Source organism: Diospyros lotus, chromosome 5 (genome assembly GCF_014633365.1).
Source record: "Diospyros lotus cultivar Yz01 chromosome 5, ASM1463336v1, whole genome shotgun sequence".
NCBI classification, from domain to species: domain Eukaryota; kingdom Viridiplantae; phylum Streptophyta; class Magnoliopsida; order Ericales; family Ebenaceae; genus Diospyros; species Diospyros lotus.
Window position 1 is genome coordinate 1,952,715 of NC_068342.1, and position 144,179 is coordinate 2,096,893.

Below are 144,179 nucleotides of genomic sequence, written 5' to 3' on the forward strand. Positions count from 1 at the left end.
TATTTTTGCAACTACAACATTATTAGCAAGTAGAATGGTTGCTAGACAATTAGAATTTGCATATTTTTCTCTCTTTCCCAACATATTACCATTTGATGCCATCACATTTTACTTCATCTCAAATTTTTAATTATAGTTAATTGACCCCAAAAGATTGGAGAACATTAGTTTGAGATAAAAACCCAAACCTACTATCAGTTTGAGATACAAACCGACGAGAATAATAAAAAGCAGGACGACTCAATTTTCTATCCTAAATATTTTAAACTTTAACAAGAATACAAACGATATTATCCCACGTCAATTGGATAGAGACCTCGCTATGTGAATTGGATTAATGATAGATGCACAAAAGAGGTTATCAAAGGAGGTCAAAAAGATCAAAATACCCTTATCCACTTTGTAAATTTATAAAATGTGTCACTGTCTGCAGCTCTTTCCCCTTCCTTCCCATGGCCATCGATGCAACCGTTGTCTTGCCGCTACCTTTGCCTCATCGTCGTTGCCTCACTGCCGTCGCTGCATCTTCCCGCTACTGAGAATGTAGCGACGGTCGACAAGGCAACGAGGCGAAGGTAGCAGCAAGGCCGCAATTACATTGACGACTATAGGAAGGGAGATGAAAGAGCAATAAGTAATGACACATTTTACAAATTTACAAAATAGACAAAAATATTTTGATATTTTTAACTCCCTTCAATAACTCCTTTCGTCAATCTCTTGGGAAAAAAAACACTACCCATGTGAATTTATACATGGAAGATTTGATTTGACGGTGTAAATTTTGTCGCCGGAATTCAAAATTCACCCGTACTTGAGCCCGTTCAACTTAAAATATTAAGTAACTTTTCATATATTCTTGGCCCAACAACAATTAGTCACTTTTCACTCTTATTAAAACAAAGACAAGCCCAACTCACTTTGAACCCAATTTAAACTCAATCCATTTTCCTTTAATAAATTTATTAGACCCAATGGACTATAAATGTAGCCCAGTTCCAATCTTAAAACACATTCAGGCGAAATATGCTCTCCTTGGATTCCTTAAGCCTAAATAAATGCCACTTACACAATCTAATGATATATATAAATGAAATCATAAACCCAGCTCTTGGATTCATTAATTAGAACAGCTACAATTAATTAATCACAAGAATTTTCATAGTATTTCCGATAATCCCAGCTCATATCCCTCATGAAAGGCTTCATAATCATCTAGGGGTTTTTATTTTCTAAACATAAAAGAAGAGTTAAAAATAAACACAAGAAAATTAATCAGAACTACTTTTCCATATACAAAATGCACAACAGTCAACAGCCCAGATCGAGCGTCGAGAAGACATTCCCCCAACCCAAAAATATAAGGCAAGAGGAAAAAATAATTTCTAGTTTATGTTTAATAGAATAATTACATCCGCAGCAACCAACCCCACCCCATAAGACTAGAAAAATACGGGACCCAGATAGAGAGAGAAAGAAGAAACAGAATGAATACAAAGTAGGTACACCTCAAAGTCCAGCAGCTGTGAACATGAGAGAAGATTTTTGAAAGGGAACTGCAATCTATGTACACAGGCGCATATTTCCAATTCCTCAAAACCTATTACTACACTATATAACACCAAATGAAATGATTTTACGCGGCCACCACGAGGAAACACTCGCCAACAATTGTATGAATTAAATTCTTCCTCCTCAAAACTCTTTACCTATCTAATACCTGTATGAAGAACCACCTGGCGGTGCTGGAGGCAACCGGTTAGGCGTGCGGCGGCCAGATCTCGAGCTTGAGCTTATGTCCCCATTTTGCGTGGTAGAGTCGTTGTAACGACGACTGTGACCATTGGATCCGTACGAGGAGTCAACAGGGCCATTGGCCGCCGCATCAAACGCTGATCTCCAATCATCACCTGGTCCACTGGTTCTTGGACTGCTTTCGGCTGAAATTGATGTATGATGTATCAAATGAGCAAAAATTAAGAGCACAAAACGTGGAATAAAGCAGGTTGCATTGAATGAACTAAATTCTCGAAACATAATAGAAATCGGTCCAATAATCTCATTGCTTAGCAGCATGGTGAGAAAACAAGTTCCCAATCTTGACAGCGAACTCTGTTTTAGACCTAAGCTAAGTCCAACTAGGAGTATTATTAGTCAAATTGATGAGTTACCACAGATCAAAATCAAAGAACTTGGCATGCTCTTGACTACAGCAGTTGATTGTGTTAATTCATGAATATGGGTCGGTCTTAAAGGATAACTCTGCCTCCTTCAATCAGAATAGGGACATCATCCAAATGCCATTGCGATTTACTTTTAACCTTGCTTCCTATAGGTAGCCATTTGAAGTAGCAAAATGGTCACCCCTACAGGGCCAGGCACAAGTACTAAATTTTTCACTCCGATCCACATACTTAGTTGCTTACTGATCAAACCTCTCCCAACCAAATGTTCTCTCAATTCTGTACATAAACGCATTGGGGCAGTAACAGGATGCAGGTTAACTTAATTTCCTAACAGACAGTAGAATTGAATGGCTCATCACATACAAGATCATGAACAAGAAGGAATCAATTAACATCTTCATATAGCAATAAAGATATGAGAATGCTATCTACAATTGTGACAATTAATGAAAAAGTAGTGACTTTTCTAGCTATTGTTACCTGATGCACCACCATCGAACACACCAGAGGCTGCAGCTGCCCGATTGTCATGAATACTAAGTTGTCTAGTGAGCTTTGAAAGAAGAGATGACTGTTTCTGATAACGCTCCCTCCTGTGCTTTACGTTTTGGTCCTCCTGGAGCAACTCTTCAATCTTTCCTGAACTTTGTGCACTACAAAATCAAGAGAAAAAAAGTCAAGTTGCAGCACATTGGAAGGTTTCTAATAGGAAGAGAGAAAGAGATGATATGAGAAATATAAATAAAACAAACACGTATAAGGCTTAAGTTTATTTTTTTGTCTGTACGGAAACATTCAGGAGCCATCGGACAAAGTTGCCATCATCTTGAATTTTTTGTGTTCAACTTTTGTTTTTATTTAAAAAAAAAAAGAAATTAACATGCTTTAACAACTTTATCTTGCTTTCAATTTTGTGTTTGACTTTTTTTTAATCTGTGTATTTTTTGATGCCACCCTCCGCTCCCATTAGAGTTTTTGACGATTGGCCACATTAGCAGTAGGGTTACTGGCAGTGAGGGGTGAGGGAGGGAGAAGGAAATGAAAACAAAATAAAAATTGTGAAAATAACTTTTTCTTATTTTCAATATTTTTGAGAATAGGAAGGAGCAACCGAACCTATATTCTGTGTCCATTGTCAATATAGTAAATAAGCACCTAGTTAGTACATGTCAAAATCAAGTAAAAAACATAGAATTACTTGATGTTTCTCAGAATTTATAACATGGTCTATTTTAAAAGATTTGTAGGACTGGTTATAATAACAAAAGAAATATAATCTGGAGAGCTATTTTATAAGATATGGAAAAAACGAAAAGCCAAGATGCCAAGTATCTAATTAGATTTTCCAAAAACCTCAGGGAGGCAAAAGCATACATTAAATAAAAATGCATAATGATCGAACATATTCCATAGACAAAGCCAAAAAATGATAAAATTATAAACAAATAAATAAATGAGCCTAACCTGACTGAACTATACAATTTATTGAGCATGTCTTCCTTGGCTTTCTCCACTTGGCAAAAAACCACTGCCTGCAAAAGTGTAGGAATAGGTAGTAATACATAATACAAAAGTTCACAAAGTGCAGGAATAAAGATAAGAAAATAAAACTAACCTTTGGAACATTAGCAGCAAGGCTGTTCAAAACAGCTTCAACATATCCACGAACTTCTTGGGCCATCCATCTAAGTTCTTCCTCTGGATCAGCAGGTCTTCTTGTCATCGTATCCTAGATTATGCAAGTTAAATAACAATTAAAAAAATACTAAACAGTAATAACACAAAAGAACATTGCATGGAACTGAGAACAGATTGAAAAAGAAGAAACTTGAAGTTTTAGCAACTTAATAGTACCAAAACCGAAGCACAAATGGAGAGAATGTCTAGAAAGGAAAGAAGATGAGAAAAAAACTCATTTCTTGCTTACAGAAAATTCACAGAATTTATTAAGAACATAAAGTAATTGGGAAGACAAATATAAAGCAACTTTTACAGAAACACTTGCAATCATCAAGCCCAATCAAACTAAGAAGAAATACAGGCAAAGAACAAACACAAAAAAGTAACTCACAAGTGAACCATCAGAAAGGCTTTGTCGCATTGGAAGACCAGATTCACTCTTCAGTTGACCTTTTGAGGAAGGGACAGCATTCCCTAACTTGTTTAACCACTCAACCTTATCTGCCATGCTCTCAGCCTTCAACAAAACAGCGCTATGAGCTGCAAAGCCATGAAAATTTTGGTGAACATTATTACATCAACACGCAAAAAATAAGGTAAGACCAAAAAAAAGAAAAAAGCCAAAGTGATGGTTGGCCAACATGATGGTAACTGGCCTACCTTTAACAACAGTTTTATATGGAACTTTGCTTGTAATCTTGAAAACAAGACTCGGCGGTTTTGCAGAATTGGGTCCATTCGCTTTTTTGTTTTTGTCTTTGGAACTTTTTGGAGGGGGTTCATCTTCATCGGAAACTTCTTCAATATTACATTCCTGAACAAGAATAGAAGATCAAATATAGATTAGTCTACTTGTTCAGTTTAAGTTGTGCACATGTCAACCTCTAATAATTTCCCAAGGACCCAACTTGGTTCCATATTGAATAACTGTCAAATTAAGACAACAATTTTTGACCCAGTAACACCAGTTCAACTACCAACTCAGCTGGTTAGTCGGGTAGATTGCTTGGTGGGTAAGGGGGAGAATAAACCAAGCAGCTTATCATTGCTGCACAATGTCTAAAACATGCAGATATTCCCTTGTCACATTTCCATGTGCTTAAATGTGAAAAGAAGTCGCATCTAGGTTGTCTCAAGAACTGGACTTGATAGTCTGGACAGGACTAGTAGAATAACTCCACTATTCTGAGTATTCTCATCCCATCTTTATACTTTTACCGTTTTTGAATTAAATACATAAAACATATCAGTTACGCAACTGTTCAACTAATGAACCAAACTCTTACTAGTTTTAAGTCTGGCTCTGAAAGCTAAACACAGTAAAAGCTCAATTAATTGGACTGCTGCATAACACATAACAGCAAGAGGAACATATAACTCGGAAATGATTAACTCATTTGATGCAACAGTTGTATTACTGGACACACAAACACAAAATTACAGCTTCTAATAAAATTTGAAATGGCCAACCAAAAAGTCAATTGGCTAAATTAAAACAAGAGAATTATCAAAGGAATAGTACATGACGCCAGAATTCGGGTCATTAAATATTTGACACCCAAGCAGTTTATAAAGTACAGGATAAATTTCAAAAATAGTACGTTTCAAAGATATTGGCCTTTACTAGCATTCCATCATTACCTAAAAATTCCCCTTCTCTTAATTTACAATGGTCGCTCTCAACAACCTCGTAACTCAAAGTCTCAAACCCCGAATCACAAATCCTATTTCGAGACCAGTTTTTCATACAATTCTATTTTGCTTTAGCGCCTGCTTTTTGTACAATTCTATTGATGAAAATACATAAAATTTGTTGGAACTTCGAAATTTTCTTTATATTTTTTTTTCTTCAGAGGCATATATTTTGGTAGTTTATGCTTCAGGTAAACTCTGCTTGGGGTTGAATAATCCCCTTAACACTTCAAGTGTTAAGGTATTATTTCTTATCACAGTCAGTCTCAAGCCCAGATGGAGGGGGGTCACATTAATTCTCGAGTATCCATTTGTCTTCATATTTTTTTTCTCAGTATATGTTTTGCAAACTGTTTATAATGTTTTGCATTGGTCAGAATTGAATTCTTCACGAAAAAAATGGAAGATAATGGCACGCTGAACCACACGTTCAATTCACATGTTTATTTCAAATGAAAGTTATCTGACAATTAGAAAAACAAAAACATATCAAATGTTCCACTTTTTGGGGGGAAATAAATTATATAGCATATACACCATATATATTATCAACAACATAACACACAATTCCAATATCATGATGACTAATCCCATTGATAAGAATTTTAGGCAAGTAAATATAGCAGTTGGTCTTAAGTCAATCATTACATAAAAGAGATGTCATTCTGGTAAGCGGCTGTCATTACTGATATTTGCTCAAATAAAGACAACTAGATAAAGATCTTGTAATGGGATGTCCAAATGTGATTGTTTTGTAGCTCATTAAAAGCCTGGGTGAGAAATATATGAACTTGAAAGAGAGAGTAGTAGCATGCTTGAATCTATTTCCCAGTAAGACACTTCACAACTAAAATGCCAGAAGCATAAAGGGGCGCACAATACCTCCAACGTGATAACACCATGGAAATGTCTTTCTTCCTGTTTTTTTAGGTATCCAAGCTGCAAGTTGATATCAAAACACTGTTCAGATGATAAATAATGTATGAAGCAGCTAAAATAATTAGTTTTTAAAATAACAACTATAAATTGATAAAATCAACTATAAATGATGAAATGAACATGACACTGCTGTCTAATCTCAAGTAAAGATAACCAAAAGAAGACATAATCTTCCTTCCTGTTTTTATATTGGCCATTAGCAATGTTCGAAAATGCGGCCTAAGCGGCCGCCTAGGCGTTAAGCGGCCGCCTAGGCGTTAAGCGCCACTGGCCGCCGCGATTAAAGGCTGCTCAGCACCCCTAGGCGTCGGGCCCAATTAATCGGGCCACGACAGTGCCTAGGCAGCCTAGTCGTGCGCATCTTGGGCCGACCTATTTCCCCTTTCCCTTTCTCTCTCTCTCGTCGCCATTGCTGATCTCGTCTCTTGGTCGTTCGTTGCCGCCGCCATCGATCTCGTCTCTTGGTCGTTCTCTCTCGTCGTTGCCAATCTCATCTCTTGGACGTTCTCTCTCGTCGCCGCCGATCTCATCTATTGGTCATTCTCTCTCGTCGCCGATCTCGTCTTCCTCCAATATGTATCCAACTTCCTCCGCCTCCGATAAAAAAGTAAAAAACTGTTAGCAAATGAGTTGATTTGTCCTGATATTATTTCCTTTTCTTGGTTGATTGATTGTAAATTGTAGATTAGAATCTTTTATTTTCTTCTATTTCTTGTAAGCAGCTTCCTAATTTGTTTCTTTCATTTTCTTCTATTCCTTGTAAGCAGCTTCCTAATTTGTTTAAGGAAGATTGCTAAGTTAGAGAGTTGCCTAACTCATTTAGGCTAACTTACGAAGGTATCCAACTTAGGAGATATCCTAAACTTGGCAACCTCTCTGTATATATGTTGTGTTCGGCTAAGTTGATAATAGATTGGAAGTTTTTCCTGGTTTTTTGATATGGTATCAGAGCCATAGGGTTTCGGTGATTGTTTGTAGCCGAGATACCTTGATCCATTTTTTCCTTCCAACCATAGTATGGGCGACGTTGGAGAATCGGAAGGTACGAACGAAGTCACAGCCACAGGTGCTGTTACGGGGGGTTCCAGCCATGGGATAAGTACTGGAGGAGAGCTTCCGATTATTCAAGCGGCTTATAGGTTGAGCGAAAAAAATTATCTCAAGTGGTCTCAATTAATCAAGACCTTCTTGAAAGGCAAGGGGAAATTGAGCCACTTGGAGGGAACCGGGCCTCAAAAGGAGGATCCCACGTACGCTGCATGGGATGAAGAAGACTCATTAGTCATGTCATGGCTTTGGAGCGCTATGAATCCAGAGATTAGCGATACGGCAATGTTTCTAACTACGGCTAAGGAGATATGGGATGCTATGAGGACTACCTACTCCAAAATCAATGATGCTGCACAGATTTATGAAATCAGAACAAAAGTGGCAGCAACAAAACAAGGCAATCGATCTGTTACTGAGTACTCTAATCTGTTGCAGATTTTGTGGCAAGAATTGGATCACTATAAGTGCATCCAAATGAAGTGCAGCGAGGATGCAGTCATTCAAAAGAGATTTGTGGAGAAAGAACGGATCTGTGACTTCTTAGCTGGGCTAAACTTGGAGTATGATGCTGTTAGGATCCAAATCCTAGGTTAAATCTGACCTACCTTCTTTAAATGAAGTTATTGCTATTATTCGAGGGGAAGAAGGTAGGAGAGGAGTGATGTTAGAGAATCATTAGTTAGAGGGATCAGCATTACTCACTATAAAGGGAGCTGGTCGTGGAAGGTGGATTAAAGAAGATAGAAGACAAGTGGATTCAAATGGAAGTACCATAGATAGAGATAATTTGTGGTGCACTTTTTGCAAAAAGCAGAGGCACATAGTTGATAAATGCTGGAAGCTCCATGGAAAACCAGTTAGAGGAGGACAACATCCACAATCTAAGCCTAATGGGCAGTCATATATGGCTAACAGTCAACTGGGATCGGGAGAGATCAATGGCCGACAACAAGTGGAAGGCAAAGGCATTGAACAAGCTGAGTTTATGGGGCTGAAACAAGAAGAAATTGAGAAGTTGAGGACCCTATTAGGCTCACTTGAGAAGGAACTAGGAGCAAGTTCTTCAAATCTTGCTCTCACAGGTATTACTCTCAATTCTTCCAGCTTAAAAGTTTCAGATTTAGGTTTTAAACCAGATTGGGTTCTTGACACTGGTGCCACCAACCATATGACCTATTCTTCCCAAAAACTCCTATCCTACAAGCCTTGTCCAAGAACCAAAAAGATTGCTCTGGCTGATGGATCCCTAACTACTGTTGCTGGAATAGGGGACATTAGTGTGAACAATCTTTTGATCCTAAGAGATGTTCTTCATGTTCCTAAACTTTACACCAACCTCATCTCTATTAAAAAACTGACTCAAGATGCTAATTGCCTTGCTATCTTCTCTCCAACCTCTTGTGAATTTCAGGAAAGGGACTCGAGGAAGATGATTGGGCATGCTAAGGTGAAAGAGGGGCTATACTATCTTAAAGAATTTAGTAAACTGAAATATGTTCCTCCTATGTCTTTTTTAGCTAAATCCAATAAGGATACCCTATGGCTTCATCATTTTCGCTTAGGGCATCCATCATTTGTGGTTCTTCAATCTATGTATCCCTCTTTGTTCAAGGGATTAGATAGTAGGGAATTTCAATGTGATATTTGTCAATTTGCTAAGCATAAAAGAGCTTCATTTCCTCTTAATAATACTCGAAGTGTTCTTCCTTTCAATTTAATTCATAGTGACATATGGGGTCCTTCTCCTATCCCTAACATTTCAGGTGCAAGGTGGTTTGTGTTATTTGTTGATGATTGTACCCGTGTAATGTGGTTATACCTTCTTAAAAACAAATCAAATGTTTGTTCCATTTTTCAAAATTTCTACACCATGATTAAAAACCAATTTGGTGTTGAAATTAAAAGAGTGAGAACCGACAATGCCAAGGATTTTTTCAATCAAACTCTCTCTCATTTCTTTCAAGAGAGAGGTGTGGTCCATGAATCATCATGTGTTTATACTCCCCAGCAAAATGGGCTAACTGAGAGGAAGAATGGTCACTTATTAACAGTTACAAGAGCATTGTTGTTTCATAATAATGTGCCTAAACACTATTGGGGAGAGGCTGTTCTAACTGCAGCTTATCTTATCAATAGGCTTCCTTCAAGAAACCTTGGTTTCAAAAGTCCAATTCAGCTTCTTACTCAAGGATTTCCAAACTTTGTTCCCACAGATTTGTGTCCTAAAGTGTTTGGCAGCTTAGTTTTTATTCATAACCATTCTCCTCATAGGGGAAAATTGGATCCTAGGGCCCTCAAATGTGTCTTTGTTGGCTATTCTCCTACTCAAAAGGGTTATAAATGTTTCCATCCTCCATCCAAAAAATTCTTCGTCTCAGCTGATGTTAAATTTGTGGAAGATCAGTCATATTTCCAGAATTTCTACACTCATGGGGAGACTAATTTCTTAGGTGGAAATGCAAAGGAGTTATATCTTCATACTCTTCCATGTTCCTCTTCAGCTTGTCCTAGATGTTCCTCCACTCTTTCAGCTTGTCCTAATCCTCAGGATTGTGCTAATACCGATGTAAGAGAAACTATTCAGTCACATTCTAAACCTCTGAAAGTGTATACAAGAAAGAGAGCCCCAGAACTTCCATCTAAGCATGCTGAATTATCTAACTTAAGTCCTGATCAGTGCAGTCCAGTATCTAACTCCCACCAGAATTCTATTCCATCTTCTCTTGAAGCTAAACCTACTTCACCAGCATCTCTTCCAATTGACCATCAGCCATCTACACTCAATTTAGATGATCTAGATGTCCCAATTGCCCTAAGGAAGGGAACCCGAGCCTGCACCCAGCATCCATTACACTTGTTTCTCAGTTATTCTAATCTGTCCCCAGCTTACAAGGCCTTCTTAACCAATGTCTCTTCCATACCAATTCCAAAAAACCTATCTGAAGCTTTAAGCAGTGAGAATTGGAAGGAAGCCATGAGAGTTGAGATGAATGCTCTTGAAAAGAACCATACTTGGAATTTGGTAGAACTTCCTAAAGGCAAGAAACCAGTGGGATGTAGATGGGTTTTCACTGTCAAATACAAATCAGATGGCTCTTTAGAAAGGTACAAAGCTAGGTTGGTGGGCAAAGGTTATACCCAAACATATGGTGTGGATTATCTTGAAACATTTGCTCCGATGGCCAAAATGAACACTGTTCGGATTCTATTATCATTGGCAGCCACTTTAAACTGGCCTTTGTATCAATATGATGTTAAAAAAGCGTTTTTACATGGTGACTTAGAGGAAGAGATTTATATGGAGATTCCTCCTGGATTTGGGTTTCCTAATCAAGGAAAAAACTTAGCATGCCGCTTGAACAAAGCTCTCTATGGACTGAAACAGTCACCAAGAGCTTGGTTTGGGAGATTTGGCAAAGTAATGTTTGGTTTGGGCTATAAGCAAAGTCAAGGGGATCACACATTGTTTATTCACCACTCTCCAACTGGTAAACTAACTGCTTTGCTAGTGTATGTGGATGATATAATTGTGACAGGTGATGATCAAGATGGAATTGTAGCATTGAAGGAGTGTTTGACTTAGGAATTTGAAATAAAGGAGCTTGGGAACCTAAAGTATTTTTTGGGCATTGAAGTGGCTAGGTCTAAGAAAGGTATTTTCATTTCTCAACATAAATATGTGTTAGATCTCTTGCAAGAAACCGGTATGCTAGGCTGCAAGGTTCTTGATACTCCAATTGAGCAAAATCATCGAATTGGTGAAGACATGGAGGGAGGTGCTGTTGATAAAGAGTCTTACCAACGGTTAGTAGGAAGGCTAATCTATCTCTTTCATACTCGGCCGGATATTGCATATGCTGTGGGAGTAGCAAGTCAATTTATGCATAGTCCAAAGGAGGGTCATCTTAAAGCTGTGCATCGTATTCTTCATTACCTTAAGAGTGCTCCTGGTAAAGGTATTTTATTTAAGACGGGTGGCCCTATGTCTTTGGAAGCCTACACGAATGCCGACTATGCTGGTTCCCTTGTTAATAGGCGGTCCACCTCCGGTTATTGCACATTTCTAGGTGGCAATCTTGTTACTTGGCGTAGTAAGAAACAAAATGTGGTGGCAAGGTCTAGTGCTGAAGCTGAGTTTCGATCTATGGCATTGGGAATTTGTGAGTTATTATGGCTCAAGATTATTTTAGATGACTTACGGATTCGATGGACAGCTCCTATGAGATTATATTGTGACAACAAATCAGCCATTAACATTGCTCACAACCCGGTTCAACATGATAGGACTAAACATGTTGAGGTGGATCGACACTTCATTAAAGAGAAGCTTGACAATGGCTTAATTTGTACTCCTTTCATTCCTACTGGTGGACAGCTTGCTGATGTCTTTACCAAAGGCTTATCGGGTGGTGTTTTTCACAAGATCCTCAGCAAGATGGGAATGTATGACATACACTCTCCATCTTGAGGGGGAGTGTTAGCAAATGAGTTGATTTGTCCTGATATTATTTCCTTTTCTTGGTTGATTGATTGTAAATTGTAGATTAGAATCTTTTATTTTCTTCTATTTCTTGTAAGCAGCTTCCTAATTTGTTTCTTTCATTTTCTTCTATTCCTTGTAAGCAGCTTCCTAATTTGTTTAAGGAAGATTGCTAAGTTAGAGAGTTGCCTAACTCATTTAGGCTAACTTACGAAGGTATCCAACTTAGGAGATATCCTAAACTTGGCAACCTCTCTGTATATATGTTGTGTTCGGCTAAGTTGATAATAGATTGGAAGTTTTTCCTAGTTTTTTGACAAAAACATTGCTCCTTGCTGCAGCATGCAGCAATGTTCCCTAGCGAGCAACAAGCAGCCTTTTTCCTAGGTGCTAGGCCCCAGTCTGGTGCCCGACTAGCGCCTAGCACGTTTTAGAACATTGGCCATTAGGATAAAAACATAGCAAGTGCAATATTGTTCGAAGTTGATACACTCTATGCAAGAGACAAGAACTATCACGAGTAGAAGAAGTATTTAAATAAAACGAGAATCTAGAAAAAACAATAGAGCAGAAAAACTGACACAGTATCCCATGTATCATCTCCAATCAACAAGAGTGCGTTCATTAAGTTCCATTTCATTCATCTCACATTTGAATCGTGGAAAGTGACATATTACCAAGTACTAACCTTTCCAGTTTTTTCATTTAAAACAAACCATCGTCTACTCCACCCATTCTTTTTTGCACTCTTCTTTAATAGGAAACCTGCAATTTCACAGTAACTTCATTTTAATTAGAATACAAGAAGGCTATGATATTTGCAAATTCATCAGCCCACCATAGTACTATATTCATTTAATATTTCTTTGAAACTCCATTAATTCAGATTTCTCATTCAAGATGACAGCTCACATTTGCCAAAACACGATTCACTCAAGTTGATCCACCAAATATGATGATTCATAGAGCAGTAGACTCTTTTCCATCTCTCAACTTGCCTATTGAGAAACAAGACCAACTATTGTTGACTCATCTTTACCAGCTCAACCACAAAAAGTGATAACCACACATGTTTGGATGCCTGTCAAAGCTTTGGGAATTCTGACTTCACATTGGGGATATAGTTATTGTGGTATTGCATTATATTTGTGTCCACAGAAAGATTTTACATCAATTTTCATTTGTCAAGAAAATGTTGAAGAGACAGTTCTATAAGGTCAAAACATTTAAATCAAGGACCCCAGAATTACTTTAACAACCTTAACTTCAAACAATGGTCTTTAAATGGGCTATAAATTGCAATATGGGCATTGACTTCACACATGTAAGAGAACAGAAAGCATATTGTGTGTGCAAATGAATAATATATACAATACAACAAAACAATCATAAAGCCTTTAATCCCACAATATGGGGCCGGCTATATGAATTCCAAACCTCCAATCATCTCTATCCATGTTCATATCTTTTGGAGGGCCATTATAAGATAACCTGTGCAATGTTAAAAAATCTAATACATTAGAAGAACTAAATTAGTCTCTTGTACTTAATATCATGTTTTAGAGATTACATTGACTCGAGCATGAAAATTTAAAAAGAAAAAATACAAATAGATGCACATCTTAAACCTACTAAAAGAATACATGCATTAGCTCCAACCCTTAGTTATAGAATCACATAAAGGCTCCTCTTGGTAGCATGATTTAGAACATTCTAAGATTGCCCCACAAAAAGTAAGGAAACTCGAAAGATCTAAGTAGAGACATGCAAATTATCAGAAGTGGCAAAAGGAACTTATTATAAATGAGATCAACAAAACCAATGAGTAAAATGTTAGCAAAACCTGCTGTGATCTCTCCATCAGCCCCTGCAGTCTTCAAGCCTGATGCCTCTTGTACATCCTTATCCTGACCAGATTTATCCTTCATTGATTTTAAGCTACCCCCAGTTTGCTGGCCTCCTGCTTGAGGACTAGTAGCCTAATTAGGACACAGAAAATAGTTAAATATATACACTTCCAGGGACATTGTAACAAAGTGAAGAAGTAAACAGGAAAGGGAATAATTATGAACAATCTACACCAAATAAGATAATAATGAGCATCAAACTATTTTGGCATTAAAAGGAAACACACAAACCCTATTTAATATGGACTGCTCCGCGTCAGGTCCCTTCTTAGATGAACGGTTTTTAAGCTCGTCATCTCGTCGCTGCCTATCCATCCTGGCAAGACTTAAACATCAATTGATAAAGAAGATAATCCAAGAAACCACAGAATTAAATAAAAATCAAAATTCCTCACCCCAGAATGATGTTTTTTCGGACAAAATGACTACCAAATAAGAAATCTTCCAATGTAATAATGCATGATACACAAAAGTAAACAACATAAATCTTCCAATTGGAGCACATTGAACATTCTATACTCCCGGCACCAAGCAGACTATATCAGATTAGGAATTTTAGGGTACCACAGCATCTAGTAATAACAATAACCTTTGAACAGGAGTTAAATTGAAAGAATTCAATGCAACATAGCTGAACTAAATGTAGTTATATCACCCAACGAAAATATTTAAATCAAACAATTGACCAGGAAAGATTTTACATATTTAAGATATTAAAAAAGCAATCCAACTATTGAACATACCGCCTCTGCACCAAACGGATGAAGTGTTGTGGGGGAACAAATGCACGCTCCATATCAACAAGTGCAACCACCATTTTCTTTGATTCACTCTTAAATCCTTCCAGTGCAGCAGTTGCAATTGCAACAACCTACTTGAATTACCAATTATTCATTATTACCAGGAAAAGTTATTACAGAACTTAAAAGAAATAAGCAATCCATTATCACCTCTCTCTTAAAAGGAGGATATCGTCCAAGACCACGTGTTCCATTTGCAGCTGCTGAAACTATGTCCACAAGTACACGGTGTACCTGATTTCAAAGTTACACAAAACCTTGCTTCAAATAAGGAAAAATACAGCATCCATATGTGCATTCACAAGAAATGTAGATGCAAAATGTGAAGAAAACAGTGGATCCATTATCACAATTAAATCAGTGTGACAGTGTGGATTCCAGGTGTAATCTCTTTATCAGATGGCATTGCATGTATTGGCAGGATACCTAAGAAATAAAACATCAATGGGATTTATCAGAGTAATTTGGCAAATGCTGAAACAAAGACCATAAAGCTTAGACAAAGAAAACTGTAGTGGCCCTACTAGTGAAGAACTTCATGATCAATTAATTCTGGTGAAAGTAATACCCCATATGGAAATTAAAGTAGCCAGATATAGGTCCACAGAATGATAGCCTGCTATGAGTTATCATGACAATTGCATAAAATTCTTAATACAGTCCTACATAAGTAAAAGATAGATAACCTCACAAATATCAAAAAATCAAGTTAATGGTATAGAAAAAGAAATGTTTATATAAGTTTATAAGTGCTGGCGTACAAAATAAATAGAGAATATTGTAAAGTTATGACTCAGTGACAGCTGCAACAATGCAATGGAAGAAATAGTCAAGAGAAACAATTGTGAGAGAGATTTTAAACAAGAAAACCACAGCCCATTAACAAGGGGGAATAAAAACTTCCGGCAAAAGAAATATAGGTTCACAGCTACACATATCAAATATATATATATAATATATGTTTATATAAACTCAGTTGAGCATTTATGAGTGGGGCATAGTATAGTAACACAGGAGTCAAAATTCATTGTTCTTGTCATCACAAGCCTTAATCTTTCCCAACCTTGTTTGTTACAAATTTCATCCATTCTATCCGTTGGCTTTTGCATGCACATCTATCACATCTCCCCCACCTTATCTTCAATAGGGGCCACTTCAACCTTATTATAAATCATCTTATTTTTAATTCAATCTTTTCATATATGACAAGTGCATCCACCGTAACATCCTCATATCAATTACACTCAAACTTTGCACGTGTTAGTTCTTACACAACATTCTGAGCATTACAACAAAGATGGTCTTTTAACTTTAAAAGGATATCAAGATAATCATAAAATGAAGTACGTATTTCTTCACTTTAAGTATTTATCCATCACACTTAATTTTATGAGCAGACAGCCTCAATAATCAGCCCACCCCCTCTTAAACAATTGAACTGACATTTCTAAACTGGTCTTTTACAGGAACAATTTGAAGTTCGAGTCACACCACAGCATCATCAACACTTCTATTTTTACTATATTTTCATTCACATATTCAGATTTCTGACCTATTCAATTTGAAACCATTGAATACAAAGGTATCCTCCATAATTCAAGTTTAGCATTCATACCCTTTTTTTTGCCTAAGCCACCAACACAATATGAGTTGTCAGTGCAAAACCAAAACTCTAATAATAATGCTCGAACATGATTGAAGACATTGGAACTCCACGAAATATTTCAAAGATAATAACCATCTTTTGTGCTCAATAAAAATATCTCAGAAGAACTGTTTCAAATTTACATTTTTTAATAAGATTCAAATTAAATCAATCATATCAATTGCAAGTATCTATGATACTAAATGCACAAAAGATTGAATTCAAAAAGATTAGCAAAATTAAAGGAGGAATTAAACAATTAACTTGGAAAAGGAACTCATAAAATTTTTTTTGAGCCTTGAACACAAAATCCATATAGAAAAAATGAACATCATTACATTTTTTACCTCATCAACACAAAGCCGTGCAGGTTCTTTTGCAAGCTCTAGAACACCTTTTATTAAAGACCGCAATCCTTTCTCTGGGGATATAAGATATGGTTGATAACCATCTGCTTCAAGCACAATCTGGGAGAAACTTAAAAGGTTAGTTATATAAGCATATAATAACATAAACACTTATTATCAAAGAAATGCTGAGAACACTCAAAATTATAACTAGAAAAGACAAGGACAGATACCCTTTTGACATTGTTTAGGTCAAAATGTCTGTCTAAAGGAAGCTGTTTAATCCTGTTAGGGAAGTTTCCCTCAAAACTAGCAACAACTTTCCAGCCACTACCCTGCAATAATTAAAACAACAGCTAAGAAAGGCAGCAAAAAGTTTTCTGATTTCTCTCTTGGAGAAAATAACATAGATGAACAAAAAAGGAGCAATACCAACATAAAACAAAAACTTTTATGGAAGAAAAAAAAAAAGTCCAAACTAAAATGATCAAAGGATTCGAAAATGTAGAAGTTCAATCAAATGGGAAACACCCCATTCAGATTGAAGCATATGGAACTGATAAGGATTTGGAAGGAATTTAGATTGCTTGGAAAATCTTATAATAAAATAAGTATGAAGAATGGAAAGTTTAGGCAGTGTGAGAGAGGTATTATTATTTTAAGCATTTATAAAAAAAAAACAATTGCCTATTCAACTTCAGGAAAATAAGGGGAAAGTGAATTATTTGGTATGTTCGAATGTCAAATACCCAACCTTGTAGAAGATAACTATAAAATGGTATTTAAATTACCTAATTAATCACTTTACTATCTCTTAACAATTTTTTTCCCAAACAAATATGAGGAAGGATATGTTTCATTTGCATACAAAACAATACTAAGTGTAAACATTTATCCTTCACAATTTCTACTTCCATTCATTTTCCTTCACTGAAGTCCTACCATGCAATTCTGGATCTTCTATGTGCTATTCTAACACACCATGAAAATATTTTTGCACACAAAAGGTGTATGCTTCAGTACTGTAACATTGGAAATTTTTTGAATGGGATATGGTATAACAAAACACTAGAAAAATGCTAATAAAAACTGGTAATTCTACGATCCTCTCCTGTCTCAAAAAACCATAATATATAAACAAATCCATGAATGTAGTATTTTTTATCTTAAATTCTCACCTCACCAGTTGTAATATGTTGGAGAAACTTATCCTCAAATTCCCGACAAAGCTCCAATGCTAAAGCTCGTGTACCTTCGGCACTATGAACCATTTGTTCACCAAGCCTTACTAATTCATCTTGCAGTATTTGAGACTTTCCTTGAAGCCTGCAATTGTCAAAAGAATTCAAAAATAATAATAGCAGGCGACCAAAGGAAAATAAAACTGAAGTATATCATGATGATGCAGGATAAAATTTTCAGACGCATTAAAATACTCATTAATTCATCTACAAACTCTATGCATAAATGAATCAGAAAGAAACTGAAAGTTTTCCTTCTTAGTTCATGGGAACATCCTTATTCACATTTTCTTTCAGGTCAGAAGGCAGTTCTTCTTTCTCTTCTAAATCCTTTTTTTAAGTTTTCAGATGATCACATGGTGCAACTAGCATATTTTGTATAGGGTTTGCCCCCTTAAGATACTGCTTTCATATAAATTATAGCCTTTGAAGAAAATGTTAAAGAAAACAAGAACAGATGTTCTTATAAAGTTACAGCCATATACAACAAAAAGCCATTTAGGCACAAGAACAAATAAGTACTTCTTCAAATGCCCTCTCATAAGAAGTTTTGGAGCATAATGTGGAACTGTAGCTTATGTTAAAATTATAACATCAAACCAGAATCGTCGAGTCCTAACTATACAGAGAAAATCCTTTCTTAAAGACCACAGGAAAATAGTAAGCCCCTTTGTCTGTGCGATCACCCTTTTATGGTCTATTCATTCAGCTGAATTGCAACCAAACATGGAAAAGATCTATATAAAGAGATTATAGGATCCAATTAAACAAGAAGTTTTCTGAATCTATTTTCTTTGATGATCAGCAGGTAAGGAGTAACCGACTATAAAAAAGGGAAGCACATAAACAGTACAAAATAGAAAGGCAATAGACCAGTTTAGCCTAGATTACATAAGATATAATTCACTTTTTTTTAAAAAAAAAACATCCTCTTGATCTTTTGCTTCTATTTGTCTGACAAGTTGAAGACTTATTAGATTAAAAAAAAAAAAACACAATGAAAGCAGGAGATCTGGAAAAATTCATGACCTGTTAGTTACTAAGTGTTTTTCTGGTCAACCAACTTTGCCTGTGAAGAATAACTAATTAACAAATAATAATGAAGCTCACAATTAAAATTGATCGAGAAAACTTTAGAATCAGCTTCAATCTTATTCATAAACCTACAGCAGCTATGCAACACCAAGCATATACAGCAAGGCAATACAAATCAAGTTGTACTGCTAGTTCCTGCAAATGTCTTTGATTAACAATTTGACCCTATTAACTGGAGAAGAATAGAGATAAAAAGGGGAAAAAATTATCATACAAATTAAGGCTATCCCCTCCATTTTGAATCCGTCTAGAATAAATTGATTTTATTTGGCATATCAAAGAATGAAGACTAAACCACACAAACAAAGATTGAATATGTAGAACACACAATAGTAGAAGTAATGATACTATTTAGATTAATGATAAAAGAAACGAACAATCAAGCAGTAGCTGGTAGTAGTACCCTGAAAGGAGATTTGGAAGCCTGACTTTCATACGGTTACGAATCTGGTGAACGAGGGTATCCACTAAAGCTAACCGACCAAGCTTACTTTGAGGGGCTCCAGTCAATATAGATTTTAGACTTTCACTCTCAGCTTTCCAAGCTGTTTCCAAAGAGTTTTCAGACCAAACATTTCCTGACTGGGCAGAAGATATTGAAACCGTTTGACCAATCAAAGCAACCCATGGAATATCAGATGTACTTCGTGGCCCCTGACCCAAAAGAAGAGCTTGAACAGCTGCAAGGGTTTTGGGCTCTGTAGCTGCTTGATCTATTTTACTAATAACACCAATAGTTCTGGTACCTACAATATGCAGGCAGATTTTATTCAATTTTTTTATTTTTTTCAGGGAAAAGGAGAAATAGACAATAGACAATAGACAATAACATCTTTAAAAAATTTGACCATAAAAAATTCCCAAGAAAAATTGGTAGTTGAAATTCATTTACAACTAGCCAACAGGCATAAGGTCAAAAGCAAACTCACTTTCTCCATCATATTCCTTTGCAATTCTGAGGCCTTTATATGAGGAAACTTCTGCTGCCTGGGAAGCAGGTATTACAACTAGCAATATTGCATCATTGTGCTCTACATACTCACTCTGTATGAAAGACGGGGAAATTGGATCAGCATCCACAGGAATGATGTCATTTTTTAATCAAACAACCCTTTGCAACTGCAGAAAATCTGAGAAGCAGTACTCACCAAAGAGTCATCAAAACTTCCTTTATCAACTCCAGGCAAATCAATCAACTTCAATGGAGGAGCTGCCAAAATAAATTAAAACAAAAACAATAGAAAAGTGTAAATTGGGAGTTGTCCTGCATTAAACAATAAATTCAATTCTTCAAACATGCTATCAGCAGCATCTTACCAAGCTGATTAGTAATTAAAGGCTCCTTGTAGTAATTTCTTCATCTTTGTGAACATGTTTCAAGCATCTATATTAAGGTTCCTTGTAGTCACATAAGGTTACTTGAACTTTTTTCAAAATTCACTTGTACTATATAAGCATTGATCTTTTGCTATTTCTTCCCTTTCTTCCTATTTTTACTGATCATTCAAGTTTCCTAAAGTGGGAGGAGCTTGTTTAGTTATGGAATCTATTTTTTTTTTTTTTTCCAGTTGTCACCTTTTTCAGGACTGAAAATTATGAAAACAGCTTTACTTTCATATAGTTTTCATTTTCGCATGACAACAATTTTTTGAACCAACAAAAATTTTAAATTTTGTTATGTCCTAAAACTAGGTGTTTTGAGATATATTTCCTTTAAACAATTTTTCCAAACATTTTTTCTTAAATTTATCTATTTTTGGGAGACCAAAAAAAATAGTTGCTGAAACAATAAATAAATGGCTAAATTTCACAGACCAGCAATGAGGTTTGCCTAAATTGCACCAACCACGTGTTTTTAAAATAGCACACAATTTTATAAACGTGGATCACTTACCCCCCTAAAGTTAACTGCCAGTTATTTTTTTCTAAATTCCCAAAATGCCCCTCTCCCACTGCTATTATAAAAAAATATAAAAACAAAAACAGGTGGCCAACAATGGCATCACCAGTGACCATCATGAGCGAATCTGGGTTTGTTTATCCTAGATTCATCTTCATCTGGATTCTGATTGGTACCCAGCCAGCAGCAGAGAAGGGAGAGATTGTGCTGACCAGCGGTGAAGGGAGAGATGGTGGTGGCCATCAATGAAGGGAGTATCCCTGAGAGGGAGAGGAGAAAGGGAAATAAGGGAGGAGAAAGAGAAAAGAGATGGCAAAGAGGAGAGAGATCAAGAGAGCAATGGTTTAAAGGGTAGGTTGGTTCAATATAGGTAAACCTCAGGGGTGGTCTGGAATTTAACCTAAATAAATAAGCCCTTTGCTCCACTTGTTAAGGGATCCTTGCAGCATGGGTGACAAGGCTTAGGCCTAAATGATCTAATGCTCTACCTGGGAAAATTGAATCACATTCCATCATTCCAATCCTCAAAATAGGAGAAATCTTGGTCAAACCAATAAATTCAAATCATAAAATGTGCGGACTTATGGAATGTGAGAGCAAAAAAATATATCATTATGGATAAGAACTTTAGTAATTAAGTAAGAAATATTAGTATTCTCATACCAACAATGTTCTTGTTTGTGTGTTTTTGTTTGTTTATTTCAAATGGTATATAAGCGCGGTTATTTTTACAGAAAGGTGAAGATTGAAGCAAAACAGATAACACAACAGCAGCATATGGGTATTTGAAGAAAAACAGATCTTTGTTTAAATAAAGATATACATTGTTATATGATGGCCTAACGATAATCTACATGTTTGTGTTCTCCAAAAATGTTACTAGCATTCCGGTCAGAACATATTTATATTACAAACACTCTCACTCCAGCTTGTCTTGCACTAATTGATTAGCCAAAATCTAGTTGACTGAAAACAAAACAAAAAACCCACTCCAGTCACATCTTGTGTATCATACATACATGATGCACAGATACATGATTCCGTGCACTAATATCATATTTTGTTGATTTTAAAATCATATAAATAAGAGAATGTAACAAAAGTTGAGTGCATAAGCAAACACGTGTGTTATCATTTTTCATTTGCAAAAGAATAGGACACTTCAATCAGTACTAACCCGTGCTTGTCCGGAGTTTCAAACATATCTCATCACGACTTTTCCCCGAACTTTTGCTTAGTCTATCCTGTAAGGAATGCCGAAGAGCGCCTGTTTTGGGCCAAAAAGAAAGGAACAACAATCAGATTCATTGCCAGACCACTCTACAATGTTCACTTCATAGAAATGCTTGGACACATCATCTATTGGTAACAAATAGATTACAGAGTGGAAAGAGGTCTCACTTGCAGAAACCTGCTGATTCTTACTATCAATCTGCAAAATAATTGATTTGCTACTTAAAGAACTATCCCTTGTTAAATCAATGCATATTGGAGCACGAGTAGCACCACCTTCACCAGTTGGCTGCCATAAAAGAACATGGCAAAAAAATGTACAAACAAAACATTATTACAAAATTATTTGCCACCAAAAAATTATACAAATTTACATTCTTACTAGAAAACATTACCTAATAAATATGACAATTTCAGGAAAAAATGCAAAGCATTACACTAAGTCAGAAAAAGAAATACCAGAAAGCAAATAACTTACGAGAGCAGGATGACCAATTAGACTGTTCAAAACAGCTGATTTTCCAGCACCCTGACCAATTTGTTCAGTTAGTAATACTTAATATGGGCAGTAAAATAACCATAAGTATTCAATAAAAATAAATAATTAAAAAATCATATCCATAAATCTGCTATTCCACTATTCTAGCTCCTAAAATTGTTGACCTGCATTGGTTAATGAATTATGATCAACATACCCAAGCTACATTAGATGTCAAAATTATTTCACTTATCTCATAATTCTCATTTTTCTATAATCTGAAAGTACTCCATACTTCCTATCAACTATCTCAAACATAATTCAGGAAGCCTTTATAAAATGACTAAAAATATAATTTTGGATTCATACCAAAGTTAAGGTAGACCTTTTAGATTAAACACAACATCTAAACAAGCTATTGGTTCTTTAGCGGTAACAACAGCAAGAAGTATTGTGATGGCCCCACTGCCAACAGTGGCAGTTTTAGCAACAAAAAAATGGTAGCATTAATGACAAAGGTGCTAAATCCAGTAATGGTACTACTGAAACTACCACTACCAGGAGTGGCCACAATGACAATGCACCACAACGTAGCATTCATGTATGGCAATAACAAAGAGTGCTGGCAGTGATGGTAAAGTATTCCAGCAGCTAATGGGCAAAGCCATGAACCTTTTCCAATGAAGCTATTGCTTATCATTTGGAATTTTAATTAGGAGGTATATTGAACAGAGTTGCAACATTGCATTCCACCAGAGTGACATCTCAATAGGCTACATCAATCGCCCATATTTCAATAATCATTGAACAGGTGGAATAGGAGATCATAAATGTATGTGTGATCAATAAAAAGAGACGTTATCGACAAACAACATCCTCCAGATAATTCATTGACAAATAAAGAACACTAACTATGGTCATAATGTCTATATCAAGCACGTGGAACTAATAAGCAGTAAAACAAGAGTTTGAACTAATAGAGCACATAAAAAATGCCTTCCGCAATCCTCGATGAACAAAAAATATTTGGGATAAACTGCATCGGCAGCAGAAGATTCTTACTTATGAAACCCAACTTAAATTATCTAATAACAAAGAACACGGGCAACATTAACTAATATCGTACCGATACATACGAAATACTACACAAATCAAACGAAGATGACTTGGGACACTACTGCCGATAATTGCCTCAAAAGCAACCGTAGATTCCAGAAAACCATGAAACTATTCTCAGCACTTATTTGCCAAAAATGCACACACATTTTTCACAACATCTAGCTCGCACACACCTACAGGAATCCAAATCAGGAGCCCGAAGCACCTAGATCGAGAGATCTAATCACCAAATCCGTAAACTAAACTAACTAATCACCGAATTCAATAGCCTCAGTTCGTGTAACGACAACTCACAGTGGTGCCGAGCGCAACAACGTTGAGGAAAGTGGGCTGCCGCCTCGACGATGACGATGGAGAGTTCTCGTCGATGTCTTCGTCGGCAAGCAGCGCCGCTGCCTGCCGCATCGAATCGGAAAGCTGCGCCAGTTCCGCGATCCCGTCCATCGATCCGCCAATCACCAAACCACGACGGTGTATATGTATCAAACTACGTAATTACAGAATTCAGATCGATAGAGCACAAGACACGGTAGAGATCAAGATTCAAGCCACGGAGAGAGACAAAACCCTAGGTTTTGAGAGAAATTGTGCATACGAGTAGCGGTGTATATGGAATTACGAATGTTCTTCTGTCTATATATGTATCAAGATTCCGGCGGAAGGCCGGAAATTCAACAGTTTAACTTTTTGAAAATTTAGAGAGAGAGAGAGAGAGAAAGGGAGGACCAAACAAAGACAAGAGGGAGAAATGAACTTTCTGAATCGCTTTCGCTGTGCCTAATAAAACGAGTAAAAGAGTTTTTGTTTGTATTTTTGTTTTTCTTTTAATTATTTAAACAGTGGGTGGCACGGCGCTGGAAGGATCACAAGGTTCGGAATGGACTTCTAGAATTTGAAATTCAAAATTTGTGAGCAGCTCCTCGGATTTTTATTTTTTTGAGTAATTGCGGTTAGCTACCCCTAACCGTCAACAACCAGTGATCATCATGCCTCAGACTCCACAAAATATCCGTTGTAAGTTGGGAAGCTTTCCACTCTAGCTTGGTGTTCGTGTGAAGTACTTCTTGTGCGGTGAATGTCTTCTTGTTGGCAGTGAGAGTGTTTAGTGTTTGAAACTTATGAGTCTTTATAATTTTGTAGTGTCTCGGTCATATAATTTGTAGATTTTTTATAAATTATTTTATTCAAAATGTGTGTGACAAATTATTATAAAAAATCTAATAATATTAGAAACAAACTCAAATAGACAATGAAATGCTTTGTGTCATTTAGCAACCCATTAGTGTCCAGTATTGATGCACAGAAACACTCAGTCAGTGTCGTTTCAACATTTTTTAAATGTTTCTTATTTTGAAATGTCAAAAAACACATTAAAAAATATTTTTAAGCAATTTTCATAGTTTTATAAAAGTTTTTGGACCATTTTACAACATTAAAAAAATTGAAAATATATTTTAAATCAAAAACGCATTTTTGTTCCACGACCACGTTAAAAATAAAAGTAATTTTATTTTTAAAAGTAATTTTATTTTTACTATTTCAATAACCACATTAGAGATTGAAGTAACTTTTGTTTATATTTGTTTGAATAGATGATAGAATTTATATTTATATTTGATTGAATAATTATTTTTATAATTTTTTATATTAAAATTTATATTTACAAATAGACTGTCATATTTTTTTTTCATTTACATTTTTCTGTTTCATACATTTTTGAAAAATTTATCATTTTTTCATTTTCATTTTATATCATATTGGTTTATTATTTTTGTTTTATATAAATTATGTGTCAAAAGTGTTTGGGATCAGCTCTTTTTTATTTAGACTAAAAAGAAATCAAGTAGTATTTGGTGTGAGTTCGAAAACAAGCATTTTTGTGTTTTTATTTATTCAAATCACTCAATTTATAGTTTATAATTTTATAGTGATTTTCATATGATTTTAAATAACGAACAAAACTTCCATGTTAAAAAATGAAATTTGAAAAAGAAAAAGATATATAATATGGCCACGCAAATATTTATAGATATTAACAGACTAATTATAAAAATTATCATTTTCATTTGAGAAAATACAATAAATATCATAAAAATTTAATATTGTGTTGTAATATCTCTTTATTGTTAATTGACTACGGTTAAATATTTATAAATAACTAAAATATCTTCATATTTAAAAATATTTATTTCTTTCTCTTTTATCTCTACTACTTATTTACTTACCGAATGGTTATTGTCATCACTATCACTGTGGATAAGTTGTTGTCTCTATTTTCTTTCAATATTATTTTTTCTCCTCGTTCATTTTTTGCCCATCAAATAATTATTGCCACCATTATTATCGAGAAATTACTATTATTTTTCTTTTTCTCATAATTCAACCTTATATGGGTACGAACTGATAAGTTCGTCTAAACTTTATCTATAAGTTTATCTAAACTTTGTTTAAACTCAAATAAGTAAGTTTTGATTTGATCAAACCTAGATAAACTTATAGATTCACAGTCAAACCTAAATGTAAAAGGGGTTCAAATTTAATGGTCACTGCTGGTTGTTTATTAGGGAGATTATATTGTTATTTTTAAAATAAGAGAGATACTTTTGCAATTACATTTAACTTCAGGGGTGATTATTGCAATTTACTCAATTTTCTTTTAATATTATTCAACAAACTATCCGTATCCTTTTATGCAATTTAAAAAATCAAAAGAAGGAGAAAATTGGGAGGAAGAAAAATGGAGAGATAATGAATTAATATTATTTTTAAGAACTAAAACCCTTCAAAATCCATTGAATTTTATTTTAAAAAGAAGCTCATTTAAACACCTTTAAATAACATATTATGTAGACAGAGGATGGTTACTACCTTGTCCTTGGTTTAAACTTTCTTTATATATATAACTAACTAATGATTCCTATCTATAACTTAAAACATATAAATTAGATTTAATTTTAATATTTGTGTTTTTTTAGTAAAACAGTGTGTACCATTATAGTTTAAATTATAATATCACATTATAATTAATTTCATGATGTCATCAGTTTTTCTTTTTTTCTTTTGTGAAAAAAGCATTCCACTCGGACTAGTAAATAACCATTTATTGGAGACATTCATTTGATAATTATTTCACTTAAGAACGACTAATAACAAACAAAAAATACTTATAACTCATTGAGCCAATTTTATATGGAAAATTTTGTCCATTTATAAAAATAAAAATAAAAAGTTGTAACTTCTCATTTACAATTATACACCTAACATAAATGGCGATGTTATTTGTACACTAATTTTTGAAACTCACAAAATTAAGTATTTATTTAAGGAATTATATTTTATCATAAATTATCAACTACTTTTTAAACACTATACACTTTAAAAATTAAAAATTAAAGAGTTTATAATTTTTAAAAAGTAATTGATAATTTATGAAGAGGTACTTATAATTATGAGGGCCAACAGTTAGTATACAAATAGTATTACCATAACTCAAGTAGGAGATGTAAGTGAATTGAATGCTAAATTTATGGTCATCATAAACACATTCCCAAATAAATACTAAATCTCAACTCATATGCAATATGTTGATAATCAGGCTTGTGTCATTCGATCACATTAAGGGCAAATATAAAGGGAGAGAATGACAGCTATCAGTATTTGTTTGTAAGTGAAGACAAAGCCACCTAAAGTACAGGAAATGGAAAACCTTCTCTATCAAAACAAATTTAGCGTCAAACCAATTTGACTACTACTTGGTCACTTTGCTTGGGCACTGCCATAGTTCATGCCCAGCTATTCTCACCATGTCATATGCTGTAGCCTCAATAACACATCCAAGGCAACGTTCTTCTCAAATAATACAGATTCTTTTAAGTTTTATAGGATATGCCTACGATAATTTGTATCAACGTTGAATTGACCAAACCAATTCAAAGCAAAGAAAGAGCAAGGATGCTCCAGGGTGATGGCTAATTGGAAGACACTCCAGCTCTAAATTGACTCAATTGTGTATAAAATGGCATTTTAACTGTAAACTAATATATAAAAGAGTGCAGTCACAACGGAATTTTTTTAAATGGAAGCAGACTTAAATATGCTTCCACCAACCTACCCTTCAGAGCATAAGTAATGAAAAATGTGGTCTTAATTGCACTGCACAAAATAATGCTTGGCAGATGATCAAGTACCTTCTAGAGACAGTCGAAACCAATGTGCACTTTGCTCGTTCAACCTACTTATGGGGGGTTAAGAATACGGGGATAAAGTCCCAAAATGTGATCTGCCATAAAGTCGTGCCTTGTCAGTATCCCTACAACTGGAGGTCTCTGCAAAACAGGAAAATCAGTTAATGAATTGCATGTGAAACTAGTGTGGTGTTAAAAGAAATTCTAAAAGAAACTGCCAACATGTTAAGCCAATGTCCAGAAACTACTACGATAATATCAACTTTCTATTCATCATAAAACTCATTGCAAATAAACAACAATGTTAACGCAGATATCAGGATTACAGATGAAAGAAGTGTATGTGATCAACAAGGCATTTACTCATCCATGATCCATAGTTATTTGTACGGCTCTTTGTCATGTCTTCAACAATTTATGATCGAGTTGTTTGAAAAAAAAATAGAGAACCAAAGAAGAAAGTAAATAGGATAGGGAGCAATAAAAAGTTACCCCGGATGTTTTTGGAACCACACACAAGTGTCTAAGACCAAGCTCGCGAAACAGAACTGCTGCCTTGGCCAGAGACATGGTCTCCACTACTGTATAAGGGGATGTATTAGTAATCGGATGTAGATCAACATACAACTCCATTTCTTCCTCCTTAATGTCTAGATCCTCTAGCTTGAGCCCCTTTCCTGAACCTGGCTTTGCAAAGTCAAATGCATGAAACCTCCTTAAAGTTTCTGATCCAGTCAAAACCCTATGCTTTGTAAAATTCTTTCCTCTAAGCAAAACAAGCAAGTGTGACCTCAAAACAAGTCCGCATAACTCTGGTGCAACTGTCAAAGGTGGCTCATCAATAACAGGGAAACCATTATGATTTGTTATCTTTAAAGCATGTAAAATATTGCCCACTTTCTCAACACCGGAGAAAGTTATCAAGGGACCAGAGACAACATCACCTGCAACCAACTGTCTCATGTACGGTTCAGCATGGGCTTCCATGAAAGGCAATCCCTTCATTTTTACTATTTGATCATACACTCCCTTGTTGAAACAATCAGCTACAGTTTTCGAAACGAGAAGAACTAGCATCACCAACGGGAGTATTAATAGATCATTTGTAAGTTCAAGAAGTATGACACAAATTGACACAGTCATTCTCATGGTTCCACCTAAAAAGGAAGCAGCCCCAAGAAGTGCAAAGAGACCAACATCAAGTTCGGAGATAGATCCTAGGGCAGTCCCAACCAGGCGCCCATAGGAGGCTCCAGCTAGTATGACAGGGATGAAGAGTCCAGATGGAATGGCAATGCCATAAGTGATAATGCCAAGGCAGTATGTCGCAAAAAAGGAAATAAAAAGGGTAGAGAGGTGAAACTCTTGTTCATTGTCAGAACTGAATAAATTACGGATCCAATCATCATTGGTGTTAAGAAAGAGGGAGGCGAGGTCATTGTAATGGCCTGGTGGGCACTGAAAGTTCATGTAGTTTCCTGAGCGACCAATAGTGGGGCATTCATCTTCCAGCCCAATGGGGCAGGGGGTACAACTTGCAAACCATGGGAGACCATAAGAACAGCAAGAGGTCAGCAAGGAGATGGTGACAACAAGCAGGATCTTAAACCCAGGACCTTTCCTGCAATTCATTTTCAACAATCAGCTAGAGCCATAGATAGCTTAAAAAAAAAATCATGTCCTGCTTCCAATTTGGTCCAAAATTTGAACAAAGCTAGGGAGCTAATCACCTAGCATTATCAGACAAATTAGAAATAAACCATGTAAAAATTTGATCAGAACCAAATAATTATTATTAATGAAAAGTAGCAGAATGAGCAATTCTCTGCTGGCTTTATTAAATAAGTTGATTGGGTGGTAAATTACTTTGTCATTCAGTGACACAAGTGTTGCAAACCTTTTGGGAACTATTCAGGAATCTAACTCCAACTGTCAAATTTGTGGCAGGTGATAACTCTTAAAAAATGTATTCCTATTATTACAAAGGGGATCACAAGGACATACTCATTGATGATGCTATAAGTGCGAAGAACCTTGTCAACAAGGTAGTTATAAAGGCTTCCTAAGATGCCTCCAACAGTTCCAAGTAATATAATTGCAAGAAGATCAGGCGTTCTGTAAGTTGGCACTGCTGAATTAACATCAAACATGATAAGACCTCCTTGCCCAAAAAGTCCACATTTACCACCCCTGACAAAATTCTATGAAAGATCTCAACACAACAGCTACTACAGCATTCGTGAAAAAAGTCCTCCAAAGAAGAGCACTCCGCCACCTAAACAACATTACAAAGGATGATGTCAGTGCCTATAGAAGAGTAAACTCCAAAGCTAGGTACAATCATAACTACAGAAGAAAGAAGAAAAATTGCACTTGTCAACGAAGTAACCTTCATTAGGATCAGGTTATCCCAATACTTATGCAGAAGTCTTGAATCATTTCAATTAGAGCTATTAATTAAATGATCAAATGACCCTTTTCATACTTCTTTTTCATCTTTTTCTTTGCCCTTGGCTTTTTGGCTTCATGCTTTTCTTGCTGTTTGTAAAAAAAAAAAAAAAAAAAATCATATAGATTTTGGACATCAGGCTAAAAGAAACCATTGACGAAGATAGATATCTATGGAGTAAAGATGTTTCCTAAACCCCTGTTACCTTCAATGATGTCATTTGCCACTGATTTGTGTAAACAATGGAAATATGAGCCATAAATTCCAGTTGCATGTGCATATGTGACCCCCCCCCCCCCAACCCACAAACACAGAGAGAGAGAGAGAGAGAGAGACCATGAAGCTGCTTCTTCAAGAGCAAATAGAACTCCACCAACTGGGGCACGGAAAGCAGCAGCTACGCCTGCAGCAGCTCCACAAGTGATCAGATCCCGTCTATCCCTATCATTTTTGAAATATCTGAGCCATTTCCAAGTCAAATGGTACTTGCGGGAACCTCCCTGACTAAGCAAACTGGCAATGCAAGAACCAGTGTGTACCATAGGCCCTTCCTTGCCCACAACAAATCCAGCAGCAACTCCAAATATGGAACCAAAAATCTGGAAGAAATAAACTCTTTCAACAACATACAAAATCCTTAAAGCTAAGATCCTGTAGCAGACAATTAATATTATAAGCCTCTAGAAAACAAAACTTCCTAGAAGTCAGCTTACCAAATAAGCACTTAGATTGAGAACAGTGGCTTGCTATGAAGTTCAAAATTACATATAGCCACAAAGAAAAAAAGTAGTAGATAAAGTTTACAATGACAAGAATTAGTGTCTCAATGATGAGTTGAATCGGTTTGAATGCCAAATATCCAGCAAAAAATAATAGTTGCAGAGATCGAAGTCAAGAATAGTTGAGAATAGGTTTACTGTAATGGTACTGAAGTGTCAGATCCGAGATCTGACAGAGAGTTCTCAACCAATTTGGAAGAGAATTTGGCGGGGAAGTGAGAAAGGGAGGGAAGAGAATATGAAAATTGAGGGAGGAAGGATTGAGAGAGAGAGAATTGGAGGCAGGAAATTAGATCACTTCAATGGTATTCAGGGAGTTGAAAAACAGGCTGGGTCAGATCTTATATACTGATCCACAACAAGGAATTGGCGCCACAACGGTTATCCAATCCCGAGTACAACTTCTAATGCATTCCCCAAGTACAACTCTCTTATAGCTATAACTACCCTCAATGTAGCAATCCACGGTCTAGGTACATGACATGAAGGTTCAGGTTCATACATTTTTACAAGAAGGTGAGAGATCAAAGTCAAGCCAGCTGAACATGCTTGCCTATATTTAAGTCCAATTTCATTGGATGCCCCAAAGGGACAACATGCTTGCCAATATTGGGAGAACTAGGGGCAATGGACAGGGGCCATGGTCTCCTTTGCATCCAAACTTCAGTTTTACCTATAAGATTTTGAGTATGTTTTAATAAAGCAACCCCCTTTCCCCTCAAAAGAATTTCTTGAAAAGTTTTGCTTTGCCCCTCTAGAATATAAGAGAAGTTTTTCTTAACGCTCCATACAAATCTGAAAAATGGAACTATCTCCCTCAGGATGGGGTAAGGTTATATGCATATCACCTTCCTAGATCACATAATGGCAAGAAACCCGTGGATTGGCACCAAATGTTGCTTAGTTGTTCATTTTCCGTTTGCAGGATATGTGACATTGAAATTTTAAACTCACAAGTCACAATATATTGTAGTTTTCTTTCCCTTGCCCAAAGAAAAGGAGTACGTTCTTCTGGGTAGATGTACCCATTGGGTCTGTTTGGGTAATAGCCCCGCCTTAAACCACGTCGATTGGTTCTTAATTTCTAGACCTCATACTGAATATACAAGATTAATCCAATCCCATTAGAGAAAATTCAGGGTGAACATGGTGGTATAATAAAAATATTATATGAACCTTGCTTTTACCAAAAAATTACAGAACATATTATGTAAATACAGAATTTTGCATTAGATAAACTATGTTCACTGTGTCCATGTAAGATATAGTTAATTAATAACATAAGATGTTAATTAACTTGTTTATTGCTACAGGGTTGTTTAGGGTCAATTTTTGAGTTGGTTTGTTTTGAACAAACACAATAACCAATTGTATTGTTTAGCTCTGATTTTCAACCTTTACATATACAAGGGTTTATCCATCAGGTTGGTTCTTGACCCTATAACCAATGTAATTATTTCGGTTCTGGGATTTCCAAACCATTTAATATAACCAAAACAACCAACCCAAGAAGGTAGGATGGGTTCAGTTCATCTGTTCAATTGTAGCCCAACTTCCTTCTTATGTACTGTTAAGTCATAAAAACCATCATAATTGTTTGCTAGCAAGAAATAAGAACTTTAGATTATGAAAATGGTTCAGGTGGTCTGGAGAAATATAAGATTCTAGACCCAAGTATTTGTTTTAATTTTTTAACTTCTTACTTTAAAGACAATAAATGCTTGAGAGACAGAAAGACAAACCTTTACAAAGAGGGTACTTGGAGCCAAAACAGAACAAGCATCCACACCATTAAGATATGCTTTCACCTCAGGTATACCAGAGCCTGCTGCTGCAGGAGCAACATATGCACAGAGAACAGCAGCAACAATCGCCAATATCATGTTACAGCCTGCATATACTGCAAATGCCAGATGGTACCTGCACAATTTAGAGTTGCCTAAAGTTGTCCAAAAGAAACAATTGCATGGGATATCACATTGCATATAATATTATGGACTGTTGAACTTGCATAAAGCTTTTAAATGATCTTTTGAATGCTCCACATGTGGACATCACTAAATCCATAAAAGAAAAAACAACATAGCCAAGAAAGTCATTTATATAATCTCCAAACATAACCAGGAAAAATCTAATAAATAAAAAATCTCTAAATTTAAAAGATCATTTATATAAAAATTTTATAATCTCTGAATTGTGGTGATGTCCAGTGTCCACGTGTGGAGCAATAAAGATCTTTTTCTCTTTGATGGATTTATTTGGTTGGTTATGAAAGCTTTTAAATTTTATACAAATGATCTTTTAAATGATCCTTTGAATTGTAAATCAATTGGTAGTGCTCGATTCAGCAAGAGTCTGCAGCCACAGGTAATTCTAGAGAAGTAACAATCTGATTTGGTCAAGAAGGAAGTGAGTACCAGCTGATCTTTTATTGGTGTGTTGTCCCATGGATTTGACACTGAGCCTTTCCTTTTGTTGGCAGCAGTTGGAAAGAAATGGAGTAAGTGCAATGGAAACACACCAACTAGATATCTCAATGTACCACAAGATTTTCTAGATTTCAAGTCCCCGATTGGACAAAGCAAACATGTCTTACCTAAGGAAGAATGAGAAACATAAGAAAAAGAATGTTGCAAATGTATTTTCCATAAACAATAATTAAAATAATGATCATGATCCATGATGACAATGGTGCAAATATGACATTGTCCAAAACTAATTGGCACCAAGAATAATTGCATTTTAAGGGCTTCTTTGACTTCATTTCGTTTTTAGTTTTTTGTTTTTGTTTTTAAAATTTTGTGAACAAAAAAAGAAAATTATGTTTATAAAATTTTGAAAACGAAAATAAAAAATTAAAAATGATTTTGCAGTCAAATGTGCCCTAACATAACCAAGCAAATAAATCATAGAAGAAAAAATAACAAAATACAGTCAGACATTTATAAATGGTGGGAGTTAGGCTTACTTTTCATGGAGCATGAGATTGCCAGTAAGGAGAAGCTTAAAACCCGCAATATTCTCGACAGCAAGGTTATTGAAGAATCCCACGAGTCCTGTAGTTAATCCTATAAGTAGTGCAAGAGTCCACTTGAGAACAACATACTGATAAATCCGAATCCTTTTCATAGATCTCCAGTCCTGCTTGAAAAGATCATTTTCTATAATCCTGAAAGATGCATATAATTGAATGATCACGAAATTGAATGATCACGAAATTACAGATGGAAAAGGTGCAAATTTGATTAGTACAACATGGATAGTGCCAAATAATCTAAAGGTAAAATCAGCAGGTTTTTTTAAAAGAAAGTCTAATTGTTATGGCCAAAACAAATAATATGTTTCATTTTTCACCCTATGTTTGAAGTCCACATGAGCAAACAACAAGAACACTTCCAAAGAACACAAATCTTTCACACTACGTTCAAATCCAGTACACATGTAATTTCAAATAAATCGACGTGTATTATGTGATGGATACAATTGGCGATTTCACAAACCAAAATCTCAAATCGACCTCCCTGTAATCACCGCAACAAAAGTAACATATCATGGGATGCTGATCCTGCATCAGATACCTGGTATCTATTCAGAACCAACACTATTCACAGCACCAAACAACCACAAGATTATCTTAAGAAAGCAATTCACAGAGCACATTTAAACCGCCAAATATTTAAATTTCATCGGCGCTGCGAAATAGAAACGCAGTGATAGCGGGAAATGCAAAGGGAAAAAAGAAAAAAGAAAACATTCGAAGAATCAAAAGAAAACATAAAAAGCGTACTCGTAGTCGAGGCTTTCAATGGGGCAGAGATTGACGCCAACAATGGCAAGCTGAGAGGAGACGTTGATCCGACTGTTCCTGGCCGGAAGAAGAGGTTCTCTGATCGACATTCTCGACGCCTCCTTGTCCTCGTCATCCACGACCACCGCCATTGCTTCGCGTTCTAGGTCATTCCGATCCATCTCTCTCCGTCACAATTCCCTCTCTCTCTCTCTCTACATATACCTGTATGTACACGTATATACCTTCGCCATTGTCTCTTTCTCTAAATCATCATGGAGAAGTAAAGAAGGCGTACGACGATCATCAATTCGAGCAAAGGTTTGTTGCTCCTCCAAGCTCTCTACATCGTCTCTTTTACAAATCAACCATCATGCCAGCTTGGAGCTGGAAGCTGGCTTAGAGACCAGCCAGTGGTGGGAGAAAATATCGACTACTCAGCGGAATAATGATATCGTCATATTACGGCTGTATCTTAGATATGTATAAAGATTTTGAATATATATATATATATGTTAATAAATTTTTAAATTTATCAAAAATGATCTCGAATCATAATAAAATATTTTATATCACGATATAATATTACAATTATATTAATTTTTTTTATAAAAATGTGGTCTTTAGTTTTTTATTTACTTGATCATTAATAATTTTATATATATTTTATAATATTTTTATACGCATATATCATCTATTTAGATTAATCACATAATTTATATAAAGACACGGTGATATTATTTTTTTTATGATATTTTATTTATTAATCTTATATTTTGTTAAATAGCAATGAGATTTTTCTTTTGGATTTACTAAAATATATATTTTTTATTTTTTATTTAATCATATGTCATAACATAGATCTCTCAAATTCTTATTCAAATTATAACTCCTAATAGTTAAGAATTAATTGAACAATCGAAATTAAATATTAAATGAAGAGAGATATGATATATAAGTACCAAACAGGAATTTTAGGAAACAAATATTTTAGATCTCTTTCCCTTTTAATTTCTTTTACAATTCTGTAATCTTCTATATCCTATATAAGGTATTTATATATTTATATTTTCTAAATACATACATTATCTTAAACTACGCATCTATTACACTATGCTAGGTTTGAAAAATAACTATTTCAAAAACTAGTAAACTATGCCCCCAATTATCGAATTATTTTATGAAAATTCTATTTGCAGCGTGTGAAATTGTTCTTCACAGCCTATATCATGCAAAATTTTTTATTAATTTTAAAATTCTCAATTTAGACCCATATCCCACCATCTCCTCCAACCTTTCTCGATTGCCGCTTCATCTCTCTCTTTCTCTCCCACACCATATACACACATACATATATATACATACATACGAGTGGCAGTCATGGCTGACGATCCACCGCCATTAGCCCCCATCCCCCACACACTCTCGCTCTCTCTCTCTGTACAATGGCCGCAAGCCATACAGAGAGAAGAGAAAGATAAGACAACGGTCCACACATATATACACACACATATATATATACACACACACAGAGTATGGTCACGCCCATCGGAAACCTCCACCCCGACCCCTTCCTACCCCAGCGACAATGGCAATATCGCTGCCTTCGTCAGCTGCGATGGTGGAGGCCATGATGCTGCCATCATCGCCCTGAGTCGGGGAATGCTAGGTTCCCCAATTGCTGCCATAGCTAGGTTCCATGGCCACGGCCGCAGCCATGCGTATGTATGTGTGTATATATATATGTGGGGGGGGGAGGAGGTTGGCGTTGACCCACTCTCTCTTTCTCTTTCTTTCTCTCTCTGCGACAGCCGCCAAGTGGGTCAACTTCCATGGCCGCAGCAATGGAATCGTGTGTGTTTGTCTAGGCCGGACCTTCCATGAGGCCCATGAGGCAGCTGCCTCAGGGACCCATGGAAATTCAACAATTTATGGGCCCATAAATTGAAAATGGCCCATGTAAATTTCACAACTAGGGGCCCATGAAAATTTCACAACTCAAGGCCCTATGCATTTTTCCGCCCGCCCACCCCCTTCTCACGACCCTTTTCCCTCTTTCTCTTTCGCTTGCTGCCCTAACCCTACCTCTTTAGATCTGTCACGCCTCGTCATTGCCCCCCTTCTCGCGACCCTTATCCTTCTTTCTCTTTCACTCGCTACCTTAGCCCTACCTCTTTGGCTCCATCGCGCCTCGCCTTCGCCCTTACTCTCGCCTCTCGCTGCTGCTCCATTGCCGGTAGCTCGCTGCCTCTCTCTTTTCTTGCTGCTCCTCACCCTTGTTTTCTCGCCTCTCGCTACTCGATCGACGATGGCTCGTCCTCAACGACTTGCCTCGCCCTCATGGGCGGTGGCTTGCTGCTTGGGCGCTCGCCTAGCAAACATCGCCTCTCGCTGCTCTGCTCGGTCGCTGGCTCACCATTGCCCTCCGTCGCTGGCCCTTGTGGGTTGTGGCCGATGGCTCGCTACCTTTTGATTGCCGATTGGGTCATCAGATTAGATCTGCTTCTCAGATGCTCTAACTCCAGATCTGCTTCAACTTTCAGCGGTTAGGTTGCTTCTTCATTTCATTTCGTTTATAGTAGTATCCTTCGTTTTGTTTCGTTTATGATAATTTTTAATTAGAAATTTAAAAAAAAATTAATTTTATTCTTATGGTATAAATATTTATTTATTTTTTATATTTTATTATACAATTCGGGGCCCATTTTCACGTCTCGCCTCAGGGCGCCCAAAAACTCAAGTCTGGCACTGGTGTTTGTGGGGGTCAGCCATGGTAGCCGACCCATACACTCTCTCTCTCTCTCTTCTCTATACTACAGCTATGGGGCTAAAATGTAAATTTTAAAATTAGTGAAGCATTGTGCAGGACAACTTCACTGGTTGTGGATAGAATTTCTCCTATTTTATATGAGTCATGACAAAAGTTGTAAAAATAAAAGTTTAAGTATTACTTATAAATCATGATCGATTTAAGAATATTTTTGACCATAGGTGATAGTTACTTTGGTGGCACTTTGATATTAAAAATTATTTAATTTTTATTTTTCATACTTTTGAGATATAAAATCACTAATTAAATTTTTATATTCAAGTTCAAAAAATAAATATTTTTCAATTAATAATATATACAAGAGGAAAAGATTTGAAAATGTAAGTGTTGAATAAGCAAAAAATATGAAGAGTTCACGGTCAAATCTTGTAAAATTAAAAAATTATCGATTTACTTTTTATTTATTTTCTTTAATACCCAGATCAATGTAGATTCCTCAAACAAAATTTTTATCATTCAAATAATAATTTTATCAAATTAATCTCTTAAAATAACGTCACTTATTGCTTTTTTTCCTATTATATTATTAATTTATATCTCACTATTCATTACCTAATATTACAAAATGATAAGTGAACTTTGGGAGTTAGGGGCTTCATTGTCTATATAACATCTATCTTACTATTAACTGTTTAATATTAAAAAATGATTCATAAATTTAAGGAGTGGACTCCTCGTCCAAGTAGAATAACAAAATAAATAGGACATGTATTCAAATAAAAATTAACATAAAATAAAATTAATAGTTTTACATTTCAAAAAATAAAAAAATTATATTTTAATTAATAAATAATTTTGGGAGCCCTACGCATTGGCCTATGCCTTAACCGAGGCTATTGTAAATATTTCAAGGAATATAACGGGAATAAGAACCATCGTAAATATTTCAAGGAATATAACGGGAATAAGAACCATCAAAAGTAGTAAAGAAATAACAAAAATCACTAATTTTTTGGTTAATGTATTCTCAAAAAAGTAAAAACTAATTGATAGAGATTTTGTCATCTTTTAATATGTTAAATTTAGGGGCTTTTTTTTTTTATCAAATATAGTCATTTTTTTTTTCATATTAGAGACCAAATAGTAATTTTTTTTTAAAAAAAAATATCATACTCATGTATTAAATCTAATTTAATGTGTATTTTTTATATGATTTTTTTTATGTAACATAGTATAAATAATGACTCCATTTATTTTAAGTCACAATAAAGAATTAAATAATATTTTTTAATAATTAAAATATTAAATTTTAATATTTTATATCTTAAAAATTAAACACAACAATTTTTAATTGGCGAGAGAACTCATATATTAAGCTTAAATTTAAAGGGGACGTGTGTCTTGCAGTTCAAAACGAAATTTAAATCAGCAGCCAAACCGACATGCTCTTCGTCATTCCCGGTTCTGGTTTTTCACCAAATCACATTTTCAAAATTCTCTCTCTCTTTCTCTCTCCGCGTTTACATTCATGTATCTACGCATGAATCTCAATCTAAATTTATCGTGGTTGTTCCTTGTTTTCAAGATTCATCTGAAAATCCGCTTGTTCTGATTGTCGTTATCGGTACATCCCTGCTATCGATCCAATTTCTCTGCCTCTCCGAGGAGCAAAACCCTATTTTTGCGGCTGGATTGTTCCGGTGACTGCAGTTGGATTGCAGTTTCATTTCAACAGCTGGGAGCAGTGAAATCCGAATCGGTTTCAGATTCCAAGACGAGTTGTTGGATAGGAGAACTTTATTGTTGCTCACTAACGCCGAGCTCGCATGTTTTGCAGTTTAGTCTTCTTTGTGCCCATGTCGGCTGTTTTATTGCATCTATTTGGTGCACCTTATTGAATTTAATCGGTTGAGGCCAAAGTTCGATTTTGAATTTGGACAGGTTTGTGCAGCGAGCTCTTCGCGACGTCAAAGATCGTTTTTTAGGATCGCACTGACACCGTAGGATTCTTGAGAGAACCGAGAAGAGTTTGGAAGTTGATTAAATTTTAAGTTAAAGAGTGGCGGCAATTGTATTAACTTATTCTTTTACTGCAAATCAATAAAGGCGATGACAAACGCTAGGGGAGAGATAAATAATCTATCAGAGAAGTTATCGGGTTACGTATTAAAGGATTCCTCGGTTGGACTTGTGAGACTGATCTCAGTGTTGATCATCCTCGTTGTTGGTGTTGTCATTGGTCTGACCTCAAGTCCGCTTATTAATCGGTATTTTAACTTACAGGCAGATCAATTCTACAGGAATTATGCATCTGAATATGATCTGGTGCCTGCGGTCAGTGGTGAGAATTGTACCATTGTCGAGAAGTGTGAGAAGGAGGATTGTCAAAACATGGCTAGCTTTCTTGGACCGAAGAATCTGACACATGGTATGTCGGATGAGGAGCTTTTTTGGAGAGCTTCTATGGTGCCAAGGAAGGCAGATTTTCCTTATGCTAGAATTCCCAAAGTGGCTTTTATGTTCTTGACAAGGGGACAGCTGCCAATGTTGCCATTGTGGGAGAGGTTCTTCCAAGACCACGAGAAGCTATTTTCGATTTATGTTCATGCAATTCCAGGCTATGAGCTTAATGTATCCAGTACATCTCCTTTTTACAGACGCCAGATTCCTAGTCAGGTATGTTCTGCTTGAAGATGAATCTTCTTGTTCATGAACCTGCACATATATTTACATTTTGGATTTAGTTAGTTCTGGCTAAGGGTCTTGATATGATCTGTATGGAAGTAATAAACACGGGTTATCAATGGAAGATATGATGTGGTTTGATCCAAGCTGCTCCTAGTCCTAGATTTAGGGCGCAATCGATGGCAGCACGTAAGTCATTAATTCTTCTTAGAAGAGAACTAAGCCTAAGTGCTTCAAATGTTCCCTCTGCAGCAGCTCCTTTTGCCTGTAGCTGAATGGTTAAGACAATCTTACTATTAAGACCTCTCTTCACGCTGGATTATAAGAAGCAGTAGACAGTGAAACTTGTCTTAGAAAACATTAATATTCCCGATCTTGATATCTTGTGCAAATATGGGCTTGTATATGATATAGGAAAATTCTGTACGGGAAAAAGCTTCTTATTCGCGGGGAGTGTAACATGAGTTTTTGAAAATATTTCTTTTCCCTTTTCCTTTTTCTTTTATTTAGTTATTACTTGAGCTATGAGATGGAGCATTAAGAAGAAGAACCTTTTTGAGTTGGCTAAGTTAGAAAAGATGACAACTCAATACAACTGTTGTTTCCTGAGGGCATTTTTCTCCTACCCCGTGGATAACTGGAGAAGCTGCAGAATTTCATTAGTCAGATGGGGACTCATTCCAGTTCATGTTCTCATTAAATTTTGCTCAGAACTTGGAAAAATGAAAAAAAAAAAAAAAAAATTGTGAGCTAACTACTGGAGGAACCACGGTCCTGAGCTGCCGAATATGCTTCCTTAAAAGATTTGTGGGATGGAAACGTGATGTCCTTGAGAAACTAGTGAACTGTTTAAACTTATGAAATAAATCGAGATATTGCTTACGGATACGGTTCGAAAAATAAAGAAAGCAGTATGGATGGCGTGGACTAAAGTTCGAAGTTTGAACCCCCAACTGTTCCAACCATCTTGGCTAACCCTATCCTGTCAACCATGAACTCATTAAAGTACTAGCTCACCTAACCTAATTGTGTTGCAATTCTAAAGGTTCATTATTGAAGTTTTGACCTGCAGTAGATGAGGTGTATCAACTTTTAGTGGTGGATATCCATTTTGTATTAACTTTTAGATTTTGGATGCTTTATTCTGGAACTCTATTTAGTGAAGCTAACTGAATGATAAAGAAAATCTCCCCTTAGGTGCCAGAGTTAGATGTGGGAGTGTATGGTTCATCAATTATTTAGGTAAAGTGACTTCTTATTTTATTACTTTAATTGAGAAAAAGCTATACTGTAACAAAATAATAGAGTGACTCACAAGTTGACTTGGTGAGGAAGGTTTATAATGACTTCTTCTGCTATTAGGGATTGAATCCCTCTAGAGAGAGTCCACTTATAGAAGTTTTGTGTGTTTACCTGATATGGGTGGCTTGTGGGCTATTATGTGTACCAAATTGGTTCCCTTAGTGCATACACAAACTTTAAGAGTAGTAAGTTCCTATCATCATTGGGTAAAAAAACTGAGTAATCTCTCCGAACACAAACAAGAAGGGAAGAGAGCGAAGAATCCACTTGAAACCAATAATATTTTCTTAAAAAAGATGGAATATTAAGAGGAAAGGAGAAGGAAGAGTAGGTAGGTTAATAGTTGATCCATTTTTTGGGGGAAGCAAATATCAGATCCACGTATATTAGTACATGACTGCTAGTGGAGCATCATATTATTCATGATGGTTGACAACAGTACCTTCCTGTTGGTGAATCCTATTATTTATTTCCTTAGAAAGTTTAAATAACTGAATGAAGAACTAATCCGGCTTGTGATAACTCAAATTTACATGGGATGCTGAAGAAATGTAATACGGACTACAGAGAGCCGTCTCAAGATCAAGTGCTCAAATCAAATGCTACAAGAAAAGACCAAAACTAGGAGGAACAAGTATTCTAGACATTTATTTAATGTTAATACTAGTAAAATATTGGGAATCAACCTAATAAAGTTGTAATTCAAACAATTATTAGGTAGCTTGTTTTCGGAATCATTAGCTACTCAATTTGAGAAGGACGAAACGGCATGGGTACCTGGGCTGGGCAATACTAATGCATACATAATATTATAGTGTAGTATTAAGGAATTATCTAGCAAAATTGCTTGTCTGTAACTGTTAATTTCTTTCGACGTTGTAAACGTTCTGACAGTTCTATCGCACCATTTACCTTCCTCAATCCTCCATCTGAAAGCATTTCTTCGCCCTCCCAGGGTGTTTCATGGGGGTCAGTATCGCTTGTAGATGCAGAGAGGCGACTTCTGGCCAACGCTCTGCTTGACTTCTCCAACGAGCGGTTTGTTCTTCTCTCGGAGAGCTGCATCCCCATCTACAACTTCTCTACCATCTACAAGTACCTAATAGGATCCAACCACAGCTTTGTTGAGACATACGATGATCCCTCCCGCTCCGGGCGGGGCAGATACAATCGTCGCATGCAGCCAGACATTAAACTCTCCGATTGGCGGAAAGGATCCCAGTGGTTTGAAGTTCACCGGATTCTGGCTACTATAATTGTCTCGGACAGCAAATACTACAGCCTCCTCAGGAAGCATTGCAAGCCAGCATGCTACCCGGACGAGCATTATCTTCCAACTTTCCTACACATGTTCTATGGATCGCTCAATGCAAACCGGAGCTTGACGTGGGTTGATTGGTCGATGGGAGGCCCGCACCCCGCCACCTTCCGGGAAACTAACATTACTGAAGGTTTTATACAGTCAATAAGGAACAACGGGACTACCTGTTCTTATAATTCAGGGAAGACGTCTGTTTGTTACCTCTTTGCTAGGAAGTTTGGTCCCGGTGCACTGGAGCCCTTACTCAACCTCACATCTACACTAATGAAAATTTGACTTTGCCATCTTGACTTAGGCAAGTTTTCTCCATTTCCATTCTCCTTTTAGATTAGATTGTTAACTTGGTGGAAATCCTAGACCGACCTTGGTAGGGCTTTCACACATTGTTTATGGTTATAGCTTGCATATTTGAATGTACAGTGCAGAACTTTGGTACAAAAATATGATCATAAGAGCGCCTGTCTTGGCTGAAATTACCAGAACTAAAGAATAGGTTCCGTTGTATAACTGCATCCTCAATTATTTTTCCTAGTCTTTTAACTGGGAAAGTGACATTTTATACCGTGTCCCATGTGGTTTCGGTTTTCACCATTAGTGTCTTAAAGTAATTGGGATTTAAGGAAATATAAAAGCAGTTGAGACATTTAAGCCTCGTATGGTTTTGATCTTATTGGGAAATATGATTAATGATGAGAAGGTATAAAAGTTAGTCAAACCTGTATTTTTATCCTTTATTTTTATTTTTTCATGTAATTGTTTAAATTTTTATTATTTTAGTTATACTTCTGAATTTATATTTTTAAATTAATTTAACCTTTGTATTTTAATTTTTTTTTTGTGTCAAACTCAAATTTTTTTATTATTTCAAATACATCATTGTATTGCATTTTTAAATTAATTTAATCCTTGTAAATGATTAAGTAAAATGATAGCACGAGAACAAAAGATGATAATTATTAGTAATATTTCTAACTTAACAAATTAGCCAAAGTTTTTGTTTAAAGTGCTAATTCATCTCATTTTTTTTTTACACCTCAAAATATAAGAATTAAATTTATTTAAAAATAAAAATATATAAGTATAATTAAAATAATAAAAAGTTTAAATTATAATATGAAAGATACATCAAAGTACATGAATTAAATTAACTTAAAAGTATAAATATAAGATTATAATTAAAAGAATAAAAAGTTTTAAGTACAAACACAAAAAAATTAATAAAAATTCAAGAAATAAAAATACTAATTCGGTTTCGGTCCTCAATGCCAAGCTTCTGCAGCTTTGTTCAAAAAGCTGAATTTGTGCATGTAATCATGTCCATTCTATCTCCAAATATGTCCAATGATCCAGCCATAACGCAAATTATATTTAGATTTTTTTTATTTACATGAGATGTCTAAACTTTGCCCGACTAATCTCTAAGGATAAGTGATCTTTCCCCTAATGCACTCTCAAGTAAATCTAAACACAGGCACACTTTATACACACTCAAAATTGGACATTGAGTGAAATTTATCTTCCAAGATTAGTGCTACTTTTTAATAATAATTGTCTTTTAAATCATCACACTAATTCGAATTCTGATACTTCATATGAAACTCTAAATACTTTACCTTTGCACCATATCCACTAATGGAGGCTTATTTAGATCTTTTTCAAATTATCATTCTTACACGATCTTCCGTTGCTCATACTTTTAATTTTAACAGAGGAAATAAATCATATGTGTAGATTTTATTTCACTACATATAACAAGAAACTAAACCCGCAACTTATTAATATGAATCTCAATTTATTATGAGTCAATCACTTAACATGTGTCCTGAACAAGTTATTCAAATCTTCTTGTCTCTTGTATATGGGATTTCTTTAATACTTGACACATGCAGTGGGTTCTCGTCAAATGTTACTGTCTCAACCTTAAAAAGACTAAAAGATTGATATGTGACTTGATATGTTCTAGCCTTTCAATTCCAGATGAAGCTTTACCAACTAGAGGAACTTACAAACCTAACCACACAAAGAAACTCTTATCCTTGGACAAAGCAAAATGCATTTTAAAGGATACAACAATACATGTTTGCCAAATTTATACTTTTGCCGCTTCTTATTACGTTTTTATTATGTAATTATTTAATTTTTTATTATTTTAATTATACTTGTATATTATATTTTTTAATTATATATTTTAATTTTTTTAACAACTTAAATTTTTTATTATTTCAATTATACTTTTATACTTATATTTTCGAACTAATTTAATTCTTATATTTTAATATATAAAAAAATTAAATTAATTTAAATTTAACCCTTATATTTTGACATATAAAAAAAAGTTTAAATAGACTTATCTCACTTTATATTTTTTTTACACATTAAAATATAAAAATTAAATTAACTTAAAAATATAAATACAACAGTGTAATTGAAATAATAAAAATTTAAATTAATCTCAAAATAAAAAGGTTAAATTAACTAAAAAAATATTAGTATATAAATGTAATTAAGAAAACAAAATATTTGAGTGACCATATGAAAAAAAAAAATGTGAAACATAAAAAGCAAAAATATGAGTTTGGCCATAAATGTTTGAAACCAATTCAATTTCTTAAAAATACAGCCTTCCATTTCAGGGGATGCCTTCCCTAATAGCCCAAAGACCCAACTTGTGTGTCATTTAAGAAATCTTGTAACAAGCTATCATCAAACACTCTAAAGGTGAGAAATTTCTTAATTTTCTATATAAAATAGATCAAGTTTCGACCTATGAAAAGTTCCAAGACGGACCTAAATCCGTTTCACAATTGATAATTGATGTTCATACTATCACCGTGCACGGTTACATATTCCCCATGAAATAAGAGGAAGAGGAAGAGGAAAAGGACCATTCTGATATGACGCCCTCTTGCAGCCTTTGTAGAGATTGAAGATCAAATTTACTCTTCTTACAAATGACTCTCTGAACGAATAAGAGGCATTCTTTTTGCGCTTTCTTGGAAGATAAAGGTAGCAAATATTGTTACCCTGCTCCCTTCTTTTTCCATCATCAGGCAGCACTGTTTGATGCTTTTATAGTATACATATGGTTGGCAATTGTTGCTCGATTTGATTTTGATTTTTGTCAAAATCATACTAAACCAAACTACTAAACCAAAATCAAACTATTACCCATTTATTTTGAAAATTAAAAACCTATAACCAAACCATTCAGTTTCGATTCTATTTCAGTTTTAATCATAATTTTTTTAATTTGATCCATACCAACAAATAAAAATAAACTCTTGCAAATAAAAATTTTATAACTCCACGACAAATAAAGACAAACTCTAATAAAGTTACATTCTTTTTGCATAAAGTTATAAATTAATTTTAAATTTTTTGGATATAATTATTTAATTGATAAAAATAAAATAATTTAAGATTAGGTTTTATTTTTATTTGTTATTACTTTATAAATGTTAAATATTTTATACATTTGTAATGCATTAGTTAAAATACTTGTAAAAAAATACATTAGTTAATATATATATTATATGTATATATAATATATTAAATAAATAAATATCTATTATATATATGTATATTCAGTTCGATTTAATTCGATTATCCACACATTCGGTTCGATTTTGGTTTGAGTTTTTTATTTTGATTTAATGAAAACAATAACCAAACTATATCCATTTAAACAGTGTTCGGTTTTCTCCAAACCAAACTATTACCCAATTAAACGGTCTTTAACTGCATTGACTAGTTCGGTTCCCCACAGTTGTGGTTGCAATTGCCATCCCTCTTGCTTATTGATGGGAGAGAAAACAATCTCAACCAGTGTTCTAAAAGGTGGCCGCCTAGAGCCCATGATTAAGGCCAAATTGGTCCCTCTAGGCGTCGGCTTGATTAATGGGGCCCGAGCAACGCCTAGGTGGCCCAAGCGGCACCTAGCCACCTACGTCACGCTCGGCCTGAACTTCTCGCCACCTGAGTCATACACTCTCTCGTCGGACATGGCCTAGACTTGGCGTAGCTTGGGTCACGCGCGGCCTAGAGTTGTTGCATGGGTCGTCACTCTCTCTAGTCAGACGCGACCCGAACTTGTCGTCGCTTGGGTCGCACGTAGCCTAAACTTGTCACCTTGCTCCTTGCTACTTGTTGCGCCATCTTTCTCCTTGATGTTTGCAGCAAGTTATAGCAAGCATCATCTTGCTGTTGTTGTTGTTGTTTATTCATCTTAAATGACATCAATAAAATTAAATTAAAAAATATATATTTTTCCTAGGCACCTTAGACGCTAGGCCTACCTGGCATCTAACTTAGCGTCTAACTAGCGCTTAGTGTATTTTAGAACACTGATCTCAACTCTTTATAACCCATCAGGATTGAACAACTCGGGGGGAAGTGAAACAACTGAAGGGAAAGATTCAATACTTCACCTAATTGGGATGATCTTTTAGGAGGTTAAAGCAGTTATATAGAGAGGGCAGGAAAGGCAGGAGGGTAAAAGAATTTCGAGCACTGCACGGTCTACACTACTTCCTTTTCTCCCCAATTTGGAGGAACAGGGACCCGGTATTTTATACTTTTGACATATTTCCAAATGTCTCCCACTTTGTACAAAGTATTTACAATTAATTTCAAATTTACCTATCTAATCTCTTCAGATTCTGTTCCATAATAATTTTTTATTTAAACAAACGAAAGGATGAAGAATTTCCTTCTATTCCCTTCCCTTTATCTCCTTTCCCTTTCAAAAGGAGAGGCAGGCAATATTTCCTCCACTACAGAGATGAGATACCTTCCTCTTTTCTTCCTGTCATAACTACCCTTCACGTCATATGTCTGTGATGTATGCCTATCATATTGTTAATGTTGTCATTAGTTGCTATTACTGTTGTTGGCACTACCACCAGCACCATTTTCATGGTCACAAAAGGAGCCATAAATATATCATAAACTCTCCAAAAATCAAAAGGAAAACACAGCATTCGTTTTCTTGTTGTTACTCGGTGAATACAACAAACATCTATAATGTCTTAAACTGAATTTACTTATCAGAGAAAGCAAATTCAACAGAGAAAAACTCCAGGGCTGCATACATGACAGAAATAGCCCTTACAACCAATAACAAAATAATAAACATAGCATAGGCATGCAAAACATTTCAAATTTTATTCATGCAGCATCATAAACAGTTATGCTGTGTCATTGAAATGCTAAATAATTGTACATTGATGAGCTCAAAAGTCTAACCTCAGGACCCTTTGCCCTTGCTCGTCTCATGTTGTGCACAAGATGCCTCAAGCATTCCATTACAAAGATATTTGTGCATATCTAGCAAAAAACAGAAAGAAAGATATTTGTGCGTACATGTATTACACCAAAATACAATAAACAACAAAAATGCTTCATTAGAAAACTTTCATTAAATATGGAGAGGTTCCACCAAAAATAATTAAGCCACCAAATGAGACTAGTCAATAACTAATGCAAAAGCCTTAGTAGCCCATAGACTTCTATAACTGACAACCTACCAAAGAACTAGCTCGTGATCAAAGCTGACGTGAAATTACACTCCTCAAACTTGTAGGTAATGAGACAACATAACATTTCAAGAATTTCTGTTACCCAAATCAAATATTAGAATCATAAGAGGGCATTTTCAATGATGGTGATATTATATCACAAAATCAAGCTGCTACTGGTCCTGGCATCTGAGGAGCTCCTGACGGCCGCCGATACCCAGGATAATGAGGTACTCTCATTGCTATAAGTCTTTCAATCTCCTCACCTCGACCTACCTTCCCAAATGCCTCATTTAAAAATTCCCTTAGGGCAGGTGTAATGCCAACACCGTACCTCAACATCTGACCCACCAAATCAAGACTTGCATCAAAATTACTTTCCTTGCAAAGCCCCTTAATCACAATCTCATAGGTCGTAGCATCTGGTTTTGGATCTCTTTCAGCCATTTTGGTCAGAACCGGTGTACACTCAATAACCTTACCATTCTCAATCAATGTACTGAACCATCTGTTAGCATATTCCGGAATCACTCTCAAGCCAGCTTCCACCATCTTTGAAAACTTCTGCAGAGCATCTTCAACTCTCCCCACCTTAAAATAAGCATCAATTAAGGTCCTGTAAGTTGTCACATCCAAGTTTAGAGACTTGGACAACAATTCCACATACATTTTCTCTGCATCCTCCATCATCTCAAGCTCGCAGTACCTTGCAATCATGTTATTGTAGCCAGCAACATCCATGTTAAACGGCTTCGACCCTGGCTTCTTACCTGCTTTCCTAAACACATCAATTGCTTCAGAAATCTTCCCTAACTTGAAAGTCTCATTAACCATTATGTTAAAAGTATCTGAATTCACCCCTTGGAAGGTTGGTGGAGTGTGCGTATCCAACATGTTATCAAACAGTGCCCAAGCCTCTGTTTTCTTCCCGTGCTTAAGCAAAACCTCCAAAAGGACATTGCAGGTCGCTGGAACCATCTTGAATTGTCGATCCAACAATGACTTATAAGATTCCATTGCTTCTTTATCCCTCCCTTGATTGAAGAACCAGTCCATAAATGTTGCATTCACAACCCCGTCATACACCAGGCATCGCTCTTTAAGTTCATCAAAAAACTCATTGGCTCTTTCCAAATTTCCAAGATTAAGAAACCCAGCAATCAAATTATTGTAAACAAGTGAATCCGCACCGTGGCCTTTATTCAGCATTTCACGAAGGAAATCAACGGCTTCACCAATCCGGCCTGCATCAATCAACCCTTTTGTAAGATGCCGATAGGTCACGTGGGAAGGGCTAAAGGGGGCGTTTTCGAGAATTTGACGGTACGCATCGAGAGCAACATCAACCCTGCCAGCATCGCAGTGGGTGTTGATAAGGAAATTGTACGATACGACGTTGGGAACGATGTTGGACTGGTTGAAGAAGAACTGGAAGAGCGCAACGGCGTCATCAAATCGCTTGGCCCGGTACATAGCGGCGATGATGGCATTGCAGGTAAACACGGTGGGGCGAGTGTTGGAGAACACGGCCTGACGGGCGACGATAGAGGCGTTGTCGAGGTCGCCGGCTCGGATGAGGGACTGCACGCGATTATGGAGATTAAGGCGGGGGCCAACCAGGGCGGAGGTCGAGTCAGGAAGCCTGGGAGCGTTGGGGTCCGGCGGCGGCCTCGGTGCGTTGGGATCCCTGCGGAGGGCGTGCAGCGGTGGCTCGATACGGAGGCGCCGCTTCCTGCGACGGCGCTCGGCAGCAGGCTTCCTCGGCGGAGGAGAACGCGAACGTTCGCACAGGGATCACGAAGCTAGGGTTTCGGGGCTGGCAGCTGCGATCGATGTGGTCGTTCTGGCTAAGAGCTAAGGTTTGCGTTGCGGCGGCGGTGTTGCTTTCGGAGAGAGACGACGATCTTCGGAGAGATCGCAAAAGGATGCGATACAGAGACATCGTTGTTGTTCGATTGGGAAGAAGACTAGAAACCCTAGTTACCCCCCTCAAGATGGAAAGAAGATTGAGAGAACGTGGAGGAGATACGAACCAGAGCTTAAACCCTAGTTACCCCTTCCCTGAGATTATTATATATATATATATATATAGATATGATGTTTACCTTGTGATATTTTTGTTTGTGACGGTCACACAGGATAATTTCTCGCGAAACCTAAAACCTGCCTCTTAGCATTGGCCCAGTGGGCCTTGGAGTCCATTTATACTTATATTATTAATTTTAGAAGTTTGTATTTATAATAAATTAACAGGAATTAACGAAGCATATATTAACATAAATTTTAAAAATATTTAATATTAAATTAATTTAAAATCCCACGCTGGAACGATTTTGAAGTTCATATTAATATATATCATGTTGATTCTATTAATAGAATTTAATAAAATTTTCAAAAAATATGTAATTTAATAAAAAATAAAATTTAGTGATTATTGTTATAAAAATTAAAATATAATAATTAATTTATTAAAAATACAAAATTCAAATACCAACCATATAATTTACTTATGATTTTATAATATTTTTCTTTATAATATTCACACAAAATAATTTATTATAAAGTATAAACTTTCCTTTTAACCATAACCTTCAAATTCATATATATTTGGTTTGCTATCTTTCTCCTTATTTATTGTTATGGATCAGCTTAAACCCAATCCGTAATAGTAGTATATAAAATTATAAATAAATTTTTAGTGGCACATGCCAAGTTTTAAATAGATAAATTATTTACAAAAATATATAAGAAACTCAATTTTAGCCATAAATAAAAATAATATCCACATATAAAGTTAAAAAAATAATTAAAAATAAATAATACTTTGAGAAATTAACTTGACATCTTCTTAACATAATGACGCAATGTAATATATTTGAATATTCTCATATTCTTTATGTATGAAATTAAGAATAATATATATCGAAATAATCAATTGTCAAACTCAAAACATATATATATATACCACAAAGGAAGAGAAAAATCTTAAGAACTCAAACATCTCAACTGAACACGTGAGAGAATCACCACAGAACCAATTAACAAAGTGAATAATTACATGGCAAAAATGTATATATATGTACACAAGTAACAGTCAGCTCTCCCAACAAGATCACAAAAATCAAAAGTGTGTCCTTAAAAGACCCGAAAATCATTGAATATACAACAGAACCTGCAACCCGGAAACCCGATTGATTGCAGGTGGGTCAAGAAGATTCAAAGATTGTACTGGCAATTTCAAAACCCTTGAGAAAATGGAATGTTCATGTTCTGTAAATGAATTGTGCCTATTTTTGTGTATGGCATTCTGTACCACCAATCCTTCCATTTTGCTTGGCTATATGTACGCTAATGTCTTTTCTGTCGATATGGGTCGATCCAACGAGTGTCTTCCTTAACTGCCTTGCTCCATCTTTCTCTGAAAATCTGCATTTCCTTGTAAGACTGTCTCCTCACCTGCACATGATGCATAGATGGTAAATGGATCATGGCTGGAAAGGAGATACAGATGAATTAAAGCGAAACAGAAGGAAATCATTGCGTGAAGAGAACTGAATACATTGATCTTTAAAAGCAATGGTTTATGGAGCAAAAAAATCATTTACATTGGCCTGTTTGATTTTGTGTTCGTTTGGTTAATTTCGGTATTCATTTTCAAAATTTTGAAACCGGAAACTGAAAATAGTGTTTGGCTTTGATCTATGTTCAGAAAACTAGAATGGAAACACGAAAAATGTATTTTGATGCTCATTTCATTTCATTTCATGTTATCATTAGGAATTCTCTATCAATAGTCCTAGAATTGAAATAAGCAACCATTGACAGCACGGTACATGCTTAAGCAATACACCTGATGAAACTACATATGGACAACGGATTAGCACACAAATCAAAAGAGCCAACAGAATTTTAAACTACTCTATAAACAGAAAAGAATAAGATACCAGGGAACTTACTTCAGTTCTATCATAAACTCTCTGCAAACGAGATGGATCCTGCAATTTTGAATAATAATAAGTGCTCAGTTTTGCTCTTATTAGGAAAGTAGAAACTAAAAAGATTATAGTCTGAGACAAACTAGGCTTGCAAATCATGCTACTTCAGCTGAACCCATAACCTTTCAGTCACAAAGGAGCAACCTTAACCATTGCTACTAAGGGTAGCAATATTAACAGTCACACCTAGGCTAAGAATGCATAAACACACCAAGCAGCTCATAGAGGTCCACACTATTTAAGGAGTGAAAGAAGACAACAATGCACAAATGGCATGTTCTCAACATACACTAATTGTTCAAGAAAAGTGATAAGCAAATACGACAAAGCCAAGGTGGTTAGCATTGCAGTCAACCTAAGAAGCAAAGATAATCTCAGAACAATCAATCAGCAAGCAGAACAAAGATTAGAAGAAAACTACGTAATAGACATGGCAAAATTCAGCCCAAATACACAGATAGATGCTCTCTGGGAAGTAGTTAAAATGGAAATGATAAGAACATAAAGGACATGTCATGCTTGCTCTGTTTTCCCCAGTTCTGCACATAGATGAAGAACACAAAAACATGCAATTCGTTTCTCATTTAAACTGTTATCAAATTCTTGGGTCATCCAGTACACAGAAAATTAAATTATGAGGGTGAAATAGGACACTCAGATGAGAACAAAGCAGAGTTTTTTTTTAATTATTATTACTATTAATTGTCGGATCATCTAACACATAGATTGACTTGTAATAATAAATTAATGAGAATATTAAGGCCATGGAGGTGGAAGACTAAGAAGAAAAATCAGATCGTGTGCAAGTTTATAGTTTTGTGGGCCCCTGATATATCAAGTATAGGCCTCTTTTCCACACCAGAACAAGCAAGACCTACTACTCCTATTTTAGTATCTCATCCAATTTCATTCTTTTAGTCATCCAACAGTATAGCAGTCCAGATCATGAGCTCCAGCCTAGAATACTTCAACTGGTCAGCTAGATTTGCTTACTCAAGCAAAATCAGGCTTAGATATTGCACTGACAGCTCAAAAGGCAAAACTGGGTGTAACAAAAACTTCTCTGGAGTACAAAAATTTGAAGAGATTTGCAACTGCAGAAACAAAATTTATCTATACAAATCATAAGACACACAGTCGGATAAAGGCTTGACATGTTGTACAAGCCATAAGACACGTTGTCTATAGTAACAGTTATTATACCATGACTACCGACCATGCAATCACTATCCATCAAAAATTACAAACCCTGGTAATGAATTGCTCATGTAAATAAAGGATCACTTACATTGTCGCCATCTGAAACACCGAGTGTAGGAAGGCCCAGATGAACAATATACTCAGAGTCAACGACACCAACATTCTTTGTTCTATCACTCTGTGAGGAAATGGTCCAAATATCAGTACCATCCACAAGATGAGAGTCTAAAGAGCAGTTATAGGATAGAAAATTGCCTTTGCACAGTAACCAAGTAGCATATCCAGTCCCCATGCATGGATCAAGTCATTCTGTTAGGTTCAAAGCAAATCATTAGAAAACACTTACAACAGACTGATAACAGGTAGAGCTTGAGAAAACCATGGTTCCCTGGTTTCAGAGGTGCGGATATATAGAAAGGAAACCTTTTTCATTGTAAAAGCACAAATATAAAAAATAATAACCTAAATTGAGTGAAGAGAAACCTAAAAAAAATCCTAATAACCTCATAATTTACCCATAGCATGGTCTCACCATGTTACAAAATCTTATACCTGGATCATATACCAAGCACATCTCCAGGCTTCTCTTGAGAAAACAGGTGCCATCATTTCCACCCAACTGCCAATTTTGTTTATTATATAAGTATATTAAATTGCATAAGCTCATATAAGGACATGTATAGTTGGTGACAGTATACCCGATGCATGGAGGAGCTGTGCTCTGATCATCACACCTTCCACTGCCTTTTAGCTTATAGCTCCTTCTGTTCAAGAGGTAAGTAGAGCTCGACTGTAGGTTCAAATTTTGCATACTGACATGTCTAAATAAAGAATCTAGTCCCATTGATGAGGTACTGGATGATAACAAGCCAGCACAGTAGGACAAGACAAGTGTGCAGGAAGAAAACATTGTTCTGTTAAAAGTAGCAATCACTATTGTAAAAGTAGTAATAAGTTACTAGTTAGGGTTTTTTGTTTCCCTAGTCATCAAAACAAAAACAAGAGGAACCCATCAGTTATAAGACAGGCGAAAGGTGATCAAAGGCATTGCATGTGAGCTTTTAGAGGATTTTGCGCTTATGAAATCTATGTGAGGTGTTGAACAGTTAACCACCATCTAATCTAAAAGCTTAAGCTATTGGATAGAAAGTTAACGTTATTTTTTATTATTATCATTTTTACTCCCAACATGAGGTAACTCTACTCGATTCATTTTTTTTTTTTTTTTTTTTTTTTTTGTAAAAGCCCAAAATTTTTTAGAATCTCCGAAAATTCTTCACCATGATCTAGGAACAAGGATGAAATTCCATTTTTCTATTGTAATCATTTGATTATATTAATTTGACATCTAATATCCATGAGGTTTCTTGGATACTTGAACCATGCACCTGATCACTATCCGTTAAAGCCATTACCAGTCAATTGCTACCATCTCACCCTTAAGAGAGTACTGCACTGACCTGTGTACTTTTGAATTCCTCCGGCGTGCAGTAATGTGATGATGCACCTCTGATTTAGCAGGATCAAGTGCTGGCTGCGATATTTCAAGTCCTTCATCTTTGACAATAGAAAGATACCTGCCGATATATATAAGCCATTTAACATTTATTTATGCGGTTCTTTATCTTACAAACCAAATTCATACCATCTGAAATAGCTTTTGGATGAAAAAATCCTCCAGAAGAACCATATAAAATTTCCACAATTTTAGGGAGATAAAGATAATATGGTAGACAACAGAACAGATAGGCTGAAATATTGCTATCTGTGCTTCGTGGATCTATTGTTAGCATAGTTGCAAATGGTAAGGAAACTCCAGAGCCATTCAAGAGAAACATCAGTAAAATATTCTTAGACAATAGACACACTAAAAATAGTTAACAATGTAGCAGTGTTTTATTTGTCCTGCCAATTTTAGGAACCGAAAAGTAAATTAGGAAATGACTGAAAGCAGCAACAAACTGGTGTAATTAAACGTACCAGGGCAGCAAGTTTCAGATGATACTCTTTACACTAAAGTCAATTTGCCCAGGAACACAACCTTCTAATTCCTAGAAATTAATCTAACAAAGACTCCAAGTAGGAAATTTCATCTGTACTGATCTATCTTCCTGTTGAACCAGTTTAGAGCCTTTTATTGAATTTTAGGAGAGCGGGTAATTTTAGTAATTCTGAGAATTGCTGGAAGTAGCTGTATGTTTCTCTCTTGGGCCATCTTATGAGTTTTGTGATAGGATCGTTTTATGTGGCTTCTCTTAGGTCTAGAACAGTGTAGCAGTCACTGCCATTCTGTTCCATTAAGTAATAGACCTATTACTTGTAGGATATGCAGCAATCTATAAAATATATGTAGTTTTTTATTTTAAGGAGTTCAGTACTAGATAGAACAATGCGAAACTTTTCTGGACTTGTTTGATGCCTTGGGCAGCTTTAACCTAAGAAATTAATCCCCCTTTTCCATGCAAGTTATGCAAATATTCTTAGACTAAAGGTCAAAAGAGCTCCACTTTCAGCCCCATCACCCTTTAACTCTAGCATATTTTTATAATATCACTTCCCAAGCCAATCGGCCTTTGATTGACTCCAAAGACATTCATAAATGAGAAGTCCATAAGATTCTCTTCAAATATTCATAATGAAAATATCTAAAGACCGCAATTAAAAATTTGGGCATCTAGATCTAAGGTTGAGAAGCACTTGCTTCCCATCAATTAGTGCAAAACAGTGAGGGAACTGGGACAAACTGAGCCAAGTTGAAACCCGAAGATAGAGTTGTTGGATCCCTTGCATAGTGTGAGGCTCCAACTATCCTCAAGAAGTGTCATTGCGCCTCTTAGCAAGAGATTTGGCATTTCTTTCAATTCTCATTTTCTCCAACAACACTAGTAATTAGAGATGTCAAATGAGCAAGAAGGCTTGGCCACCCAACCTAATATGTAGGGTTGTGTTGGGCCTAGGATAAAAGTTAAGTTGTTTTTCAATAATTATTATAATTCGAAGCGTTTAAATATAAAAAGATTTTTACATTAACAGTTAACAGTGAAACATTTATTTAATATAGTTTCAATTATTTAATTTTATAAATAACATATTGCGTTAACTATATTATTGTGTTTAAAATTTGAATTTTAAAACACCAGTTCAGTGGACCATGGACCGGCACATCTCAGAAAGGGGTCAGACCTGGCCCAGAACAGGTGTTGGGCTCACATGTAACAAGCTAGCTTGGACCAGTTGACACCTCTACTAGTACCAATTCCATTTCATAACCAAGAGAATTAAAAATAACAACATCCATAATAATATTGGAGTGAAATCTACTGAAAATAAAATGCATAAAACATGATTAAGATGATGAAATGCGAAAAGAAGGCCAATAGATTTGCCTACAAGGAGAGTGGATGGAACGAAAGAAATTTTATCACAAAAGAGGTAGAGAGAGACCAAATAAGACTTGGTGAACTTTTACGCATGATATTAGATATAATAGTCTTATAGAAGATATGATCAAGAATAGAGATAATTGGTGAGCTAGAACAAATGTTGCAGATCCCATCTAGTGGGATTAAGGGTTGGTGTTGTTTTATCTCATTAGTGTCCTCAATTTTTCAAAACAAAACAAAAAAAAAATCCAGAAAAGATAGTGTTGATTAACCACTCATAGTCAACAGATTTTTAAGAGGCTAAATGTGAAAGTTATAATTGAAGAAATTTGTGGTCAATGTGCCTATGGTGAATGGATACATTCTGCATACCATCATCATCACATCACAAGTTCAAGTTCAAATTTGTGTTCCACATATTTAGCAATCCACTAGCTCACACCATTTCCATGTGGAACAAAGTCATACTAGACTCGGTGAAAGCATCACATATGCAAACCCTCATCAAAGCACCAAAACCACTCGAGCTTCAATAGACTTTGATAATAATCAATAAGGAATTCCAAAGAGAAATAACATACAACAAACTAAAATGCAAATCATCTAACCTTGCTGGGTGAAAATTTTCAACTCCAAGGTCCTCGTCCCAGAGAAATATATAATTATATGCAGCTACTATGTCTGGATGTAAAAAGCGCTTGGCAAACCACCTACACCACCAAACATCCTTTTCCATATTCATAAATTACATACATGTATTGTATTATACATAATCCTTATTGCAGAAATGATCCGTTAATCTTCATACATTACCATTTTGTTTGATTCATAGCAGAAACATGTATGACACGGCTACTCCACTCTAAATTACGCCATTCATCCACAACACCATCATAATGAAAAATCATCACTTCGAAGCTGTCAGAGAGAAACTGCAACACAATAGTGGAGGTTGGCATGAATACAATGTGCAAAGGTCAGAAGAAAGCCATTAGGGAGAGATTAATGTCACCTTCTCAACAATTTTGCTTACTACTTCTTTCTGCTTTATTCCCGCAGCAATGGCCAATAAATTTACTGTAGACTTTGAATCGATCTGATTAAAAATGTTGTGATTAAACACACCAAAGGTGAAAATAAGATAACCAAGGTAATATGCAATCCAATCATATAAAATTGTCCGTGAAAAATAAATCCTTCCATCTTGATTTCTCATTCAGGACTGTATGAGGCAAAGTCCAAAAGCCTTCGGTGAGTCATGTTGAACAAATGCACAAAAAAGAAAAAAGAAAAAAAAAATCTCCAGTAACTTAAAAAATGAGTTTTTGTCTTTAAACCATCAGATAACATTCAGAAGAGACCTTCAAATGATTGCAAAATTTAATCTTTCATTCAAATTTTAATAGAAACAGCCAGGCGATTTTAACATACATTTTCTGCAACAGGACCATATAAGGGGCGCATTTCCAAGTTAGACGTTTTGGCAATAATTCCTCGTGGTAATGCCTCACTTCCAACAGGTCTGCATAGGTTCTAAAATGACAAGGAAAAAAGTTGAGGAGAAAGAATCAGAAAAAATACCAAAGAACTTATTTGCAGATAGAAAGATGCTTTCTAAATGAGACAAACCTTGCAATTATTAGATTCTGTATTCTGCCCTGGGAGATTCATCTCCCCTCCTAGTGATATCTGCACAAGCAGCTGTAGGTTAAAATTTAAATTTAAATGCCAAATAAGGCAATAACCACCAAAACAACAATAACATCCAAGATTTAAACTAATTAGGTGGGGTAAATGACATGAATTGTAGCTCATCAATCATCTCTATTCATGACCATATCTTCCATAAAGCTGTTATGTCCCATGTCATGTTTAAAAATTCCCCACCAAGTTTTCTTTGGCTGTCCTTGACCTCTTTTACTACAAACTTTTTCCATCACATCTAGTCTCCTCACAAATCCATCTGGTTTTCATCCCACACAAACAAACCATCTTAAATGCGTCTCACTCATTTTATCTTCAATAGGCGTCAATCCACCCCCCACCCCCAGGTATGACAGAATTTCATGAATACAAATGTTTTGAGGTTTTTTCTACTATCTTGTACTACCAGAACTGTTCTCCTTATTTCTACAAAAGTTGTCATGTCCTTCACTCTTTTTCATGTTTCTGATCACGTCAAAAGACACAACTAAAGATCTCGTGACAGCAGTAAAATTCCATTGGAATTGAAATAGTGAATATAATTCAATAGAGTTACCCACATTAGCCTTCTTCCTAGGGCTTTTTTGGCCTTACCATGAAATTTCTATTGTCACGAGACTCACTTCTACTAAGTGCTTTAAAAAAAAAACTCCAATTTTCTGCATTTCCACCATAACAGAAAAATAAATTATGTTATGAACACACTTTTTGGGGTGGCAAGAAAATGAAAAAGTGCTTTTCAAATTTAAACAGCTCTTGTAAGTTGCCCAACAACACAGCCAAATAGGCATTAACTCCTATCATATCCTCTCTCACTCCCTACAATTAGTTAAGGCAATTTATTCTCTCTAGTCCTTTCTCAAGGTCAAGCATGTACACAACTCATCCAATCTAAGCCCTCCAAAATTAAATCCTGCTGATAGAGCTAGTTGAAAAGACGTCATACAATTTTCAGTAGGAAACATTTTCAAACAATCAAGGCACATCAAAGTCAAAGGAAAAAACAACCTCACGGTTGTATCATTCAGCTCTTTCCCAATACACTAAATAAGTATAAAGAAACAACAAGAGAAGTAACAATATTTACCCTGTAATCTTTTGTATAGAATGTACTCCAAATGAAGCACGCACCAAAAACCAGCAAAGCAGTAATGAGGATAGTGCAGATATGAGATTTACTGTTTGGGTCTGATGATAGACAAACCTGGAAATAGATTAAAGAAATAAAAACGAGAATGGATAATTATATTCTGAAATAATAATCTGGTCATAATACAGATTGATAACATTTGGCCATTTTTACTGTCTTTAATGAGCAGATATTCATGAGATGTCCTTGTTTCAATCTGTTGCCATGAAAGCGTGTTACTTATTTGACATGGAAAGAAGAATAGAACAGCAAGAAAAAGCTGCAACAGCACTATGACACTCCTAAAACTAGTTTAGAAACTCAATTGTGTGCCTTAACAAACTTCTGAGGTGACCAATTACATAGATTCACTACAAACCTCATTCACCTGCCCCCATTCCCCTCAAAGAATATCATTAAAAGAAATGGAGCACAAGTCTCACTGTCAATAAGGGGAACCAAAAAATAGTGTAATGCATGTTGAACTGCATCAACTTCTGAGTCATAATCCAATAAAGCCATCAAATAGCTTCTACTATTTTCTTAATTATGTCTAGCAACTTCCTGTTCTTGTCCCTAACTTCTACTTTCATTGTTAAAAGAAATGTCAGATGATCAAAACTGACATTCTTCAGCATTATTCAACTATTAAAAACAAGGGTCAAGCATCCAGAAGTTAATGCAAACAGGGTACAAGTTGATTGATCTTAAGTAACCATGGGGCAGCAAAAGCCTCAAAGCCCCAGCCTTAGGAGTGGTTGACCAGGAGGACCTAAAGAGTCCCAATACTCTGAAATTATGCTTTTTATGAATCTTAATTTTTCCGTTTTATGAAAAAAATAAAATAAAAAAGACCTTGCAGTTAAAAAAACCGGTGTTACAATATATACATGGTCCTTTTGAGAAGAAATAAGGTGGACCTGTAAGACAACTTGATAGTATAACCTGACACTAACCGGTGTGTAATCTATGGTGTTTGAAAGGAGACTAGTTCCAATCTGCTGCTTTCATGCCAAAAATAATTAAAAGCAACTCCATGTGAAAATCAAGGGACAAGATCCATGCAGTTGGCTCCAGTTTGCATAGTGTATCTCTTATTTGAGCATGATTTGTGTAAAGCATCTTACACCATTGGTAGTAACATATGAATTCATCTTGAATATGCAGGTTCTCTTATATGAATTTGTGTGCTAGCCTAAACAAAACAGGCCTCAATTCCCAAATTCATGGATTGTAGTATCATTTGCAGATAAAGTTATTTATCTTGCACTATTCCCTATATTTTAATGAACAGTAATAACTATGAGAATAGTATAATTCTATTTTAGTCTATTTACATAACAGCAAACCAAATTAAATGTCAGCAACAAAATTTAACAATTGTCCAAAAAAAGTCTCTAAGAACCCACCCACCCCCCCCCCCCCCAAAAAAAAAAAAAAAAAAACCAACACACGCACAAGCACAAAAAAAAAATGACATAAAAATTCACCATATGCATATATGGATCCCTAAATCGCCTAATTTGAAAACTAAAAGAAGACAAAGACCCTTAGTTCATGTGATTGCCTGAAAATTAAATGAAATTAACAACAATTAACCCAATAAGTTTCTTATTTACATAATAGTATAAGTCAATAATAGTAGATGTCTGAAAATTTGTAGAACAAGGTGTGAAGATAAAAAAGATATAGTTAATCAGCTGCTTATGAAGAATGTAAGTTCAATCTATCCATATCAAGACCTCCAGATCACCCAAAATTCAAAACTAGAAAAGACATAGACACTGAAAGGAAATAATAAACATTTAAATCTACCTTCTACCTTTGACTAGGATTGGACCCAGAGGGAAAAAAATCATAAAACGATCAAAAAAACAAGGAATGCGAGTTCCTATTTTCTTTTATTCCTCTCCTTTTTTTAGTTACCTACCAAAAAAGAGAGGCAGCTGGCTCCTAGGAAAAGCAAAAAAAACAACGATGCAAAATTACAGAACAGAATTACTTCATTGAATAATTTCAATATTTGGGGTACCGAATTATGGTTTACTTTACAGCTTTTCCCTGGTTTTCTCAGTGTCCAAACAGCACATGAACTCACTGATAATACACCGTACAGTATACGGATATATCCAGCACAAACAAACAAAATACATAGACACGTCCTTATAATAACTGATGCAGCTTGACTGAGTAAACTACATCGATCACGGCCCAGTACTAATTTCTCAAAAACCCGAACAATACCAATCCCTTGAAAGGGACAAGAAAACGAAGAACCAAAGTAGGGGTAAAACGTTAAAAAAAAAAAAAAAAGCCGATCATAATTATACATATACATGTATATGTAGCGGATACGAAGCAGGACTTACAGAATTGAACGTCTTCATCTTGCATGAGCCCCCAAAAGATCCACAGAGAAGCCTTAAAGGGTAAATCAACGAAGAAACCAAAAATCGGCTTTTCGAATCCGAAGAAAGTATGTTTACGTAAAGCAACGAATAAGGGAAAGGTTGCAGAAAGAAGGCAGTAAAGGTGGCCCGCACAAAGGCGAAACGACGCCGCTTCGAGTATCCGAAGAGGAATATACCGAGTTCGGTGCTCAAACTTCAAATTTCGGAAGCCACCGCCATGGACGAACTACTGGTGAAGCTCGTATTATATATATATATATATATAGAGAGAGAGAGAGAGAGGGAGGGAGAAGGTTTTAGAGAGAGAGAGAGCGGATAAGCATTGCTGCACATTGACCTTTCCTTGTGGGATTTGGCTTTCTGTTTTAGTGTTCGAAGTTGAAAGGGAGAGGGGGCCGAATTGCGCGCATTGTGTAGTAGAATCGTGCGTGTTATTAAAGTAAGGGTTTTTGCCATACTTTCGTACTATGTTCCGCCGGCTTGTTTTGAGTATCGTATCGGATTTGATTCGGGAATCATTTTTTGTATTTAAATTTGATTAAATTTTTATTTTTGTTTTTATATTTTTATTTTTATAATTATTTAATTTTTTATTATTTTAATGACACTCTTATATTTATATTTCGAATCAATTTAATTTTTATATTTTAATATAAATAAAATATAACGTATAATTTATTATCTCACTATATTTTTATTTTTATAAATAAAATATAAGAATAATTCAAAAATACAAATCTACGAATATAATCAAATTAATAAAAAATTTGAATTATATTCAAAAAAAAATAAAGTATAAAAATTAAATTAACTCAAAAATCAAAATAAAACTAAAACAGCGAAAATTTTAAATGATCACATAAAAAAAAATATTCAAACACAAAGCAAAAATATGAAATAAAATACTTAAATGAAAATAAATGAATTCTCTTGTGTTAGTTAAACTTAAATCTATATAATGTCTATCAGTAGCTCACTTAAAAAAGTTAAAAAATTATGAAATTCGATATTTCTAGCACTTCTTTCATCTGTGTATTCATATTTTAATATTGAATAACGAATTAAATCCAATAAATTGAGCCAAATTCAAGCTTGTTATCGATCTTGTTCACAAAAAATTATGAAATCCATTCATGAATAAAAATACAATCATTTAGAGATTAGTTATGTTTTAATAAATAATTAATACAATTATATTATTAATAAAATCATAGATTTCAGAGTCAGACAAAAACAAAATAAATACTAAAACATCTTAGAGCTATATATACATATATATCCTTAATAAATGAACAAATAAACAACCTTTTAACCAATTATAAATGAATTTGTTGTGTTGATGGGACTTCTATTTGAACTCAATTTGTTTAATAAATAAGTTTTTTTTTATTTGAATGTGTTTATTTATTAATGAATAAAGATGATAAAAAAAAAATATTATAACATTTGGGAATTTTAAAAGGGGCACGGAATGGGTCTCTAGTAGTATTATAAAACTATATAATATATAATCAAAAATAAATAGACACAATTATTTTTAATTATATCATAAAAATATATTTATACTCACTTAAACAAATTAATTACACTTTGTATCAATCCAAACAAGCTAATTACACTCTATAGTTATTTTAAATGTTAGTTTCGAAGGGATATAACTCAGCGGTAGTGTCACCTTGACGTGGTGGAAGTCATCAGTTCGAGCCTGATTATCCCTAAACCCAATGGGAGTTTTTCTATTTTGACTGGCTCCCCCGCCGTGATTGAATGAGAATGGATAAGAGGCTTTGAGTAAAATATATTAAGATAAATATGAATTAAAAATTATGTAAAAAAATTAAAATTAGAACTATATTCATAATTTAGTTTAACTGTCCAATAAAATTGAACTAACAAAAGTGACTATAAAGTGTAATTAGTTTGTTTAAGAGACTAAAAATATTTATAAAAAAAGTTAAAAATAATTTTTTTATTTAAAATGTGGTTAATTTTGTGCCAAATGTTGCTAATTGGCATTATAATGTGAACATTTGGGTATTAAAGTTTAATTATTCATTCCATCTCTATGTGCCAGTCCACGTCAAATTTGTTGTCACTCTCAAAGACTAAAGTTTAATTAATTTTAAATACAGATGGAATTTTTATATTTTATTATAATATTATGCCCAATTTCAAGCCAGTATTAATAGTTCCGTGCAAGCCAACCTCAACAATAAATATATATATATATATATATTTAATAAGTTAAAGTAGCTCTAGGAATAAGCGACAAATTTTAGTTTGGATTTAAAAATTATTTTCCGATTGGATTGAATTGGCTCGGATTAAAAATATTAATACAATTTAAAAAGGAATCATTTTAATCTTTGTTTGTCTTTAAAAATGATAATTTTTAAGTTTTAAATTAGATTGAAAATATGAGTGAGAAGTTGTTTTTGATATTTTAATTAATTTGATTATTTTAATTTTTTATAATTAAATTGAACGTAATTAAAATAAATAAAAAATCAAATTTTGAAATCAAACAATACCAATTTATAAGTTAAACCGAGTTTGATTTTATTATTTTGATTAATTAAAATTTTACTCACCTTTAATTAAAAACTTAGTGTGTTTATATATATATTATATACACTTAATTTTGATATTTAAGATTATATTTTGTATTAACAAATATTATATTTATATTAATATGATATAAATACAATATATTAATATAGAAATGCCACTTCAAGAATGTTCTCGAATGTGGCTTATCTGTCAAGGAATAAAATAATGCTCTTGAGGTGACGAGAGCAGTATCAAATTCAGAGAAAATTTGAATGATAAATATTATATTAAAATAATGCTATAATGTAAGCTTCATTATCAAGGGAAGTAAATAAAAAAGTCAACTTTAATATAAAATTAATTATGCTCATTTTAACATCAGTAGTCCACAATACAACTAATTATTATAATTTATAACACAGATAATTAAGCCTCCACTACTCATAAAATATGCATACTTTTGTTATTATTTAAATAAAATATATACTTTTAATACGAGCGAGTGTCTCGACCAGAATATGAGAAAATGTTTCATGAAGCTTATAAGAAAGAAATCGATTAAATGTACGCAGACTTAAGTTGGTCTCGTGCTTGAAATGGAATTATAGCATCAATAGAGTTGTGACTATCTCTTAATTTGAAAAATAATTCTTTTATTTATACAAATGAGAAGACTAATAAGAATTGGAAGAGCCACAATCGTTAGCGAGCATTTCGAGTTATCTTCTAAATTTGTAAGTAATGACGTTAGGGGTATTTTGAATAACAATTGTTAAGTACTCATGAATTTTTCAAAAAATCTCTCGAATCCATTAAAAATTATTTTTGGGTGAGCTTACTCTGTCACAACCTCCATCTCTCAAGGTGAGGCAACTTACAAACTAAAGTCTCTTATAAGTCTTTCGCATGTGAGGTCACTGGTAAACTGAAGTCCCTAACAGATTTCTTGCACATGTCTCTCACCCTGAATTCTTGATGGAGTGTGGGTTTCGTTTCTTAGGGTTAGGCTTATCTTCAAGCATGGCCCCACCTTATTGGACACAACATCATCTAATCATCTTTTCAAATAAATTGAATTTCAATAAATCTGTTTATATATTTTATTTTTAATAATTTCTTAAATAAATCATGTACTTATATAGCATATTTTTATTTATTTTACTTTAAATAGAGTAATCAGACGAATAAAGGCCTGTTTGTGTCCTTATTTACAAATATATTAATAACATGAAGTGCCTTTCATCTTTTAAAAATTATGTTAATCACTCGTATTTTGAAAAATCCCATCACATTCCCTGTTGATGGATGGTCGTCATCACATTAATTATGATAATTTGCATTTAGGCACATAGAGAAGTTGACAAAAATATTATATATATTAATGAGTGGTTGTTATGTGAATTGGGAATACATTAGCTTATACGTGTCATTTGGTTTGGATTGGGATTAAAATTTATAAAGATTTTGGATTGAAAATTCAATCAATTGAGGTTGGGATTGGACCGGTTAGGTCGATCATTTTAAAAAAAATATTATATATATATTATGCATATATAATATGATATAAATTATTTATTATTATAAATTATAATTAAATATTATTAATATTTAATAACCATAATTGATTTTCAGCATTGGACCGGACTGAAAATTGATTATGCTTATTTTAACATCAATAGTCAATAATACAACTAATGATTATGATTATAATTTATAACACAAATAATTAATCTCAACTAATTTTAAAATATACGTGCATTTATTATTATCTAAATATAATAATATATTTTTAACTTGAAAGAATATCTTAATAAAGATGCGAGGAGAGCGTCTTGTGAAGTCTTTTTGTGACCTTATAAGTAAGACATCAATTAGGGGCACAACTTAGTTTATTTATGGACCTTCAAATATTTAAGTTATATTTCAACATTTTTTTTGAATTTGTATATGAGAATATCAAAGAGTCTCTTTAATAGTAATTGTCGAGTGATGCATAAAATATTAAGAAGGTCTCTCGAGTGCATTGAGAATGGCTCCCAAGTGAGACCATCTCGCATATTGAAGTCCCGCATGAGTCTTTGGCAAGTACGACCATTTGCGGAATGAAGTTGTTGCGAATCTCTTAGTGCATGTCTTTGGATGGATTGTGGAGTTATTTCCTTGAATTTAGACTTATCTTCGGGCGTGGACCCATTTTTTAAGCACATGTCATCTAATCATCTTTGCAAATAAAGGTTTAAATGAACTTTCCAGAAGTCCGTTTCTAACTTTTTATGTTTATTTTAATAAATTTTTAAACAAATCTTATATTTATATATCATTTTTTATTTATTTTTACTCAAAATGTATTAATCAAACTAATAAAAATAATAATAGGAATTATGACTAATGACAATATTATCAATTATGTGATGTATATTCATTGAAGGAGATTAATGAGACAATATGTTATTATTTTATTTGTTTAGCACCTCTTTAAATGAGAATGCGACGCATAATTGATGATATTATCATTAGTAATATCTTATAGCATTGCTCGATCAATAAAGATCTATCTATATCTTTATTTATCAATAACATAAAGTGTCTTTAATCTTTTAAAATTACGTTAATCACTCGAATTTTGAAAAATTCTGTCACATTCCTCATTGATAGTGATGAATGGTAGGCGCACAATAGTTATGATAATTTGCATTTAGGCCTGTAGCGAAGTTGACAAAAAATATTATATTAATGAGTGGTTGTTACGTGAATTGGAAAGACATTAGCTTAGAGGTGTTATTTGGTTTGGATAGATTGGGATTAGAATTTATAAAGACTCTGAATTGAAAATTGGAGCAATTGAGGTCGGGACTGGACCCTTTCTTTTTTAATATAAAAAATTAAAAATATCATATATGCTATGCATATATAATATAATATAGGTATAGATGATTTATTATTATAAATTATAATTAAATATCATTAATATTTAATAACTATAACCCGATTTTTAGTCCAATCTAGATCAAAAGGTCACTCATTCTTAGACTAGACTAGAATTTGATCACCATTGCTTAGGCGATCTTTTTTTTGTTTTTTAACATTAATATCTTTTCACTATCTAATATAGTTATATAATAATCAGTCACGCGACAATTGTCTATAATCATGAGAATAATTATATGGTCATTTCAAGCTTAAAAAATGGATGATAAGAACGACTCTCTTTTAATATTTGATATCCTCTAAATATTTTATTTTGGTGAGTACACAAAATAAAATGACCTACCAATAAATATGCAATTTCATGTAACTAATTGGTGTCACTATATACAACTCGTTTTAGCATTTATTTGAGAAATGCATGGACATGAGATGAAATAATAAAGACGGCAAAATACATATTTTCGCTAATGTGTTTGTATGTTTTTTTTATTTAAGTATTTAAATTTTTTGTTAGTTTAATTATAATCTACTAAAGTATGTACACCTCTCACACGTGACCTACCACGTGCAATGCATGCACGATAAAATACCCAAATTACCTTTCATATGTGTGCAATTGGTTGGCAACGAGGCAGGTATAGGTCTTGCAGGGGGGCAACATGCGAAGGCACTAATGACATGCATTAAGGATAGGCAAAGACAAATACAAGCAAAAGATAAATGGTCAACGACAGACGAGAAGTAAAGGCAAAGGAGAACAACAAGCGTCGACGATTGACAGATGAAGCTATTGTCGGTCGGGGAAGACAAAATAACATTTTGTTAGAACGGGAGGTGCTATGGCACACACCAAGAGGGGGGGTGAATTGAATATTTTAAAAGTCTTGATAGAACTTGAAAACTTTTTGACCCAACTGAGGTTTTAGTGATTTAAAACATAGAACATATAAAATGACAAATGTAAAACAAAAAGAATAAATGAGACAAAGGATTTATAGTAGTTCGGCTTAAATCAAACCTAATCCACTAACTTCCCACTAAGGATTTTAAACCAATTCACTAAAACCTCCTACTTACACAAGTAGGCCCTCTAACTACACAAACTAGGAAATACAACCTCCTACTTAAATCAAATAGACCCTCTAGTTACACAAGTTAGGAAAAATAAGAAGTATACAATTGGAGAGAATCTAAGAGATGAATCTCTTAGTTACAATATCTCTCAAAAATGATACAAGGCTTGAAATGAATAATTACAAATGAAGATCAAAGCCTTGAAGAGAGAAAATTAAAGCACAGTCAATATAAATACAAATGTGTATACGATGTAAGCTCAAACAATTTCCTTTCCATCCATTAGCATTCTCTTGATCATCCATGATTTGTATTTATAGGCTTCCCAAAAGATTAAAGAGAAATGTAACCGTTTGTGACCGTTAGAGTTGAAAAACTAGCCGTTGGAAGCTTTCTGTAAAAGATATAGTCGACAGAAGAAAATGCATAGTTGACTATTTTTACAAGTAAAACAAGACATAGTCGACAGACAAAAAGGCATACTCGACTATCTTCTAACACAATTTTTTCATAGTCAACAGATACAAAGACATAGTCGACAGATGCAAAAATATGAAGAGAAATTTGAATTTTATGAACAAAAATAGTCGACAGATGAAAAGCCATAGTCGATTATCCTTACATGATAGTCGACAGACTGAAAAATAGTCGACAAAAGCCTTAAATAGTCGACAGATCAAACCAGCACAGTCGACTATCCTTATAACATAGTCGACTATTTTCAGGCATAGTCAACAGCATTAAATCACATAGTTGACTATCCATTTTGAAAAAATGAAAACTAAACAAATCCTCATTTCAATTCTTTTGAAAGCAAGTTGAGATTATTAAAAACATATTTATTTTGAATCTAAATACATTCAACCACACTTCAACATTTCTTCTATATAAATTTTCATGACTTTGCTCAAGGAGATTTAAAGATTGCTTTTCTCATTCATATAGATTGATTAAAAAAAAAAAGTTTGTCCATATATATTTACTTACTCATAAAGATTTAGAGATTGATTTTCATATAGTCATTATCAAAACCATTATTTTATTTTTCAAGAGTAAAATATCACATTTCCCTACCAATGATAACCAATTGCCGTCTACTTCAAGGGCATTCTTATCTTGAGAAAGCCATGGGTTTGAAAAAAACACATGATGTTTTGCAAAAAGCCATGGACGAAGGCTTTCAAAATAAAGAACTTGAGGTAGAGACCAACGATTCTAGAGATTTGAGGGTATTGAAGGAGGAAGATGAGAATGAGCTTGAAGTAGACAACGACAGGCCATCATCTATAAGGGAATGTGGAAGATAAATAGACAACTTTGCCTCTTAGCCTTTTGTCTTCCTTGACTTATGACGGTTTCGTAAGTTGATTATCAATGCCCATTATTCGTGCTTCGCCTTCCCCCGTTATCGACCTTTTACATTCCATCCTTGCCTTTACTTGCCACATCTCGGTGACTGTACTTGCCTTATTGTTGGCCAGAAATTATCGTAGATATGGTGGTTTTAAAGGGGTAATTTTGATATTTTAGAGTGCGTGCATTGCATGCATTAGATCAACTGTAGTGAGGTGTGCAATTGACTTTAGATTATATAATTTAAGTGTGTAATTAAAATAATAAAAAATTTATATCTCTAAATAAAAAACGTACAAATATATAGACCAAAATATGTATTTTTGTCGATAAATAGTGAAATTGATAAAAGGGTAAACAAGTAACCTGGATTCGCGAGAGGGAAATTCTATTTGCAACCATAAGTTTTGTTCTTTGCAACTCACTTTTAATATTCCTAAAATACCATGAGATAAAATATCATATTTACTCTTCATTTAAATCATTTACACTCAACCACCTACCATTACTCTTTCAAGCGCGTGCACGCACCTTCTCACCCACCATTGTTACAGCCACTTTACTCACTACACCTGAACACCTTTACTCACCCACATCGTGCAACCATTATTATTCAACATCGAGCATTGCACAACAACTACAACTATTATTCAACACCGAAGATTGCTAAGCACATTTCTGCTTGTCATAGGCAAGTTAAGCATGGAATATTATTATAGACAAATGTTTATAGAATTTTACAAAGAAGATAATAACTATTCTTGTTCGGCGAGAAACAAGATGATGAAATCCATGAGGTATTTGAAAATTTATTGTATTTCTAATTTTGTTTATCATCAACAGGCGAGATCTAGGAGTTGGGACACTTTGAGTGTCGACCAGAGAAAGATCCCTTGAATCCTTGGATTCGGGGGAGTTGATACCTCCCAAATTGAAGGATTCAAGGACTCCTTTGAGTATCCGAACTGAAGGATTCGGGAACTCGAGGATGCCCTAAATCCTTAGGTTTGGGGGATTCAAGTAGTCCCGAATCCAACGATTTGGGATATTTCATTACTTCAAATTATTTATGTTTTTATTTACATATTTTTTATTAATTTCAACAGTTATATGATGCCGTTGAACCATTTATTAACAATTAGATATCATACATTATTCAACTTTCATTTAATTATTATTTGAACAATGTTTTCAAATTGCTTATGTTTTTTATTTATATAATTTTTTTTTATTTCAACAGTCATTTGATGCTATTGAACCGTTTACTACGAATAAGGTATCATACACTTTGCGTAACATAAATTATTAATATTTCTAAAACACAAATTCTTATTATTTATCTGCACAATTATACTAAACACACATAAATTATTAATATTTTTTAAAAAACAAATTCTCATAACATGCATTATTTAGGATTAATTAAAAAATTAAGATAATACACGATTTATATTTAACATTAATTAAAAAATAATAACATAGCGACTCCCTGAATCCCGTGATTCGAAAAACCCCTAATCCCCCGAACAACGAGATTCGGGGGGTTAGGATCCCCCGAATCTCGCTGTTCGAGAGATAAGTGGTTCGCCAAACCCCGCGATTCAAGGAACTCCTAATTTCCCCAACAACGAGATTCAGGGAGTTAGGGGTTCCCCGAACCCCGCAGTTTGAGGAATCCCTCACCCCCGAACAATGAGTTTCAGGAGATTTGGAGTTCTCTGAATCCAGAGTTAATTCATAAATTCAAGAAAAAATAATTCTCCAAATCTATGAATTTAGAAAAAATTATTTATCCCAAATCCATGACTTTAGGAGAATGCATGTATATAATATGTTATATATACTATTATATGTATATAATAGTTTCTCCCCAACCTTGGAGAGAGAAATTATATAATATATATAATAGTTTCTCCCGAACCCTGGAGAGAGAAACTATATAATATAATATATTATATACTATATAATATATTATATATTATTATAAGTATGTTATTATATACATATATATTATAATTATAAACATATATATATAATGGTTTTGTATATAAATTATTAGTTTGTTATGTAAGAATTGCAAATGGTGAAACCCAATCAAATATAACAACATTTTATGAGAATAACTTCATATTACATGCATACATAGATATGTGGATTCAAAAAAAATTATTTTTTCATAATCCATGAGTTTGGGAGAATTATATTTTCTTGAAGTTATGGATTCGGGTGCTTTCAAAGCTCCTAAATCTTCGGATGTGATGATAGGTAACTATATTATATCGCGAAAAGCAAAATATTTGACTGTAAATAAAATTTTTTTAAATCTTTTTTGTTTGACTTATGTGATTCCGACGAAAAAGCAAGGGACTCTAGTGAAGAGGGCGGGCGAGACAAGCGACTCTGTTGAGATGGCAATGGTCTGAAGATAGTTTGATGTGATAAGTGATGTGAAGATGATTTGTTGTGCGTGAGGGTATCTTTTGAGGGATATATGTTTAGAGGATATGTTTAAAATATAAATAATTATAAAAAATAATTATTTTAATTATAAATAACAAAAATTAAAATTTTACTTACGATGGTGGTGAGAAATAAAAGTTATTGTTGCAAATAGAATTTTCGTTTGCGGGATTAGTACAGCACACGAACCGGGTAGGGTCTAGGTTCGGACATAACCGGCGATTTTTAGCGAGAATTTATGGACCCGAAAGGGCACCCGTTTGCTCCTTGGTACCCTCTTTGCACCATTTTACCAATATATCCTCGATTCTCATCTTATTTACATGTTTAATCTAGGATGCGAGACAGAGAGAGAGACCTCGTTCAGAGCGGTTAGGGTTTTCAACCTCACTTCCATTTTTCGTCTCTTGGCATCTCGGTGCACCGCCTTTAACGTCGGTGGCCACCACCGCATCGGCCACTCGCTCCGTCACCGTCACTGTCACAGTCGACAGGTCCCCTACCACCATTACCATTGGAGAAACGAAGGAGAAGCAGTCCAGGTAATGACTAATGAATGATGGTTCAGGAATTTCAATCGCTTTGCAGCGGGGAGATCTTTAGATCCGAGCAGATAGATTAGTGCCCGAATGCAGCTTTTTATTTATTTTTTTTGTTGAATATTAATATTTGCTCCTTTCACCTTCAAAGAACTCTGGAAGATCCCGCTCTCATTTTCTTCATCCAATGAGAAGTCTATGGACTCCGATGCCGAGCTCCTCATGCGTAAGCTTTTTTGGGTGCGATTTATCTGTGAAATTATTGCACTTATAAATGGATTTTTATTTACCGTTTCAAAGTTCTGTATGTCCTGGTTTGATTTGAGAACAACTTATTATAATCCTTCCACGGTTCTGTTATTTGGTCGGAAACAGAAAGACGCGGTATAACTGTGTGTGCGCCGTGTGTATGTATGTATATATATATATATATATATATATTAGGTTTCAGATGAAAATTTCTCATTATTTTCCACCAATCCCCTGCGGATTCACACTAGTTTGAAATGAAAACATTCATTTTGGTTTGGATGATATCTGTGAGTATTCACGAGTCCCGTTTGTATTTTCTCTAAGTTTTAGTAGTTATACTGAATTTGATTTTAATGGACTATGTCGTCCTCACTGTATGACAATTAACAGAAGTGCGAGCAAAATTTGGAAGCTTTGACCTGTGAAGCCCAATTAACAAAGTACTGGTAAAATTACAATATGAATGTTGAAATTATTTGTAAATAAAATGCATTTGGATATTTATCACTGCTCTGTCATCAGCGGTTATTCAAGTAGCCTAGACAAGAGAACACTAGGAAATGCCTGAGAAACTGTATAGTTATTGTTGCGTTAACATTGGTTTGGATTATTAGAAGTTGGATCCTGTTAGGTTGGTTCTTCTAGCATTCCCCACATACATGGCAAGGGGTTTTGGAGAGACTGGTTAGCTGATGTTTATGTTTGTACTTGTTGTTGAACTTGAATTGTAGGCTAAGAAAACCTTCGGAGCTATTTAGTTGTGGAAAACATCCCCAATTTTGGAAAATTACTACGCAAGAAAATGGAAAATTAGAAAACTTGTTTGAATAAAAAAATTTCCAAATAGAAAATGAAAATTTGGGAAATGTGGTTCCCCAAAATTGAATCAAACTTGGAATTTTTCTTAATAATTTGGTGATTTTGGAATTGCAGTTTCCCACAAAAGTTTTCTCAAATCATTTTTGTATTCTTTTCAAACATTAGTTACACAAAATTTCCAAATCTCTCTTACCTTTTCTGAACATATGGTCCAATTTTTTAGATTGATCTTTTTCTGTACTCCTAACATTTAATGCAAATTTCACATTTTTTATAGAAAATGAAAACTAGATTTTTTATAGAAAATTATAGTTAGAAAACTGGAAATTTTCCACAAATAAATGAACAAAGTCAAAATTTGAAATCACTGTACACAAAACTAATTCTGAAACCTGAGTTCTAATGCTGTTAAGTTCGAGCATCTATTGCCCCCTATGTTTTTTGACTTACAACCAAAAGAGAATTTAAAGGTCTCATGCATGTCCAAAGAAAATCTTCAACATACTCTACTGCAGAAAGCTAATGTCTATGGTAGTAAATAAGAACTAAGGCGTTCCATTTAGCTTCATAAGGAACTTCATTTATGAGGATCTGATCTGTGCAGGGCACTCATGTGCAAGGCAGCAGGTGCATGCCTATGAGTCCTTATTCTTTGACCAACTTGTGCTTTCTTTAACATACTTGATACATATGAAAAAGTATGGCCATTATGGATGCGTGTGTAATTGGGTGGATTATGTTTCGAGTATGTTTGCATGTCAACTTCTTGATTCTCTGTTGGCACTGGGCCATTGCCCAATGGTTAATGATATACTAACATGTTTTTCTACCTGTACATGACCTTTTGATAGGTTTGCAAGTCTTACTATCTTAATCATGAGTGGTTAATAAGGGTAATATGATGATGTCTGAGGAGGTGGGGCAGATGATGGCGGTTTATGATGATCCCTCAGATCAAAGGTCTTTGTCTCTGGACGATACCAGCAGCACAGAGGAATCACCAGATGAAACCAAGCTCTCCCTAGAAACAACCAATGATGCAATTCCATATATAGGGCAAAGATTTCCTACTCATGATGCTGCTTATGAGTTCTATAGTGAATTTGCCAAACGGTGTGGCTTCTCAATTCGGCGTCATCGAACAGAAGGAAAAGACGGGGTTGGCAAAGGACTTACAAGACGGTACTTTGTCTGCCACCGTGCGGGCAATACTCCTGTCAAAACTTCAAATGAGAATAAACCTCAAAGAAACCGAAAATCGTCTAGATGCGGATGCCAAGCATACTTGCGGATAAGCAAGACAACTGAATTAGGAGCACCAGAATGGCGTGTTACAGGTTTTGTGAACCACCACAAGCACGAACTCTTGGAACCAAACCAAGTTCGTTTCCTTCCTGCATATCGCACAATCTCAGACACAGATAAGAGCCGAATTCTGATGTTTGCCAAAACTGGAATATCAGTGCAGCAGATGATGAGGCTCATGGAGCTTGAAAAGTGTGTGGAGCCTGGATACTTACCATTCACAGAGAAGGATGTTAGGAATCTGCTTCAATCATTTAGGAAAACGGATGCAGAGGATGAGAGCATAGACTTATTAAGAATGTGCAGAAACATAAAGGAGAAAGATCCCAACTTCAGGTTTGACTTCAGTCTTGATTCAAACAGCAGGTTGGAGAACATTGCCTGGTCATATGGTTTGTCAGTCCAGGCATATGAGATCTTTGGTGATGCAGTGGTATTTGATACTACACATCGTTTGACTGCTTTTGACATGCCACTTGGGATTTGGGTTGGTATCAATAATTATGGTATGCCTTGCTTCTTTGGTTGCGTGCTTCTGCGAGAGGAAAACTTGCGATCTTTCTCTTGGGCTTTGAAGGTAAACAAGCGAAGACAGTGTGCTTTTATGGAAAGAAAATAACTTATTGTGCATATGGTGGCTTCAGATTTACATATATCAACAATTACTTGCTATATTTTCCTTCACATAAAGAAAATCTGGGAGTTATAACTATCAACTCAGTTAGAAAAGATAGGTTGGATTTTAGAGCAAGTTTGTATGGTGGTTAATAATATGGCAGTTAAATATGGCCATACTGAGAAGGACAAATTTATACTGGCTAACTAATTTCCAGTTTGGGATTACGAACTTTATAATTTCCTCTTTTAAATTTTGGTAGTTTTATTCATTCAGGTGTAAATGGTTCTGTATTTGGGATCTTAGTCAGGGACAAATATTGAATTATTCTGCAGAGATCAGTGGGCAAGTTGTGAGCTTGATGGACATTAACATTAGGGGATCCAAACTATTCTTTAAAAGAGCATATGGAGTAGCTGGAATACTTGCTGAGAAATTGCATCATTTTCCTTCTGTATTCTATGTAGCCTTGTGGAATGCTTTTTGCGTATGTGCTTGAGTGACTAAGGGGCTGTTTGGTTGTGGATAACGATTTCCAGTTTTCTCTCCCTATTTTTTTTTATTTATAAAATCTCAAGTTTTCATTTCCCACAGAAAATTCAGAAAATGCTTTAAATGTTAAAAATGCAAAAACTAATTTTCAATCTAGAAAATTGGAACGAATGTTAAAAAAGAGAGATTTTTGTTATGTGTAATTTGTGTTTGAAAAAGGGATGGAGATTATTTAGGAAAAATTTTAAACCGCGTTTTTCAAATTTCCAAATTAATAAGGAAATTTAGGAGTTACCCAAAACTCAATTTAGTTCAATTTTGGAAAATCGTCTTTTCTAAATCTCCATTTTCTATTTGGAAAATATTTATTATATTTGAATTAGTTATCTAATTTTCTGTTTCTGTAGAGTATTTTTTCTAAAAAGCGTGGCTATTTCCCACAACTAAACAGCCTTTAAATTTTCCATTCTCCTATTTCCCAGTATTTCAATCATAGTTGTCAAAGGCACGAGGTGCACCTCGGTGTGCCTCATCACCATTGAGGCATAGAGCCATGCTTGAGGCGCTGCCTAGGCACACGAAGCATGCGCCTCATCCAAGTTGCACGAGGCATGAGGCGCACGCTTTTTATCTTTAAGTGTCTTAAAACTCTATTTCTTATCCATTTGTCATCTTAGATCTTATGTCTTGTTGATTTGATTGCATATTCTTGTTTATTGGTAACAACGAACCTAGTAAGTCTGAGGTCTGCGGATCTCCCACTTGCTAGGATCCTTTGGCAGTGACGTTCGCTCACTAGAGATCTAGTCGTGTCTCTGTTCTGCTTCATTTTACTTTCTTTCTTCTAATTTCTTTTGCAAGTAAGAAGAAACTAATTCTTTGCTATAATTGTTTTTTTCTGTGACTCCATGTTTTTTCGTTCCTCTAATTTTTGTTGCAATTTAGAAGAAACTAATTGCTAAGAAACAAATCTTTTCATTGTTCTCTACAGATTCTTGTCTCTCTCCTAATTTCTTTTGCAATTTAAAAGAAACTAATTGTTTTTGTGTAGCTGTTTTTTCTGTCTGTTCTGCTGTAATTTTTTCTTTCTCTCTTTCTAATTTAACTAATTTTTTTCCTATAATTGTTTTTTGTAGTGTATTCTATTATATTTATTCTTTCCTCTAATCTATTTTGTAGTTAGAAGAAACTAGTTGTTTTTCTGCAATTATATTAGTTGTTATTATAGGGTTGGTAATTTGTTATTTTTTATTTTATGAGTTTGCACCTACTTCCTTATAAGCATTTTGAATAAATCTATGCCTTGTGTCTGAGGCTGACGCTTTGCCTTGAGCCTCATGCCTAGGCCCCATGCACTAATTTGCCCCCTTATGCGCCTAGCACAATGTGCCTTTGACAACTATGATTTGAATTAAACTAGAAGCAACTCTTTTTTCAGGTGGAAATCTAGCTGAATTGCAGGTAACGAACCTCCACATGAACATATACAAGAACTTGCATATTTTACGTATAGATTTTGATTAGTAATATTAAAATTTATATTGATGCTGACATCTTGTTGCTGTTTGGCAAATGTGACAGGCATTCTTGGGGTTCATGAATGGAAAGGCTCCACAAACATTATTAACAGACCAAAATTTGTGTCTGAAAGAAGCAATTGCAATGGAGATGCCGGCTACAAAACATGCACTCTGCATTTGGATGATTGTAGCAAAGTTCCCGTCCTGGTTTAATGCTGTTCTTGGGGAGAGTTACAATGAATGGAAGGCTGAGTTCTACCAACTTTACAATTTGGAGTCAATTGAGGATTTTGAGCTAGGGTGGAGAGATATGGTTAATTCCTTTGGACTCCAAACTAACAGGCATATGACCAATTTGTTTGCCTTGCGATCACTATGGGCATTGCCATATTTGAGAAGCCATTTCTTTGCTGGGATGACTACAACTGGCCAGTCAAAGTCAATTAATGCTTTCATTCAACGGTTTTTAAGCGCACAATCACGGCTTGCACACTTTGTAGAACAAGTATGTTCTTTTTCCTTATTTGTACTAACTTAAATGATAATTTATAAGATAATATCTTTTAGTTGTGTGCATTTAAGGCATGCCATATCGTTGTGTTTGCTTGTGATAAATGCAATTGTTTTTTTTTTTGGGGGGGGGGCGGGTCGGGGGGGGGGGGGGGGTGAGGGGGGTTGGATTGATGCTTAATTGCTCGTCTTTATATTGGACATCTGGGACTTGCTTATAAAATTTCTTGCTTGTTGTCACTGTCCTATTGGGAGGCTCCCCTTGTGTACATGCCTATATCTTGATTTCTAGCTGCTGCTCTTTTCATCTTGGGCAATTAAGAATGGTCTTTTCATTGTCTAGTAGTGTCTCCATCATCTATATCATTCTAGAAGAAGTGTAGGAATTTACTACTTGCTCTCTGTGGAGAAATCACCTGTGTAAACCAACACACGGCCAAGACCAAGAAAAGTATCAAGATCCACAAGTCAAAACAGAAAATAAAGAACAACCACAACACACACAAAGAATACCTCGTATATGTGTTCGGATTCGAAAGAATCTTACTCACGTCTGAGGCTCTGCCTCTAGTCAATCCACTAATATATACAATGAGATTACAGAGATTACGAGCAATCAATAAGAAATGAAGAAACCACTTACAATATCTACAATCAGCGAAAAAACCAAGTACAAAAGCTTCAAAGAAATAAGCTATTCACAGCACTCACTCTCGCCATTCTCTCATTATCACAGCACTTTGATTTCAAGATGAAAGAGAAGATACAAAGCTAGGGTTTCTTTCTTGCACGATTGCTTTCTCCCTTGCGTTCTGTTTTCTTCTTGCACATTGGAATTAGTGACTGTTCAGCTGTCCCATTTGCCTTACATACACGAACAGAACTCAATATGGCAGACTTGGGCTTGGGCTCAATTTGCTTATAAGATACCAACGGCCCATGGCAAATATAATATTATATTACTTGACCCAAATCCATATTACCATAATATAGAATGCCAAATGCACATGTAGATGAAATGGAACCCAACTGTAAAATACATCAATTATTTAACATCAAAATATAACACCATATGCCACATGACAATTACATGAATTTATTTATTAAACATATAACATATCAATATATTTTGAATCACAAATATTAACACTCTCTTTTCCTTTTCTGCGGGTGGGTGGGAGGGTTGATACCTGTTAAGGATAACATTACTTGTTAGATGTAGGGTTGTAAATAGGTCCCCAATTAACCCTATTTAAAATCCTCTGAATTAAAGTAAGTATGAAAATTCATAATGGGGGACATAGGCATAGTGTTATTAAAGGCGCCTTGGAATGCTTCTAGGCAAGCGTAGACCAGCAAGACGCACCTAGGCCTGAGGTGCCTTGGGCTTAGGCGTGCCTGGCCTTATTTAAGTGTTTTCTAAGGTTTTATTTTAGTGTTTATTACTTTATTTATTTTTTTACTGTTTAGGGTTTATATTTATTGCTTCAACTCAAATTTAACAATGGGTAAAAGGGCTATCATTTCAAATGCTCCAATTGAATTTGAACTTGATGAAGATGGAGAAGGAGATGATGTGCAAGAAGATGATATTAGAGATGATGCTTCTTTTTTCATATGGAAATGTTTGATCATGATGATGAGAATGATTTTTAGATTATTTAAAATGCGTAATTAGTTAATCTTAATTAAGATTTAAGACTTATAAATTGTTTAAGGTTTAATTTAAGTTGACTTAAAAGACTTTTAAATTGCATCTTTTGTCAATTTTTATTGTTCTTTTCATTAGTATATTGTCACATGTGGCGACTTATTCTCTGTTATTTTTAAAATTTTTCCTTAATGCTGTAATTGTTATTTCCTTTATTACTGTTATTGCTTATTGTAGTTTGTTGCTTTAATTTCCAGCTGTAATAGTTTGTTACTAGGAGAATATTCTAGGGAGAGCCCTAGTGTATGGGCTAGAATAGGACAAAACTGGTTGTTATAACCACTTGTATGGGGAATCTACTATGGCAGCACCCATGCTAGGAGGTATATATATCCCTCCTAGACCTTCCAGGAAGGATTATCGAGAATTATCATTGAAATTCCATCTCTCTCTCTCTTTCTATCTCTCTGTTCTTTCCTCCCTCTGTTTTGCCTAACTTTTTCTCTCTTTCTACTGCTATTCACCGATTTACACTTAGTCAGTAAGATAGCCATTGTCACTAGCAGTGACATATATGTTGAATTTTTTAATTTTCTTGATAACATGCTTATGAAAATGTAATTAAGAGTTAAGACTTATCTTATACCTTATTCTTCAATTGAGATATATACTTTTCTTTTTTTTTTTTTTAGTTAGTATGCACCTAGTTTCATCAGACGTGCACCTCGTCTTGCGCCTTAGGCTCCAATATCCTTTTGCGCCTTAGTGCATCTTGGGCATTTAATAACACTGCATAGGCATAAGGTGTATTTGAACATTTATTAAAACGCATAAGTAAATGGGGTTAATTGGGGAACCCATTTACATCTCTAGTCCGACTCAAATGTTGCATGATTTGGATTAAGAAGGGGCATCCCTATTTCATAAGGCTCCTCACTTTGCAAGAGTTGGGGGAAGCTCGTACTTGTATGCAGCAGTTGTGTTTCTTTGTGTTATATTGTATGCTTTACAAAAGGGTGGTTTTCGCAACTTGAGCTTGTGAGCTTCTGTTGCTACCAAGGCTCGCTGTGAGTTGATTACTTGCAAATAACGAATGGAGGCCTTCCTCATGTTTTTACACAGGCTACAGTTGCTGATAAGCTAATGATTCTTTGCTGTGTTGCTTACTATTCATGTCATACCCCAGTCTGGCTTCAGCGCCATGCTATCGCCTATAGATGTAAGTCAATATGGCGAAGGGGAATCATGTCATATTTATTGGTCAATTTATGGATGGCATACTTGTAGCTTCTTCAATACATGGAAGGACCTCATTACTTGCTTCAATCGACACTAGCTACTTTCTTCTAACCTCTAGATTTGTACAAAATTGCAATGTTATAATACCATATTGCTGTTGACTCTGATTTTAAACTATCATTTTAAGAGGAATGATTTCTGATTTGACAGCCACCAAAACCTTTTTTTTGGGGGGGTTACTACTGACTCTTGTTTTGCTAGAATAGGTGGCTGTTGCTGTGGATTTCAAAGATCAAGCAGGAGAACAACAAATGACGCAGCAGAACCTGCAAAACATTTGCCTCAAGACGGGGGCCCCAATGGAATCTCATGCAGCTGCAATTCTCACACCTTTTGCATTTTCTAAGCTCCAGGAGCAACTCGTTTTGGCTGCACACTATGCATCATTCCAGATGGAGGATGGCTTCCTTGTGAGACATCACACAAAACTTGATGGTGGCAGGAAAGTCTATTGGGTTCCACAGGAAGGCATCATAAGTTGCAGTTGCCATCAATTTGAGTTCTCTGGAATCCTCTGCCGGCATGCTCTTCGGGTCCTCTCTACCGGAAATTGCTTTCAGATTCCAGAAAGATATCTTCCCCTTCGTTGGCGGCGGATCAGCATCCCATCCCCGAAGCTCCTTCAGAGTAGTACAAACGATCAAGCAGAAAGAATTCAACTGTTGCAGCATATGGTATCAACTCTTGTCACAGAGTCAACTAAATCTAAGGAACGTCTTGATATTGCAGTGGAGCAAGTGTCCATTCTTCTATCTCGGATAAGAGAGCAGCCAGTGTTGTCACAAGGTATGAGAGACATCTCCTCCATGAACAGGAATATCTGAATTGTATATGTAACTTGGAACAGTTGCATGCTTCAGAATTCTCATAAAAAATTGTGGGAACCATGCGAAAATATGGTGATGACTGCATCAGCGGCGCGGCTTCATTAAAAACCGAAGTCTCAAGATGTATAAAGGGTTCAATTCTGATATTCCTTGCCTGATATTTTTTTGTAGGCTTTGTTGCATGCAACCAAATCATATAGAGTGTTGCCTTGCTTAGCCGTAGCGGATACTGAAATATTAACATACAATCTGTTTGTATAGATATCTCTGGGAAGAACTTTCTCTTCCTTTTTTTTTATAATTTATCTTCTTCTCATGTCGCCCTCCTAATTTCTCCTTTCAATTTTTTGTCTACGAAATGCTGATTCTGGAAACTGGTTTGTTGTATTGAAGGCTGTTATTTGATGGGTTGTGAAGTTTTTTGGGGTTTAGAACGGATTATGAAGTTAGTCTTGGAAGGCCATCTGTGGTGCGACTTCATTGTTATGTCTACTAATTATCCCATTAACAGGGTACTCGTCTTCTGTCTTGTTTCCTTTTTTCTCTTCTTCTATTTTGGAATAGATGTAGGTTTAATGGTGAAATCTAGATTTGTCTTGGTACAAGTTTGCATATGATTGATAATTGTGCCCAAAAAATGAGAATAAAATAATGTGCTCGATTTGAAAGCGTTTGGCCTATGAGTGGCGCTATCTCTGTGTGTTGGTTCCTATTTATGGATTTAAAGTGAGTGGTCTTAAATTTTACGGTGACGTAGTAGACCTTGTTGAGATTAAAATTTGTGATTGTTGTTTTAAATTTCATCGGGCATGGATTTGCCTTTCAACAAAAAGATGACGGGAGTGCTTATGGATGAATTTGGATCGCTAAGGAATGATAAAGTTAGTGGGATGGGAATCAATAGGATGATAGAGTTTAAGGTTTAGGAGTGTTAAACTTGAATGACCATAAAGAAGTTACCGAATCATTTGATATAGTGCTGTGTGAATGTTTCTAAAGAAGGCAGGTAGAAAATCCTTGGCAGTGACAATTTGCAGTGGGAAATCTTGAAAAGGTTGAGCAAGGCAAGCAATAACGATGCTCATGCCAATGCAAGGAAAATATCGATGACATTACAGGACAAGAGTACCTGCTACTTCTAGGATGATGTCAAGGAAATTCTCAGCTTGGACGAGATTGGAATTCTTGATGGTAAACAAGGTAGTAAGGTGGTTTTGACAACTAGTGAAGTTTGTTCTTAGTTAGAAGTGCATTAGGCGGTCAATATTGTCATGACTTTAGAAGCAATAGAGAGAGAATATTTTAATAGGGTTCTAATAGTTTGTTAGGAGATATTTTACAATTTATTAGGAACACATGGGTGTTGTGCTGTTATGAATTTAGTTAGCAATCAGCTATGCTTATAAAAGGGCTATTGTAAGAGGATGAGATATTATGTGAAATGATATTGAAATTCTTTCCTTCTAATTCTCTCTATCCCTCTCTCGATTCTCTTTGATTTCTCCTTCCCTTAATGCTAATTTCTCACTCCTTCCAATTCTGGTTCTAATTTCCCCTCTATTTCCAGTTTCAATCTTAGGAAACTCTAGGAATGTGACAAATGTGACAACTAATAACATTGTATGAGAAAGTTTTTAAGGTATCTTGCAAGACAACCCCCGCCGGGGGGTGGGGGGTTGGAAATTCTTAAAATTCTCACAGATTAAAACATTGCAAAGCAAGTATTAGGAGATTGAAATATGCTTAGGAGATGTCATTACATTTTACTCTTGATAAACAACTGGCCAAAAAATCGTCAAACTAAAAATCAAAGTCTTGGACACGACTGGTGACTTCTGTGTGAGCAAGCATCCCAAGATCTCTCATAGAAGTATATTGTAACTTGCTAAAAGAATTTTATTATAGGCAGGTGGATGATATCAAGAAAATATGCTTTCTTTTTGGCGTTTTGGATCTCGAAGGGAGTGACATCTACATTGATCATTAGATGAAATGTTTGGCAAGAGTATATTTCTATAGCAACGACTATCAGAAGGTAACTTTGGATGTTTGTAATACTTTGGGACACCTTATAGACCTTTCATTACTTGAAGAAAGTAAAGAGAATTGTGTTACTAAGCCAAAAAGGGGTTACCATGTGGAGATTTATCAGGAAAATGGCTTTGACTAATGCATTATCAGAGGATTCTGAAAGTAACAAATGAGGCAAAAATCCCCAGATTTGATTTATATACAGAATTTGATGATCATGTCCATTGAGCTCATTACACATGAAACTTTACAGTGCAAGCCATACTATATTCCACATTCTTCAGCAATAACCATCATCAGCATCTGAACTCAAACCTTCTCTCAGCTTCAGAAAAAGGATCATTCTTCTGCCATAACAAGTGAGATTATATATCAGTAACAAGTAATATCACTACATTCTTCATATCACAACAAGAGTGAGATTATATACCAGTCAATGCCAAGTTCAAAACGGTTGGTGGAGTCTAAATTTTGACATCCTGTCTCTGATAACAAGTCCTCCTAAAATTGTAATGATTCAATTGGAGAGAAAATTCTCATCATTTGCTCCAATCCATAGGGGCTTAGGGTAAATCATGGTATCCCAAAGTGGTGCGGCATGGAACCGTGCAGTCACACTAGCTGTAGGCTGTAGCCATGCAAATGCAGCAGCAGCAGCAGCATCAATGAACTCAGGGATGGGGGAAGTAGAGAACAAAAAAAGAGAGAAGGGCTGATAGCAAAGGTTCGTTCAGCAAATGTACCATACCTGGCCGTCAAGACAGCTTTCCACCTTGCTTATAAGGTTGTAGTTAATCGGATTTTTGCCGAGTCAGCCATCAAATCCATATCCCTTGAAAGCGGAGTAAATTTACCTGCCAAATAATATTTATGGTCTGTGTCTTGTTCATTCCACTCCAAAGCATTCCACCATTCCTCCTCTCCTTTAAATACATCCAAATTTCTACTGGAAACATCTGTACTAGAAAGTATATTGAGCTTTGGACAATAGAAGATGACCATGCTCTCTAATCTTGGAGCGATGCACAACCCGTTGGAGATGTTGACCAGTTCTGGTAGCTCGAGAAGTGATATCTTTTTCAGGCTTGGGAGATATTCATCTGATGTTGAGTTGGAATATTCAGGACTCACTAGGCTACTTATTTTGGGACAGTCTTCAACTATAAGCTCCTTCAAGTTTTTAAGATTATCAAGAGTTTCTTTTGTAAAAATGGTAGTCAAACTGAGGCATGTATGCAAGGCCATGGACTTCAAACTAGACAAACACGTCTTACTAACTCGCCCTCTGCAAATGCTCTCCAATTTCTTCATGTAGTGAATACTTAAGTACTGCAATGAACTCAGTACACTTTCTTCTTCACACTCAGATTCAGATCCAGATTCAGATTCATCGCTATCATCTTCTTCTAAATCTACTTGACAAATCTGTTCAGAATCAATGATGGTTTGGAGCTCATTACATTCAGCCAAGCAGCAAAACTTCAGGTTAGACATATTCCTAAGGCCAAGCTCAGATAGATTCTTAAGAACCCAATGGCGTTCTAGTGCAACAGCACTGACACGTTTCAATAACTTGGAAATTTCGGGCATTATGCCTTCACCATTCATATACTTCAAGCCTTTTTCGAACTTCTCCAAATTATTGAATTCCACTTCAAGTTCATGCGGTATGCAAGATAAGAAACAATATTAATGTCCAACAATGATTCTGAAGCATTCTAGTGCTGGATGTATCAATGTTGTCCCGTACCATCTGATGTGCTTCAATGCTTCAACATTGGGCAAATACAATTTAAGAGTGTTCAGACATTTAAAGCTGGCTAGTTCACTTAAAATGCTTGTCACTTCAATATCCCACCAATTACCATCTGGATGCACATCAATGCTTAGTTCTTTAAATTGAGTTCGTTCTGGCAGGTACTTCATTGGAACTATTCTACTTACATCCTTACTTTTCAGTATAAGGTTTGCACGTGCATTCAAGGTAACCTTCAAGCTTCTCAATTGGTCAATCTTCCCAATTTCCTCTGGTAAATATGATAATGGAGTACCTTCAAGATCAAATAATTCAAGTTTCTCAAGTTCACCAATTTCAACTGGTAATTCCATTAATAGATCACAACCCCGCAAAAAGAACTCTTCTAGGTTAACCAATTTGGAAATAGACTTTGGCAAGCACTTTATGCTGGTATATGACAAATTCAGAAGTTTGAGGGCAGGCATGCACAAAAAGAACGAGGAAGGAATTCCCATCAGATCATAGTTTGCTGCAAGGATAACTTTTCCAGAGAAGGACAATAAGGACATTCTGGCAACTCAGAATATGGTGAAGGCGAGCCTATCCATTCGACGACGTCAACCTCCCAGAGGGTCCCATCTTTGGGGGCACGGTTGCGGTTAGGGTTACGGATGAGGTAAACCGGCCTGGTGTTTTGCCCGGAAGGGAGAGAGCCAGTGCCCCTGTCGATAAGGAGGTAGCCGCCGCTGGTCTTGAGACTCACCAGTAGGTTGTTGCCGCCTTCTCTAATGGGCTCCCAATTCGCCGACGGCGACAAGTCCTCGGGTAGGCTCTAGAAGACGAAGTCGGGGAGGCCGGATAGGTACTTGCCGTAGCAGCTCCGTAGCCGGATATTATCGGCGTCCACCACCTCCACACTCCACCGGACATTCCGGTCAAGGCCATATCGGTTAGGGGTTGCTGAAACTTCGCCTTCGCTGGCGTGGAGATACCAGCCGTCTCCACTCCGGAGGCGGACGGCCTTGGCAACAAGGAATAGTTCCATTCCTGAAAGAAATAACCAAATAGTATTTCGAAATTCTTAATTTATAAAATATTCAGAAATTTTAGGACGCTGTAAACTTGCAGAATCAGTCTTAAGCGTTAGTAAAAGTGTTAGTATTCATTTGATTAGGACTCGAAAGTCAAACTCGTGTTATAATTAAGACTCTGAAACTTAAATTTTAATTGAGATTGAGATTCTTAATTTGATAAAATATAAATCTTATTTAATATGGATTGTTTCGGGTCAAGTCCCTTTTTAGATGAACGATTTTTAAAACCCGTCATCTCATCGCTGTCTAAACATCAATTGATAAAGAAGATAATTGAAGAAACCACAAAAATAAATAAAATTCAAAATTCGTCACCCCAGAATGATGTTTTTTGGGACAAAATGACTACCAAATAAGAAATCTTTCAATGTAATAATGCATGATACACCAAAGTAAACAACGTAAGTGTTCCAATTGGAGCACATAAAAGCATTCTATACTCCCGACACCAAGCAGACTATGTATCGGATTAGGAATTTTAGGGTGGGTACCACAACATCTAGTAATTGATAACAATATATAATAGCCCCTTTGAACAGGTCCTGTTAAAGTGAAAGAATTCAATGCAACATAGCTGAACTAAATGTAGATGCAAAATGTGAAGAAAACCAGTGGATCTATTTTCACAATTAAATCAGTGTGACAGTGTGGATTCCAGGTGTAATGTATTGGCAGGAAGGATACCTAAGAAATGAAACATCGATCAATAGGATTTATCAGAGTAATTTAATTTGGCAAATGCTGAAACAAAGACCATCATAATAAAGCTTAGACAAAGAAAAGATTGTAGTGGCCCTGCTAGTGAAGAACTTCGTGATCAATTAATTCTGGTGAAAGTAATATACCCCATATGGAAATTAAAGTTAGCCAGATAGATATAGGTCCACAAAATGATAGCCTGCTTGCTATGAGTTATCATGACAATTGCATAAAATGCTTAATATAGTCCTACATAAGTAAAAGATACTAACCTCACAAATATCAAAAAACCAAGTTTATGGTATAGAAAAAAATATGTTTATATAAGTTGATAAGTACTGGCATACAAAATAAATAGAGATTCTTGTAAAGTTATGACTCAGTGACAGCTACAACAATGCAATGGAAGAAATAGTCAAGAGAAATAATTGTGAGAGAGATTTTAAACATGAAAACCACGTCCCATTAACAAGGGATAATACAAACTTTTGACAAAAGAAATAGAAGTTCGCAGCTACACATATCAAATATATATATAAACTCAGTTGAGCATTTATGAGTGGGGCATAGCACAGTAGCACATAAGTCAAAATTCATTGTTCTTGTCATCACAAGCCTTAATCTTTCCCTACCTGATTTGTTACAAATTTCTTCCATTCTATCTACAAAGTCATGCACATCTATCACATCTCTCCCATCTTATCTTCAACTGGCCACTTCAACCTTATTATAAATCATCTTATTATTAATTCAATCTTTTCTTATTATATGACAAGTGCATTCATAGTAACATTCTCATCTCAATTACATTCAAATTTTACACATGTTAGTTCTTACAGAGTATTTTGAGCATTACAACAAAGATGGTCTTTTAACTTCAAAAGGATATCAAGATAATCATAAAATAAAGTATGTTTTTTTTCACTTTAAATATTTATCCATCATGCTTAATTTTGTGAGCAGACATCGTCAATAATCAGCCCACCCCCTCTTAAACAATTGAACTGACATTTCTTTGAAGTTCGAGTCACACCACAGCATCATCAACTCTTCTATTTTTACTATATTTTCATTCACATATTCAGATTTCTGACCTATTCAATTTGAAACCATTGAACACGAAAGTATCCTCTATAATTCAAGTTGTGTGTTCGAATCCTAAATAGTGCTGTTTGTATCAGTTAGTGCTACACAGGCAGTCATGGGCACGGGTCTTCGACTTGGGTTTACTTGGTCTTTGGCTGTTGCCTGATCAGTCAGAACTTGTAAGTTATAGGGGAAAAAATGATGGTCTTTGTCAACGACTTATGTATTGGAATTTCTTCCGATTCCTACGATATAAAAAAAAAATTCAAATTTAGCATTCATGCCCCTTTTTTTTGCCTCAGCCACCAACACCATACGAGTTGCCAGTGCAAAACCAAAACTCTAATGATAATGCTTGAACATGATTGAAGTCACTGGTACTCTATGAAATATTTTCAAGATAATAACCATCTTTTGTGCTCAATAAAAATATATGACAGGAACTGTTTCAAATTTACATTTTTTAATAAGATTCAAATTAAATCAATCATATCAATTGCAAGTATCTATGCTACTAAATGCGCAAAAGATTGAATTCAAAAAGATTTGGCAAAATTAAAGGAGGAATTAAACAATAAGCTTGGAAAAGGAACTCATACAAAATCGTTTGAGCCTTGAACACAAAATCCATATAGAAAAAATGAACATCAGTACATTTTTTACCTCATCAACACAAAGCCGTGCAGGTTCTTTTGCAAGCTCTAGAACACCTTTTATTAAAGACCGCAATCCTTTCTCTGGGGATATAAGATATGGTTGATAACCATCTGCTTCAAGCACAATCTGGGAGAAATTTAAAAGGTTAGTCAAATAAGCATATAATAACATGAACACATATTGTCGAATAAATGGTGAGAACACTCAAAATTATAACTAGAAAAGACAAGAACAGATACCCTTTTGACATTGTTTAGGTCAAAATGTCTGTCTAAAGGAAGCTGTTTAATCCTGTTAGGGAAGTTTCCCTCAAAACTAGAAGCAACTTTCCAGCCACTACCCTGCAATAATTAAAACAACAGCTAAGAAAGGCAGCAAAAAGTTTTCTGCTTTCTCTCTTGGAGAAAATAACATAGATGAACAAAATAGGAGCAATACCAATATAAAACAAAAACTTTTATGGAAGAAAAAACAAAAAGTCCAAACTAAAATGATCAAAGGATTCGGAAATGTAGAAGTTCAATCAAATGGGAAACACCCCATTCAGATTGAAGCATATGGAACTGATAAGGATTTGGAAGGAATAGTAAAGGGCTAGATTGTTTGGAAAATCTTATAATAAAATAAGTATGAAGAATGGAAAATTTAGGCAGTAGTGTGAGAGAGGTATTATGATTTTAAGCATTTATTTAAAAAAAAACAATTGCCTATTCAAATTCAGGAAAATAAGAGGGGAAAGTGAATTATTTGGTATGTTTGAATGTCAAATACCCAACCTTGTAGAAGATAACTATGAAATGGTATTTAAATTACCTAAATAATCAATTTACTATCTCTTCACAATTTTTTTTCCCGAACAGATAGGAGGAAGGATATGTTTCATTTGCATACAAAACAATACTAAGTGTAAATGTTTTTCCTTCACTGAAGTCCTACCATGCAATTCTGGATCTTCTATGTTAGCCTTCTAACACACCATGAAAATAGTTTTGCACACAAAAGGTGTATGCTTCAGCACTGTAACATTGGAAATTTTTTGAATGGGATATATAATATAACAAACACTAGAAAAATGCTAATAAAAACTGGCAATTCTACGGTCCTCTCCTCTCTCAACAAACCACAATATATAAATAAATGCATGAATGAAGTATTTTTATCCTAAATTCTCACCTCTCCAGTTGTAATATGTTGGAGAAATTTATCCTCAAATTCCCGACAAAGCTCCAATACTAAAGCTCGTGTCCCTTCAACACTATGAACCATTTGTTCACCAAGAAGCATTGTCGAAAAAATGCCACAATCATGAAGTATTGAAAAAAACAACATAAGGATCATAAGGCCTTGTCTCATATACATTTGCATTTATCGAATCAAATTTTATAGGATATTTTGAAAGAAAAAATTATTGCCGCTCTATGGTTAAAATAGAATAGCTGTGTATGACAAAGAGCTTAACCAGTAAGTTGCATTTGAAGTAAAGATTATATTTTTATCGAATGATTAAAAGTACATCTATTGAGAGTCATTTAATAGTTTTTAAAGAAATTGTTTCTGAGTTGGAGGCCATGGAGGTTAAGTATGATGATAAGGATTTAACTCTAATTTTGTTATGTTCTCTACCAATTCTTATTCAACTTTTAGAGGCACCATACTTTGTAGTCGGGATACTCTCACCCTAGATGAATTTTATGATGCTTTGTTTTTGAAAGAAAAAATTGATAAGCAGTTATTGGAGACTTTTGAGAATCAGGGAGATGGTTTGCTGATTAGAGGGAGAACACATGATAGAAATTCTGGTGGTAGAGGGAAAAGTAGATCCAAGTTCAGGAACAAAGAAAAAGTTTATAATTATTGTAAGAAGAAATGACACATAAGGAATGAGTGTTATAAGCTGCAGAACAAACTTAAGAGACATGAAACTGATTAGAAAGAAAAATAACTAAAAACTTCAAGTGAAACCAATGTTGTTGAAAATAATAGTACTAATGGGGAACTTATATATGGTGGTTACTAATGAGGTTTCTAAGTCTAGTGAAGATTGGATTCTCGACACAACATGCACGTGTCATATGTCTCATAATAGGGATTGGTTTTCGACATTTAAAACTCTGAATTCTGGTGATGTGTTAATGGGCAATAATTCTTCTTGTAAAATTGTTGGCATTGGAACTATTAAAATTAAGATGTTCGATGGTATTGTTCAAACTTTAACTGATGTCAGACATATTCCTTATTTTAAAAGAAATCTTATTTCATTAAGTACTCTTGATTCGAATATGTAAGTACATTGGTGAAGGTGGATTTATCAGGGTTAGTAGAGGTGCTCTTGTTGTGATGAAAGGTACGAAACAATATAGTCGACTATATGTTCTATAGGGTTCTACCATTACAGGTGATGCTTCTGTTTCTACTTTTTCTTTATTTGATACTGATCTTACTCAATTATGGCATATGTGTCTTGCATATATGAGTGAAATAGGTATGGTTGAATTGAGCAAAAAAAGACTTCTTGAAGGGTAGAGTATTGAAAAATTGGAGTTTTGTGAGCACTGCGTTTTCAGTAAGCAAAAACGGGTTAAATTTACTAAAGGCATTCACAATATGAAAGGTATATTGGATTATGTCCATTATGATCTCTGGGGTCCGGCCAGAGTACCCTGCAGATGGTGCTAAATATATGTTGACTTTCATTGATGATTTTTCTAGGAAAGTCTGGGTATTCTTCTTGAAGCAGAAGAGTGAAGTTTTTGCTACTTTCAAGCAGTGGAAGACTATGATTGAGAAACAAACTGATAGACAAATCAAGCGTCTCTGCATAGATAATGGTTTAGAATTTTGTTCACGTGAATTTAATGATTTCTGCATGAAAGAATGAATTCTAAGGCATTTAACAGTTCCAGGTACGCCACAGCAAAATGAAGTAGCCGAGCAGATGAACAGAATCTTGATGGAAAAGGTACAATGTATGCTATCTAATTTCGATTTATCTAAATCTTTTTTGGGCCAAGCCTGCTTATATGGCTTGTTTTCTGGATAATCGGTCTCCATCGTTTGCTATTGATAAGAAAACTCTAGAAGAACTATGGTCAGGTACTCCTGCAAATTATTCTGATTTGAAAATTTTTAGATGTCCTGAATATGTTTATGTGGATAATGAAAAATTATAACCAAGGTCTAAACGAAGCCTGGTGTTAAAGGTTATAAGTTATGGAATCCAGAAACGTCTAAAATTGTAATTAACAAAGATGTTATTTTTGATGAAATTGTCATGCTTCGTGGTTCATCTACAAAAGAAACTAATCTTACAGGTCACTAGAGTTTTGATATTTAGGTGGAGCTTGAAATCAACAAGAATCAGACATCTGAGCCATTGTCATTATCTCAGATTAAATCAAGCTTCAAGTCAAGTCCAGAAACAAGTGTTGATCCATTAAATTATTGTATTGCTAAGGATAGATCTAGAAGAAATTTCAAACATCTTTAAAGATATGTTGAAGTTGATCTCGTTGCATATGCTTTAAATGTGGCTGAAGATATTGAATGCAATGAAGAACCTTTTATTTATTTTGAAGCAGTTAGTTGTGCTAAATTTGGGAGATGGATTACTGCAATGCATAAAAAGATGCAATGCTTACACGAAAATATTGGTACTTGAAAGTTGACGAAACTACCCGAGGATAAGAAAGTAGTTAAGTGCAAATGGATATTCAAGAGGAAAGAAGATACACCGAAAGTTGAAAAAATGAGGTACAAAGCCAGACTCGTAGCAAAATGATATTGTAACACCCAAAAAAGTTTGGGTTGCCTCGGGAATGGTTAATTTAAGAAAAATACGAGTTTTATAGAAGATTGGTATCTAAATAGCCCAAAAAATTGATCGAATAAACTACAGGGTATATCTTAGGGATTAGATACCTACGAAAAAGGGTACGAAGTTGACGACTATCTCGAGAAATGATTTTTTACATTGAAAGAAATCAGATCAGGAACAGTTTTTAGTACAACTTTGAATTAGATTAAAAAATTGAATTGTCGTAAAGGCTTCCAAAAAGTCAACGGAACTCTTAAAAGAGTCAAATTTTGCATGGAAAACAACCCTTAAGTGGTTTTGGGTCGAAACGAAAAGATTTATGATCAAATCATTCATTCGAGCCTAAGTGTAATTTTTTAATCTTGCCCAAAGGAGGTCAAAAAGATATTTTTTAAAAGTAATAGGGATGAAATGAAGAATCTAGATCTTGTGGGCATTAATGGAATAATTGGAAACCCGAGAGGCTGCCTGGAAAAGACCAAAATGAATTTTCAAAAGTCGAGAAGGAGCGAAAGTGGAATTTTCAAAATTTTGGACGAGTTAGTCGAGATTTTGAATGGCTGATTGGGCCACTTCCGGTCATCCTTTCAAGTCGTCAAACAACCCATCGTGATCGACTAAGGGAGGAGAGCAAGCTAGAGGCATTAACCAGCATCCTGGTGTACCAACGCCGGAGAAGACGACTGACGTGTGGGTTGCACGTGCCAGTCCTCACTCACAATTCACACGTTAGGCGCATGAGGGCGCGTGCCAAGTAGGTAATTTTTGAATTTTTTTAAAAAATTCTTAGAAAAATATTTTAGGAATTTTGGTGCAAAAATATTTGGAAAAATGTTTGAGTATGTATTTATTTTGGAATATTAGAGAAGAAAATTGGAGAAAAATAGAAAGAAATTGTGGAAAAATAAGGTTTAATATTTATTGAATAAATATGATGAATAGGGTGCTTTGTAGCTCAAGATTGAGTGATTGTGCGATTTTTTTAGGCTTAGCATGCAAGTCGAGGTATTTTGAATCTTATTTGAAAGGTAAGTGATTTTATTCCAAAAGTTTATATGTGACGATATTTTCCTTTACTATGCATGTTATTCTTGAAAATTGCTAAGTATTATGAAATTTGCAAATATATTGTCATATTCATACATATATTGTTGCATCGATGAACGTGACTCTTCTCATGGCATGATATTGTTGACATATTGATACTTGTACATGGGATAGGGTGTCGCTATGATAGTGTAGCCATAATTCCCTAAGGGCATTGCTGGAACAACACTAGGAGTACCCTGTAAATAGGTCGAGATTACTGCCTAGGGTTCTGTGCCGGGCTAGTTTGCTAGGGAAGTTACACCAGGATATCTGTTATATGAGTTCATACATCATGCATACATGTTATTTTAACCTTCTGTTAGAAAATTCATCTTCTAATATTGGACATCTATCCCTGAAATATTCCACGTTCCAGGCGAGACGAGCAGTCGAAAAGGCAAGGGAGTGATTGAGGCATGAGCATGATGGAAGTTTTTGTGGGTCTTATGCCAAGGCTAGAACCAGTATTTCAATTAGTTTCATATTTGGTTTTAAATTGTTATTGTAATATTATGTTGGATGAAGTGATGTGAATGTATGAATCTTTTATGTATTAATTTGCGAGATCTTTAGGTTTCGATTTTGCTTCCATTTATGATTAAGTTTATTGTTCCTTAATTCCATTTTGGGAATGTTACTCTTATATGATTATGTTAAGGATTTTAGTATGATTTGAGTATGTAAAAAAAATAAATCCTAGCATAAATTTAACATCTTGAAGAGACAGGGCGTTACAGATATAGTTAGGTTCCAGGTATGGACTTCACAGACATACTTTTCCCAGTTGTGAAATGCAGTTCCATCCGGGCACTACTTGGTATTGTGGCTATTTAAGATCTTGAATTGGAACAGTTGGATGGTAAGACAACGTTCTTACATGGGTAACTTAATGAGGATAATTTTGTTTGCGAATTTAGAGTCAATGTGGAGATTTGTGATAATTATGACTCAAAATCCTTTTTTATCTGCGATTGGGTTTCTCCGTTGCAGAATATTATTGTTTCAGCACACCCAGATCCTTACCCAGATTTGGTTAGATCCAAACTACTAGGTCTAGACTTGCTTTAGATTTGGTCAGCCTAGGGTTTACTCATTAGGCCATATCTTGCCAACCTAGATTCAGATATATTTTTACCCAGATTTATTGCCCAGATTTGGTATTCTGATTTGTTTTCTATTGGGATTTTGTTTATCGATCATTTGACATTGTTTGAGGTTATTTAATCTTTGTATTAGCTACATTGAAGTATGATATTCCATTATTGGATCGGAATATCTTGATTCTCATTATTACATGTTAAGGTTTGTGCAATTTTGGGCGGATGGATTTAAGATGAAGGTGGAGTTATCAATAGGAATTTATATTGATAAATGCAGAGTTATTAAGATCAACAAATATATGTTAAGACTGATATCTGGCTATGCTTTTAAGTGTGGCTGAATATATCCACTACAGTAAACTTTGTGTGGGATTTCCTGTGGTGCAGTTTTTGGTTGGTATCTACCAGGAGATTAACTCTTTGTGATTTTATTGGAAGAAAGAATTTTGGATAATTTCATATTTGAATTTCGTGTCAAGATGGAACTTGTTACAATTATGATTCGGAATTCAAATTTGACTGAGATTGAGACTCTTAATTTCACCGTGATTATGACTTCAAATTTGACTGTGATTATGATGTTTTCAAATTCGATTTTATGTTAAATTTATTTCATTTGGAGGAATATCTGAATCATTTTCTGATCAGTATATGATTTCCTGTGTACATCTATAGATGATTTTAGGTTTATAAAAAAGTATCCAATGCTCTGAAATTAGTTACAACTATGTCACTTTTGTATTACCAATATTTGGTTAGTGATATTTTGTTCTTTATAACCGTGATTTTTCTGAATTTAGATTTTTTACGTTAAATTATGTGTTCGTGTGTGGCTGATTGATTTGATTGTGGTTTGTTGTCGATTCAATTTTGTAACACCTTGAAGCCTGCAATTGTGAAAAGAATTAAAAAAGAAAAAAATTCTTGGAGATGCCGGCTACAAAACATGCACTCTGCATTTGGATGATTGTAGCAAAGTCCCCATCCTGGTTTAATACTGTTCTTGGGGAGAGTTACAATGAATGGAAGGCTGAGTTCTACCAACTTTACAATTTGGAGTCAATTGAGGATTTTGAGCTGGGGTGGAGAGATATGGTTAATTCCTTTGGACTCCATACTAACAGGCATATAACCAATTTGTTTGCCTTGCGATCGCTATGGGCATTGCCATATTTGAGAAGCCATTTCCTTGCTGGGATGACTGCAACTGGCCAGTCAAAGCAAATTAATGCTTTCATTCAACGGTTTTTAAGCGCACAATCGCGGCTTCACACTTCGTTGTGTTTGCTTGTGATAAATGCAATTCCTTTTGGACGGGGGTTGGATTGATGCTAAGCGCTCGTCTTTATATTGGACACTTGGGACTTGCTTATAAAATTTCTTACTTATTGTCATTGTCTATTGGTCGATATATTCCACTTGTGTACATACCTATATCTCAATTTCTAGCTGCTGTTCTTTTTCATCGTGGGCAATGAACAAAGGTGTTTTCATTATCTAGTAGTGTCTCCATCATTTATATCATTCTAGAAGAAGTGTAGGAATCTACTACTTGCTCTTTTTTTCTTTTTTGTGGGTGGGAGGGTTCATATGAGTCAAGGATAACATTACTTGTCATATATAGAGTTATAAACAGGTCCACAATTAATCTTATTTAAAATTTTTTGAATTAAAATAAATATGAAAATTTAAAATGCAAGACATAGACATAATGTTATTAAAGGGGCGTCTAAGCACACCTTTTACGCCTGCAATGCTTCCAGGCAGGGAGCAAACTTGGGCGTGTCTAGGCTCAAGGCACCTTAGGCTTTTTTAATTATTTTTTAGAATTTTTATTTTATTATATATTATTTTATTTAATTTTTCACTGTTTAAGGTTTATATTTATTGTTTCAACTATAAATTTAACAATGAGTAAAAGAACTATTATTTCAAATGCTCTAGTTGAATTTGAACTTTATGAAGATGGAGAGGGAGACGATGTGAAAGAAGAGGATATTAGAGATGATTCTTTTTTTTCCATATAGAAATGTTTGATCTTGACGAGAAAAATGATTTTTAGATTATTTAAAATATATAATTAGTTAATCTTAATTAATAATTTAAAACTTATAAATTATTTCAGATTTAATTTAAGTTGATTTAAAGACTTTTAAATTTCACCTTTTGACATTTTTTATTATTCTTTTCATTAGTATATATTGAATTTTTTAATTTTCTTGATAACATACATGTGAATATGTAATTATGAGTTTAGACCTATTTTGTATCTCATTCTTCAACTAAGATATATATATATATATTTATATATTTAGTTAGTATGCACCTAGTTTCATTAGGCGTGCGCTTTGCTTTACGCCTTAGATTCTAACACCCTTTTGCATTTTAGTACATCTTTGACCTTTAATAACATTGCATAGACAGAAGGTGTATTTGAACATTTATTAAAATGCAAATGTAAATGGGGTTAATTGGGGAACCCATTTACATCTCTAGTCCGACTCAAATGTTACATGATTTGGATTAAGGGGCATCCTTATTGCATAAGGCTCCCCACTTTGTGAGTTGGGGGAAGCTCGTACTTGTACAGCCTTTGTGTTTCCTTATGTTGTATTGTATGCTTTGCAAACAGGTGGTTTTCCCACTCGAGCTTGTGAGCTTCTGTTGCTACCAAGGCAAGCCCCCTTGTATAAGTTAACTACTTGCAAATAATGAATGGAGGCCTTCCTCATGTTTTTACATAGGCTACAGTTGCTGATAAGCTAATGATTCTTTGTTGTGTTGCTTACTATCCATGTGATACCCCCGTCCCGCTTTTCATCGCCATGATATCGCCTATGGATGTAAGTCAATATGGTGAAGGGGAATCATGTCATATTTATTGGTCAATTTGTGGATGGCATACTTGTAGCTTCTCCAATGCATGGAAGCTATGTTGCACGGAAACACCTCATAAGAGCCGTTTCCTCGTTTTAGAAACGTTTTATATTCCCATTTCAGACCTTATTTATGTCTATTTTTTCAAAAAAATGTTCGTTTCTACGTTTCCGTTTCCTATTAAAAACGTTTTCCATTTCCGTTCCCGTACAACATAACATGGAAGGACCTCAATACTTGCTTCAATCGACACTAGCTACTTTCTTCTAACCTCTAGATTTGTACAAAATTGCAATGTTATAATACCATATTGCTGTTTCCTCTGATTTTAAACTGTCATTTTAAAAGGAATGATCTTTGATTTGACAGCCACCAAAACTTTTTTTTTTTTTTTTGTTATTACTGACTCTTTTCTTTTTTAGATTACATACTATCACTCGTGCCTCAGCTGTTCGGCCCCACGATTCCAGTAGCAGAGGTAAATTAGGGGATCCAGCAAGCAAATTTCGACCCCTAACACAATCGCAAATATGAGGGCGGCAAACAATTTTTATTTTTAGAGTCGCTCCTAATTTACTGAACTATCTCCTGATCAGGGGTCAAACCCAGAATGTGGAGGCCCAAAGAATGACAGCCCCAATGAGTTCTTTCTGTGGCAGTTAATTTACGCCCTTGGGGCAACTTACTACTGACTCTAGTTTTGCTTGAATAGGTGGCTGTTGCCGTGGATTTCAAAGATCGAGCAGGAGAACAACAAATGACGCAGCAGAACCTGCAAAACATTTGCCTCAAGACAGGGGCCCCAATGGAATCTGATGCAGCTCCAATTCTCACACCTTTTGCATTTTCTAAGCTCCAAGAGCAACTCGTTTTGGCTGCACTCTATGCATCATTCCAGATGGAGGATGGCTTCCTTGTGAGACACCACACAAAACTTGATGGTGGCCGGAATTAAAGTCTATTGGGTTCCACAGGAAGGCATCATAAGTTGCAGTTGCCATCAATTTGAGTTCTCTGGAATCCTTTGCCGGCATGCTCTTCGGGTCCTCTCCACCGGAAATTGCTTTCAGATTCCAGAAAGATATTTTCCCCTTCGTTGGCTCCGGATCAGCATCCCATCCCCGAAGCTCCTTCAGAGTAGCACAAACGATCAAGCAGAAAGAATTCAACTGTTGCAGCATATGGTATCAACTCTTGTCACAGAGTCAACAAAATCTAAGGAACGTCTTGATATTCCAGTGGAGCAAGTGTCCATTCCTCTATCTCGGATAAGAGAGCAGCCAGTGTTGTCAAAAGGTATGAGAGACATCTCCTCCATGAACAGGAATAACTTGGAACAGTTGCATGCTTCAGAATTCTCATAAAAAATTGTGGGAACCATGCGAAAATATGGTGATGACTGCATCAGCGGTGCGGCTTCATTAAAAACCTAATTCTCAAAATGTATAAAGGGTTCAATTCTGATATTCCTTGCCTGATATTTTTTTGTAGGCTTTGTTGCATGCAACCAAATCACATAGGGTGTTGCCTTGCTTAGCCGTAGCAGATACTGAAATATTAACATACAATCTGTTTGTATAGATATCTCTGGGAAGAACTTTCTCTTCCTTTTGTTTTATAATTTATCTTCTTCTCATGCCGCCCTCTTAATTTCTCCTCTTATTTGTTATGTCTACTAATTCTAGGATGATGTCAAGGAAATTTTCAGTTCGGATGAGATTGGAATTTTTTATGGTAAGCAAGGTAATAAGGTTGTTTTGACAACTAGTGAAGTTTGTTCTTAACTAGAAATGAATCAGGTGGTCAATGGGACAACTAATAACATTGACTTGACTGAGAAAGAAACTTTGGAGATGTTTTAAGCTATCCTGCAAGACCCTGAAATTCTTAAAAAGCCCACAGATTAGAACATTGCAAAGCAAGTATTAGGAGATTGAAATATGCTTAGGAGATTGCCTTATATTTCACTCTTGATCAACAACTAGACAAAAAACCATCAAACTAAAAATCAAAGCGAAAAATGATTCATCCACTTAAAAGAGTCTTGGACGCAACTGACGACTTCTGTGTAAGCAAGCATCCCAAGATCTCATGGAAATATATTGTAACTTGCTAAAAGAATTTTATTATAGACAGGTAGATGATGTCCAGAAAAAATGCTTTCGTTTTGACGTTTGGATCTCAAAAGGTAGTGACATTTACATTGTTGTTTTGGATCCCGAAAGGGAGTGACATTTACATTGATCATTTGATGGAACGTTTTGCAACAGTATATTTCTATAGCAATGATTACGAAAAGGTAACTTTGGATGTGTGTATTTGGGACACCTTATAGATCTTTCATTATTTGAAGAAAGATTTATCAGGAAATTCTTTTTTGTGTTATTAAGCCAAAAAAGGGTTACCATGCGGAGATTTATCAGGAAAATGGGTTTGAATAATGCATTATCAGAGGATTCTGAATGTAACAACTGTGGCAAAAAAACCCCAGATTTGATTTATACACAAAATTTGATGATCATGTCCATCGAGCCCATTGCACATGAAACTTTACAGTGCAAGCCATATTCCACATTCTTGGGCAATAACCATCATCAGCATCTGAACTCAAAGCTTCTCTATGCTTCAGAAAAAAGGTTCATTCTTCTGCCATAACAAGTGAGATTATATATCAGTAACAAGTAATATCACTACATTCTTCATATCACAACAAGAGTGAGATTATATACTAGTCAATGCCCAGTTCAAAACGGTTGGTGGAGTATAAATTTTGACAACCTGTCTCTGATAACAAGTCTCCTAAAATTGTAATGATTCAATTGGAGAGAAAATTATCATCATTTGCTCCAATTCACAGGGGCTTAGGGTAAATCATGGTATCCCAAAGTGGTGGGGCATGGAACCGTGCATTCACTCTAGCTGTAGGCTGTAACCACGCAAATGCAGCAGCGGCATCAATGAACTGAGGGATGGGGGAAGTAGAGAACATAAAAAGAGAGAAGGGCTGATAGCAAAGGTTCGTTCAGCAAATGTACCATACCTGGCCGTCAAGACAGCTTTCCACCTTGCTTATAAGGTTGTAGTTAATCGAATTTTTTCCCAGTCAGCCATCAAATCCATATCCCTTGAAAGCGGAGTAAATTTACCTGCCAAATAATATTTATGGCCTGTGTCTTGTTCATTCCACTCCAATGCATTCCACCATTCCTCCTCTCCTTTAAATACATCCAAATTTCTACTGGAAACATCTGTACTAGAAAGTTTATTGAGCTTTGGGCAATAGAAGATGATCATGCTCTCTAATCTTGGAGCGATGCACAACCCGTTGGAGATGTTGACCAGTTCTGGTAGCTCGAGAAGTGATATCTTTTTAAGGCTTGGGAGATATTCATCTGACGTTGAGTTGGAACATTCAGGACTCACTAGGCTACTGAGTTTGGGGCAGTCTTCAACTATGAGCTCCTTCAAGTTTTTAAGATTATCAAGAATTTCTTTTGTAAAAATGGTAGTCAAACTGAGGCATGTATGCAAAGCCATGGACTTCAAACTAGACAAACACGTCTTACTAACTCGCCCTCTGCAAATGCTCTCCAATTTCTTCATGTAGTGAATACTTAAGTACTGCAATGAACTCAGTACACTTTCTTCTTCACACTCAGATTCAGATTCAGATTCATCGCTATCATCTTCTTCCAAATCTACTGGAGAAATCTGTTCAGAATCAATGATGGTTTGGAGCTCATTACATTCAGCCAAGCAGCAAAACTTAAGGTTAGACAAATTCCTAAGGCCAAGCTCAGATAGATTCTTAAGAATCCAATGACGTTCTAGTGCAACAGCACTGACACGTTTCAATAACTTGGAAATTTCGGGCATTATACCTTCACCATTCATATACTTCAAGCCTTTTTCGAACTTCTCCAAATTATTGAATTCCACTTCAAGTTCATGCGGTATGCGAGATAAGAAGCAATAATGTCCAACAATGATTCTGAAGCATTCTAGTGCTGGATGTATCAATGTTGTCCCGTACCATCTGATGTGCTTCAATGCTTCAACATTGGGCAAATACAATTTAAGAGTGTTCAGACATTTAAAGCTGGGTAGTTCACTTAAAATGCTTGTCACTTCAATATCCCACCAATTACCATCCGGATGCACATCAATGCTTAGTTCTTTAAATTGAGTTCGTTCTAACAGGTACTTCATTGGAACTATTCTACTTACATCCTTACTTTTTCGTATAAGGTTTGCACGTACATTTAAGGTAACCTTCAAGCTTCTCAATTGGTCAATCTTCCCAATTTCCTCTGGTAAATATGATAATGGAGTACCTTCAAGATCAAATAATTCAAGTTTCTCAAGTTCACCAATTTCAATTGGTAATTCCATTAATAGATCACAACCCCGCAAAAATAACTCTTCTAGGTTAACCAATTTGGAAATAGACTCTGGCAAGCACTTTATGCTGGTATATGACAAATTCAGAACTTTGAGGGCAGGCATGCACAAAAAGAACGAGGAAGGAATTACCATCAGATCATAGTTTTGCTGCAAGGATAACTTTTCCAGAGAAGGACAATAAGGACATTCTGGCAACTCAGACAACTTGCTGTTCATCTGGTTTCTCTCCTTGTCAACCCACTTCATCATCTCTAGTGTCTTTGTTGGTCCTATATCCCCATGATCTAGATATGATGGAAGCTTACCAACTACAAGTATATTCATTAATGCAAGTCTAATCTCTGCTCGCATTAGAAAGTTGAATTCGCCAATATTCTCCAGCAAGAAGGAAGACGTCAGTTCTTTTAGAACATCTTCTCCTTTATTAACTGTTTCTATCCAACCGCTCCGGACGCCCTGGTAAATCAAAGCCTCCCTGACAATTTTATTTCGATTTTGCAACAAACAGTATCTAATGCAATTTTGCTTGGTGGCATCTGTGCTCATACGCTCCCAGGCGAATCTTAATACATTAATTAGGATGACACCACTCCCTTGCAGAAAAAGAGAAGATTGTTGGCACATTAATTCATGAAGCGCGAGCTCCCAGACACTACAATCTTTTGTACCTTTTAAAATCCTTGCGAGCAGAATGATAGCAATTAAATTGCCATGGCATTCTTCAACCAAGCGCATGGCCTTTTGTTGGAGATCGTAAGAATCAACAAGTACTCTTCCCACATTATTGCAAAATAAGTTCCAAGGTAGTAGACAATCCTCCAACCTGATCTCCAGATTTAACGCTAATATCTCATTAACATTCTCTGGTCGAGTATTCAGTACAATGCATACACTATCAGAAAAGTCAAAGAATTCCAGGTCATCTACATCAATCCGTTGATCAATGTAATCCACGAGAAGCAAGATGCGGGAAGGCCTGCCAAGGGAACTGTGAACACTTGAAGGTCCCTGTACTTCTTCAACATTCTGTTGGAGCTGCATGATGCTCTCATAGTTTGAGAGAGAGACATTTTGCACAATATCAAACATATTTCTTATCTTGGGCAGATCTTTCAAGGCTTTAGTCACTTCCTCCCAACCACTACCAGAAATTCCAATCTTTCCATTTCTTCTGGCCTCAAAATACTTTACAACTTGCTGAACAGCAGAGTTGACTGTGAATTTATGTATTTCATGTTGTGAAACTGTTATCTCCTCTTCGTATGTCCTAGTAGCATTGGCAGACTCGGTACTTGTTGAGGAGATTGTCAGCTCAGCAGGTTTGGTACTTGATGTTGAATAATTCATATCAATACCTGGAGGATCTTTCATGTTCTCCACCATATCTCGAGGTAGATACGTTGCAATGTCAAAATCATACTTGTCCACGTCTTTTTCAACTTCACAAAGCTGCTGCTTCCAAATCTTAAAAATTAATTGGGTAGGAGATAAGACCGGGAGGTCCCAAGGTGATTCTGTTCTTGAGAGGTCTGGCCAGTCAAAGATTGTTTTTTCTTTTATTAGCCCCGGCTGATTCTTGGTCAAAATGGACGCTTTTATTCTTCTTATTAGATCATTGGTAATAGGGAATTTTCCAACAGTAAAAGCCAGACTTTCCTCCGTTGCATTTTTCTTCATTGGGTACAAAAACATAACCAGCAAGTCAAACTTTCTCTTCAGTTCCCATGCTTTCTTCCTTAGTTTTTTCAGTGCTTCAGTTTCATGTCGTGAGATAAAAGAAAGTCCCACTCCTTCATTTCCTTCCAGCCACATAATTTCCTTCAACTTCTCCTCTTCATACAGATCTGAACATTTTCCAATCATGTTTTCAACAATCTGCTTTTCCGCAGCAGACAACTTCTGTCCTTGTAGAGCATTCATACTTAATCCAATCAAAGAACCATATGTTGCCATTCCAAATTCTCTGTCCACAAACCTCATACGTGGCAATGCGAGTCTTTCTTTCTTTTGTTTTTCAACTTTTCCACACACTGCCAAAAGAAGGAATACATGAAGATAACCATTCAAACCAAACCATAGACAGACAAAAAATGACTAAAATGAGGGAATGTGAAACCCATATGGTTCACGCTCATGATTCTGGCTTCAAAACAGAAGTAGTGTGCATCTTTATGAACATTCAAATCCAGATTCATTTTAAATAAACAAAATCAGAGAATGATATCTAGAGCTTGAGAAAGCAATTTTTCAGAAAACACTAGGGGAAAGGGATTATTAGTTGTGCTACCTTTCTTATCCGTAGACAATTTGACCTCAGGATCCCTCCCCTTCTCCACATGAAGCAATCCACTATCTACTGCAACTGCAGAATTTCAATTCAAAGTCAACCCACATTTTACTTGGAAACAAATAAATAAGAAAATCAAGAAGGGCAATATTGCCATGCTATTACAGGGCTTGATAGTCCAGCAACTCACCATTCTCCTTTCAAGGTCCATTCCCATGTTTGTTTCAAAAACTATGTACATTCAATTCCTCTATTGCTTTGTCTCACCGTGATACAAAATGCATGGATAAAAAAATACAAGGTAAAGTAAGAGTATTATCCCATGCATCCAACATATTGCCTATAATACCTGAGAGTTTTAAGAAAATTCAGAAAATAAGAGGTGGTGATTTTTCTAAAGAAAAATGGCCTGAGGGCATTCTGGTAACTTTGATTACCATCTTGAGGGTATTTTGCAAGTGAAAAGAGACAACCTAAAGGAGGTTGGGCTTTCACAAAATCTGCAAAAGTTAAGGACTTAAGAAGAAGGGCCTAATGGGAGTTAAAGAAAACCAGGCCCAGGGGATGCAATTACCCAAACTTCGCAGTGTGAATGCGACAGAAGCTGTCTGCCTCTCTTTAATTTTATGTGTCTCTAAATCCCAACAGGTAGTATAGAGATCCTACATTGTTCCCTAAAAATTGGTATCAGAACTATTGGTTCATTGTTTCAGATGTTCCCAACAAGTGATATAAAAAACACAATTGAGCCTAATTAAAACTCTAATAAAAATAGTTATTTTTCCACTTTTTACGTTGAATGATATTTACATTATCAATATTTTGGATTTAACGGTATTTTTATGTTAAGAGTAGTGGTATATTTTCAATAGCTCTGTATATACTATTATTATAAAATGAATGGCATCTTCATAATATTGGATTAGCAACATTTTCTCAACATTTCCAATGTTTCTAGTTATTATGTGTATAAACTCTAACAATAAAAGATACAAGTACATTATTTTTTCAAATTGCCATATCCCGTGTTTGTTTCTGTATCTGTATCCATATCCATACTTGTACCTGTACTTCTTACACTAATCTACAAAACACAAGACAAAAACAATTATTCTATGCTCCTTTGGAATCAAAAACCATTGAGGGCTATCTTGAGAGCATCCTTACTGTTTCTAATCATTTTCACAAGTGAATTATTGAGTGTTCAATTAGTTACAAATTTATATGATTATACCAAACAACTTTATATACCAAATGCAACTGCATTCACATTGCATATCAAATATGTCGAGCACGAGACATAAACAACTACATATATACTCCATAAAAATATATAAATGAAGAAATAACCTTACATTTTGATGAGGATTGAACTATCACAACGTGCATAATCATGTAGGGAGGAAGCAGTGAGTGAAGCCGATAAAGCTTCCCATTCAAGGCATTCTGGGAGCAGAGAATGATATCCCTAAGCCCAGTCTTATCCTCCAGCCTCTGAGTCAACTCATGAGCCACAGAACCCTTAAATGTTATATTGGACTCCTCCAAACCCTCATCAACACTGCCAAATTCATTTGCTATACGGTAAAATATAACCCGCTCATTGGTAGCCAGAATCTCACTCAACTGCAGCCAGAAAACACAACAAAATCAAGATCTAAACCCAACATACGATATTGGTGCACATGCACGAAAATTCCAGTAGAATTTATAAGATGTGTAGTTTAAGCTAGGAAATTTATTTTCTGAAAAAAAAAAAAAGGAAAGAGGATAGGAAATTCATGCTCTCTTGGTAGCACTTTTGAAATTCATATTCACTGGTTTCAGAAACATTGTCGTTAACAGTGGAAACTCCAAATAATAAACATTAGTTTCATTATGCTTTCATTTCTTTTGGAGAGTACTTTCACAGAGGAAAAATAAAAAACTTGAAACAGTGCTTAGAAATATCGGCTGGGACTTATTTAAACGTGCCAAATTCATGCTTAAATTTCAGACATCATAACATGATTCTGGGAAATAAATTAAAGAAGGCAAGTTAACCAGCTGTTTTTTCTTTGCTAGGAGATAATTCTACAAAAACATGAAAATCAAAATTTTCTTTTAAAATTATTAGATGAGTGGCCTATGCAGCCGTCCTATATATCACTCTCAAGTAAAACAAAAAAAACTTATATATAAAAGACATTTTGAAAAATAAAAAAACTTTATATACCAAATAAGTATTCTCTTAAATAATAAAATGATAAAGCATTCAAAGTGATATTTTAAAAAAATTTAGTACCGTCACATGCCATTTGATTAAAAAGGGCTTGCTCACTCCATGAATGTGTGATATGGATTAGACCTTTTTTCTTGTAAAACCGGAAGACGTAGCAGAATAATATGGTGAAGGCAAGCCCATCCATTCGACGACGACAACCTCCCAGGGGGTCCCATCTTTGGTGGCACGGTTGCGCTTAGGGTTACGGATGAGGTAAACCACCCTGGTGTTGTGCCCGGAAGGGAGAGAGCCAGTGCCCCTGTCGATAAGGAGGTAGCCCCCGCTGGTCTTGAGCCTCACCAGTTGGTTGTTGCCGCCTTCACTAATGGGCTCCCAATTCGCCGACGGCAACAATTCCTCAGGTGGGCTCTGGAAGACGTTGTCGGGGAGGCCGGTTAGGTACTTGCCGTAGCAGCTCCGTAGCCGGATATTATTGGCGGCCACCACCTCCACACTCCACCGGACACTCAGGCCAAGGCCATCTCGCTTAGCGGTTACTGAAACTCCGCCTTCGCTGGCGTAGAGATACCAGCCGCCTGGGCCCCGAAGGCAGACGGCCTTGGCATTACGGAATAGTTCCATTCCTGAAAGAAATAATCAAATAGTATTTCGAAATTCTTAATTTATAAAATATTCAGAAACTTTAGGAAAATTACCACACACAAAAAAACCCTAGAATTCTTTTATAATTCTTCGAAAAATCAAAAACTAAGTTTCATGAAAATTATATCTTCGTAAAGTCCGTTCAGATTCCATGGAAGGGAAAGGAAACCTAGAATCAAAGCAAGTTCGCAGATCCACGGAAATCAAAAGCAAGAACGAACACAACTAGATCGCACAGAAAGAGAGAAGAAGTACCTGTCCGATTCAGATCCGATTTCCAAACCAAAAGGTCTCACTTACTCTGCATCTCTAGCCTTGAAGAATCTCAAACACAAGAAGAAGAAGAAGAAGAAGAAGAAGAAGAAGAAGAAGAAGAAAGGCGTCAAATCGATCCTTTCTCGTTTCTTTTGCCAAAACGAAGGAGATTCAGTTGAAGATGAAGCGCTCAGCCGAGGAGCCCGATCAGCCAAAGAAACTCTTGCATGGTAGAGACAGCCGGACAGGAAATCAAGTTGACCTGCAACTAACTACGGCCTCCCCCGCTTGTCTTATTCGTAGTCTCCACTTTTGAGGCAAAATCACTATTTGCAGTTTGCCCTCACGGGTCTGTTCCGCAATTTAACAATGAATCTCAAATGGAAGTTTTACGCCCTACGCCAGCTATAATAATTAAACTAAAAATATATATATATATATATATATAATCCGCACGGCATTACGCAATAGTAAGGTAAGTCAATAAGATGATTTTCATGAAATATTAAAAAAATAATTTTTAAGGTCTCCATATCAGTGGAAGGGCTCAGCCAAATGTCCAGGTCAAGCATATATAAGTTGTGTTTATATTTAAATTTACTTTAGAGATACGTTAAGGAGAATGTCACTTATCTCTAAAGATTAATTGGACGAAAGCTTAGATATCCCAGAATAATAAAAAAAAAAAATTAAAGGCAACCCTCATGTGCATGATACAATAGTAAAGCACTTTGAGTTTCACATGAAATATTAGAGTTTGAGTCGGTGCAACGATTTAAAAGACAAAATTATTGCTGGAATATAGCATTTAGTTAGAAGATAATAGTAAAACGATAAATCTCGCATGGACCACCCTAAATGTCTAACTCTAAGTGTGTATAGACTATGACCGCATCTGAATTTACACAGAAAGTACATCAGAGAGAAAATCACTTGCTCCTAGGGATTGGTCGGACAAACATTGAATACCCCAGGTAAATCAAAAAAAAAAAACTAAAGGCATTCTAAATAATGTAAATCTAATCTAATTTCTAATATAGTAGTAGCATTATTTATGGGGATAAATATTGATTTAATAAAATGTATAATACACATAAGGATGTTCAAATATTAGTTTAAACAAAAAAATTAGATCAAAAAAGTCAATCTGATCCAAAATTAAATAAGTTCAGTCGAACTTTGATTTGAAAAATTTGAAATATCAATCTTCTATTTATTTCCAATCTAATCACGATTTTAAACCAAAAACCAAATAATACAATAGATATTCAACTATAATCTATATACTATAGATTTCGTATATGCAATATGTATATATAAGGCATGTAAATTGGACCGATTTGGATTTGATATAGTCTTGTCTTTATTTGGTCTCGTAATCGAATTGAATTTTTTATCAATTTCAATATCAATCCAATTCAATTTATTTTAAGACTGGTTTTGAACTGAGTGAACACACTTATAGAAAGATGTAATCGGACTAAATCGAGATTGAAAATCTTTTAATTTAAATACTAAATACTTTTCCAATACTTGGCGAATAGGATTGATAAGGTCTAGTTTGATCCAATATAATCCACATTGGTCCAATAAATTAATTTTATTTTTATTTAATATAAATTTAAAATATATATATACTGACATTAATATACACTCGAATCCAAATAAAATTAATAATAATTTAATTTTTAATTTTTAATTCAAATGAAATAATTCAACTTTAAATACATATATATTTCTAGTCCATATTTAATACTACTACTACTACGTAAAAAAAATTGGAAAATTTTATATACAACAACTTCTTTTGCTCTCCACATCAACATTCTCATATGACAAACAAACTTAAAGCAAAAAGTCATTTTTACCCTCTATTATTCCACTTACTCACCTAGTTTTGCTTTATCTCGAACTCTATAATTCGAGAGGTTTGTTTCTTTTCGCATCTTAAAGTTTAGGAAATTTGCTTTCTCCGGAACTCTAGAGTTTAAGAGTTTGCAAAGTTCGCTAAATTTGTTTCTTCCCGCATCTTAGGATTCAAGAGTTTTTGCTTTGGAGATTTGATTTTTGCTTATTTATGAGTTACGGTTGTTCTATTTTTATTTCTATTTTCTTTGTTTAATAATTATTTTATAAATATGGAAATAATAATAAAAAATAGAGAATGAACTCCTTTGCAATTTGAGAAGTTATTCGAATTTGTGTTATTTTTTTCTTGTTCAATATTGAAGTTTTGAGTAATGTTACAAACATAAAGAAGAAGTTTTCTTGTAATAAGGATATATAAAGATCAATATTATTATTAAAATCAAATGTCTACTTATTCTTTATCTTTATAATATTACTCAATAATTCAATATTGAATAAGAAAAAAAAAACACAAACTCAAATGACTTCTCAAATAGTAAAAGGTTTCATTCTCTAAATTTTTCTAATCATTCTTATATTTATGAAAATAATTATTAAGAGAAATAGGAAGAGAAACACATAACATAGAATTAGAAATAAAATAATCGTAAGTCATAGCAAGAACATAGAATTTCATTTCCAAACCCAAGCATTTGCCATGGCCACTAATTTTTTTCCTCTATTTATTCGACTTTGTCTTCTATAAAAAATTTAAATCTAAGGGTTTAGGTGTTCTATGTGTAATGAACGTCTACCTTTTTGAAATATATTTTTATTGCAATATACCGATGGCCGATTCAATTGGTTGTTAGGGTTTGAGGGGGAAAAAATGGCTATGATATGGCTCTATTATAGTAGCACATAAGAGGGTATTTTGAAAAAAATATTAGTTGCAAAGACTAATTGAGTGATGGTGTGAAGAGCAATTATGAAAAGTTGCTGTAGAGAGAGAAGGCATGGCTGAATTTATAGAATTTCCCAAAAAAATTATGTTCAGAATGTGCAAGATGACCATTTTGTCCTTACCCTTATTTTAAGTATTAAATATATGTATTTAAGTTTAGTGGACTGCTAATGATTCTCTTAACAAAATATTATAAGAAAGATGTCATTATTAGTGGGAGGAGTCCAAGTAGGGCCGCTACATTATTTTATTCTGTTATTAGTTGTTTAATTTGCAACTTGGCCGGCAAGGTATTTAATTTTTTATGGAATAAATTATATTACCAGTTCTTGACTTTCTATATTTTGTAATAAATTAATAATTATATTTTAATTTTAATATATACGATGACATAAATACCAAAATCACGTGAGATTCGTGTTAAATTTAACAATAAGTGATATATTTTTTTACTTTATATCAATATATATTATCCTAGTTTTTGTTAATTCTTATTATTTTAACAAATTACAGTAACTAATTTATTATTAAGTATAAAGTTAATTCATAAACTAATAGTGTGACTTATCCATTTTTTGTATGATATATTCTAACTAAAAACAATATAAAAATACCCTAACAAAATCAAATGAAAATATTTATGAAAAAGTTAACCACTCTTATTGTTTGTTGATGACAAAATTGTCGTGTTTTGAAATATTTTATCAGGTAATTTCACACATTGTACTAGTTAATTTACAATAAGTGTATTTTATTTTAAGATAAATTATATTTATTATACCTTATTTTTAATTTTAAAACATGGTACATTTTTTCATCAATCAATAGAATTACAACTTATAGGGGTGAGCATTCGGTCTGCTCGGTAAATGTTTAAACCAAAAAAATTAATTTTTATCAAAAATTAAACCAAATCGACTGAACAAATATAAAAAAAAAAATTGAACCAATAAAAAAAATAAAAAATAACATCATTTTTTATTAGTTCGGTTATTTTTATTTTTTTTAATATGAAAATCGAACCGAATCAAAATAATCAAAATTGTCAAACTTGAAAACCAAGTCGAACCGACTCTTAGATTGAACTAAAGCGAACCGATAATTTTGATTTATTCTGTAGTGACCCATGATTAAGAATTAAATTAATTATTGATGCAGTGTGATAATATAATTTAAAGAAAATATTAAAATAATTTGTTGTGATTTAATAAAATTTAATTATGTGATTTTAAGGAAATAAGAAATTAAAATAATTAATTAATTTGTATTAGGAATTTCTGGAATTACAAGAAAATTAAAAGAAATTCAATAGTGGGATTTTCAGAAATTTCGGGAGTTAATGTAATTAATTAAGTGGGCGTTAGTGCAATTAAAGGAAGTTGGAGGGGGGCTGGCGCATTTTCCGCAAAAGGGGCCGAAGACCCCTTTAAATTTAATGGGGGGCACCATAGGGGTAAAGGCGGGCGCGAGCGCGAGCGGTCGCGCGCGAGGGCAGCCGTGGGCGAGGCGCGGGATCGAATCCGCGGGCGAGCATGCGCGCGAGGCAGTGAAATTCGGCCGATTTTAATTCAGCCCAGGCGTCCAAAAACGACGCCGTTTCGTCTATGGCGGTGGCCTCCAGCGGCCACCCGCGCGCTGCCACGTGGCCGCGCCTCAGCCGTTGCTTTTTGCCTCTTTTTAAAGCCCAAATCGGGCGTTTTTCATGCTGGTTCGAACAGTGAGCAATTACAGAAATTCCAGTGCTCGCGTAAACGTGAAAATGGATGATTTTGATGCTTAAATCCAGATTAATTCAAGTTTAATTCAAGTTTTAATTACCCAGGTATGTAGAGCAGCTAGTAATTAATATTCTGTACGGTCAGAATTTCATTTTGCGTCCAATTTTGTTAATTTTAGCAATTAATTGGGATATTGCAGTTTGTATAAATTTTACCGTGTTGAGTCGAAACAAGCCTAAGGATATCTCTGTTAAGACAAGTTCTTTTCACCCATCTCGTCGTTACTTTCGTTGTCAAATTATTTGACCTCCCTTCGTCTGTTTCGGCTCGTTTATTAATTATAGAATTTTGAGTCGTTTGATTTAAATTTAATTTATGAAGGTGGCTTCGAGGATTTTATTAGTGTGAATTAATTTAAAATAAATGCGAGACTCGTTGGGATTTTAATTGTGGTGCACCTACGTGGGATTTTAGGCTATTAAATTATTTATATTACGCGGTTAGATTTAATTAATACGAGCCATGGATTTATTAATCGCTATTGAACGTTTTACTTCGCAGCGGGAGTGCAAGAAAGAGAAGAAACGGCCGTGTAAAGGCAAGCTCTTAACCCTCTCTTCCTGATCTTTAATTCCCGTGGAAGACCCCGTGATTTCCTGTATTTTATCACCTCCTTTACTTTAATTCGGTACCTTGCCTTATTGGTTGAATTATTATTCATTTGTTTTAATTTAAATTAAATCTGAGGCTTCTATAATTTTATTCGTTGTGAGCCTACGGGGGTTAGTACCGCCCCTATTCCTTTCGGAATGATGCTGAACCCAGTTGGGGAACTAGGTTCCTAGTCGTGCGGGTTTTATTTACGATTTTTCTCAGATTTATTTATGGTTCGGTTAGAGCTATTGAGCAGTGGGGCAGGGGTCGGTTGTTGGTGACGTTGGGGTAGACTATGGTACAGCCTTGATGTGGACCGTCGGGTGGACACCCCTAGTCACTGGCCGTTGATCGGTGCCGGGCACTGCTGACTAGCTCTGCCGGTATGTGATTTACTGCATGATTAGATACATTGTATTACTATTCATGATTTGATATGCACATGGGTACGGGATGCATATTGGGATATCCATTTATTGAGAATGCTTGGACACGGACATTCTAGTTTGGTTAGGTTGCATCCAGCGCGAGCATATGCATGGCGTGTGGTTTACTATGTGGGCGGAGCATGGCCTGATGCCTGGATGTATGGGTGCATTGTATCACGTTGATGCTCACTAAGCCATTGCATTTCTATGTGCATTGCATGGATACTGATAGTATTTAGTTCTCGGACGGGAGTACCGTTCCGAGGGAGCCTATGGCTCGGTTGTCGGGAGTACCGACGGATACAGGTGACGGGAGTACCGGCCTGGGACAGCGCGCGCAGGTTTGTGGAGACACTTGTTGCCTTTCAGGGCAGCGACAGGTTGGTATGGGACTTGGGTGCCAAGTGTCTTATGTGAGCCCCAAGGACCGGTATGTGCTTTTATTTTGTTATACTATTGAGCTGTTGTGTTGTAGCGTCTCATGGCTTGTGTGTACCTGGGGGTTTATTTTGGGAAGAGTTTTTTGGTTATACTCAGCCTACAGCCTTTCTTTTCCTTATGCTTGCTGAGTCTCTCGACTCACCTTACTTTCCATCATTCCAGGTAGTGGCGGCGTGGGCCATAGCAAGGGTGTCAGCTTTAACGGCAGAGTCGGTGTGGTGTACAGGCGGTCTCGTCGATCCCTATCCACTCTGATGTCTAAGTAGAATTTGCTCTATTATTTCGTACTGTGCCAGGTGTTCTCTCGAGTGTTGTGTATGTCGGCACAGGAGTTTGTGTTTATTTATTTATCTTGTGACCGCTGTGTTAGCGGGGTACCCATAGTGCATGCATGTCTTGAGCTTTGCTTCCGCTGTTCTTATTTTCGTGTATGCATGCCGAGGTGGTCTTTGTCTCGTGTTTCATTATTTTTCTCCTCCCGTAGGCGCTCCCGTTCAGGTAGTCCAGGTGGTTGGGGATATCCGGGCAGGGGTGCTTACAATGTTGGTATCAGAGCGTAGTTTGAGTCAATTTTGGGGACGAGTTCCTGTACACCAAGGTTGTCGGGTAGAGTTAGGAAGGTCTAGGTGGATTGAATAGGTTCAGGCTGCGTCAAGTTGTGTTTTGCTGATTCGTGTGATAGATCGTGTCGCAATTTATATTCGTGCAAGGGTGATAAATGCACATTAGGAAGGAACCGTGAAGTGGCATGAATGAGATTTCTTTAGGACTTGTGCCTGCCCTAGGTGATTAGGGTAAGAGGTTGGCATAGCTTTAATAAATTTGCCTGATATTTGATTTTATATGTAGATTTTGAGTATTCCCAATGGAACCTGGAGGCCTAGATCTCAGTGTACCTCTACCCAATCCGAAAGACCTCCCGGTATTGGAGTATTTATGGTGACTGTGGGAATAGGAGTTTGCTTCTAGATGGGGAGGCGGGCAAGACGAAGAGGAGTACCTAGTGAGTTATATGTATTAGCTTGATGAGTTGTCTCAAGAGACGATTCACGAGATTTTTGGGGATTGTCGGAGAGACAAGTCCTATTTGCCCGTGAGCACATGAAGGACATATGGAGGCGACTGACTAAAGTAATGATGAATGATGTGAGTCTTCATTCCCATTATAATGTTTTTGCCAAGGCTGTGAGGCAACAAGCTGCCATTTGGGAGCTTTGTCAGGGGTGACGAGGGGAGTTTTTGTGAGTATGATTGGTAGGGGGCTGTAATGCAAAAGTGTGGTTGTAAATTACGAGTTTTGTAAGGATGAGAATGTGCTATAAGAGTCCAATGGTTACTAGTAGACCCGTAGGTACCGAGATGTGTATAGGGTGTACTGAGATGGAAAACTAAAGGTTGGGTAATGTGGTAGCTTGTGGTAGTTGATGGTTTAAACTGTCTGTACATATTTAGACTGGAGATATGTAACGTAAGGAGGTATGAAGGTAAATTAAGGTTCTGAGAGGTTTGCATTTCCTTGGAGGTTTAGGGCATCAACTCTAAGTTTTAATCGAATCTGGATGGATAACTCGGAACACTAATACAAAGTCCCAAGAGAGATCTGTGATGGGAATTTATTGAGGGATTATTATGGACTTATGAACTTGGAGTTTACAGTGGTTATGCTGTTTGGAGATTTAGCATCACGACTTGGCTAGGGTGTGTAGGTGTTTAGTTCTCATAGGTGGAGTGAAGTACAAGCGACGTCGCGATTGGCGTGTCGAATGACTAAGGTTGTGAGTTTCTATAATAAATAGGGTAAAGCACGGTAGTAGCAGACGTTTTGGGCTGCCGTGGAGCATCCGTAATAAAGTGAATTAGGGATAAGAAAACCCCTCTAAGATTGCAGGAGATACTCGAGTGTATGGCTAGGACCGAAGTTAGTTATAGGGTTAAGTAACTGTTGGGTTTTGCTGTAAGGGTACTAGTTGCTATGAGTACGTGCGGTGCTGATCACGGACCACATGCCCTAGGGTCGGTTATTGACCAATTGAAGGGATGAGATTTCTCTGGGTGCTGGTCAAGTGGTACATCGGCAAAAACATGAGATAGCTTGTTATGCCATTCAGAGGAACGCTTAACCCACATCTTTAAGTTGCTTTTCATTTTTGAGAAGACTTATGAGATGCCTTGGGGATTAGAACAGTTACTGATATAGTGAGGTGCTTTTAGTCACGCAGGCTACAGAGCAAATAACACCGGTACTAAAGATCGAGTCCCAACTACCGTATAAGGTTTTTGAGGAGGTCAGGGTTAATATTTAGCGATCGAGAAGAAGTATGGCCAATTAGCTATTTGGAGTTAAGATCGGCGGCAGGTCAAGATTGAGGGTTGGTGGTCACCGAATAAGTCAAAATTGGGTGTGTTGATTCCCTTAAGGAGGGGAGATCTAGTGACATTTTAGATCTCGGGATGTATTGAATGAAGAATGTTTATTCCTTGAGAGTCCTGATTGGCTACCCATACTTATTGATGGGACCCCGAGCGTGAGCGGCCAATTGTGGGAGAAAGTACTACCGAGAAAATGTTGTGTATCTGGTTAAGAATCAGTTGGCAAAAGTCAGACTAAAGGATATTGTTGCTGAATTCTTGATTGAGGATGTCGTATCGTTTCCGTGTTCCGATGCGTCGTAAGTACGTGACAGGTCTAGGTCACGTTATCGAATATTAGCTTCTCGAGGATGGCCCCACTCCTATCGTTACCGAATGCACTTGGAGTTAGCTGCAGTGCAGTGAGATTTGTGTGGCAAACTAGTTAATCATTGAGATTTAATATCTCTAACCTTTGAGTTTGCCTCAGGATGATATGTGAGATAGCTTTGAGGAACAGTTGGATTATGACATTGTAATAGGTAAACCTTGTGGTTGTAGGTAATTTGATTGATGAAGTTCCTTAAGCGAGTTAAGGTATTAATGGTCATATCGTGTTCCAATTGGGAAGATATGCTAGTATATTAAGTCAAATCGGATGTGTAATAGATTTTGACTTGAGAGAATTGGAAAATGATGACATGGAATGTCTTGAACGAGATATTGGGCAATATCATGAGAGTTATGAGTGTATCTTGAGGTCATGGATTGAGTGCGAATTTCGAGGACGAAATTCTTTTAAGGGGGTAGGATTTGTAGTGACCCATGATTAAGAATTAAATTAATTATTGACGCAGTGTGATAATATAATTTAAAGAAAATATTAAAATAATTTGTTGTGATTTAATAAAATTTAATTATGTGATTTTAAGGAAATAAGAAATTAAAATAATTAATTAATTTGTATTAGGAATTTCTGGAATTACAGGAAAATTAAAAGAAATTCAATAGTGGGATTTTCAGAAATTTCGGGAGTTAATGTAATTAATTAAGTGGGCGTTAGTGCAATTAAAGGAAGTTGGAGGGGGGCTGGCGCATTTTCCGCAAAAGGGGCCGAAGACCCCTTTAAATTTAATGGGGGGCCCCATAGGGGTAAAGGCGGGCGCGGGCGCAAGCGGTCGCGCGCGAGGGTAGCCGTGGGCGAGGCACGGGATCGAATCCGCGGGCGAGCATGCGCGCGAGGCAGTGAAATTCGGCCGATTTTAATTCAGCCCAGGCGTCCAAAAACGACGTCGTTTCGTCTATGGCAGTGGCCTCCAGCGGCCACCCGCGCGCTGCCACGTGGCCGCGCCTCAGCCGTTGCTTTTTGCCTCTTTTTAAAGCCCAAATCGGGCATTTTTCATGCTGGTTCGAACAGTGAGCAATTACAGAAATTCCAGTGCTCGCGTGAACGTGAAAATGGATGATTTTGGTGCTTAAATCCAGATTAATTCAAGTTTAATTCAAGTTTTAATTACCCAGGTATGTAGAGCAACTAGTAATTAATATTTTGTACGGTCAGAATTTCATTTTGCGTCCAATTTTGTTAATTTTAGCAATTAATTGGGATATTGCAGTTTGTATAAATTTTACCGTGTTGAGTCGAAACGAGCCTAAGGATATCTCTGTTAAGACAAGTTCTTTTCACCCACCTCGTCGTTACTTTCGTTGTCAAATTATTTGACCTCCCTTCGTCTGTTTCGGCTCGTTTATTAATTATAGAATTTTGAGTCGTTTGATTTAAATTTAATTTATGAAGGTGGCTTCGAGGATTTTATTAGTGTGAATTAATTTAAAATAAATGCGAGACTCGTTGGGATTTTAATTGTGGTGCGCCTACGTGGGATTTTAGGCTGTTAAATTATTTATATTACGCGGTTAGATTTAATTAATGCGAGCCATGGATTTATTAATCGCTATTGAACGTTTTACTTCGCAGCGGGAGTGCAAGAAAGAGAAGAAACGGCCGTGTAAAGGCAAGCTCTTAACCCTCTCTTCTTGATCTTTAATTCCTGTGGAAGACCCTATGATTTCCTGTATTTTATCACCTCATTTACTTTAATTCGGTACCTTGCCTTATTGGTTGAATTATTATTCATTTGTTTTAATTTAAATTAAATCTGAGGCTTCTATAATTTTATTCGTTGTGAGCCTACGGGGGTTTGTACCGCCCCTATTCCTTTCGGAATGATGCTGAACCCAGTTGGGGAACTAGGTTCCTAGTCGTGCGGGTTTTATTTACGATTTTTCTCAGATTTATTTATGGTTCGGTTAGAGCTATTGAGCAATGGGGCAGGGGTCGGTTGTTGGTGACGTTGGGGTAGACTATGGTACAACCCTGATGTGGACCGTCGGGTGGACACCCCTAGTCACTGGCCGTTGATCAGTACCGAGCACTGCTGACTAGCTCTGCCGGTATGTGATTTACTGCATGATTAGATACATTGTATTACTATTCATGATTTGATATGCACATGGGTATGGGATGCATATTGGGATATCCATTTATTGAGAATGCTTGGACACGGACATTCTAGTTTGGTTAGGTTGCATCCAGCGCGAGCATATGCATGGCGTGTGGTTTACTATGTGGGCGGAGCATGGCCTGATGCCTGGATGTATGGGTGCCTTGTATCACGTTAATGCTCACTACGCCATTGCATTTCTATGTGCATTGCATGGATACTGATAGTATTTAGTTCTCGGACGAGAGTACCGTTCCGATGGAGCCTATGGCTCGGTTGTCGGGAGTACCGACGGATACAGGTGACGGGAGTACCAGCCTGGGACAACGCGCGCAGGTTTATGGAGACACTTGTTGCCTTTCAAGGCAGCGACAGGTTGGTATGGGACTTGGGTGCCAAGTGTCTTATGTGAGCCCCAAGGACCGGTATGTGCTTTTATTTTGTTATACTATTGAGCTGTTGTGTTGTAGCGTCTCATGGCTTGTGTGTACCTGGGGGTTTATTTTGGGAAGAGTTTTTTTGTTATACTCAGCCTACAGCCTTTCTTTTCCTTATGCTTGCTGAGTCTCTCGACTCACCTTACTTTCCATCATTCCAGGTAGTGGCGGCGTGGGCCATAGCAAGGGAGTCAGCTTTAACGGCAGAGTCGGTGTGGTGTACAGGCGGTCTCGTCGATCCCTATCCACTCTGATGTCTAAGTAGAATTTGCTCTATTATTTCGTACTGTGCCAGGTGTTCTCTCGAGTGTTGTGTATGTCGGCACAGGAGTTTGTGTTTATTTATTTATCTTGTGACCGCTGTGTTAGCGGGGTACCCATAGTGCATGCATGTCTTGAGCTTTGCTTCCGCTGTTCTTATTTTCGTGTATGCATGCCGGGGTGGTCTTTGTCTCGTGTTTCATTATTTTTCTCCTCCCGTAGGCGCTCCCGTTCGGGAAGTCCGGGTGGTTGGGGATATCCGGGCGGGGGTGCTTACATATTCAATTCAATTATTTTGATTAAATTAAATTTTTGCTCACTCTGTAAATTACCTTTAAGAGTGTGCAACCAATAGGGGGTCAATTTGGTATTTTCAAAACTTTTGAAAATTTTGAAATTCATGCATAAAATTTGATTTAGAGAGAATTTATATTCAAACATAAATTGTTGTTTAGAATAAAATTTAACAATGATAAACATTTGTGCCTTCAAATTTCATATTTCATGCAAAAATATTTATACTTGAAATGAAAAGACAAAGCTTAAGTCATGATGTGAAAATATATACAGTAACGGTGTGTTTGATAGGAGTGAAAAATGGGGTTAAAATTTATTTTCCATCTAAATTCAATTAAATTCCATCAAACAATTTTTATAAGATTTCAATATCAATCCATTTCGATTTAGTTTTATGGCTGGTTTTGGACTGAGTGAACACCCTTATAGAAGAGTGTGCAATTGGACTAAATTGAGACTGAAAATCTGTTAATTTAAATACCAAATGCTTTACCATTACTTGGCGAATAGGATTGATAGGGTCTGGTTCGATCCAACATAATTCAAATTGGTCCAATAAATTAATTTTATCCTTATTTAATATGAATTTAAAATATATATATATACTGACATTAATATACACTCGAATCCAAATAAAACTAGTAATAATTTAATTTTTAATTCAAACAAAATAATTTAACTATAAATACATATATATTTCTAGTCCATACTTAATACTGGACTATTATATAAAAAAATTGAAAGATTTTATATGCAACAACTTCTTTTGCTCTCCAAATCAACATTCTCATATGACTAGGACAAACTTAAAGCGAAAAGCCATTTTTACCCTCTATTCTTCCACTTTCTCACCTAATTTTGCTTTCTCTCAAACTCCATAGTTAGCGAGGTTTGCTTCTTTTCGCATCTTAAAGTTCGAAAAGTTTGCTTTCTCCCAAACTTTGAGTTCAGGAGTTTGCGAACTTCGATAAAATTATTTCTTCTTGCATCTTAGGGTTCAAGAGTTTTTTCTTTGGAGTTTTGATTTTTGCGTATTTATGAATGACCATTGTTCTATTTCTATTTCTATCTTCTTTGTTCATCTATCTATTTCTTTTGATAATTATTTTTATAAATATGGAAATAATAAAAAAAAAATAGAGAATGAACCCCTTTGCAATTTGAGAAGTCATTTAAGTTTGTGCTTTTTTTTTCTTGCTTGATATTGAAGTTTTGAGTAATGTTATATACATAAAGAAGAAGTTTTCTTGTAATAAGGATATGTAAAGATCAATATCATTATTAAAATCAAATGTCTACTTATTCTTTATTTTTATAACATTACTCAATAATTCAATATTGAACAAGAAAAAAAAAAAACACAAACTCAAATGACTTATCAAATTGTAAAGGGTTTCATTCTCTAAATTTTCCAAATCATTCTTATATTTATGAAAAAAAATTATTAAGAGAAATATGAAGAGGAACACATAACATAAAAATAGAAATAGAACAATCTTAATTCACAGCAAGAATATAGAATTTTACTCCCGAACCCTAGCGTTCGCCATGGCCATCGATTTTTTTCTCTCTATTTATTTGACGTTACCTTTTGTGAAAAATCTAAATCTAGAGGTTCAGGTGTTCTATGTGTAATGAATGTCAAAATGCATATTTATCACAATGTAAGATGACCATTTTGTCCTTACCCTTATTTTTAAGTATTAAATATATGTATTTAAGTTTAGTAGACTGCTAATGATTCTCTTAACAAAATATTATAAGAAATATGTCATTATTAGTGGGAGGAGTCCAAGAAGGGCCGCTACATTATTTTATCCTGTTATTAGTTGTTTAATTTGCAACTTGGCCGGCAAGGTATTTAATTTTTTATGGAATAAATTATATTATCAGTTCTTGACTTTTTATACTTTGCAATAAATTAATAATTATATTTTAATTTTAATATATACGATGACATAAATACCAAAATCACATGAGGTTGGTGTTAATTTTAACAATAAGTGATATATTTTTTTACTTTATATCAATATATATTATGCTAGTTTTTGTTAATTCTTATTATTTTAACAAATTACAGTAACTAATTTATTATTAAGTATAAAGTTAATTCATAAACTAATAGTGTGACTTATCCATTTTTTGTATGATATATTCTAACTAAGAACAATATAAAAATACCCTAACAAAATCAAATGAAAATATTTACGAAAAAGTTAACCACTCTTATTGTTTGTTGATGATAAAGTTGTCGTGTATTGAAATATTTTATCAGGTAATTCCACACATTGTCCTAGTTAATTTATAATAAGTGTATTTTATTTTAAGATAAATTTTATTTATACATTATACCTTATTTTTAATTTTAAAACATGGTGTATTTTTTCATCAATCAATAGAATTACAACTTATAGAGGTGAGCATTTGGTCTGCTTGGTAAATGTTTAAACCAAAAAAATTAATTTTGTGTCAAAAATCAAACCAAATCAATTGAACAAATATAAAAAAAATTGAACCTATAAAAAAAATAAAAAACTAACATCATTTTTGATATTTTGATTAGTTTAGTTATTTTAAATTTTTTTAATATAAAAATCGAACCGAATCAAAATAATCAAAATTGTCAAACTTGAAAACCAAACCGAATTGACCCTTAGATTGAATTAAAGCGAACCGATAATTTTGATTTATTCGATTCAATTATTTTGATTAAACTGAATTTTTGCTCACTCTCTAAATTACCTTTAAGAGTGTGCAACCAATAAGGGTGAATTTGATATTTTCAAAACTTTTGAAAATTTTGAAATTCATGCATAAAATTTGATTTATAGAGAATTTATATTCAAACATAAATTGTTGTTTAGAATAAAAATTAACAATGATAAACATTTGTGCCTTCAAATTAAATATTTCATGCAAAAATATTTATACTTGAAATGAAAAGACAAAGCTTAAGTCATGATGTGAAAATATATACAGTAAGAGTGTGTTTGATAAGGGTGAAAAATGGGGTGAAATTTATTTTCCATTTAAATTCCATAAAATTCCATCAAACAGTTTTTATAAGATTTGATATCAATCAATTTCAATTTAGTTTAAGACTGGTTTTGGACTGAGTGAACACCCTTATAGAAGAGTGTGCAATCAGACTAAATCGAGATTGAAAATCTATTAATTTAAATACCAAATGCTTTATCATTACTTGGCGAATAGGATTGATAGGGTCTGGTTCGATCCAGTATAATCCACATTGGTCCAATAAATTAATTTTATCCTTATTTAATATGAATTTAAAATATATATATATACTGAGATTAATATACACTCGAATACAAATAAAACTAATAATAATTTAATATTTAATTTTTAATTCAAACAAAATAATTTAACTTTAAATACATATATATTTCTAGTCCATACTTAATACTGGACTACTATGTAAAAAAATTGTAAAATTTTATATGCAACAACTTATTTTGCTCTCCAAATCAACATTCTCGTATGACTAAAATAAACTTAAGGAAAATTCTATTTGCAACCATAATTTTTACTCTTCGTAACCAGCATAAAAAAAATTTTAATTTTTTCTATTTACAACTAGAGTAATTTCTTTTTGCAACCATCCATATTCTAAACATACCCTCCAAATACCCATCATTCAAAAGATACCTCCACGCACAGCAAATCCATTTTATTATTCAAATAGCAACAACTATAGTTAAAAGGATATAAGCTAGCAGAAAATTATTAATATTTTTAAAAATTAAAATACTTTTTCAATATTATCAAATAACATACATCTATATGATTTATATTTAAAAATAACATAATTTATAATAGAATTGACTGCACTCTCACCCTGCAATTAAAACACAATAAAAACAAATTATAATAAAACTTTTATATTTTTTTTTATTTTGGTGAGAGGTTTATACTCGCCAGTGTACGAGTGCAGTTATAGTCCAAATTTAAATTTATGTTTTCTAGATGAGTCCAGGTCGTCCACTGAGAGATTTATTTATGGCAAAAGAAAAAGAATGTCACACACACGCACACGCATTTGGATAAATTGACAACAAAATTTTTTATGATTTTTTTTTAGACAACAGATACTAGAAAATAAAGTAAGGCAGAAATTGAAATAAACATTAAACGTAAAAATATGAATTTGGATAATGCTTGAGTTAAGACAATTTCAATACCAACCCGTTGATTCCCAAATTTTAGCATAAAATATTAGCAACATTAATTTAATTTCAGATATGAGGGTTTGTTATTAAATGCAATTAGAGATGATGATAGTTCTAGGTTAAGCAATCCCCATACATGTTATGCGGGATTCTAATTTAAGCAACCACCATAAATCCAATTGCAATTAATACACAAAACAACTAAATTAATCATCCGGGTTTGGGTATGATAGCGTTTACAGTTCTAGTAACTCTCATACATGGCATGAAAGCTCTAAGTTAGGCTTACGCTCCAATCCAAACCTAGTGATTTTTCAATAATTAATACACACTCATACTGAAATTTAAATTAATGTTACTTATTTAAAGCGCAGCTTTCTTTGAGAATCATTGGCGTTGGACACTGTCCTTGCCTTAACTCAAGATTAGATTTAGCTACTCATCTTTATTTGAAAGTTAATTGACAGGAATTTAAATGACGTAATTTAAATAACAGAATTTAAATGACAGGAATTAAAATAGTAAAAACTAATCGGCCATTTAGGCGGTGGATAATTAAAAGACAAGAATTAAAATTACAGAAATTTAAAGACATAAACTAACCGGCCATTTAGGCGGTGAATAATTAAAAGACAAGAATTAAAATTACAGAAATTTAAAGGCATAAATTAACCGGTCATTTAGGCGGTGAATAATAAAGTAACAATAAATGACATAAGAATTTAAAAGAAGAAAGAAAGGAAGTAAGATCACAAGAGAAAATAATAAAGAAAATGAGAGAGAACAAAAGCAATTCTCAAAGAGAGAATTCTAAGGAAATAACTAAACTTTGATTCAAGAATAATAATCACACTTACAAATACAATCAAGTGAGCTATTTATAGGCCACAAGATGCAATACAAACCACACAATTTCAATTATTCAATTAGACATAATTATATCTAATGGGCACTCACACACTTAAAGTTAAATAGATTTTAGCTAATACACACCTAATATTAAATGAATTTTAGCTAAAATACATACCTAATAAAGCACTTATAAAGTTAAATGGATTTTAGCTATAATATCCACCTAATAGTTAAATGGATTTTAGCTAAAAAACACACCTAATAAAGCTCTCACATAAAAAATAAAAATAGATTTCTATAAATTGGTTTTTTAATCTTCATTAGGATTAAAAATAATCCTTGGGCTTTCTCCAAATAATATCTTCCATGGGTTGCTCAAATTGAGCCTTAATTCTTCATATCTTCCATGGCTTGAATTCTTCATGGGCTTTAATTTTTCATGGGCTTGATTTCTTCATGGGTTTGATTTCTTCATGGACTTTAAGTCTTCATGGGTTTGAATTCTTCATGGACTTTAAGTCTTCATGGGATTGAATTCTTCATGCCTACAAAAATAATTTAATGTTATTAATAAATTATATATTATATATATGTATTACACATGGCACATATTGTAATATCCCAAAACTAATCAATGTGTAAATTATGTTAACTTAATTTAAAATAATATATAAATACACATATACATATATATATTCATAAAAATAATAAGTGAAATTAATTAAATTAAATTAAATTAAATTAATTAAATTGTGTATTATTTTGTGGTTGTGGGCGATGCTTGGAGGCTACGCCATTTCTGTCAAATGGAAAGCAAAGAAGAGTAGAGGAGAGACAGAGGGAGTGAGTAGAGAGTGAGAAATAAAGATCGGGAGAGGGAGAGAGAGAGAGAGGGAGAGAGATAGAACGAGGAAGAGAGGGAGCTGGTAGCCATGGAAGCTCCGTGTGAGCTCGGCCATGGCAGCCGAGCGAGGAAGCAGCAGCCGAGAGGGAACGACGCGAGCAGCGGCAGTGGCAGCAAGCGCGGTGGCACGCGGAGGCCGGCTAGGGGCGGGCGAGGGCAGCGCTGGTCGAGGCGGCGACTGGTGGAGCTCGGCCGCGACAGGCGGCCGCCGGTGCGCTGTTGCAGGAAGAAGAAAGAAGCCGCAGCCGCGCGGAAAAAGAAGAAGAAGGGAAGAGGAAGAAGAAGAAGAAGAAGAAAGGAAGAAGGAAGGGAGAAGAAGAAGGAAATAAGAATAGAAGAAGAAGGAGAAGAATGGTGCGCAAGAGCAGGGGCGCGAAGAAGAAGAAGAAGAAGAAGAGGAGAAGAAAAAAGAAAAGAAAAAGAAAGAAAAAGAAAGAAAAGGAAAAAATAGAAAATGGGGCGATTTTGGGATTTTTCGGCATAGGAAGTGACCAGGTACGTGAGTAAAAATTAATAGAAGCATATTATGTTTAAATTATAAATTTTACGCGATTAAAATTAATTAATTTAAGTCCCGATTGTGTTATTTGCTAGGAAATGATTTAATTTACATCGGGAGCTCGAGTGAGGTCAGAATCAGCTGATTTCAGGCAAGTTCCTAATACTTTCCTCGTATTCTTTAATTCCCGTGAGAAACCCTGTGATTTCTCGTATTTTATACCCTCCATTCGTCTGTTTCGATTAGTTTATTAATTATGAAAATTTTGAGTCGTTTGATTTAAATTTAATTTATTAAGCTGGCTTCGAGGATTTTATTAGCATGATTTAATTTAAAATAAATATGAGACTCGTTGAGATTTTATTTGCGGTGCGCTTACGTGGGATTTTAGACGGCTAAATTAATTATATTACACGGTAGATTTATTTAATTAAAGCCGCGATTTTATTTATTGCCAGCGAACGTTTACTTCGCAGCGGATGCGCAAGAAAAGCAAGGAACGGCCGTGTAAAGGCAAGCTCTTAACCCTCTCTTCCTGATCTTTAATTCCCGTGGAAGACCCCGTGATTTCCTGTATTTTATCACCTCCCTTACTTTAATTCAGCACCTAGCCTTATTTGTTGAGTTATTATTCATTTGTTTTAATTTAAATTAAATCTGAGGTTTCTATAATTTTATTCGTTGTGAGCCTACGGGGGTTTGTACCGCCCCTATTCCTTTCCGAATGATGCTGAACCCAGTTGGGGAACTAGGTTCCTAGTCGTGCGGGTTTTATTTACGATTTTTCTCGGATTTACTTATGATTTGGTTAGAACTATTGAGTAGTGGGGCAGGGGTCAACCGTTTGGTGACGTTGGGGTAGACTACTGTACGGCCCTGAAGTGGACTGTCGGGCGGACACTCCTAATCACTGGGCGTTGACCGGTGCTGGGCACTGCTGACTAGCTCTACCGGTATGTGATTTACTGCATGGTTAGATACATTGTATTACTGTTCATGATTTGATATGCACATGGGTACGGGATGCATGTTGGGATATTCATTTACTGAGTATGCTTGGACACGGACATTCTAGCTTGGTTAGGTTGCATCCAGCGCGGCATATGCATGGCGTGTGGTTTACTATGTGGGCAGAGCATGGCCTGATGCATGGATGTATGGGCGCCTTGTATCACGTTGATGCTCACTACGCCATTGCATTTCTATGTGCATTGCATGGATACTGGTAGTTTTTAGTTCTCGGACGGGAGTACCATTCCGAGGGAGCCTATGGCTCGGTTGTCAGGAGTACCGACGGATACAGGTGACGAGAGTACTGGCCTAGGACAGCGCGCGCAGGTTTGTGGAGATATTTGTTGCCTTTCAGGGCAGTGGCAGGTTGGTATGGGACTTGGGTGCCAAGTGTCTTATGTGGGCCCCAAGGACCGGTATGTGCTTTTATTTTGTTATGCTATTAAGCTGTTGTGTTGTAGCGTCTCATGGCTTGTGTGTACTTAGGGGTTTATTCTGGGGTGAGATTTCTGGTTTTGTGTAGCCTTCAGCCTTTTCTTCCTTATGCTTGCTGAGTCTCTCGACTCACCTTGCTTTCCATCATTCCAGGTAGTGGCGGCGTGGGCCATAGCAAGGGAGTCAGCTTTAACGGCAGAGTCGGTGTGGTGTACAGGCAGTCTCGTCAATCCCTATCCACTCTGATGTCTAAGTAGAATTTACTCTATTATTTCGTACTGTGCCAGGTGTTTTCTCGAGTTTTGTGTATGTCGGCACAGGAGTTTGTGTTTATTTATTTATCTTGTGACCGCTGTGTTAGCGGGGTACCCATAGTGCATGCATGTCTTGAGCTTTGCTTCCGCTGTTCTTATTTTTTTTCTGTATGCATGCCGGGGTGGTCTTTGTCTCGTGTTTATTACTTTTCTCCTCCTGTAGGTGCTCCCGTTCGGGTAGTCCGGGTGGCTGGGGATATCCGGGCGGGGGTGCTTACACATATATATATTAGATTATATTATATATATAGTACATGCATGCATATAATGATGTATATGTATTATATATAATTTTATATATTATTATTATTTACTTTAGAACTTCATTTCATTCATCTTTCAATTTAAACTTGCATATAACCATAAAATATATATTGATATCTAATTTAAACCATATTTAAGATCAAAAGAAGGGTATAATTATAACAAAATTTTTACAAAATTAACCACTAATCATACCCCCCAACTTAAACATTGTTAGTCCCTTAGCAATCAGACTATACACATGCCAAGCTTTAATAACTGTATGAATGTAAATATTTCAAATTCGAAACCGAAATACATAAAATTGAATAAATAATTTAGCATTCTAAATCAGATTTTTGGTTAAAGGTCATACAATCTCAGGAATGGAAATTAGGATAACCAACACACAGATTTACTCCCTCAAAGTTTTGACTTCAAACCTTACTATGAATTTTTCCTCCAATAAAAAGGATTCCTCAGGTGTACACACAAGGGGGTGCACCATTATAAGAGTAAATGCATAATAAGTTCAAAACTCGGTGTCATCCCAAATACAAGGAAAGTATTTTCATGAAAGAACAAGGAAATTGACATAGCTTCATGATTGGAATAATGCTCTAGATGAGTAACTTTTGAATTTAAACATGATTCCCTACTCCAAACTCGAATTCTGAGATCACATGATTTATAGCATCAAAAGGGACCAGACTGGGTTGTAATGGGGCTATAAGGTTAATACGGGTTGTCAAAGAAAAGGTAGAGTGTGCAAAGGGTGTGTCGGGATATTTTTTTTTTTAGCATTTATTTTGAAACAATTATGTATATGTATTATATATAATTTTATATATTATTATTATTTACTTTAGAACTTCATTTCATTCATCTTTCAATTTAAACTTGCATATAACCATAAAATATATATTGATATCTAATTTAAACCATATTTAAGATCAAAAGAAGGGTATAATTATAACAAAATTTTTACAAAATTAACCACTAATCAAGAATCATGCTAGATGTACACCCATTTTGTACATCTTGGGCTACATAAGAGGGTATTATGATCAAAATACCATGCGCCTCACATGCGCCTCACACACCTCTATGCGCCTCATGAGGGATTTTTTTGTCATAATACCCCCTTATGTAGCTCAAGATGTAAAAAACGGATGTACCAATAGCATTTTCCTTTATAATATCAATCACTAGTTTAATAACATAATTTACATATACTACGGATGAATTAAATCAATGAATTCGAAAGAAACACAACATATATGTATATAATATATATATATATGGCTATGTAATATGAAGTCATTCTCATAATATTTGTAATATTATAATTATAATTATATTTTATGAGAAAACTAAAATTTTATTATATATATACATACATGTTATAACTATATATATACATATATATTATATGTATAGTTATAATTATATATTATATATAGTTATAATATATAAAATATATATATATATAATCTCTTGAACCCTGAGGTTCAGGAGAATTCATTATCTCCGAATCCATAGATTCGGAGATCTTGGAACCTCTCGAATTTTGGGGTTCGGAGGTTGGGGATATCTCGGAATTTGAGGAACTCTAAATTACTCGAACCTTGAGGTTCGGGGCATCTCCCAGGCCCTGAGCCTTGGGGTTCGAGGCTTTAAGGTACCCCTGAAGGATATTTTTTATTTTTTATTTTTAATTAATCTTATTTTTTTAATTCATCTGCCGTGTATATAAATTATGTGATTTAATTCATCCGTAGTGTATGTAAATTATGTGATTTAATTAGTGATCGATGTTATAAATTATGTTATTTTTAAAAATAAATTATATAGATGCCTGTTATTTGATAATATTGAGAAATTATTTTAATTTTTAAAAATATTAATAATTTTCTATTGTCAAGGTTTGGGAGAATTCATTTTCTATGAATCCATAGATTCGGAGTTCTTGGAACCTCCCGAATTTTGGGGTTTGGGGGTTGGGGGATGCCCCGAACCCCGGGATTCATGGAACCCCAAATTGCCCGAACCCCAAGGTTCGGGGCATTCCCTAGGCCCCGAACCTTAGGGTTCGGGGCTTCAAGGCACCTTTGAAGGATATTTTTTATTTTTTATTTTTTAATTCATCTGTAGTGTATATAAATTATGTGATTTAATTTATCCGTAGTGTATGTAAATTATGTTATTTTTAAAAATAAATTATATAGATGCATGTTATTTGATAATATTGAGAGATTATTTTAATTTTTAAAAATATTAATAATTTTCTACTGTCAGGGTTCGGGAGAATTCATTTTCTCCAAATCCATAGATTTAGAGTTCTTGGAACCTCCCGAATTTTGGGGTTCGGGGATGCCCCAAACCTCGGGGTTCGGGGGCTGGTAGATGCCCCGAACTCTAGGATTCGGGGAACCCCAAATTGCCTGAACCCCAAGGTTCAAGGCATCCCTCAAGCCCTGAATGATATTTTTTTATTTTTTAATTAATCTTATTTTTTTAATTCATCCGTCATGTATGTAAATTATGTGATTTAATTCATCCGTAGTGTATGTAAATTGTAAGCACCCCTGCCCGGATATCCCAAGCACCCGGTCTATCCGAACGGAAGTGCCTACGGAAGGGAAAAATAATGAAACACGAGACAAGAACCACCCTGGCATGCATACTCAAAATAGGAACAACGGAAGCGAAGTTAAACACATGCATGCACTACGGGTACCCCGCTAACACAGCGATCATAAGATAAATAAATAAACACAAACTCCTGTGCCGACATACACGAGACTCGAGGAAAGACCTGGCACAGTACAAAATGATAGAGTAAACCCTACTCAACCATCAGAGTTGACAAGGATTGACGGGACTGCCTGTACACCATACAAACTCTGCCACCAAAAGCTAACTCCCTTACCATGGCCCACGCTGTCATTACCTGGAATGATAGAAGAACAAGGTGAGTCGAGAGACTCAGCAAGCATAAGGAAAGAAAGGCTGCAGGCTACACAAAACCAGAAATCTCAACCAAGAATAAACCCCCAGGCACACACAAGCCATGAGACACTACAACACAATAGCATAGCATAATAAAAGCACATACCGGTCCTTGGGGCCCATATAAGACACCTGACACCCAAGTCCCATACCAACCTGTCGCTGCCCTAGACGGTAACAAATACCTCCAACATACCTGTGCACGCTGTCTTGAGTCGGTACTCCCGTCACCCGTCCATGACGGTACTCCCAACACCTGTCCCTATCGGTACTCCCGACAGCCGAGCCATAGGCTCCCTCGGAACGGTACTCCCGTCCGAGAACTAATTACTACCAGTATCCATGCAATGCATATAAAATGCAATGGCGTAATGAGTATCAACGTGATACATCGGCGCCCATACATCCAGGCATCAGGCCATGCTCTGCCCACATAGTAAACCACACGCGATGCATATGCCCGTGCTGGATGCAACCTAACCAAACTAGCATGTCCGTGTCCAAACATACTCAATAAATGAATATCCCAATATGCAACCCGTACCCATGTGCATATCAAATCATGGATAACAATATAATAAATCTAAACGTGCATTAAATCACATACTGGCATAGCTAGTCAGTAGTGCCCGGCACCGGTCAACAGTCAATGACAAGGAGTGTCCACATCAGGGCCGTACAATAGTCTACCCCAACGTCACCAACAACCGACCCCTGCCCTACTGCTCGATAGCTCTAACCGAACCATAAATAAATCTGAGAAAAACTGTAAATAAACCCGATAAAATCATAAATAAACCCGCCCGTCTAAGAACCTAGTTCCCAAGCTGGTTTAGCATCATTCCCAAAAGGAGTGGGGGAGGTATAAACCCCCATAGGCTCACAACGAATAAAATTCTAAAAGCCTCGAATTTAATTTACATTAACACAAATGGATAATAATCCAACAAATAAGGCTATGCGCCGAATTAGAGTAAGGGAGATGATAAAATACGAGAAATCACGGGGTCTCTCACGGGAATTAAAGAACACGAGGAGAGGATTAGGAACTTGCCTTTACACGACCGTTTCCTCTATTTCTTGCATTCCCACTGCGAAGTAAAACGTTTAATAACTATTAATAAAACCCGTGACTCATATTAATTAAATCTAACCGTGTAATATAAGTAATTAACCATCTAAAATCCCATGTAAGCGTACCACAATTAAAATCTCGACGAGTCTCATATTTATTTTAAATTAAATCACGCTAATAAAATCCTCGAAGCCAGCTTAATAAATTAAATTTAAATCAAACGACTCAAATTTTCATAATTAATAAACGAATCGAAACAGACGAAGGGAGGGTATAAAATATGAGAAATCATAGGGTTTCTCACGGGAATTAAAGATCAGGATATGAGGGTTGAGAACTTGCCTGAAATCAGCTAATTCCGACCTCACTCGAGCTCCCAATGCAAATTAAATCATTTCCTAACAAATAACACAATCGGGACTCAATTTAATTAATTTTAATCGCATAAAATTTATGATTTAAACACATAATGCTTCTACTAATTTTTACTCACGTACCTGATCACTTCCCATACCGACAAAATCCCAAAATCCTATTGTTTTTCATATTTTTTCCTTTCTTTTATTTTTCTTCTTTTTCTTCTCTTTTTCTTCTTCTTCTTCTTCTCCCAGCCTTCACCTTGAGCACAGCCCCCTCGCGGCCATGCCCAGCCGCCTCCGCGGCTGCCTTCGCGCTCACCGCGCGCGCTGCAACTGTAGCAACCTCCATAGCCGCCGCTAAAGCTCCTAGCTGCCACCTCGCGCCACCATGAACCGGCGCTCCAGCCGCCATCGATGGTTGCTCCGTGTCGTCCATGGCTTCCCTGCTCACTGACTGTCCATTCTTCACCCAAGCTTGCGGCCATGGCCGCACAAGCTTGCTGGAAGCTCAAACTTGCGGCTTCCATGGTTGCCACTGCGCACGCCTCTCTTCCTCCTTCAATCTCTCCCTCTCCCTCTCGGTCGAGCTCTATCTCTCCTCTGCTTCTCCATCTCGGCCAGAAGCTTCTTGAGAGACAAAAATAGCAAATTCTTTTGATGCTTAGCACACGCACCGCCTCTCATTTTAACACAAATTAATTAATTTAATTAATTTCATTTCATTTAATTAATTGGTGATATTACATAAATTATGTGATTTAACTAGTGATCGATGTTATAAATTATGTTATTTTTAAAAATAAATTATATAGATGTATGTTATTTGATAATATTGAGAAATTATTTCAATTTTTAAAAATATTAATAATTTTTTACTATCTTATATCGATCTACTATAACTGTTACTATTTGAATAATAGAATAAAATGGTTGTGGCAATGGTGGGTGAGAAAGTGGATGCACGCGCTCGAAGAGTAATGATAAGTGATTGATCATTAACGATTTAAATGAAGAGCAAATATGAGTTTTCATCTCAAGATATTTTATGAATATTAAAAGCGTGTTACGGAGAGCAAAAATTATGGTTACAAATAGAATTTCCCTAAACTTAAAGTGAAAAGTCATTTTTACCCTCTATTCTTCCATGTACTCACCTAATTTTGCTTTCTCTTGAACTCTATAGTTCGCGAGGTTTGCTTTTTTTCACATCTTAAAGTTCGAAAAGTTTACTTTCTCCCAAACTCTAGAGTTCAAGTGTTTGCGAAGTTCGCTAAGTTTATTTCTTCTTGCATCTTAGGTTTCAAGAGTTTTTACTTTGGAGATTTAATTTTTGTGTCATTCATTATGAATGACGATTGTTCTATTTCTATTTATATCTTCTTTGTTCATCTATATGTTTCTTTTGATAATTATTTTTATAAATATGGAAATAATCAAAAAAAAAATAGAGAATGAACCCCTTTGCAATTTTAGAAGTCATTCAAGTTTGTGTTATTTTTTTCTTGTTTGATATTGAAGTTTTGAGTAATGTTATAAACATAAAGAAGAAGTTTTCTTGCAATAAGGATATGTAAAGATCAATATCATTATTAAAATCAAATGTCTACTTATTCTTTATTTTTATAACATTACTCAATAATTCAATATTGAACAAGAAAAAAAAAACACAAACTCAAATGACTTATCAAATTGTAAAGGGTTTCATTCTCTAAATTTTTCTAATTATTCTTATATTTATGAAAATAAATATTAAGAGAAATATGAAGAGGAACACATAACATAGAAATAGAACAATCGTAATTCACAACAAGAACATAAAATTTCATTCCTAAACCCTAGCGTTCGCCATGGCCATCGATTTTTTTACTTCTATTTATTTGACTTTATCTTCTGTGAAAAATCTAAATCTAAGGATTTAGGTGTTTTATGTGTAATGAACGTCTATCTTTTTGAAATGCATCTTTATCACAATGTACCGATGGCCGATTCAATTGGTTGTTAGGGTTTGAGTGAAAAAAATGGCTATGTTATAATAGTACATAAGGGGTATTTTGAAAAAAATATTAGTTGTAAAGACTAATTGAGTGATGGTGTGAGGAGCAATTATGAAAAGTTGCTGTAGATAGAGAAGGCATGGCTGAATTTATAGAATTTCCCAAAAAAAATATGTTCAGAATGTGTAAGATGACCATTTTGTCCTTACCCTTATTTTAAGTATTAAATATATGTATTTAAGTTTAGTGGACTGCTAATGATTCTCTTAACAAAATATTATAAGAAATATGTCATTATTAGTGGGAGGAGTCGAGGAAGGGCCGCTCCATTATTTTATCCTATTATTAGTTGTTTAATTTGCAACTTGGCCGCCAAGGTATTTAATTTTTTATGGAATAAATTATATTATCAGTTCTTGACTTTTTATACTTTGTAATAAATTAATAATTATATTTTAATTTTAATATATACGTTGACATAAATACCAAAATCACATGAGATTGGTGTTAATTTTAACAATAAGTGATATATTTTTTTACTTTATATCAATATATATTATGCTAGTTTTTGTTAATTCTTATTATTTTAACAAATTACAGTAACTAATTTATTATTAAGTATAAAGTTAATTCATGAACTAATAGTGTGACTTATCCATTTTTTGTATGATATATACTAACTAAAAAACAATATAAAAATACCCTAACAAAATCAAATGAAAATATTTGCGAAAAAGTTAACCACTCTTATTGTTTGTTGATGATAAAATTGTCGAGTTTTGAAATATTTTATCAGGTAATTCCACACATTGTCCTAGTTAATTTACAATAAGTGTATTTTATTTTAAGATAAATTATATTTATTATACCTTATTTTTAATTTTAAAATATGGTGCATTTTTTCATCAAGCAATAGAATTGCAACTTATAGGGGTGAGCATTCGGTATGCTCGGTAAATGTTTAAACCAAAAAAATTAATTTTGTGTCAAAAATCAAACCAAATCGATTGAACAAATATAAAAAAAATCAAACTGATAAAAAAATAAAAAAATAACATCATTTTTGATATTTTGATTAGTTCAGTTATTTTAATTTTTTTTAATACGAAAATCGAACCGAATCAAAATAATCAAAATTGTCAAACTTGAAAACCAAGTCGAACCGACCCTTAGATTGAACTAAAGCGAACCAGTAATTTTGATTTATTCAATTCAATTATTTTGATTAAATTGAATTTTTGCTCATAAATTACCTTTAAGAGTGTGCAACCAATAGGGGTTGAATTTGGTATTTTCAAAACTTTTGAAAATTATGAAATTCATGCAAAAAATTTGATTTAGAGAGAATTTATATTTAAACATAAATTGTTGTTTAGAATAAAAATTAACAATTAATGATAAACATTTGTGCCTTCAAATTTCATATTTAATGCAAAAATATTTATACTTGAAATGAAAAGACAAAGCTTAAGTCATGATGTGAAAATATATACAATAAGGGTGTGTTTAATAAGGGTAAAAAATGGGATGGAATTCATTTTCCATCTAAATTCTATAAAATTCCATTAAATAGTTTTTATAAGATTTCGATATCAATCCATTTCAATTTAGTTTAATGTTGGTTTTGGACGAAGTGAACACCCTTATAGATGAGTGTGCAATCAGACTAAATCGAGACTGAAAATCTGTTAATTTAAATACCAAATGCTTTACCATTACTTGGCGAATAGGATTGATAGGGTCTGATTCGATCCAGTATAATCCAAATTGGTCCAATAAATTAATTTTATCCTTATTTAATATGAATTTAAAAAATATATATATACTAGCACTAATATACACTCGAATCCAAATAAAACTAATAATAATTTAATTTTTAATTTTTAATTCAAACAAAATAATTTAACTTTAAATACATATATATTTCTAGTCCATACTTAATATTGGACTACTATGTAAAAAAAATTGAAAGATTTTATATGCAACAACTTCTTTTGCTCTCCACATCAACATTCTCATATGACTAAAACAAACTTAAAGCGAAAAGCCATTTTTACTCTCTATTCGTCCACTTACTCACCTAATTTTGTTTTCTCTCGAACTCTATAGTTCATGAGATTTGCTTCTTTTTGCATTTTAAAGTTTGAAAAGTTTGCTTTCTCTCAAACTCTAGAGTTTGAGAATTTGCGAAGTTCGCTAAGTTTATTTCTTCCTGTATCTTAGGGTTCAAGAGTTTTTGCTTTGGAGATTTGATTTTTGCGTATTTATGAATGATAATTGTTCTATTTATATTTCTATCTTCTTTGTTCATCTGTCTGTTTCTTTTGATAATTATTTTTATAAATATGAAAATAATCAAAAAGAAAATAAAGAATGAACCCCTTTGCAATTTGAAAAGTCATTCAAGTTTGTGTTATTTTTTTCTTGTTCAATATTAAATTTTTGAGTAATGTTATAAACGTGAAGAATAAGTTTTCTTGTAATAAGGATATGTAAAGATCAATATCATTATTAAAATCAAATGTCTATTTATTCTTTATCTTTATAACATCTATATATATATATTATAATAAAACAACCATCAATTCTTATTCCCGCCCATTTTCACTTTCTATTTCGATATTTTCTTTTTTTTTTTTATTTTTTTTGCTTACCAGAAATGAAATTTTTATAAGTCATTAATTAAGTCTAGATTTGTAAAAAATGTGTAGTTCTTGGAACCTGTAGATGATTTTTTTCATGGTTGAATAGTGTTTGGAGAATGTGTAAGCATGCTAGTATATGAAGAGACAAGATCTAATCCATATTATTAATTTTTAAATATTAATATAAAATTTTAATTAAAATAAATTACAAAAAAAATAAATTTTTTAAATCGGGAGAAATCTTGAGATATCAGGTAATACCATCAAATACTGATGCCAAGTAAATTTTTTAAAAAAATAAATTTAATTTTTTATTTTATTTCCCATAATTTACCTCTCATTTCTCTCTCAATAAAATCACCACTCAAAACTCTAAAACCCGTAATTAGTTTCAGAACCATGCAAAAAAAAGTACAAATCTTATATATGTTTATGTTATTACTTAATTTTGAAAAATAATTAATTTGTAGGTTATGTTAAATTAGTTATTTAGGCAAAATTGAATTATTTTAAATAAATCATTTAAGTTATTTTGACAAAATTAATATTTTGTATAGGCTATTTATATTTATAATATGTTGTCATATTTCTTTTGAAAATTTTATTATGTTTTATATTTTTATTATTTATGTTTCTAATTTATTATATGTTGTCATATTATTTATTATTTTGTATAAGCTATTTATATTTATTATATGTTAAATTAATTATTAGTTTGTGAAAAACGTTTAGTTCTTGAAACCTGTAAATGGAATTTATAGTTGTAAGATTGTCAATTTTAAATAAATTCAATACATATGAACTTTCATGCATTGCACGGAAGATGAGCTAGTTACTCAATAATTCAATATTGAACAAGAAAAAAAAACACAAACTCAAAGACTTCTCAAATTATAAAAGGGTTTCATTCCCCAAATTTGTCGAATCATTCTTATATTTATAAAAATAATTATTAAGAGAAATAGGGAAAGGAATACATAACATAGAAATAGAAATAGAAATAGAACAGCCATAATTCACAACAAGAATATAGAATTTCACTCCCGAACCCTAGCATTTGCCATGGCCATCGATTTTTTCCTTCTATTTATTTGACCTCATCTTCTATGAAAAATCTAAACTTAGGAGTTCAGGTGTTTTATGTGTAATGAACGTCTACTTTTTTGAAATGCATCTTTATCGCATAGTACCGACGGCCAATTCAATTGGTTGTTAGGATTTGAGAAAAAAAAATGGCTATGATATGGTTGTGTTATAGTAGTATATACATGAGAGAGTATTTTGAAAAAAAATATTAATTGCAAAGACTAATTTAGTGATGGTGTGAATAGCAATTATGAAAAGTTGTTGTAGAGAGAGAAGGCATGGCTGAATTTATCGAATTTTCCCAAAAAAAATATGTTCAGAATGTGTAAGATGACCATTTTGTCCTTGCCCTTATTTTAAGTATTAAATATATGTATTTAAGTTTAGTGGACTGCTAATGATTCTCTTAACAAAATATTATAAGAAAGATGTCATTATTAGTGGGAGGAGTCCACCGTCCACGAAGGGCCGCTACATTATTTTATCCTATTATTAGTTGTTTAATTTGCAACTTGGCCGGCAAGGTATTTAATTTTTTATGGAATAAATTATATTATCAGTTCTTGACTTTTTATACTTTGTAATAAATTAATAATTATATTTTAATTTTAATATATACGTTGACATAAATACCAAAATTACATGAGATTCGTGTTAATTTTAACAATAAGTGATATATTTTTTACTTTATATCAATATATATTACGCTAGTTTTTGCTAATTATTAGAATCATTCTATAAGTATATTATTGTGTACACTTTGAATTACATAATGCATCACAAATAATAAAAATATCCCTCACGTCTTATCACCTCGTCTCACTGCGCCTCATTACCTTAGGTGAAGAATATTTTAGTCATGTGTCTCACCGCCTCACTTTATCACCTTGAGTGAGGGATATTTTAGACATTTTAATATCATTATATAGCCCAAAGTGTACGCACAATGATGTAATAATAGTATTTTTCTAATTATTATTATTATTTTAACAAATTACAGTAACTAATTTATTATTAAGTATCAAGTTAATTCATAAACTAATAGTGTGACTTATCCATTTTTTGTATGATATATTCTAACTAAAAAACAATATAAAAATACCTTAACAAAATCAAATGAAAATATTTACGAAAAAGTTAACCACTCTTATTGTTTGTTGATGATAAAATTGTTGTGTTTTGAAATATTTTATCAGGTAATTCATTCCACACATTGTCCTAGTTTATTTACAGTATACCTTATTTTTAATTTTAAGACATGGTGCATTTTTTCATCAATCAATAGAATTACAACTTATAGAGTGGGCATTCGGTCTGTTCGATAAATATTTAAATTAAAAAAATTAATTTTGTGTCAAAAATTAAATTAAAAAAATTAATTTTGTGTCAAAAATCAAATCAAATCGACTGAACAAATATAAAAAAATTAAATCGATAAAAAAATAAAAAATAACATCATTTGTGACATTTTGATCGGTTCGATTATTTCAATTTTACATAACATATATAAAGCATATTTTTCTCTCTATATATTAAAAGGGAAAGCAGTCAATTTGCCTAAAATAATGAAATAAAGTTCAAATGATTGAAATTGTTCTCTCTAATCGCTTTATGTAACAGCTATATTTTTTAATTTTGTCACACATATACTCAAATAAAAAATAAGGATAATTGATTGAATTAGCATATACTCGAGTTGATTTTGATGTTATCAATTAAGCATAAACTTCACTTGATTGTGAGAATCATACAGTCGATTGCTTTTTAGAATATAGAAGCTCAATCTCAATTCAAGCTAATTCACTTGATTGGGTTACACTATATACTTGATTGTGTAATAACACTTACTTGAATTCTAAATAGTACAATTGATTATTATATATGTTTCATTGAAAAATCATAAAAAACATTCAATTGAACAATTTTGATACTCATACATTCATGCTACTACTCGAGTATTGAATATTTGTGGTCGATTGATAAAAAATATATAGAAATATGCTATATGTTCTTCTCAAAGTATTCTTTTACGATATTAAGTCTACTCTATTGGGAGGAATTATATTCGATTGATAGCAAAATCCAATCGATTGCTATTAAGATATTGGGACCCGTAGTAGCTCATCTATTACTCGATTGAAGGAATCTTTTAATTGCTTTAAGATGCAAGCATAAAGGCTTGACATGTTTAGTACATTATCTCTGCTCGATTTGTTAAACATTCTACTCGACTGATATCTTAAATACTTGAAATTAATTTGAAAACTCAATTCAATATTTTTATTTGAAATTAACAAGCTAATGCTCGATTGAATCTTACCAAGGTTGTTTGGATACTAGATTACAGTAAACCCAAATATTTGACTACTCAATTGCTAACATATAGATATTTGAGTGATGATTTGAAAGATGGTTAAAACAATATTTCTTATTGTATTCATTTTAATACTTTGAGAGTTTATACTCGAGTAGATTTGAATCTCTTGATTTATTTATAAGGGCTTACTCTATTATTTGATACATTATTACTTAGAGTTCATGTGATTATTATTTAAAGTTTTGCATGAGTATTGTATCATCACAATCATCGTCAAAAGATCGTTAATATGTTAACTCAACACATCCATAGCAACTTATAGGGACTTGATAGAAAAACCATATATACTTATATGCATTGCACGGCCTATATGTTTTTTCGTGAACTTCAAAAATTCTTGCATGAATATTAAGTTTTGACACTTTGTATGATACCCAATATTAATTGTTATATTCTCACCGACTATTATTTGTTGATCAATAATCACAATATAATAAATAATCATCAATAAATATTTAGATATCAATTTTGAGTGTAACAAAAAATAGCGTTTGAATATATAGTAGGGGTAATTAATGTATTTTATTAAAAATGAAACCAAATTGTACTTATGGGGATAAATATTGGTTCAATAAAATATACAATACATTTAATAGGGATAAGGGTGTTCAAATTTTAGTTTGAATAAAAAAAATTAAACTAAAAAATTAGATCTGATCCAAAACCAATAAGTTTAGTCGGTCTTTGATCTGAAAATTTTAAAATATCAATCTTCAATCTAGTCCGTTCCAATTTTGACTTTAAACCAAAAACCAAACAATACAATAGTATGTACAGTGTTATATACATTGTAGTATACTTACAACAATATATATATACATTCAATACACAACATGTATGATGCATATACTACAATAGTATATATATTGTAGATGTAGGGGTATATCACATCAAATGTTACAAAATTTTAGTGTTTTTTGTAATTTGATCACTAAACTTTAATTCTTTGCAAAGTGATCACAAATCTTTAAAATATTTTACAATATGGTCACTAAAGTGATTTTTTGACAATTTCTCGCCAAAATTGCTGATGTGGCAATGATCACATTATCGTCATGTCAGCAATTTCGACTATGAACCATCAAAAAATCACTTTAGTGACCACATTGTAAAACATTTTAAAGTTTTGTTATCACTTTGCAAACAATTAAAGTTTAGTGATCAAATTACAAAAAACACTAAAGTTTTGTGACCTTTAGTGTGATTTACCCATAGATGTAATATATGCAAACTACATTGATTCCATTCGATCTGGTTCTGCCTTTTTTCAATCCCGTATTTGATTTGAATTTGCCGTCAATTCCAATTTTGGTCAAGTTTGATTTGGTCTAAAATTGGTTTTAGATTAAGGGAACACCCTTAAGTACGATGTGCATCTAAACTGGATAAAATTGAAAATCTTTTAATTTTAATACTAAAGACTTGATCGTTACTTGACGAATTGGATTGTCATGATTTGGTTTGATTCAATCTAGTACAAATCGATCCAATAAATTAATTTTATTTTTATTTAATATGAATTTAAAATATACATATACACACACATTAATATATACTCGAACCCGAGCAACTTTAATAATAATTTAATATTTACTTTTAATTCAAACGAAATAATTCAATTTCAAATATATATATATATATATATTTCTAGTCCATACCTAATACTGGGCTACTATGTAAAAAAATTATGTTTATAATGTGCAAGATGACCATTTTGTTCTCACTCCTTTTTTTTTAAGTATTAAATATATATATTTAAATTTAGTGGACTGCTAATGATTCTCTTTAACAAAATATTATAAGAAAGATGTCATTACCAGTGGAGTGGACAGAGTCCACGAAGGGCCGCTGCTTTATCTTATTATTAGTATATTATAAGTATTAAATATTATAATATGTTATTTTGTAAACTATTCGGGCTTATTTGTCTTTTGACGAAACCCAGTGGGGAGCCACGTTTTGGCGCCCCAGCTGGCTTTTTTATTTTTTTTATTTTTTATATATATTAGTATGAATGATTATGATTTATCATTTTCCTTCGATCCGCCGCTGACGAAACCGAAGGGGCATGAGTATGATTTATCATTTTCCGGCTTGCACTTAGTCTTGAAGAATGAATGGTCAACGGCTTCAAAGTCTTGGGAGCATCTCTGAGAAGAGAACAATGGAGAGCTCTTGAAGGACTGTTCTCCGTAAAAGGTACGCAGCCCGATCGATCTTCTAGTACACTAGCATCTCTTACTTTATAGAGCGAACGGTTCTGTATTGAAGTTACCTTTCTTCTTGCTGTGGATTTTTGTAGTGATCTTGGGCGAGTTGCCCAGCTTCTGTTTGGGAGCATCTTTGAGAAGAGAACGAAGGAGAGCTCTTGAAGGACTGTTCTCATTAAAAGGTACGCAGCTCGATCGATCTTCTAGTACACCAGCATCTCTTACATTGTAGCGTGAAAGGATCTGTATTGAAGTTACCTTCCTTTTTGCTGTGGATTTCAGTAGTGATCTCGGGCGAGTTGCCCAGCTTCTGTTTGGTAAAATGACTAGCAGAGTGAATGATCAGAACCTCATCCTTTACCCCTATGCATATATATGCATCTATGTATCACCTTGAATGCTCAGATGATAAATATTTTTATTTTTGATACGTAAGTTATTTCTTTATATCTGATTATTTATTCTCTTGCAAT

At 34.8% G+C, this 144,179-nt stretch overlaps 10 protein-coding genes across 23 annotated transcripts in view; 4 read left to right on the forward strand and 6 right to left on the reverse strand.

Annotated features, from left to right (window-relative positions):
• Positions 1-1,257: 1,257 nt before the first annotated feature.
• LOC127801633 (dynamin-2A-like) lies at positions 1,258-24,545 on the reverse strand. The gene is made up of 22 exons (XM_052336918.1): positions 24,087-24,545; positions 22,674-22,724; positions 22,364-22,484; positions 22,140-22,229; positions 20,211-20,272; positions 19,992-20,106; positions 19,466-19,808; positions 17,905-18,052; positions 16,960-17,061; positions 16,727-16,846; positions 14,885-14,968; positions 14,678-14,805; positions 14,166-14,250; positions 13,871-14,006; positions 12,716-12,792; positions 6,441-6,497; positions 4,527-4,680; positions 4,258-4,406; positions 3,802-3,915; positions 3,651-3,718; positions 2,667-2,839; positions 1,258-1,940 (listed from the first exon to the last, which is right to left on the reverse strand). The coding sequence occupies exons 1-22, from the start codon at positions 24,234-24,236 to the stop codon at positions 1,714-1,716; spliced, it is 2,754 nt and encodes a 917-aa protein (XP_052192878.1). The 5' UTR covers positions 24,237-24,545; the 3' UTR covers positions 1,258-1,713.
• A 3,436-nt stretch (positions 24,546-27,981) lies between these two features.
• Positions 27,982-35,352, reverse strand: LOC127801634 (chloride channel protein CLC-c-like). The gene is given in 8 exon segments (XM_052336919.1): positions 27,982-28,117; positions 28,469-29,597; positions 29,981-30,168; positions 30,170-30,251; positions 30,762-31,024; positions 32,947-33,124; positions 34,173-34,373; positions 34,992-35,352. Coding segments are annotated over 8 exon segments (2,313 nt in total). The 5' UTR covers positions 35,174-35,352; the 3' UTR covers positions 27,982-28,027.
• Positions 35,353-39,202: 3,850 nt separating this feature from the next.
• On the forward strand, positions 39,203-43,712 carry LOC127801637 (glycosyltransferase BC10-like). 2 transcript variants are annotated; one of them, XM_052336927.1, is made up of 3 exons: positions 39,203-39,597; positions 39,703-40,437; positions 42,704-43,712. In XM_052336927.1, the coding sequence occupies exons 2-3, from the start codon at positions 39,871-39,873 to the stop codon at positions 43,343-43,345; spliced, it is 1,209 nt and encodes a 402-aa protein (XP_052192887.1). In that variant the 5' UTR covers positions 39,203-39,597; positions 39,703-39,870; the 3' UTR covers positions 43,346-43,712. The 2 variants fall into 2 exon arrangements, with proteins under 2 accessions (XP_052192887.1, XP_052192886.1); XM_052336926.1 differs by having other exon boundaries at positions 39,203-40,437.
• Positions 43,713-48,446: 4,734 nt separating this feature from the next.
• On the reverse strand, positions 48,447-50,647 carry LOC127801636 (pentatricopeptide repeat-containing protein At1g10270). Its single transcript, XM_052336925.1, is given in 2 exon segments — positions 48,447-50,337; positions 50,339-50,647. Coding segments are annotated over 2 exon segments (1,776 nt in total). The 5' UTR covers positions 50,528-50,647; the 3' UTR covers positions 48,447-48,750.
• Positions 50,648-51,587: 940 nt separating this feature from the next.
• On the reverse strand, positions 51,588-62,786 carry LOC127801638 (uncharacterized). The gene is made up of 14 exons (XM_052336928.1): positions 62,366-62,786; positions 59,955-60,071; positions 58,793-58,852; positions 58,595-58,696; positions 58,176-58,259; positions 57,977-58,095; positions 57,772-57,873; positions 55,241-55,357; positions 54,479-54,544; positions 54,333-54,399; positions 54,036-54,089; positions 53,869-53,958; positions 52,542-52,580; positions 51,588-52,041 (listed from the first exon to the last, which is right to left on the reverse strand). Exons 1-14 carry the CDS (start codon positions 62,381-62,383, stop codon positions 51,934-51,936), a joined length of 1,143 nt encoding a protein of 380 aa, XP_052192888.1. The 5' UTR covers positions 62,384-62,786; the 3' UTR covers positions 51,588-51,933.
• A 10,319-nt stretch (positions 62,787-73,105) lies between these two features.
• On the forward strand, positions 73,106-83,018 carry LOC127801635 (protein FAR1-RELATED SEQUENCE 11). 4 transcript variants are annotated; one of them, XM_052336920.1, is made up of 5 exons: positions 73,106-73,314; positions 73,463-73,551; positions 75,234-76,264; positions 78,377-78,820; positions 81,982-83,018. In XM_052336920.1, the coding sequence occupies exons 3-5, from the start codon at positions 75,281-75,283 to the stop codon at positions 82,597-82,599; spliced, it is 2,046 nt and encodes a 681-aa protein (XP_052192880.1). In that variant the 5' UTR covers positions 73,106-73,314; positions 73,463-73,551; positions 75,234-75,280; the 3' UTR covers positions 82,600-83,018. The 4 variants fall into 4 exon arrangements, with proteins under 4 accessions (XP_052192880.1, XP_052192881.1, XP_052192882.1 ...); XM_052336921.1 differs by having other exon boundaries at positions 73,463-73,537; XM_052336922.1 differs by having other exon boundaries at positions 73,106-73,537.
• A 1,720-nt stretch (positions 83,019-84,738) lies between these two features.
• On the reverse strand, positions 84,739-87,392 carry LOC127801639 (uncharacterized). 2 transcript variants are annotated; one of them, XR_008023102.1, is made up of 3 exons: positions 85,382-87,392; positions 85,064-85,261; positions 84,739-84,980 (listed from the first exon to the last, which is right to left on the reverse strand). XR_008023102.1 is itself a non-coding variant. In XM_052336929.1 (2 exons), the coding sequence occupies exon 1, from the start codon at positions 86,239-86,241 to the stop codon at positions 85,411-85,413; it is 831 nt and encodes a 276-aa protein (XP_052192889.1). In that variant the 5' UTR covers positions 86,242-87,392; the 3' UTR covers positions 84,739-84,980; positions 85,064-85,410. The 2 variants fall into 2 exon arrangements, 1 of the variants encoding a protein (XP_052192889.1); XM_052336929.1 differs by having other exon boundaries at positions 85,064-87,392.
• A 9,448-nt stretch (positions 87,393-96,840) lies between these two features.
• Positions 96,841-100,151, forward strand: LOC127801477 (protein FAR1-RELATED SEQUENCE 11-like). Its single transcript, XM_052336680.1, has 5 exons — positions 96,841-97,200; positions 98,543-98,563; positions 98,655-98,753; positions 99,500-99,703; positions 99,762-100,151. Exons 1-5 carry the CDS (start codon positions 96,841-96,843, stop codon positions 100,149-100,151), a joined length of 1,074 nt encoding a protein of 357 aa, XP_052192640.1.
• Positions 100,152-101,202: 1,051 nt separating this feature from the next.
• LOC127801990 (disease resistance protein At4g27190-like) lies at positions 101,203-108,935 on the reverse strand. Of its 6 annotated transcripts, none has more exons than XR_008023241.1 (7): positions 108,600-108,934; positions 107,826-108,325; positions 106,834-107,104; positions 105,479-105,553; positions 101,828-105,221; positions 101,566-101,713; positions 101,203-101,433 (listed from the first exon to the last, which is right to left on the reverse strand). XR_008023241.1 is itself a non-coding variant. In XM_052337580.1 (6 exons), the coding sequence occupies exons 2-5, from the start codon at positions 108,321-108,323 to the stop codon at positions 101,857-101,859; spliced, it is 4,209 nt and encodes a 1,402-aa protein (XP_052193540.1). In that variant the 5' UTR covers positions 108,324-108,325; positions 108,600-108,935; the 3' UTR covers positions 101,203-101,433; positions 101,828-101,856. The 6 variants fall into 6 exon arrangements, 4 of the variants coding, with proteins under 4 accessions (XP_052193540.1, XP_052193539.1, XP_052193541.1 ...); XR_008023242.1 differs by having other exon boundaries at positions 101,517-101,713; XM_052337580.1 differs by lacking the exon at positions 101,566-101,713 and having other exon boundaries at positions 108,600-108,935.
• A 34,598-nt stretch (positions 108,936-143,533) lies between these two features.
• The window catches only part of LOC127801991 (putative disease resistance protein At4g19050), a 5,277-nt gene continuing 4,631 nt past the window's right edge, over positions 143,534-144,179 (forward strand). The window contains exons 1-3 of one of the 4 annotated variants that reach the window (XM_052337584.1): positions 143,637-143,695; positions 143,799-143,888; positions 143,989-144,137. Coding sequence is in view for 1 of the 4 variants with exons in the window: in XM_052337586.1 (XP_052193546.1) it covers positions 143,614-143,695; positions 143,799-143,888 (172 nt within the window). In the remaining 3 variants the exon portion in view is untranslated. Of the gene's footprint in view, positions 143,696-143,798; positions 143,889-143,988; positions 144,138-144,179 lie in introns of those variants that run through there. The other 3 variants (XM_052337586.1, XM_052337583.1, XM_052337585.1) reach the window with 3 other exon arrangements.

Coding starts and splice junctions, on each gene's coding strand:
- LOC127801633 (XM_052336918.1), bottom strand. CDS start 24,236: ATGGACGGGATCGCGGAACTGGCGCAGCTTTCCGATTCGATGCGGCAG. Junction 16,847..16,959: donor ACCTAAACAATGTCAAAAGG/GTATCTGTCCTT, acceptor AGTTTCTCCCAG/ATTGTGCTTGAAGCAGATGG. Junction 3,719..3,801: donor TTGCTGCTAATGTTCCAAAG/GTTAGTTTTATT, acceptor ACACTTTTGCAG/GCAGTGGTTTTTTGCCAAGT.
- LOC127801637 (XM_052336926.1), top strand. CDS start 39,871: ATGACAAACGCTAGGGGAGAGATAAATAATCTATCAGAGAAGTTATCG. Junction 40,438..42,703: donor GACGCCAGATTCCTAGTCAG/GTATGTTCTGCT, acceptor TCGCCCTCCCAG/GGTGTTTCATGGGGGTCAGT.
- LOC127801638 (XM_052336928.1), bottom strand. Junction 58,853..59,954: donor TCTATACAAAAGATTACAGG/GTAAATATTGTT, acceptor CTGCTTGTGCAG/ATATCACTAGGAGGGGAGAT. Junction 54,090..54,332: donor GTGCTTGGTATATGATCCAG/GTATAAGATTTT, acceptor TGAACCTAACAG/AATGACTTGATCCATGCATG.
- LOC127801635 (XM_052336922.1), top strand. CDS start 75,281: ATGATGATGTCTGAGGAGGTGGGGCAGATGATGGCGGTTTATGATGAT. Junction 76,265..78,376: donor CTTTCTCTTGGGCTTTGAAG/GTAAACAAGCGA, acceptor CAAATGTGACAG/GCATTCTTGGGGTTCATGAA. Junction 78,821..81,981: donor TTGCACACTTTGTAGAACAA/GTATGTTCTTTT, acceptor TTGCTAGAATAG/GTGGCTGTTGCTGTGGATTT.
- LOC127801639 (XM_052336929.1), bottom strand. CDS start 86,241: ATGAATGGTGAAGGCATAATGCCCGAAATTTCCAAGTTATTGAAACGT.
- LOC127801477 (XM_052336680.1), top strand. CDS start 96,841: ATGCCGGCTACAAAACATGCACTCTGCATTTGGATGATTGTAGCAAAG. Junction 97,201..98,542: donor ACACTTCGTTGTGTTTGCTT/GTGATAAATGCA, acceptor CTTTGCAAACAG/GTGGTTTTCCCACTCGAGCT. Junction 98,564..98,654: donor TGGTTTTCCCACTCGAGCTT/GTGAGCTTCTGT, acceptor GTTTTTACATAG/GCTACAGTTGCTGATAAGCT.
- LOC127801990 (XM_052337580.1), bottom strand. CDS start 108,323: ATGGAACTATTCCGTAATGCCAAGGCCGTCTGCCTTCGGGGCCCAGGC. Junction 107,105..107,825: donor CCGGTTTTACAAGAAAAAAG/GTCTAATCCATA, acceptor TTCTGGCTGCAG/TTGAGTGAGATTCTGGCTAC. Junction 105,554..106,833: donor AGTTCAATCCTCATCAAAAT/GTAAGGTTATTT, acceptor GAAATTCTGCAG/TTGCAGTAGATAGTGGATTG.